Below are 144179 nucleotides of genomic sequence, written 5' to 3'. Positions count from 1 at the left end.
TTAACCTTTTTTTTTTTTTTCAGTAATGATACACCCAATGTATCTACATCTCCTTTGAGATTTTTTTTCTTCAAGGAAGCATTAAAAAATATCAAAAATAATTAGGCTATCATGAATCAGCCCCACCATTTCTGTTGTTGTTTTGTTTTATTTCTCATTTTTGATTTCCTCCACTAGTATCAAGATCTCATATTTTCACAGATTTTACCTGACCTTTTAGGTTAGAAATTTCACAATCTCTGTATTTCATAAACAGATCAATCAGCTTCTAAATATAAGAAATGTCTGAAAATTTGAAAGCTTCAGAACAGTAATATAATTGTAAAAAAATGACAGTATTTCTTGAAAGCAACTCAACAGAACCCAAATCCTACTAAATTTGTGTACTTAGAATACAATTGTACCCTTTTTATAGTTAGTAACTATTCCATTTGTCTGAAGGCCAAAACTGAACAGGTTGACTGAAGTCAATATGGTCACTTATGGAGACTGAAGCACATGAGCTTAGGTACAACTGAATCTGGATCAGAGGAAAGATCAACTTCTAGAAAGAAGGTATGTCCTCCTTGTCCATATATAGATATTTTCTGTGATGAAAGTTGCTTCCCTTCATTGCTTTGTCAAAAGGAACACAATATATGCCCTTTCCATATTAGGGAATGTTAGTCTTCAGAGATATCCTTGGAAATGGATGCATGCATTTCTTACATATGCAGGGAAGCCAACTGGACTTAATGCTGTCTGAGCTTCCATAACAATCTTTATAACAGATTAAGGCTATTTTATATTGCTTCCGTGCTGTTAAAAGGCTATGGGATATGCTTCTGCACAGGATATTGTGTGGTATGAATTTAGACATTTCTGCAAGATTATTGAAAAAAAGAAGAATGGAAAGTTTTGGATCTGTAGTGATTCTGCACATGGGAAAAGTAATGCAGGGGGGCATGTCCAGAACTTAACATTAATTCATTCTTCATCATTTTGTAACGAACAAGTTACTTTCTCATAAAACACTGGTTCAGATAATGATGTGATCTTTTATACTGCTGTAATTGAAGTAAAATTTATAATTTTCTTCATATCCTGTTGTAGCTGCATCACACATGCAGAGAAGAGGCAATTTAAGGTACATTTTTCTGTTTTATGCATATTTTAAGAGCATAATTAAGAATAAAATATACTCAGAAATTTAATAGCTCTATAACTTCCCATTAAAAATAGCAGGCTTTGATAGTGTACAAGGTGACCTATTCCTAGCGGAAGACCAACCAAATGGCACCATTGACTAGAACTATCTGGAAATGCTCTGCCAAAGAAAATATCACATTTTAAAGTTTATGTTACCACTTTGCTGCATGCCGTCCCAATGACAGTAAAAATTCTAGTGGTGTGCAGCAAAGTTTAGGCTTCCTCAGTCTACAGATGCCAGGAATCCTGATTTATGAATTTCTCCAGTGTCAGCCCTCAAGATTCAGTACCTTCACCCCAATACAGGGTACCCAGCTTCTACAGTTCTGATATCATTATGAATTTGCAGTTTTGGTGTTACTGTGAGCCCCACTGTGCAGCAAAATCTATAAACATTTTAGCATGGAATACCGTATCATTATAATGCAAGATGTGCACATCTTACCTGTAATATAGGTGAATATAAACAAAAGATGAATATAAACAAAAGGAAAGAATAAAGGTAAATATTGAGAAAAAAATAGATCACAGTTCTCATTACTAATACTTCAGTAACAACATAAGCTTTGCGCATCTTCACCTTTCAGTTTACACTATCTAGCACCACTGATCTTCATTATCAACTGTTACAGGAAACTGCTATAAAACTGTAATCACATTTCCAGCACTTATATACATATATATATACATATTTAATGTCCAGACAAGTTTTCCTGACCCTGTTGAAGCATGGCCCAACAAAGAAATATGCTGGCATGCTGCAGTGCAGAGGTAGTCTTGCAGACTACTGCTGCCAAACTGGGTGTGTTGTGAAAGCAAGGATTTAATGTGATTGTTAGAATGTAATCTGAACATATAACAGCTTGTCATTAAATCTTGCCAACATTTTTCAATTTTTTAAAAGAGATTAGAAGCAGAAATCTGAGGAAGCTTTGGATGTGTTTATTTTTAATTCCTCTCCAGTAGAGAGACAGCCTAGGAAAAAGTACCAAAATACTTATCTGAAAATCAAATATGAAATTAAAAACCTGATCAGTGACAAATACTTATTAGGCTTAGTGAAGGCAGGCACTCCTTATATGATAGCAAGTGAAAAATGATAGGAAAAGGGGGAAGAAAATACAATGGGAAGGGCTCAAGGGCTAGGATATGGATAGGAAGCTCACTCACCAATTACTGTCACAGGCAAAACAGACTCAAAATAGGGAGATTAATGTAATTTATTGCCTATCAGTAGCTGACTAGAACAATGAGAAACTAAAACCAAACTAAAAACACTTTCACCCAACACTTATCACCTCTTCTATATCCTCTCTACAAGTGAAGCAGGGGAAGAGGGAATGGGGTCTGTGGTCAGTCTGTAGTACTTTGCAACGCTCCTTTTTGGTCACTCTCTGCCACTGCTCCACGTGGGGTCCCTCCCGTGGGATGCCGTCCTTTGCAAACTGATCCTGCAGGGGCTGCCCACAAGGCAGCAGCTCTTCAGGAACTGTTCCAAATAAGGTTTTGTACCACAAGGTCCATCTGTCAGGAGCAAACTGCTCCAGCATGGGTCCCCCATGGGCAGCAGCTCTCCCCAGGCCCCCTGGTCCTGTGTGGGCTCCTATCCATGGGCTGCAGCTCCGGCCCGGGGCCTGCTCCTGCAGGGACCTCTCCATGGGCCACAGCCTCCTCCAGGCCACATCCACCTGCTCCACCGGGGGCTCCTCCATGGGCTGCAGCATGGAGATCTGCTCCATGTGGGACCCATGGGCTGCAGGGGGACAGCCTGCTCCCCCAGGGGCCTCTCCACAGGCTGCGGGGGAACTGCTGCTGTGTGCCTGGAGCACCTACTGCCCTCCTTCTGCACAGACCTTGGTGGCTGCAGGGTTATTTCTCACTCATCTCTCCCGGCTGTTGTTGCGCAGCAGTTTTTGTTTTTCCCCTTTCTAAACACTGCTCTCCCAGAGGCCCGACCAATGTCACTCACTGGCTCAGCTCTGGACAGCAGCAGGTTCGTTTTGGAGCTGGCTGGAACTGGCTCTGATCTGACATGGGGCAGCTGCTGGGCTCTGCTCACAGAGGCCACCCCTGTAGCTCAATTGCTACGAAAACCTTGCCACATAAACCCAATAAAGATTTCTGTTCATTTCTTTATGGTAGGACACGAAGCTCCCTTATATCCAGATCATCAAAACTGCATGCAATGTGGGGATTTAATAATGAAAGATGAATTAGAAGATTCTACATGGTGCTAAAACATTATTTGTGAAACAAAGATGTTTATAATTAGGCAACTATGCTCCAATAGAATGAAATGTTATTTTTAGATCATGTAATCATTAATAAGTAACTGTCCTTTGGAGATTAATAGTTTAAATAAAGGTATAAAGCTGTTTAAGAGATGATCATATGTAAATTGGCTCTGTTAAAGTGATTGACAGATGCAGGCTTTAATCAATTGACTGAGGATGTTGTTTATTAAGCCTGTCTTATATTCTCCTCATCACTGAAGTTAAAAGAAAGTTTAAAAAGGGGCAGAAAGTGACATTGAGGGCTATGTCCCCTCCTTGCCTCCTGTGCCTGTCCTTCCTAAAAAGCCTGCGTCCATCCATTCCAATACTCCAGCCTTAGTAGCGCTTCCACTATGTCTCTGCAATGCCAAAGAGGTCATATCCCTGCAGTTATGTGTACATCTCTAACTCCTCTTGCTTTTTCCCCACGCTACATGTTTAGCCTAGAGAGACTGGAGTTGGGCCTCTGGTGAAGTTCCCTTACTAGTTAGTGGAATTCCTTTGTGCTGTTTTCAGGTGCTCTCCTGCTGACCTGTGACCCTTCTCCAGGCTCTCGACATCTATCAGTGACACTGGCATCAAGCTGGGAGGAGTAGGATGGATTGAGGTTCCCCTTCCCTGGCAACTCTGCACCTCTGACTCAGGAGGGAGTCTCCACCTACTACTACCCAAAGCCTCTTAGTGGGACTGGTTGTTATGCAGGGAGCAGACCAAGCTGTCTTACTCAGCTCCACACCCCTGCCATTAGTCTTTCCTTTTCTGTCTGCAAGGAGGTGAAGCAGTTCTTTAAGGGTGTCTCAGGCTTCAGCATAAATTTTCTTAAACTTTATGCTATTGAATTTTCAAAAGAGAAGGTAGAGAGCAAAGATGTTATACAATTTGATTTTCAAAGTTCTTCACAAGGATTTGATCTTATTTCTAGTCTATATTTTTGAAATGCTTATGCATACACTTAAGCACACAGAAAATGCTTGTATCTTTCAAATAATGTAGAAATATGGTTAAACACAAAAGTAATTGCTGTCATGTGGAAAAGAATTGGGATTTATCTCAGTATGAATATTTTTTTAAAAAAAAAAGGAATATTCATATTTTTTTAAATAAATATTTTTAAAATAAATATTAAAAAAAAAAAAAAAAGAAATATGATAGATTGGAGTCTTCTATAAGAACAACTTTATTTACTCAGCCTAAGAAAGCATACTCTTCAGTTGTTTATGTTGTATTGTGCCATTAGGAAGATTGTATTCACGATCATTAGCTTTTAATTTGATGACCATAAAGTAGTTGCTAATCCCTACACATATCCTTATCAGTTCCTCACTTCCCCCAGTACAGTTGCTGGGGGAGTCCCTGAATGAAAGTTCATTCTTTCATGGAAAATGTTAACTTTCATTAGAAGAGAAGCAGCATTCATGATGAAAGAATTAAATTTTCGGCTATCAAAACTCAATCTAACTCATTTATTATTCAGATTGTTTGACTTTAAGGTAAGTATGAGAATGCTTTATGTTCATCTCACTATGCACAAGATTTTAGGAATATAATGGCATACAGCTCCTTCCAGGAAGGAAGAAATGAACAGAGCAAATATTTGATAGTAGACTAGAATATAGATTTCAGCTAAGAATCAGCTGTGAATAACTAATCCCAGGATCAATCCAGAAATAGAGAGAGGTGTGCTCAACCTCTCTCTATGTGAGGATAGGAGTGATAAGGAGTGAGAATAGACAGGAGTGAGACTAGACAAATTAGTGACAGGAGTCACTATTCAGCTGCTACATACTTTCATTGTAATCAGGATTTTTTTCATGGTTGAAAAAATAGCAACCTAGAGAGCAGCACAGGAAATTTACAATTAATTGAAGATGGGTCAAAAAGGGATGCAAAAGGTCCAACTACTGAGAGGAGAAAATATAAATAGCATGAACAGAATTAGCATAATATGAAAAAGGGAAAATTCAGTATAAGATTATAATGAAAGAAAGGAATGCAATGAGAAATATACAATGGAACTTACAATTGGATTTGCTGTTTTGTTCTGTGGTATACAGAAATGCTTTTTCTGATAAAATCAATAGTCTATTAAAGGCAACAACTGACATGACAGGAAAGAAAACGGGGCAGGAACAACAGATCATATTCCAGGAATCCTGCTGCAAATAGATGGAATAAGTTTCTTTGTTCACAGGTGAGGACTTCAAAGAAGTCCTCCCAGCTATGAATGGGATTTTATACTTGCTCCCCAGCTGTACAGCTTAAAAAATGGAAAAGGTTGTTTAACAGATTTTTTTGTTTCTTTGGTTCAAATAGATGAATTCTTAGCAGCCCAGTGTCTCTGGGCTTGCTTGCTCTGAGACAGTCTTGTAGAGGTTCGTGAGATTAATTCTGTAAATGGTAAAATGTGTTGTTACCTTGTATCTATGTGTAGTAACTTATATCTATTTATATGTATATGTGTGTATAGATACATGCAATCAGCTGCAATAATTATAAAACAAACAAATAAAAAAAAAACATACGCGAGGTAGCACTTTGAAGAGTCATTGGATTTATCCTTTCAGACAGTTACTGCAATTTGTTCAATTCTGTCTCCTGATTCCAAGTCATTCTTTTTTTTTTTTTTTTTTTCCCCGTTTTGCAAACACTAACCTTTAAAAACTGATTTTGTTGTTTGTTTGTTTTTATTGAGTAAACTCAGAAATGTCCTCCATTACACTTTACTTTGAGAGCTGGAGCCAACCAGGGTAGCTATGGAGAAACTAGATTCAGAATTTGAAAGACAAACAAGTATTTACATTAAAATAGTTTTCCTTGGTTATTAGGTCAGATCTTATACCAATTAACATCACATGAAAAACTTCCACTATCCTTCTGCTTAAAAGGAATTTTTTTAAAGCTGAATTTTAATAAAACAATAGGCATCTTCAATTTATTTTAAAGAGAAAATGTAGTATAAATGTTTTCATCTTTAGCCTCATTCTAACTTATACTTGAAAGGACACAGATTCCCAGGACTGAAGTCTTTTTATTTAAGCATAATTATGAGATCTATTTTGTTACTCATTCAGCAGTGTCTACTTTTTAGTAGCCATGCCAGTGAAAGATCATAATCAAAAAACATGTAAAAGAGCACGACCTCCTTGAAAAAAACACATTCCTCCCTCTTAACTCCTCTTCCTTTCTTTTTCTGTTTTTGTCTCCTCCTTCTCCCCCTTCACCCCTCCCCTCCCATCCCCCATTTGTAAATATGAGTACCTAATTCATTGCATGTCAGCCCCATAAACTAATCATGTTCTCAAAGAGAGATTCAGAGTTTCTGGGAAGGAAGAAACTGACCTTGGCCATTTGATTGAAGAGTTCAACAGGGCCAAGTTAAGTTAAAGGTCCTCACTCCACAGGGAATAATGAGTGATTATAAATTTGCAGATGTTGGATACTGATGAATTTGGTAGCTCAGTAGATGTGAGGCTTTTCCAGCTGGATGAGCTAGGCACATCCTAGAAACAGGCAGTTACATGCACTGATCAACAGAGAAAACAGTTCCTTTAACAGAAACATGAACATCATGGACAGCCTAGTCTTGTTTGTTATACGCACACATATATAAACATATGCTACATATCCCTCCAGGAGCTGATCCCAGTCCCTGTTCTCCCCAGTTATTGACACCTGATCACAACAGCATGTGAGCTAACTGGGTCTCTGCTGCTTCAGCAAAGAGGTAAGATTATGTATTGGCTTTTACATGGCAAGTTTTGGTTGCAGGGGGAACTGCAGAGGTGGCCTCTGTGAGAAGAGACCAGAAGCTACCTATATTAGATCAGAGCCAGCTCCAGTGGGCTCCAAAAATGCAGGAAGGAGCAGGACCTGGTCCAGAGCTGCAGCTCATGGAGAGGAGCCCACACAGTAGCAGGGGATCAAGGGGGAACTGCTGGCCGTGGGGGAGCCATGCTAGAGCAGTTTGCTCCTGACAGATGGACCCTGTGGGAGCCATTTGGGAGCAGTTCTTGAAGAGCTGCTGCCTATGGGCAGCCCCCAAAGGCTCAGATCACGAAGGACAGCAGGTGGGAGGGACCCCATGTTGGAGCAGGAGCAGAGAGTGACCGAGAAGGAGCAGCAGAGATGAAGCATTATGGACTGACTGCAGCCCCCATTCCCCATTCCTCTGTGCTGCTTGGGGGGGGAGGAGGTAGAAGAGGGTGGATGGGGGGAGGGTGTTTTTAGTTTGCTTTTAGCTTCTCACTGTTCTAGTTGGTTACTGATATTTACATTAATCTTCCTATATTGGACAATATATTGTTGGACAGGACAATAATTGTTGAGTGAACTCCCTGTCCTCATCTCAACCCTTGAGCCCTTCCCATCATGTTTTCTCCCCCTTTTCCTTTAAGGATGGGGAATGAGAGAGCAGCTGTGGTGGAGTTCAGATGTGTAGCAGGATAAAACCACTACATAAGGTTTAGAATTCTTTTTTGTATTTCTCTTCATGGAAAGTCCCAGTTCCCATTTTAATGCAGACTGAAGATGTTTTCAAGCATCACTTTGCATCTGTATCTCTGTTCTTTTCCAGTCAACTTGACTAATAACTTCTAAAATTATAACAAATCCATTTGTATCTCAAACAAATATATATTTACCAAATAGAACATTCTGTAGAGACAGTATGCATACAGCTTTTTTAAATGTCTTTATCAGAGAAGCTGCACAGATTCTTTCACTAACCTTTCCTAAAGATCTGCAAATTTCTATTTTGTTTGTATTTAGGATAAACATGTTTGCTTATTTAGCCTTACGTACTTTTAGCTGATTTCTTGGGTTATAATAGAAAACTAAAAAATTGATAAATTAAGCACATAAAGCTTCAAATCAAACTATTTTAATCTTGATTATAACAAATAGTTTAATTATTTTTTGCAATATAAAGAATTAGAAAGAATCACCAAACTCTGTCACGTAGATGATCCATGTAAAAACATTAGCTGTCATGCTTTAGGATTTTATTTTCCTTGTCACAGATTTATGAGGACTGAAAAGTAAATGATTGGAACATAAATTAGAGATCCTGTATGGAGCATGAGAAAAGCAGGGCACATTCTTAGTGAAGGAAACAGGACCTCCTCATGTCAAAAAAAAAAAAAAAAAAAAAAAGTAGTAATATCTTGACATGTCATGTAAATACCTTAACATATTCATCAGTTCTGCTTCTATCATCACTGATCTAGCACAAATGCAACAACAATTATGAAGACCTCAAAGACAATTCAGCATCCATGTGTTTAGAAGAAAATGGAAAAATAAACAGACCTCAGCTTTTAGCTCACCTTTGACATAATAATTTATAGTCCCTTCATTAGAACTGGGTTTAGCTTTTTTCATTTTTCCAGAACACAATCTTGATTAAAAGAATACAGATTGTAATTTATTATCTTTACTACTTTGTTTCTATTTATTTTAATATTGCAGATTGCAAGTTTTCTATTTCTTCTTTGAGCCACATTTAAGTAGTCTCGATAATAAATCTTTTCATCTATATAGAAAACAGTTTAACAACACAACTACCAAAATGAAAAGTGTGTGACTAAACTCTCAAGCAGTTTTCAAAGGCCCAATGTTCTTTGATTCATTCCTTTCAATCTTCTAAACAGTACAGCCTGACAAAGAAGAAGTTTAATTCATCGTTCATAAAAGACTTGGCTTAGGATTTTAGTTATAAGAAATGAAAGTACACATCAGCTTTAAAATTGCAAGAGTTAGTAAATAAATAAAGAAATAAACATTTGAGGTCTCTTTAGTTGTTTCTATTGCAAAAAGTTCATACTTCATGTTTTTCCTCCACAAATGGCTTTAAGGAATAATAAAGGTAAGATTTGTCTATATTCTAGCAACCAGCAAAGTTACTTGCTCCAGAAGAATAGTATTGGTCTAACCTTTATATTTCTTACTGAAATTTATCCTCCAATTATCTAAAAGACAAATTTAGTTCATTAAGAAGATTGAGGATAGTTAGGACCAAATTATATGTGATCTCACATGTCACTGCTTTCTAATTTTCCCATTACCTTACTGCTAGCACGGTAAAAAAACTGCTTTAATATAAACTTAAAGTATCTTATTTTTATTAGCTCTGCAATAGTCTACACTGATTGTATCATTATAAAATAAATATTTTTATTAGTTAGGTTGAAAAAAATATTTAATTCCTATTGCTCAAATACACAATAGAATTTTTATTTTTGCACAACTTTTTCTACTTTTTTAATTAAAAAAAAAACACATTAGAGATAATCATATGATATACCATTGGGAAAGACATACACCTACAGAAGAAAGTAGCTTTTTACTCACTTATTGTCCCTTTATGGATTGAACTAAAGACGATGAAAATACGTGCCTAGGCTGCCTTCAGTGTAGTTTAGATCAGGTCTCTACAGGAACCTATGCATTACAATAAATAATAATAAATAGACAAAACAAAATAGATATAAATAAATACATAAATATGTAATATATATATAATAAATATATAATAATAAAAATATAATAATAATAAATAGATAATAATAGATAATGATAAATAGATAATAATAAATAGATAAGAGGAATTTTCTGAAAAATGTCATAGTCCCTTAGTCTTTTTGTTTGATAATATAATCTACAGTAAGATCCAAATAAGCATATTAAATGTCTGTACAAAATTATCTTTACATTTCTGAGAGGCACATTATTTTTACTGTTGCTGTAATTTGCCATGATGAACAGATAAGTTATTATAAAAAAGAATCTGTGTTTTGCCAGTGGCAAATCAGTTCTGTTCCTCATGAACAAGTACATGCATGGAAAACCATCATTAATAATTTCACTCATTATGCTGCTGCCAAGAAAAAAATGTAGAGTCAACACTATTCTTCAGAACTAGCCTGTGCCAAATTCATAACAAGGTTGGGTAATGAAGCTTGAATAGAGTTGTTTACTCAATTGGTGGCTATTTCACTTCACTTTGAAGATTTTTAAGTCTAAGGTTGGTTTGAATGGATTAACGTTGGAATAAATGGAATAAACGGCTGATTTCAAACCAAAACACATTTTTTCCTGTGAACTAGTTGCTTTTCATACCCAGAAAAGTTCTTTTCTAATCATAATTTTTGTCTTGAAGAGATTCAGAGGTAAATACCCTAGATGATACTCACAAACTTAAATTGTGGTGTGGGTTGGGCTTTTTTTTTTCAGTTCTATTTTTTTCAGTTTTGTTTTGTTTTCTTTTTCTTTTAAAATAGTTTACTGCTGTATTTAGAAAGCCAACAAGGGAATAGAGAGAAAAGAGAAGAGAATAAAAAAAGACTGAATGAAGTGCTGTAAGAATATTTATGTTTCATAATCTAATCAACCACTGCAAGAGAACATAGACACACAGAAAAGTAGTAGTAGCAGGTAGAATTGCTATTACATTTCTATGGGATCTTGAAAGTTGAAATTATTCATAAGCAGTCTACAGATGTGCAGCTTATATTTCACGAACTTTTCATATTGTTATAATGTTAGAATAAAAGAAAAAAAAAAGAAAACCTTTCTCCATTTTTTATTTTAACATGAGGAAAAGGACAAGAAATGTTTCTACACTCAAAGTGTGGCAAAGCACTGACAGTAATTTCTTGTTTTTCACTTACATTGATGTTTACCGGTGTACCCAGTTGATAATTTCTTTTCTTGTTCCTTAAAGTAAAATAAATGTCTAGGTTGCTCCACTCTTCAAAAGTATGGTTTGACTAAGATAGATGAAAAGCTTTTAATATTTCCATTAATATATATATGTATATTTAATTTTTTTAAATGAAAATACAGAAGGAAATTTACTTAACTTGTACTTACTTAACTGCTGTGTATGTTTTTTCCCAACACAATTTTGATTGGTTAGTTTTGTTAGTTTTTCTGCTATTGATTTTTCTTCATAACATATGGTCATTAAAATAACAAAAGAACCAATAAAAATTGTTTATTATATATAGCAGATAGGAAATGAGCGCTTCTGACTATAAAATATGAAGGGGGTGGGACGATATTAAATACTGTAGAAAGTTGTCGTTGCTCTCGCACTGTTAAGTGTGTTGCTGATTATCATGAGATATAAAATCCTGATGCCTATCAGCTCTTCACATTAAACTTCCCACTTAGATCTTATAGATTTGAGATTTGTCACATCATTTTAGCTATGACTATATCACAGTTTTTGACAGAATTCACCAAAAACTTTGTTCTCAAATGCTATATAAAATACATCAACACAATCCTTTATTGACTACATTTTTTCCCCCTTGATTTCATGTCTGCCTAATAAAGAAAACAAACTCATGCAATGAACTACACTTCATGCGTAATTAACAAGATTCTTCACAGCAATTAGAATGAATAAAATGAATGTATCAGAAAGCAACTATTTGGAAGTTTATGTGTAGCCCTGAAAATCATAATGATTCCCATCATCTTTCTTAACTGTTATGTTATGTAGTATGCAAATCCATTTACAGGAAGGAGGACACTACCCTCAAGGAGTTAATGAAGACATAATAAACAAGAGCTTGTCGTGTTTTGAGTCTGTGGAAGGGTTTGCAGAAGTCCTGTTGTAACGAAGAGGTCACAGGCAGGACTGAACCTTTCTCATGGGGCTTGCTTTCAGATGACCCTCTGGCATCTGGCCATTTTAAGCTACACTGCATCATCCTGTGGCAGGCCTGTCGCTGGTCTTCTGCCACATAAGATTCTCCTGCCCTGTAAGATTCAATTTTTCTTCAAAAGGAAAATAAAAGCAATTCACATAAAAACAACAACAACAACAAAACACAAACAACAACAAAAGCACAGAAAAATAGACTTCTGAAATACTTGTCACATAAAAAAAAAAAAAAAAAAAAAACAATAACACAATAACAAAGTGTTTATTATTATTTATCTGTAATAAAATAATGCATCTTATCAAAAGTGCTAAAAAGTATGTGGGTATGTGGTAGATTAGACTGCTTCTCAGCAATTGATTTATTTTTTTCTCCAGTAACAGTTTATGCTTGATTGAAGAAGACCATTTCAGCCTTTCAAGTCCCATTAAAATCCCTGCCAGCCACATGGCTGATATGTGTCTTACATTATTTCTGAAACCCATAACAGGATTTTCTGACACTCCCTGGACATCTTCTCACCAAACAACATAAAGTGTAGTTAGAAAACAAGAGAAATCATGCAGTTAAATTACCTTTTCTTAGGCCTGTATACTACTTTCATGGCGTACACCTAAATAACCAAGATCTTCAGAATACACTGGTGTCTGACACGGATGTTGACATTTAGAGTACCCCCTAATGATGACTGAAGGATTCCCAAAGATCAGTACTCTACATTATGCTTTCTATCACTGGCCTCCCTTTCAAACCTCATCCCAATACTAGGTTAAAGAAATTAAAGCCTTTGAATTGTGTGCTACCCTTAAAAGGCAAAGGTTCATCAGTTCAATCACTCAGTTATGACACTACATACTCAGAAAAGATATATTGGATTAACTGGGAACTATATTTGGTCGAGAAGTAGGGCTTGCCTACAGAAATTTCACTATGTATTTAAAACTATTGTTTTCCTGTCTTCTTTCCCTAGTCAAAAGGTATTTTTAATGTCCATTTTGTGTCTATTTTTGGTCACAAAGAAATTGTTAGTCACAGAGAATTCTCCAGTCATAAGGCTGACTGTGGAGAGGGGTCCTATATTTCTAACGTATGAATTAGTTGTACCATCAACTGCAAATTTCATCAGTTTCAGAATTAACAAAACAAATAAAACAAACAACCCAAAAAGACACACCCAATCTGGAATGGCCAACTACTCATTCTGACAGTTTGTCTTCTATGAGGGTAATTTTAGGAAAGTAGAACCCCTATTTTATTTCACTAATTATTTTAAATCTGTTAGGGACAAACTTTATTTTATGAACAGTAAAGCAAAAAAACATGAAATACTTGGAGCCCTCAGTGGAAATACAAGTATGTTTGCTTGGTTTAACTCACTTCTTCAGATTCCGTGTTTGTAACTGTTGGATATATCACTTGAAGAAAAAACAAAAACCCATCATGTTCTTTTGATGAACACAGTCTACTTAGTTTTCATCTGTGTGCCCTAGCAAACAAACATTTCTTGATTTAGACTGATTTTTTGTTTCATTTTTACTCTTTTAGACTTACTCTTATAGACTTTAGTCTAATTACTGTTTTTGTCTAACTACTGTTATGCACATCAGGCCAAATATGATAAACATCATATCTGGAGTTGGAGTCGTGCTTTAGGACTGTACAGATTCAAAATACATGAGCCAGCATGAGCCCAAGTGACCAGGAAGGCCAACGGCAGAGGTTGGACTAAGTGATCTTATAAGTCTCTTCCAACCTAGATGATTCTGTGATACTGCGATGGTTTAGTGGGTGATACTGGTGGTAGGGTGGTGATCTTGAAGGTCTTTTCCAGCCTTAATGATTCTATGGTTCTATGATTTAGATACCTACTTCAGGTAGTCAGATGACTGCAGTTCAGGCACAAATTTCATTTCCAGAAGTTTGATTATGATGCAATGAACCCTGACTTAGGCATAGTAGACCCTGGCAATCTTACGGATAAAATAGGAAAAAATGAAAAAGCTTGACAATGGTGATTCATCCTGTGAGCACCTTTAAATATACTTTAAAATGTCTTGATTTTGAGAAGCAAAGTTTATTTTTTTTTTCTCTGTCCAGAAAACTTTTTAAGAATGGGAAAAAATAAATAAGAAAGCAGATAATTCATTTTAATTTTAACTAAAAAAAAATAAAATAAAAGGCAAATTAGCAACAACTTGACAAATAAGACACTTCTGAAAAATATACTCTGGATTAAAAGACTTGCACTTTTTTATTTGGCTTCAACTGAACTTCCCCCTTATTAAACAATAATCTTTGTGATGAATTCCAATAAAGGTGAAAAAAAGAAAGATTCTGAAAAGAATGCATAAATAATTCTGGTTGCCTAGATGTGGCAATGAATTCTTATTTGTCTTGCAACTGAAGGGTGAATGCAACCCTTTGAGGAAATGGAATTCATTATTCCAGTGACTGAAAAATGATCTACTTAAAGAACCTAATTGGTTCTACAACAGTGATTTCTTTCAAAGCACAGTTTCCGGAAGAAACAACAAAAAGACAGTTCTTTCACTAGTACAGGGTCTACAGAGTACATTTGCCTTCCGAGATGTTTCAGCTTTAAAAAGAAAATGTCACAAATACACAGGACAAAAGAACAAAGAACTAGTGTTTAAAAGGGTACAAAAACGTAGTAGGTCTTTCACTTCTTTCTTAAATGGAAAAATTGCATTCCAATAAATATTAGTGTGTACTCATTACAATTGAACTACCTGTAAATAAGAAAATACTGTACTGACCACAGTTTCAACTCCTTTCAAGATTGATTATGAATAGCCAAAAGCTACTTAAATATTTAACTATACAAATGAAAAGTAAATCAATTTTATTTATTAAATTATTTAATATAAATATATATATAATATATATTTATATATATTATATATATATAAATATATATTTATATATTTATATATATATATTTATATATAAATATATATATTATATATATTACATATATATAAATATAATAATATTTATATTATTAAATATATTAAATATTTATTAATATATTACTATTAATATTAATATATTAAATATTATTAAATATATTAAATATAATAATATTTATATTATATATAAATAATAATATATATATATTATATATATATAAATATATATATTATATATATTTATATATTTATATATATATATAAATATATATTTATATATTTATATATATATATAAATATATATATATATATATTATATATATATATAAATATATAAATTATTTAAGTGGATTAATATGCACAATCCGATGAAGCAAATGCCGAGGCAATTGGCTACAGGGTAGATGCATTCTGCAGTGGAGCAGGGGATCGGACAGGCAGGGCTAATTTTTCTGGCACCGAGCCCACTCGAGGGAGCTGCCAGGACCCAGCAGCCCTCTCGAGGGAGGTGAACGAGGCGAGAACGAGGCGTAGGCAGAGCCAGCAGCACCCCCTCCCCGGCCATTCAAAAGCTGCCCCTAGGGAGCAACCAGGAGCCCAGTGACCAGGACCGGCAAATGCACCCTCAGTAAGTTTGCAGATGACACCAAGTTAGGTGCGTGTGTTTATCTGCTTAAGGGTAGGAATACTCTGTAGGAGGATCTGGATAGGCTGGACCGATGGGCTGAGGTCAACTGTATGAAGTTCAACAAGGCCAAGTGCCTGGTCCTGCACCTGGGGCGCAATAACCCCAAGCAGAGCTACAGGCTGGGGGATGAGTGGTTGGAAAGCTGCCAGGCAGAGGAGGACCTGGGTGGGAGTATTGGTGGATAGTCGGCTGAATATGAGCCAGCAGTGTGCTCAGGTGGCCAAGAAGGTCAACGGCATCCTGGCTTGTATAAGAAGCCAGCAGGTCTAGAGAAGTGATTGTCCCCCTGTACTCGGCTCTGGTGAGGCCGTACCTCGAGTACTGTGTTCAGTTTTGGGCCCCTCGCTACAAGAAGGACATCGGGGTGCTCGAAAGAGTTCAGAGAAGGGTGACGAAGGAGGTGAGGGATGTGGAGAACAAGTCCTACGAGGAGTGGCTGAGGGAGCTGGGTTTGTTCAGCCTGGAGAAGAGGAGGCTCAGGGGCGACCTTATCGTTCTTTGAAAGTACATTAAAGGAGGCTGTAGTGAGGTGGGGGTTGGTCTATTCTCCCATGTTCCTGGTGACAGGAAGAGGGGAAATGGGCTAAAGTTGCACCAGGGGTGTTTTAGGTTGGATATTAGGAAGAACTTCTTTACTGAGAGGGTTGTGAGGCATCAGAACAGGCTGCCCAGAGTAGTGGTGGAGTCACCATCCCTGGAGGTCTTTAAAAGACGTTTATATGTTGAACTTAGCGATATGGTTTAGTGGAGTGTTAGTGTTAGGTCAGAGGTTGGACTCAATGATCTTGAGGTCTCTTCCAACCTAGACAATTCTGTGATTCTGTGAAATAGAACATTGTAATTTATTTTTAACCTAGTAAATTAAAATATTCAAAAGCGGAAGTCAGACACAAGTAGATACAAACCGTTCTCATTTACATCTTACTAGTCACATTGAAGAACGAAAATCTTATACTGATAGTTGCATTTAAATGCAAAATTTTGTTTTAGATTCTGCATTTTGGAAAGGCGACAGGCCAGAAACAGTTCTCATTGAGGTTAATGGACAGCTATCTAATTTACTTCAAAATAAGCTTGAGAACATGTCCCCACACAACATGAAATTTGCATTTGAACTGAAATCTGAAGTAATACTTCCAGTTCTGTGCAGATTTGACAGGTGACCCAATGTCATTTTTGAATTAGAATGAATGATATAAAGAGAGTTAATGCATTATTTATGCATCACTTGCAATGTGCATCCAGTCCCTAGCCCAGATCCCAGTGCATCCAATACACATATCTAAACAGAAATCATTCAATTCTCACTATTCAGTGCACATGCCAACACAACTTTAATAATCTCAAAGCAGCAAGAATCATTTCTATGTTCACAACAAATGCACCTCATTTTTTTTTTCTGTTCAGTCATCAGAGAGTAGTTTAGATGGGTGGCAACAAAAACCGACCACACCACTCAATGACACAGTGGAATAGTGATTTTTATTCTAAAATTTGTGTTCTACAATACACTCATCTGCACACAACACACCAACCAAGGCCCTACTCCTTGATCCAGTTTAGATCAGTATAACAGACACAGAAAACACCTGTCCAGGACAATAGTGTCCCATCTGGGAATGTGTTATACCCTAGCTGGTGGCTTGGCCATTCCACATAGTGATTCTACCTCAAGTACAAACATTTAAGCAGTTTCAGCGGTCCGTGTCTGTTTTTTCACCATCCCTTTTAACTTCAAGGGGCTATTGTTCCCATTGTACTTTACTTCTTGCATTAATTTGTCAGCATAAACAGGCTTTGCTAATCCCAAAGCTGATCCAATATCTCTGACTTTCTCCATATCTAATTTGAATTAGTAATTGTCTCAGAGGTTTTTCTCACCCTCTGGTGTCCTCCTTGAAAATGTTACCAAAAGTGGTTTTTGGTATGAATTCCACATGAGAATAATCTAGTCAGTTAGAGATGGGCAGATGCATACAATGTCTTGTCTGGATGATATATCGACACTATAAATGTCCTTCTATTTGCCTTACATTAAAAAAGCTACTGCACTCTATAGTGCTCAGTCCTTTCTCAGCTCACCTCTGGACTTTGGCTTCACACAATCAATTTAGAGATACTGCCAGAGAACTCATGAAAATAAAACAACCAGATATATTTATTCTGTAACCTCAGTCATTCTACATAAAAACTTCTAAGCAACTTATCTCTTTAAAAAAGACACTGCCTTGACAGTGGATCAGCATTATGTCTAGAAACCAGTCTAGCCGAAGTAGAGAACAGATGGACTCTAAAGACTGCACAGTACACAAACCAACACGACAAACAAAAATAAACAAGTAACAGAAAGCTTGAAACACCAAAGATGTAGCAACAAATCAATATTATTACCTAGGGCAGCAGACTTCCCTATGTGTAGGGGCTGGCTGACATACGGGGCCTTCTGTTCCCTTCAGAAGGGAGTCACCTACGACCATTACCATTCTATCCTTCTTGGTGGAGGAAGTCTTGAGGTGTGGAGTTGACTTGCTTGTCCTAGACATTCTCCTGTGTGGACTTTCCCCCACATCCTCACCACCCTGTCCCTGAGCTCCAGGGCCTCAAACCTATTGTGTAAGGGCACCTGGGGAGGTGAGGCAGGAAGGGAGGAGACTCGCCTGTGACACTGAGCAGGGACCCGTTTCCATTCCTCTCTATCTCTGAGGTCCCCTCCTTCTGCCTTACAGTGACAGGGCAGGGGTTTCATCACTATTAGGGCTGTGTTGCCCCAGTGCCTTTCTCTCAGGCATGGCAGGGAGTGACTCCACTGGTCTAACTCCTGCTCACACTCCCCTGAGAGTCCTTCATCTCTCCACGGCCTCCTTGAGTTCTGCCACCAGGCTGATCAGATCCTCCACCTGCTTGCAGCACGTGCAGGCAGTATTTCTGCCACCCTTCATTGGCAGCAACAGGCTCACGCACTCCCTGCAGCCAGAGACCTGAACAGCCACATCTTTGGGCAGGCACTCGGTCTGGGTTGCCACAGTCTTTTTGGCAAGCTCTTTGGCGAGCACTTGCCACCTGGCAGTGACCATGGCTGGGTTTGGTGTCTGGGAGGCAGCTGGTAGGTGAGCCAGTCTCCTGAGTGAGGAGGGATCCTTGGCCCTTCCTGCTAGCCCTGCCTGCACAAACTGCCGTGCCATGCCATGACTGATGCACCATGCCCTGTTTGCCCGCACTGTTCAATGTGCTCCTGGTTGCTTAAGTTCCCTAGGGGCTGCCTTTGTACAGCTGGGGGGCTTCTCCCAAGCCTCATCAGCTGCCCTTGCAAGGGCCCCTGGGTCCTTGCGGCTCCCTCGGCTGCCTCTAGTAGCCTTGATGCAGGAAAGTGCCTGCTCGCCATGATCCCCCTGCTCAGCTGCAGCACATGGCTGCATCAGAACCAATCACAACTTCTTCCACCAAAATGGAAACTTTTACTTTATCCCCAGTGATAGGTATTTCAAATAAAACATTTTAACTAATAACCATTAGTTAAAGACTTTGTCATAAGTATCCATAGCTGACTTGGCATATATTGCAGGAACCTGATCACCAGAGCCTTGGATTACACAAGAACTTCTTATTCTTCACAAGTTACATGAAGAGGCAATAATGACGGTTTTATTTCCACTGTAAAGATTGTATATTTATGTTTTACTGTTCATTGCAATAGCCATTTCTAGCAAACAGCCTAATACTTAGCAAGTTTAGAAATAAAATGTTTTAGTCTTTGGAAATGTGCTTAGTGTCTAAAGAGGTGTATAAACTCAATAATCCTAGGTTTAGTTCAGGTTTTATTGCATAAATTTAAATGGTTGTTTCCAGAGTCTCTCAGTTTCCTTTTATAGAACTGAATGTCCCAGACTTTTTTGGTGGATTTGAGATCCCTACATAATGGAAGCTCTATAAACATGGAATACTATTAATAATACACTCTTATGTAATATGCATAATAAATTTTCCACAATCCTGATACTGGCTCACACTTGTTTAGCATTTAATTGGCACACAAGGTAAAATCACAGCACAAATTCATTAGTGGCTGATGATGGCCCAGTCCCTCTTACCAGAACTAAATTGAAGTAAACAAGTTAGAATACACTTCAGGTCCCTCTGGACACTAGATTAGTAGGAAGTCACTAAGTATCATCTGTCCATCATCAAAATCCAGGCAGCTGTGCATAATTAAGCTTTCAAAAAAACTGAAGTGAAATCACATTGCAGTGCAAACACATTATGCAGTCATTAGCAAACTTGCTCTGTAAAATTGTAGTGTAGGAGCACTGATTAGCATGCTTTGATGCATTTAAAATCTTCTTTTAATTTAATAGTATTTCACAGAGTACTAAGCAGTTGTACAAAAAAAAAAAAAAAAGTCACAGAACCAGTCCAGCTTATCATGCTATTGAGAACCAGGGATATAACTAGGTATCCAACAGTTAGTTGGATTTTAGGCGCTTAAAAGACGGTCATTTTTAAAAATGTTTGAGCACTGGGGAAATTTTTTAGAAACTCTTTAATGGATTTTGCTCCATAGACAATTTCTGTTTACATTTGCAGAAGATTTTGATTTACAAATTATTTATGTTTTGTGTCTTCCTCTTCAAGCAGTTAGCACATTTTAAGCCTCAATGGAAATAATCCTTCTAAAGTAAATAAGATGTGCCAAATGTTTCCTAAATTATATACACGTTTTTATTCAACTGTTTTATTTTTTAATCAGTTTTAAAAGAAACAGTAGCTGCCGGAATAGTCTGGAAAAAAAAAAAGTATTATGCCTCTAAATTGGTTACAGTTCATAGAGGGCAAAACGGACCTTTTCCTTTGTAAGTATTTAAATCAGAACTCGCCCATAAGATGTGACTGACTCTTTTCACCTAGCTATAATAGCTGGAAATCTTTAAAGTATTTGGAAAGAGTATCAGAAACAGTTGTAATGCATGTTGCATAAAATAATGACAACATAAGCCTCGCAGCTTTAATAAGATAGATACATGAACGTGGGGTGGCAGGTGTTGCTTAGGTGAAGGCTGCAAAGTATTTGCATTTCCACAAGTCTCAGAGAATTCTTTTGAACTTCATATTGTTCCGCAGTAGAACACAATAGTAAAACTAAAAACAACAACAACAACAAAAGTAGTGAAAAAAAAATAAAATACTGTATTTATCTGTGAAACACATGGCTATAATGTTGAAATCAAATGTGGACATCTAGAACACTGGAGAAAAAAAAAAAAAAACACACAATTTTTTAATGTATTACTAATCTGCTTTGTTTCATACCTTTAAAGACATATCTTTACCCTTGGCTTTATATAGTCTAATGCTTAAAGGAAAACACTATAATATTCAAAAACAGATATTACTTCTTTCTTGTTTCAAAATTTCAGACTTACTTGTAGAACTACTGCTTCATTTCAAGTAACAAAATCTATTCGTTTCTAAGCATTTTATTTCATTTAATATTATAAAACATACCTGCATAAAACAAACATCCAGAGAGAATTTGTCACAGTGATTTGAAATTTTGATCTTATTTTCTAACCTACCCTTAGAAAAGTTACTTTAGTCTAAATTTCATTTTTTTCAGAAGCTATACAAATGAAAACTTAATCCAATCTCACGAATTTCAATCCACAATAACCTAAAATAAGAATACAAAGGAAAATAGTTTTCAGGAAAGGTACTGAAATTTAATCTTGCTTCACAGGTCTACAAGTTTCACTGTTGGAAATTAGGGGCTGTATATCTCTTTTTAATCACCAAAACAGGACAAAACATATTAATGAACACAGTAATGTTCACTTTCTTTAGGCTTGTGTTAAATTATCTAATGTAAAGAACAAATGGTTTTAATGGAACCATATTTTCTTTTAAGTACTTAATCTCCAAAGTGATAATGTTCCAGTGTTAATTAAATGCATCTGGAAACAAGTACAGAAATTAAAATTATAAAATGCTTTGTAGAGAAAAGTTTGAACGGGAAAACAATTGATGTCCATCAGTATTGCCTATAATGTTTGTAGGTGCTGATATAAACACGACTAAAAGTCTTTTCAAGACACGGTTGTTTATAAATATAATCCCTGTTGTTCTGCTAAGCCCCTCTTGCTTATTAGACATATTAATTATCGTGTTCTCCTAGAATTCGAAACTTACACACATATGATTATTTCTTTGTTGATCTTTGTTCTGCAAAGATATTAATTATCAGGAAATGTCTCAACAAGTCCTGCTGGTAATTTAGTTTATGCATACTCCCTTCACACATACCCCAAAAAGGACAAAAAATTCACTTCCTCCTACCCAATCTGTTAAATTAGTCAATACTATTACAGAAAGATTAAATATTAAGCTTTTACTAGACGGGTTTAGTTAGGAAACTCAAACATAAGAGAAAAAGAAAACAAAAGACTTCCTTTGCTGTTGTCTTTCACATCAGAGTGCAACTAAAGATACTTAGATCACTCAAACAACTGAAGCTGTAAACAAAATTTTGAAAGACAGAAAGCCAGTTCCGCTAGTGAGGAATTGTTGTGTTGACACACTATAATCTGTAGTTCAGTCTTATAGTGCATATAAACGGGGTCTAAGGCTTCCTCTTTTCTAGGACATTAATTGTCTTGCTAGAAAACACACCCAGTCTTTGAAAAATTGCACTATTGTTCATGATGCTATCCTCAAAGTATCTGCCCTCCACTCTGTTTACAGTAGAGACATAGAATTTAACATTTTGCACATGACCCACTTACAGTTCAGAACAGCTCCCCTTTAAACCACCTAAAAAGTCTGTTGATTTCTATGTAATCAGTTAAAATCCTTTGAGTTTTGATCTGTAGCCATTTTCCAGAGACACATGAGGGCCTAAGACAGACTTAGTTGAATTGATAGTTTTCCAATTCATGGAAAAGCAAACATTTTTAAAATTTGAAGCTGGACTAATTTCCCAAATAATAATAATAAAAGAATAATAATTTTCACAGTAGGAAAAAAATCCTTGAAAATTCTTTGTGAAACTGACATTCTTGTTGGTTTAATCTGAATTTCTTTCCTTTTAAGTCACTCCTGCTTCTGTAAACTTTCACTGGGGATTTTAATATTTATTCATTGCTCAGTCCTGAAAACTCTTTAAGACTTCCTGATTTCAGACTGATTCTGCAGCACTGGAAAAAAAAAAAAAAAAAAAAAAAAAAGACATTTCCACAGCTTTTAGATTCCAGGCTTTCTGTAAAGCTCCAGAAACACTGACACCAATGTACTCACACTAGCCCCCTTATGTAATGGACCTAGATGCTTCCTAAATCTAACTTGAAGTCAGACTCAAATTCTGACCCACGGCTTCCAAATTTCAGTAATTCGTTCATGACTACAAGCCCAGAAAGTTTACCATCATCAGAAGATATCAGCTAGTCATCAATGCACTTCAGTTAAATAGTTTTTCTATGAGATTCCTGTCTTCGTTTCAGGGAAATATTGAGATGTTTGATAGGTATTTCTATTTTAAAATAATAAGAATAAAATATATAAGAAGTAGATTTGTTTTGTTGAATTATTTTGTTTAGTAATAGTAACACAAATTCTCCTTTAAACAGTTCCTCTATTCATGTTAAAGCTCAGTCACACACAAAAAATGAAAAAAAATTGGAAGAAAGGTCAGTGATCTGTTTGAGATAAATGAAGGATGTAAGACTATAAAGATGTCACTACTGTGTCAAAGCAAATGGTAAATTTGGCTCTATATTGTTCTCTTAGAACATTTATGACAATGTGCCAAGATAATCTTGTTAAAAAATTTATAGCAAGTCATTCAGTAAATTAAAAATCAAATACCTCAATTACTCTGTTACTCCATTACCTCCACGCTGAGTGTGATTCTAGCAAAAACTCATTACAAATGGTTTCAATTAGAAGAATCTATTGTTCCTGCTGTATATAGGTTAGTAATATGAATCTTTGTTTCTATTTTTTTACCTCATTTCAATATAACAATATTATTTGTTCTACAGTGGTTTTAGCAGAATAAATTCTCTTTCCTTCCAGGTCATTCTCGTTTTGATTTACAGTGTGTTTTGTTAGTGATGGGCAAAATAAGCAGACACATGACAAATACTCCTATCAGTAGGAGCTGTTCTGTATGCGAATATGCGCCACATGCATTATTGTCAAAGCTGTCTTTTTCCTTTTTTTTTTTTTTAATTTGTCCTTTTTGAAAAAATCTATAAACTTTTTAGATATTTAAACTCTGTGCCAGCTTTACCATGGCATTGTCATGTTAGGAACAGTAAGAGTTCATGTATCATTTTATTTTAACAGATTGCAATTCACACTTAGACTTTAATATAACACTTGTAACAATAGATTTGTTAAGCAAGTATCATTGTTAACCTTGCTCTCTATACACAGATGCTTGTCCGAAAACATAGTCATTATAATTTAAGTGAGACTTAAAAATACATCAACAGTTTTCTGATCTGAATCGGTGTCAACAGAAGTGTAACTTTTCTCCAGAAAAGCAAAAGTAAAAAACTTCTTCCGAATGCCTATTTTCACTTTATCAGTTAACAGGATGACATTTTTCCCTTATAGAAGCCAAACTTTGCTAAACGGTATAAATTAAACTATTTCATACTGTTATTTCAAATATTTTATCTTTATTTTATCTTTATTTTATTTTATTTTATTTTATTTTATTTTATTTTATTTTATTTTATTTTATTTTATTTTATTTTATTTTATTTTATTTTATTTTATTTTATTTTATTTTATTTTATTTTTAATTGTTTCTACCAAAATTGTATTCAAACTGCAGAAATGCAAAAGCATCAGAACCTTTGTGTGGATTCCTACTTTGAGTAATTACTGGTGAGGTGCACTGGGCACAAACCCATGGATAACTATGGATAATTGAGAATGATCATGTAACACCAGAAATACGGAGAAATAGTCAAGGTATTCAAAATGCGTCATAAGAACTAGGAAGGAAAACACCACTTTGGCGTGGAAGGAATGTACTTCTAATGACTAATATACAGCCTTGTTAGATAATAAATGAATGAAAGCACGTTAAGTACACAATATACAAAACATGCTGCTCCTCTGCTTCAGTACAGCACCATACACAGTTCTTTGCCTGAGCTATTTTTGGTTGCAAAAACAAAGACCACTTTCCTAGATATTTATGCAGCATTGTATTAGCTCTGCAGTCTCTGCAATAGCACAAGAGCAGCAGATGCCTTGCAAATTCACCACTACAGCTGTGTGTATCTTGACATTCTTCTCTCCTAGATATTTTTAATGCAGAGCTCACATCCTGAACCGATGTTACATATTCCACACCAGAAATCCTTTCCTGGGATTTTATTTCCAGCATAGGTCATCTATGAATTACAAACTGCATAGCCTACTTCAACTTACTGCCTATTTTAGGAAGAGCAACGAGGTGGGTACACCGCAGCCACCATAGCGACCGCGCGGCACCGGGCTGGGCCAGGGGGCCCCGCGCAGGGCCAGGAGCGCAGCGCAGCGAGCCGATCCGAGAAGCCGGGTGCGCACCGCCGCCGCCGGGGCCCAGTGCCGGAGTGGTCGCGGGGCAGGGGCGGGGGCCGGGGCCTGGCGGTGCCGCCGCCATGGAGCGCTGAGGCCTCCTTTTGGGAGAGGAGACGTCAGGGTGCTCCGGGAACTAGTTAGCAAGGTCCCCTGCAAAACTGCTTTTGAAGGTGTTAGCATCCATCAGACTTTAAGCACAGGCTCAGGCAATTCCAAAAATATTGGAAGTCAGGCAGGCGGGGCAGAAGGTTGGCCTGGCTGACCAGGGATCTTCTGCTGGAGCTTAGGCACAAAAAGAAAGTGTACAGCTGCTGGAAGCAACGTCAGGCAACATAGAAGGACCACAGGGATGCTGTTTGCCTTTGTAGGGAGAAAATTTGTGTGGCCAAAGGCCAATTAGAGTTGAAGCTAGCCAGGTCTGTGGGAGACAATAAGAAGAGCTTTTTAAAATATATGAACAAAAAAAAGAAGGACCAAAGAAAACATAGATCTGCTACTTGATGGGGAAGGTCACCTCACGAACAAGGACATAGGCAAAGCAGAGACATTTAATGTCTTCTTTGCCTCCGTCTTCAACACTGATGATGGGCTTCAGGATGCTGGGTACCCTGAGCAGGAGGCTCAATGGAAACCAGCTGATGTGATCTTTTTGGGTTTCAGTAAAGCTTTTGACACAGTTTCCCATAGGGTCCTGCACAAAATGTCCAGCATATAGCTAGACAAAAACATCATACGATAGGTGAACAGTTGGCTGACAGGTAGAGCTCAAAGGGTTGTGGTAAATGGGGCTGCATTAAGCTGGTGGATGGTCACAACTGGAGTCCCCCAAGGCTCCATTTTAGGGCCAGTCCACTTCAATGTTTTTTATAAATGATTTGGATGTAGGACTAGAAGGTGTTTTGAATAAATTTGCTGATGACACTAAACTGGGAGGAGTTGTTGATTCTGTTGAGGTTGGAAAGACCTTGCAGAGAGATCTGGACAAATTGGAGAGCTGGGTGATCACCAACCACATGAAGTTTAACAAGAGCAAGTGCTGGGTCCTCCACCTGGGACAGGGCAACCCTGGCTGAAGTTTTGGTGGCAGTTTTCCTCCTGTCACCAGAAATTTTAAATTCATAGATTAGAATCATAGAATCATTTATATTGGAAAAGAATAGAATCATTAAGGCTGCAATGAGGTCTCCCCAGAACCTTCTCGTCTCCAGGCTGAACATCCCTTGTTTCTCTTAGCCTTTTTTCATAGGTGAGGTGCTCCAGTCCCCTGATCATCTTTGTAGCCTTCCTCTGGACTCGCTCTAACAGGTCCACATCTTTCTATTTCAAAGTAGGTTGTAACTATCTATCTCAAAAGAGGTTGTTAAGAGATACGGTCAGCCTTTTTTCCCAAGCAAGAAGTGACAGACAAGAGGATACAGCCTCAAGTTGAACCAGGGCAGGTTTAGGTTGGATATTAGGAAAAAATTCTTCACTGAAAGTGTTGTGACACTTTAGAACAGGCTGCCCAGGGAAGTGGTTGAGTGACTGTCCCTGGAGGTATTCAAAAAACATGTAGCTGTTGTGCTTAGGGACATGGTTTGCTGGTAGACTTGGCAGGGCTAGGTTAACCGTTGGAACTGATAATCTTAGCAGTCTTTTACAATTTAAATGATTCTGTGAAATGGTTAACTCACTCTGTATACAGCAAGTTCAGGATGAAAGGAAAAAAAAATTAAATCAGGTAAAAGATCCTAATTCTGGGGTTCTAAAGCACATGTAAGTATGAATTTTACCTTATTAACACTTCATTATGTACCTAGCTGCTTTGCTAAGTCAACAACATAAATTGGCCATACAGAGTAATAAACTAAATTCAAGGCAACCAAAAACTACTGAGCTTATTCCAGCAAGTAACCATGTTGACCTCACTGGAACTTGAAGAAATCAGAGAGAATTCATTCTGAACACACAAGTGGCAACAGTTATTACATCACACTGTAAACGTGGAATTGGAGTCCATAAAATACTAGAATTTTAAAAAAGAAGACTTATACTGCACTGCTCTGAAAAAAAAAAAAAAGCGATTTTTTTTTTTTTAGCCAAGAATAACTGGAAAGATAAAAAGATAAAAAGAAATCTAAAAGAAACTCTGATTTTATTTGACATATGTCAACAGCATAAAAATGCTCAAATAAAACAGCCATCATTCATGAAATATCAGTCTGCTCCAGGCATTCTCTATAAAAGAACTTGTTCACATGAACTAGGATTGAGTATTTACTTAGAATCTTAGAATCATTACGGTTGGAAGTTCAGGTTCCGGATCAACTGGTGCAACCATCACCCTACTACCCACTTACTCACCCACTAAGCTGTGTTCCTAATTGTCAGGTCCAACCTTTCCTTGAACACCTCCAGGGATGGTAGTTCCACCACTTCCCTGGGAAACCTGTTCCAATGCGTAACTGCTCTTTCTGAGAAGAGACGTCTCCTAATTTTTTACCTAAGCCTCCTCTGGCGCAACATGAGGCCATTCTCACTAGTCCTATCACTAGTTACCTGTGAGAAGAGGCCAACACCTATCTCCCCACACCTTCCTTTCAGGGAGCTAGAGAGAGCAGTAAGGTCTCCCCTGAGCCTCCTCTTCTCCAGACTAAACAACCCCAGTTTCCTCAGCCACTCCTCACTGGACTTGTGTTCCAGGCCCTCCACCAGCTTCGTAGCCCTTCTCTAGACAAACTCAAAGGTCTCGATGTCCTTCTTGTAGCGAGGGGCCCAAAGCTGAACACAGTACTCAACATGCGGCCTCACTAGAGCAGAGTACAAGGGGACAATCACCTCTCTGGTCCTGCTGACTGCATTGTTCCTGATACAAGCCAGGATGCCGTTGGCCTTTTTGGCCACCTGGACACACTGCCAACTCATGGTCACAGAATCACAGAATCACCTAGAACAAGAACAACAAATGTGGCTGACGAGCAATGGGCAGAGCCAGAAGTGGCAGAGGCAGCCCATTTAAATTGGGCATCACTGACAAAGGCAGCCCCTAGGGAGCGTGAGTGACCAGAAGCGTGTCAAATAGGGCTCGTCAGTTAGGGCATGGCATGGCAGTTTGCGTGTCAGTTCGCACAGGCAGGGCAAGCAGGGAGGGCGCTCTCACTGCTGTTTTCCAACAGTGGTTGTAACCTGCTTGCGAAGAGCCCAGCCATGTATCCACCCCGTAGAAAGTCATGGCCTCAGCATCCCTTGCAGCCTCTCCAGCCACAGCTAGAGATGTGGCTACCCAGACAGAGGTCTCATGGATACATGCGGCCTTGCAGGTTTTGGGCTGCAGGTTGTGCCTGAGTCTTCTGTCAGTGTCTGTGGGAGGTGTGCCCAGGTTGAAGAACTGCTCAGCCAGGTGGTGGAGGTTTGTGAGGAGGTGAGTAGGCTGAGGAGCATCAGGGAGTCAGAGAGGGAATGGGTGGAAGCATATGTTACCATCTCTGAGACAGACTCATGAGCTAGCCACCACAGAAGAAACCGTTTCCCCTATCCCACCAGGCAGATGCTACACAAAAGACAAAATGAGGGGGCATGCCTTTTCTGTAAGGGTGACAGAGCACTGAGCAGGTTGCCCAGAGAGGCTGTGGAGTCTCCTTCTCTGGAGATATTCAAAACCCACCTGGTTGCTATCCTGTGCAATGTGTTGTAGGTGATCCTGCTTGGCGGGGGGTTGGACTAGGTGATCTTCAAAGGTCCCTTCCAACCGTGGCCATTCTGTGATTCTGCAATGCTCCACTTCCTTTATCATCTTAGTGGGCCCCTGTTGGACTCTTTCCATGTCTCTCTTGTACTGGGGGACATGCAACCAAGATGCTATTCTAGGTGCAGCTTCCAGCTGGTCGGGAAACAGGGCTGCTGTGGAGCAGGACTGTGCTACTGGAACTTCTCACCTGCTACCTGCTAAGGTGTTACAATATGAACAGTCTCTGACTACCCCTTGTGAACTGCTGTGATTCTGTGATACCTTAATGGAAAGGTATAGAGAAGGTGGAGCTATATTTCTCTAGCAAGGGCACAGTGGTGGAACAACAGGTAATGGACACAGGTTGGAACACAGGAAATACATATTATACATATTTATGAAAATTTCACAATAAAGTTGATCAAAAATTGGAACAGGTTGCTTGGACAGGTTTTGGAAACTTCATCCTTGAAGATGCTCTTGGATAAACAGGATGGAAAAGGCCCTAAGCTATCTGACCGAAATCACCTTGCTTTTAGTGACAGTTCGGGTGAGACAACCAGCTGAGTTAATACCCTTTTCATAGCACAGCTTGGGTTGGAATGGACCTTAAAGATCATCTAGTTCCAAACCCTCTGCCATGAGCAGGGATGTCACCCACTAGATTAGTGTCACAAGGGACTCATCCAACCTGCATTTCCTGGATGTTCCTTCCTACCCTTTTTAAAAATGGGAATGATATTTCCCTTTTTCCATTCACCTGACTGTAACGACTTTTCAAATGTGGTGGGGAGAAGCTTGGCATCTACATCAACCAATTCCCTCAACACTAAGGGACTAAGGAGTAACTATTTGAGTTCTCATAGACTGCATGCTCCACTGACTAGCCTTCAGTTCTAATAATGTAATTGGATGCCTGCTGTAAAAGCGTTGCTGCATTTAATTAGTTTAGTTCTGTTTTAAAAGGTTAAATATACACAATGGAACACTCTGTTTTCTTAAGAAGATGGGTCTATGTCATTTTAGAATTGTGGTACATTTTGTTTATTGGATGTTAACTGTGTAATAGCTAGCTTAAGTTGAAATATGCTTAAAATCTCCCAAACTGAGTCACTACATGGATGTTGCAAAACATCTTTAAGGTTGTACACATTTCAACAAAAATATTCTCTAACTTACTGTGATAGATATATCTGTCATGAGCACCATAAGAATGATCAAAAACTTACTGAAACTTGGACTCTCAGACTTCACTGATGTCTGTTGAGTTGCTAAATCTTAAGGCTATGACATATTCAAAATATTGTGTATCTTTAATGTGATGATCTATGTAATTCAATGTAGAACATAATCTATTTTTTTGTCAGCAAATGCAGCCAATTTATGTCATAAAACATTCATTGCTAAATTGGCTATTGATATTTTTTACCTAAAAGGCATAATTAATTTATTGATTAATGTGCTGTAAATCAATGCACAGCCAGATATCCTTAAACAAAGAAAAGCAAAACAAAACAAACAAACAAAAAAAACAGCCCTATGATTTAAAGACTGTTAATTAATTGAAAAAATAAAGAAGTCTATACTTTTTTTCAATGCATTTCTTATTGAAGGACAGAAAATTAATTTACTAGTCCTTGAACTGATTGTGTTCTCTCTACATTCATGTACATGTGTACAGTACAGCACAGGTAAATGGACTTAAAGGTTCTTAGCCTGAAAATCTTGATTGCTGCAAAGTTTTGGCTACAGGGGAAGATTAACTTTGGATCCTTTCTATAATACTCTTGATCCAGCAATCAGTTCCAATCCCTTGCCTATCAAAGACAAAAATAAAATAGTCTCATATTTAGAACAGGCCTAGATAAGTAAGCAATTACTCACTCAGTCTGAATAGGGCTTACTACTGAAATCCTTTCTCTAGAAATTTATCAGCAATGGAATATATAGGGGAAAAAAAAAAGAAATCTAAAAATGGTGACATAACATTTTGAGAAAGTGGGCTTTGGAGCATTCAGACCATTTAACTTAAGGCTTGCAAGTAAAGACTACTCTCAAGGTAGGCTTGAGATCAATAGGTAAATCTCTACTTGAGTTGTTATTGTCACAGAACTACAAAATGGTTGAGGTTGGAAGGGGCCTCTTGTTCCAGCAGGGATACCCAGAGCAGGTTGCCCAGGACCATGTGCAGGCAGCTTTTGAAAATCTCCAAGGAGGGAGACTTCACAAACTCTCTGGGCATCCTGTTACAGTGCTTCATTGCTCTCACAGTAAAGCATTTCCTGATGTTCAGACAGAACTCTTTGTGTTCCAGTTTGTGCCCATTGCCTCTTGTCCTTTGCTGTTTTGCAATCCAGGCTTTTTCTGATGATATTGTCCTCTATTAATAACCTCTAAGTATCTGCAGATGGCATGTTGTTTGTAATCCTTCTGTTCTCTTTGTTTTCCATTATTCCCCCATTAGATTAAACCAATATAATTAAAAGTAATTACAAAATAACCTTCTCTATAGTATTCATATCTCTCATAAATAAGTCTGTTTCTGTCACAGAATCACAGAATCATCGATGTTGAAAGAGACCTCCAAGATCACCTAGTCCAACCTCTGACCTAACACTAACAAGTCCTCCGCTAAACCATATCACTAAGCTCTAAATCTAAACATCTTTTAAAGACCTCCAGAGTGGTGGCTGAACCACTTCCCTGGGCAGCCTATTCCAATGCCAATGTCACATCCAGTACTTCCATGGAACTTACTAAGAAATGTCTTAAGTTTATATTACAGACATTAAAAGATGGTGTGTGTTTAAAAAAAAAAAAAAAAAAAAGCATAAGTATTGAAAGATAAAAGCAAGAACAAAAGAAAGTGCTTTACAGCAGTTAACACACTTATCACTTTCAATGAAGTGTCTATGGTATTATTCTCAGCAACACTTCTTTTAGGTTGGATATTCTAGACACAGGAAATAGGACAGGCTTTGAAAATTGCAACGTTTAGGACAGTTGCTTTTTTTAGTGATTCCTCCTGCAGGGAAAAAAGCCAAAGAAAATAAATTCTCACAACTTAATACAGTTTAGGGTGAAGTGATTCTAGTAAATGCTGAACACATCTTTGTATGATCATATCACAAAATGTATAAAATTTCACTCCAGGAAGAATACTGCAGAAGCCCCAGTGCACTAAAACAGTAAATGTCTATGATTGCCTGCACTGAACATCGAGTTAAAAGCAAAGGAATGAAACAGGCTTAGAAGTGAAAGCAACTCACTGGAAAAATGAAAACAGCTGCTCCTGGTAGTTTAATTGTACTGTGTTTACTTCAGAAACTAAAATCTCTCTCAATAGAAGCAAAATCACCAAAGATATATGAATTGCTGGCAGACTAGCTCATAATAATAGCTCAGTACTTCTCAGTGCAGGGTGGGAGGTAGAGCAGATGAAAATGAAGGTATGAAGTTAAGCCTGGGAAACACTGAGAGACAATGAAGGAAAGGTGTTGTTTTAATGTCTATGTATCTCACTATCCAAAACTATTTTAATTTTCAATAAGTTAATTTTCCCTAAGGCAATTGTCTGTGACAGTAACTTGTATATGATCTCTCTCCTTATCTTCAGCCACCAGCTTTTTCATCTTTTCTTCTGTGTTCTGTTGAGAAAATGAAGTGAGAAAGTGTCTGTGTGGGGATCTGGCAGCCAACCAAAGTCAACCCACTACAATGGTCTTTTTTTTTTTTTTTCTTGTGGAAAATAGAGAAAGATAGTGTTAATGCAGTGTGGGAAGAGACCCAGGTACTGATAGTGACTAAAACTGAACTTCCAAATAGCATGAAATTGGTGTTTCTTTACTTACCGAAAGTATGTCATCAAATGTTATTCTGTGTCCATCAAATTTCATCAAAGAAAGTCTTCATGAACTAAATGTGAATAATGAGAATAGGCTACATCTCTCGTTGAAGTAAATTAGCCTGTTCTTGGTTTACAATAGCCAAAGGGAAGCATTATAACATCCTGACATTTGAGATTTGCAAAGGTGTCAGAGAATTGCCAGAACAAAGACAGCAATATAACTGTTATTTTGAGCACAAAAAGAACAGTTTTAAATGGAAAAACTTGCCGAGGCGATCAGCTGCGGGCCACATGCATTCTGCAGCGGAGTGGGGGATCGAGACTGGCAGGGCTTTTTTTTTTGGCATTGAGGCCACTCGAAGCAGCCGAGGGAGCCGCCAGGACCCCGCAGCCCTCGCGAGAGACTGACGAGGCGTAGGCACAGCCAGCAGCACCCCCTCACCCACCGTTCAAAAGCTGCCCCTAGCGAGTAGGAGGGAGTAGCACCGCAGTTAGTTAGCGCGGCAGTTCGTGCAGGCAGGACGAACAGGTAGGGCTCCTCACTCCTCTCTTAAAGCGGTCTGTCCCTGTGGTACTGGTACTGGTAGCCTGCTTGCGAGAAACTTGGTCATGGTATCAACCAGGCAGAAAACCATGGTCTCCACATCTCTTGCAGCCTCTCTGGTGACTCTGATGTGGCTACTCAGATGGAGGGCTCGGGGAAGCACACCACTATCCAGGTCTTCGGCTACAGGGTGTACCCGAGTCTTCTGTCTGTATCCGACAGCAGCTGTGAGGGGTATGCCTCTGGGAGGTGTGCCCAGGTTGAAGAGCTGCTCAACTGGGCGATCACCAACGACATGAAGTTTAACAAAGGCAAGTGCCAGGTCCTGCACCTGGGGCGGGGCAACCCTGGCTATACGTACAGACTGGGCAACAAGACACTGGAGAGCAGCCCTGCAGAGAGGGATCTGGGGTGTGTGGTTGACAACAAGTTGAATATGAGCCAGCAGTGTGCCCTGGCAGCCAGGAGGGCCAACCATATCCTGGGGTGCATCACGCATGGCATCGCTAGTCGGTCGAGGGAGGTGATTGTCCAGCTCTACTCGGCACTGGTCTGGCCTTACCTTGAGTACTGTGTGCGGTTCTGGGCACCACAGTAGAAGGACATGAAACTGTTGGAGAGTGTCCAGAGGAGGGCAACGAAGATAGTGAAGGGCCTAGAGGGAAGGATGTATGAGGAGTGGCTGAGGGTACTGTGCCTGTTCAGCCTGGAGAAGAGGAGGTTGAGGGGGGACCTCATCGCAGTCTACAACTTCCTCACAAGGGGGAGTGGAGAGACAGGTGACCTATTCTCTGTAAACATCAGTGATAGGACCCATGGGAATGGTGTTAAGCTGAGGCAGGGGAAGTTTAGGCTGGACAACAGGAAGAGGTTCTTCACTGAGAGGGTGGTTGCACACTGGAACAGGGAAGTAGTCACTTCACCAAACCTGTCTGAATTTTAAAAGCAATTGGACTTTGCATTTAGTCACATGGTCTAAACATTTGGGCAGACCTGTATGGTGCCAGGAGTTGGACTTGATGATCCTTATGGGTCCTTTCCAACTCAAGATATTCTGTGATTCTATAAAAAAAAAATACAGCAAATGGTTCATCAATTTTCATGGGGGTCAGAGAGCTTCTCATAAAAAAAAAAAAAAAAAAAAAAGCATTAACAAAATGAATGCCATGGAACGTAATTTGAAAACCATCTTACCATAACAATCATCAAAAAAGAAATGTAAATATTCCCATAAAAATAGAACACTAGTCACAGTCTAATTGGCAGAAATTCAAAGAGACTGGGGAATAGTCACATTGAAGCTATTGGGAATGAATGGGAATGCTGGGAATACATCACTGCCAGCTGTATCCACCAGTGCTGACAGCCCAGGAACAGGCAGTGGAGCTGAAAGGATTGCCTAGTTACAATGGTTAGATTATTTATTGTAAATATAGCATCTAGAGAGCAAATGGAAACCAAAAAGGAATATAGTGGGTAAGGCAACATTCTAAAGTAGGTAGCCACACAATATAAGAAATTGCAGAGAAATTAAGGCTTAGAGGAATGGTAGGAATAGGAATAATAAAAATAGTTTCATCTTTTATTATGTCTATGACAGTTATGTCCTCCTACCTACTAAGAGCTATAATGGTATCTTCTCACGGGAATGTTTGAGCAGTTTATCATTGCTATCATAACAATTTGCAAAATAATGGGCAAGTTCTTTGAAAATCATGCCTATTTATTACTTCACAATTGTGAATTTATTTTTCTCTCTTGTGATAGATTCATTGCTGCTTCAGGAAACATTAAAAAAAAAAAAAAAGAATTCAGAAAAAAACCACAGAATTCAGAAAGTCCCACATACGCTGTTTTTAGCCCTCTGTCTTATTTTAAAAGTATAGGTTCAATGTGTATTACATAAGGTTTCGCAAAACCTTATGCCACTTTGTCTTAGAGTGGCTCATGGTGGAGAAGCAAAAAAGGAAAAATAAATCAATGTAATTTTTTCTTCTGGAATGTTTCCCCCCACATAAATTGTTGAGTTAAGGATTCATTGATCCAGAATTTGATCCATACTTTTGTGTTTAATAATCTTTTCTCCTAAATATTTCTTATAATCTTTCAATGAACCTTTCTTCTATGAGTTTCCCTAATAATTATTTTAACTAAGGTGTACGGTTGATACTGAAGACACCTATGATGATGAACTCCAAAATATATTCAATATAATTTCCTTTCTTGGCTCTAGAACTTCTATGCTTAATTTTATTGGATTCTTCTTATTTCTTGCTTTATCAAAAAGTACTGAAAAACAGGTCCTCATTTACCTTTTATTTGAGAGTTTTTTAATGTCTTCATTATAGTCCTCTTCATATCTTTACTGAGCAAAAGAATCTCAATTAAAGTATCCACATAATGAAATGGAATAATTTTTATATTTGCAGTCATATTTTTTCTTCTTCTGAATTTATTATTCAGTTCTTTTATACTCCAGGGGTTTCAAAAGTTGTAGTGATACCTTCTGTCTTGTTCTCTATTCTTTTCCTAGTTCTTAACTGATACTTGCTTTCTGAACCACCACTGAGTGCTGGAGCTGACATTGTCATATATTTATTCAGTGATTGGAAGAGCATTTCTTCAGAGGGCTAATTAGGTTAGAATCTACCATATATACAGGCAAATCTGCTTTTCAACTAATGACTTAACTTTATCAGTGCTCAATCTCATTTGCTGTGTTTTTGCTCTGTCGCACATCGTTGTGAAAGACTTACGACACAGTTCACTAAGGTCTTCATTCTTCACTGCACTAAGAATATTTGCATCACTCAACAACCTTTACCACTTCTCTTTCCCACAATAAATTCTATTCTTCTGTGCTGAGGACAATAAAAAGCAGATTATACATCAGTTTCATAATAATGAATTACTATTTCATACCTTCTATTACTCCTCTTTGGACAATGCTCATTTGCATTATAGTAATGTGTTTTAAACTGAAAGTTCAGCTTGAACTGAATCTTTTCACTAGTGGCCTGTCGAAGAATATCCGATGTAAGAAACCGTATATTGAAATTGCATATACTGAAACATACATTTTTACTTATATTACTATTCAGTTTGATTATACCACACTTGTGCTACATCTATTTATATTTTACATTATTTTTGATAAACGTTAATTTGATAAATTGATGAATGGTCAATTGTTACCACATTTTTCTTTGTCATCATGAAAGTACAAGTATTCTTAGTAAGTGTTTTTTGTTTGTTTGTTTTCCTATTCCTACAAAGAAATTTCACTTTAAAATCTGAAAGTAAACTTTGGGTTTTTGTCCTATATTATCATCCTTAAGCTAATATTTCTATCCTTGTAGAAGGAGGCAGGTTTGAAAGTCAACTCACTGCTATTTTGCACCACTTGGTAAAGTGCTGTAGTCCATTTGTAAATATAGAACTGAGATTACCCCAGCATTATATACTCCCAGCTGGCTGAAGAATTATAATGCCAGCTTTCACATAGGTAAGTGACATTGTGCTTTGCCATCTGGACTCACTGTTGCTAGCACAGCTTGCCAGGGTATCTGTGAAACAGGGGCTGCAATTCCTCCTTTCCTTTTTTGTCAAAAGATATGCTACAGAAGGGAACTGTAATTGTGCATTAGACAACAACACAATTATAGCTACACACTGCAATTGAAATGAGAATAAGTTTTTTCCTGACCTGTTGTCTTTAATAGACCATCAAAATAACAGCAGCACATATGCAGAACCTTTCCAGTTACAATTCTAATATGCTGCATATTTTTAAAACAGTCACAGTTACTTTAAAATTGCATTTCTTGAATAGAAGATAAATTACTTATTTTTCTTTTATTTCATACTTATTATTTAAAAACAGATGTGTTTGTAATGAGATCTTTTTCTTCTTTCCTTCTGTTAATGTTGCATAGTTTAACTTCTCACACCTGCTATTAATTCAGTTTCTCATTTTCACATTTAAATAGACTGCAGTGACTTTTTATATATATATATACATATAATTGTTATGTTCACTTTTCAGCAGCATCATTAGCTGTCACCTGCTTTGTTTTCTCTTGGGTTCACTTGGTAATTTCTTTGGTACTTCAAAATTTCCATTTTTGTCTGCTCTAATGGTAGGTTGTACTATTGCTCTCTATTTGCTTAGATGAAGGTCATTAACAATTATGATAATTATTTGATCCTCCACTTGCTGTGAGGTTGTCTGGACCATGTGGCAGCAACAAATTCATGAGCTCATGCTCAGGAGGCCTTTGTGGAATTTGGGCCTCATGAGAAGGGACATGCCAGGGAAGGACACCTTACAGAGCTTTCACTTGCTATTTAAATGGCCCTTAGAGATCAAAGCAACCTGGATCACTGCAGACAGAGACTGGGAGAGGGCCCATGAAGGTTCCCCAGGGTGCTTTTCAGGCTGCTGTGTGCGGCTGCTGTGTGTGGCTGCTGTGTGCAGTCTGTGCAGCACTTCCCAATTTTTATTCTTTATCTTCTGTTAACTTCTAGATAAATGGGAGATGCTGGGAGAGTCTGACTCCTGGTTAGAGAGTGACAAGCATCCTTTAAGCTATCACAGGGGAGGCAGAGAGTACAGCACCCAAGAAAAGAAGTTTGCAGGGCAGATTGTATTAAAAGCCGCACAAAGGCACCTTTATCTTGTGTTGCTCTACGTATAACAGGGACAGAAACCTTCAGAAAATAGAAAACAATATTCAATCTCATATTTAAAATTCACCAGAGGAAAAAAAAAAAGAAAAAAGGCTTAAATTAAAAATTAAATGTTTAATTTGATGAATAAATCTACAAATCTGTTTTATGATACCATAGCTGGGTATTCAGGGCCTTCCACTGATGAATGATACAGTAAAAAAAAAAAAAAAAAAAAAAAGAAATAAAATAAAATATATATTTTCTACAGTAATTTACCAGTATTTTAACCTTAATTTTACTATGATTTGAAAAATGATTTTGATGAGTGATATTACCTTTGTGTCATCATTAAAAATACGCAGGTTTCTGTAAATAAATTTTAATAACTATTTAAAAGTATTTAATCAGTATTTAAAAGGAGATCTGAGCTGTCTGGGCATATAACTAGTGATTATATAGTGATTATATAGTGATTATTTTCTATACAATTTATGGGAAGGGGCAAACTTTTGTTGGTTATAAGAATATGAATTTATTTTAAAAATACTCCTAGTGAGAGTGAGACAGTAATATTCTTCCATGTCCTTTGTTTCTCAAATCTTAAAGTCAAGGTTAAAATACTTGTAACCTATTCCCTGACCAGCTACTAATCAAGACTTATAAAAGTCACACTAAATATGTTAATATAAAGTAATAAAAAATAATACAAAATAAATTAATTAAATTTTTCCAAGATCTTACTCTATTGTTTAGTAACCAGATTTTCAGGGATCCAGCCTGTTTGTTCTCCCACATAGCATCCTTCCGATATTTACTGTAAGGAGTGTATGTGGCTACTCTTTCAGTACTCCCTTGGTAGCAAATGAGGAAAGAAAGCACAGGAGCAAAGAAAGTTCAAAACTTTTTAGTTTCCAACTAACTTCCAAACTTTAAAGTAATGCTAAAGTAACAAAGACAAATGCACACAGAGACACACAAGATATATGTTTATTATTTTTTTTGGACTGTGGAAATGGGAAATAAGAGAGTCACACTTCCATCCTTTGTTTTTCCTGAGTGGTTACACAGCAGTCATTTCTTCATGAATGCATCAAAAGATTTCGCCTGAAATCATCACATAAGTGGTTCTACATCATGAGTGTAAACTAGTACCTATTCTGTGTAAAACAGGTAGACACTGGCTTCTGGTTCTGGATTTAAAGAATAGAAACATATAGTAGGATTCATACTCATTATGAATGGCAGTTTAGGAAATATAAAGGCATACAAAGCAATTATATTTCAGATAAAGCATCTTTTTCCCCTCAACTGCATTTCTCAGTGTCATGACCAGAGGGATGCATCTGATTCTGTGCAGTGTACAATACTGAACAATTTAACTGTAAATTGTCTTCTCTGTCAGGTCAGATATTTTTTCCCCTGCAGAGATGAGGCATAAAGGAAAAGCAGTGGGATTTCTCTTAACAGAGCACCCTCTCAATTGTACTACTCACTTTAAACAAGCACACCAATTGATGCAAAAGAACTATCTAAGACCAGTGAGTCATGCACCCCTGGGCATGGGATGAAATTGTTCTATCTGTATCAGAGACTGTAGTATTCTTTCTGTACAGTACATGTACAAGTACATTAAATCAGGACTATTGTACTGTGACATTGCTATTCTAAACAATTGCAAGTTAAATCAAGGCATGTTTTATCATGTCTTTGAATGTCTAGAAATAGGTTGCTTCACAGTATGTCATCAAACACTTCAGTATGAAAATATTTACTCTGCAGAGCTTTGTAAGTCTGCATTGGATAACTTGGACTGTATAAAAAAATATCTCCCAATTCAGAAAAAAATGTTCATATCCTACTCATAGTCCAGCGTGGGAGTAATCCAGTTACCCTCTCTTAAATCAGCAGAAAACAGAAAATGGACTAAAGCTCTCCCATGTCCTTCACAGATCCATCACTGCATCACACATCACCGAGGAGGTCTGCAAAAGAGAGCATGTGCTTTTGACAGCAGAATGGGATTCAAAATTTGAGTGGGATGAGCAAGGATCTGGGACTTTACTATTCATTTACCTTGGTACAAGGTCAGAAGCAGGCAGCAGTGAATTTCTTATCCTTGGTTTTGTTTTATTTAGTCCTTAAACAGAATAAAACCCATAACAAAACTAAATAAAATCATATTTCTCAAGTAAATACAAATCACTGAAATTACAGACAATGCCAAGATACCTATAAAATATATACTTTATAGTAGGACTTACATTAATTTTTTTCTGACAGAATTTAAAAACACCACATTAACATGAATCTAAAACATAACTTGTAACAGTCAGATAACAATGATAAGTTTGGAAGAAACTACAGACTTATTCCCACGTAATACATAATGGTAGAAAAATCATATAGACATGAATGTAACATTTACTTCAGTCAGTGATGCAAGAAAAGGAGTATGAGAAATGTTACAAGTTGAAATCAGTAAATAAATTTAACCAAAAATAGGCCTGTTTGGGGGTCAGTACACATCAATCACAAATGCTAAGATTGTCCTACTTGATAACAAACACACTCTCTGAATGTGTGTACTTTTGTGAGATAGCATTTACTTTCTCTTTTCTCAAGATACTTTTTCATGTGTGTAAATATGTATGGTAATTTAGAGTATTATATATATATGTGCATATAATTTAAAGTAATTATATATATATATATAAAGACTAACTATGTAGTTAAAGAGCAAATTAGAAAGAATTAGACTGTATTTTCACTGGTCTGAGGTTTAGACTTAATTAGATTTGACAATTGTAATGACAGCGATCATGGCTGCAGAGACAGAAAGTCCACCTTGAATATAGACCATTTTCCTTAAATCTTAGAGCATAGATCTGCTATGTATGTCTAGTTCAACACAATGAATTCCTAACTAAAGACATCTAGCAAATGAATGCAAATGCAATTAGGTAGAAAATTAATATACTACTCTTGGATGTATTTATTTTACATTGTTATAAATTGAAGTAGGTATAATGTCTTCATTTTTTTTTAATTTATTTTTATTTTTATTTTTATTTTGGTCAGAATGCAAAACTTGCTTTAAGGCTTACTTTCCCTTAGTTGAATGACAGAAACACTTGCTAATATGCTGTCAGTGTATTTCAAGTCTCATTTAGCTCTTGTCTGTTGCAATCAACTGACATCTTTGCCTATCTTCACTAAAAACTGATAATTCTGGACACTGGATTTTCTAAATTAAGTATGAAAAGCCAAGATTATTTAAAATGCAATGGATCTTTACACCTGAGACTTTTGAATGACGGCAGCAACTTTGAACTGTGATTCTCCTATTCCTTATAAAGGGCAAATATGAACAAATAGACATATTTTAACAAAAGCAGGATGACAGTATTCTGACTGTTGGTCTTTCTTTTCCTTTGTTTTCTACCCAAATGTATAAGCCCTAGTATTTCACTCCTTCGTGAAAAAAGTTCAAATATTTTTCATTAAGCAAACAAAACCATAGTTTCCCCTGAAACAATTCCAGAAATTCCATGGGGATAATCAATAGTAATTGAAAAAGAAATATTTTGTTAGCACCCATGTCTTCTGTCACTGTAAAGCCTAAAACAGCTCAGGGAAGTAACCAGAAATCTTTCCTTAATGATGTGCAATCAAAGTGTGCATAACCATTGGCTAGCATAGCTACGAACATGGACACCTTTTGTAACTTGCAGCAGAAAAGCAAAATACATAACAAAAGCCTCATGTATTTTCTAAAGTACACTTTTGATGAAGTTGATCATCAACACTGCAAGTATCCTCTCCAGTAACAATAAAGCAAAAATTGCATTTAAGGGAGCAGCTTACAGCTTTACAACAATGAATAATCCCTCTTTCTCTCTCTTTCTTCACAAAGGGAGGAAAAAAAAGTAAAAAAAATAAAAGCAAAAAAAAAATTAGCTACATAAAAAAATTATCAGTTTTCAATTCTTTGTGACAAAATATACACCGCTTTTTAAGTTATAGTAACACTTTGAAATTTTATTTTTGTATTTGACATGAACATTTAGAATTTGTGATCCATATTTGAACTTTTATTACTTTTTATTTTATGTTTTTAATTTTAATTTTTAATTTTATGTTTTGCTAGTTTAAATCATACCCAACTGAAACATTTGTATATTTTTTCTGGTTGTTAGCCTTAATAAATATATATATATATTTACAATGAAGCAAAATTATGAGACTGACTTCATCTAAAAATCCATACACATTTGCCTACCTTTTCCAGAAAACAACAACAGCAACAACAAATGGTTCATTGATGAGAAGAGTGATTTCTTGCACATGTTTATTAACCTGGTACAATATTCCTGCCTCTCTGAAAACCTCCACTAAAGTCAGTGGGAGCTTGAATACCTTCAGACCAGAGCATTGAGTTTTCATTGCATTCTTGTTTTTTTGTAGACTCTAAAAATAATAATAAAAAATAATAATATATATATTTTTTTCTGTGCTAGACCCTCACAGAGACTGTCTTTACTGATTCAAATGTTGTTTTCCTTTAAAAATGTTGGATGATATACTTGTACAGTACATCGTATACATAGAAGATTAGTGGATTAGTGACTTAAAAAGATTAAAAGCTGTTTTAAGACATGATAGTTGAGAACAAATAACTTAGTTACCATTCTAATGGATAAAATCCCTTACTGCAATGATACTGGAAGTCTGCTGAGTAAAAAAAAAAAAAAAATAAAAATCTGGTGGCATTCAGCTTCACACATATTTAAACAGTCCAACTGTTTCCCAGTTATCTATATCACATTGTCAAATGCACTGTTTATAATATTAATAGCCATAGCCACTGCAAAGTGAATTTTTTCTCTTGGTTTCCCTGTTTTAATCAGGAAATAATGACTAGACTGTGCTGTAAGTTATCAACACTCCTTGGTTTTGAGTTTCTTTTTAAAACACTCAAAAGTAATAGATTTCACTCATTATCAGTAACAAATTACTGAACAGTATTTTGCTAAAACAATTGATTTTAAAGGACCTAATCAGTGTAATCATCCTGTGAGTATCCTGGTTTGCAAGTCAGATAATGAATGACTGGAACCTGCTCACCTTTTAGGTGTTCCAAAATGGGGATTTACACCCTTAAAAGTTTCCCACCTCTGTTGAAGCACAGCCAATGTCCTTTAACACAAACCTTGGAATACACATTCCTACTAACACATGCCTACTACGTATACATAAGAAATCAACCAATCAGACATCTGGTGTGATGGCTGGCAGTCTGACATCTTCATACATTTTTTTGTCCTTGAATGCTGATGTATGTATAATAGAATATCTATATCTGTATATAAATAAACATATACATTTCTATATTTTTGTACAGTCTGTTACATGTTCATGCACATAAGAGGACTTCATAGTTCTAAGTAAATGGGCAATGAACAATATAGCATTCAGAGAGGACAGGGGATAAAGTAGTATCAGAGGTACAGAGAGTACAAAAGAAATTATTTGTATCCAACAGCCTGAGAATGGTGATGCTGCTGCCTCTACTTTTCCCCGGGTCCAAGCAGACGTGAGGCTGAAGATGTATTCCCAGCTGGCACACACACAAAGCACATGTATTCAGTAACATATACATGGACGCAACAACAACAACAGCCTTGCTCTTGCTCTGCTCTCTGTCTGAAAGGATGAAGTCCACTCAGGAGAATACATAGACACAAAGGGATAAGGCGGATCCCTCCAGCAGTTGCACTCAGACCCTCAGCCTGGCTTCAAAGTAGCAGGACAGGCAATGATTTGGCTTCCCCTCATGCCAATAGTCTCTCTGAACTCCTTGATGGGTATACAGATCAGTTTTACCACAAAACCTAACAGTCAATTAGTCAATTTAAGTCCAGAAGAAACAAGCTGAGAATTGTGAAAGTGTAACTGGAATTTCTGCATTTGTCAAGTCTGAAATGTTTTTTTTCTGCGTTTGTCAAGTCTGAAATGATTTCCTCTTTATACTGTTTTTCTTTTCCCCTCCTCCCTCTATTTTTCTAAGTAAAGTAAGATACTTGACTTAGTAGAAGAAAATATTATTTACCTTTCAAAATTTTTATGCTGCCTAAATTGTGATTTTTTTATGTTTATCTACCACAACAGATACTTAATATCAATTTCATTACTTCATACATTTTCAAAAGTTTTAATTTATCCTTTACTTTAATATGCCTTTGGAAATATACAATAATATCTCAAGATGTAAATCTGACCATTCCTGAAAGAATTCATAGTAATTTCTTCTGTTTTGCATGCCTGAATGTCCTTATTATACAAATTCTGAAAAACTCTATGTTTTAGGTTTGTTCCAACTTAATTAAGTAGCTTTTTTTTTTTGGTTATGCAATTGGTTGGCACCGGTGCACTGGTTGGCACCACTCAGTCAGACACTAAACCTGAAGAAGTTACAACATATTACTTCCCAAATATCCGTAAATCACAACACCCAAAAAGTTCCCATTGCTTTGTAAAGCAGGGGAAATTTGTTTAGTAAAGCATTAATTTGCGGGATAACCTCTTCAATGTCCTCAAATGTAAGGCAGAGGTCAAGAGAAAATACAAACTAGATCTGACTCCCTTGGTGAAAGAATAAAATGAGCATATGGGGAAAAATCAGGCAAAAACTGAGGCATAATTGAGTCTTTGAGTTTAAGGAGAGATCATAGGTAAATCATTATTAAATAACAGGAGAAACATAGTATAGAGTATTGATTGAGATCTAAATATTTAAGCAGGATTCAAGTCAAGATAGCAGCAGAGGCAACAAAAAAGCCAAAATATGGAATTACTTTATTTTTAAATCACTATTTTGTAAAATATCTAATATCTAATACTTTAATACTACAGACATAGTTACATCTATAACCTGATAAACTTCTAAATAGAGAGGAAAGATTTCAGTTTCAGATGGGGGAAAAAAAGAGAGTGTTTAGATACATTAGAAATTTTCTCATCAGCCTGATCTAATCTCATCTTGAAATACTCAAGAAAACTCAGTGAAGTATTTGTTGTTAATCTTTAGTGTTTAGCATTAAAAAAAAAAAAAAAGTACAGCGAGTTACATGTCAATGTTCTTTGTCACTTTTTTTTTTTTTTCTCAAATATTTACAATCAAATAGTTTAAACAAGAACATGTTACTCACAACTTCTGTACACACATCTCTACTCCTTAATATATCCTGACATTGTGTCCAGTATCTAACTTCATATGGACATTTCCTACACTTCATAGGCAGACACATGAACAAAAAAAACTCCAGAACGCACAAAGCACAAGTGGAAAGAAGTCCTTAAGTCAATAAGCAAGAACACCAGAATCACTTGATTAAAAATAATACAATAAAATGAATACAATTAATGAGTCTTAAATGCATCTTCTCTTACTTGACAACAGTTAAAAATCAATATATGTGCATATGTTATTAAACTACAAATGAATTACAAAAATACACTGTATAAACTTCAAGGATTAGTTAATGAGACATTAGGAACTTTCAAAAAATGGGATTGAGCACAAGAACTATTGTGCCCATGCAGACGCATTTACAGCTTTAAAAGTGTTTATCATGTATTATGTATATAACAAAGAAATTGAATCTTTCTTGGGCTGTTGGAAGCTGAATAGAAGAAACTTCTTGCCAAGAAAATAAAAATTGTCAATGGAAGTTATATTTTGAAATACTAAGTAGTGAAACTTATAGCTACTCTTATAAAAGTTAAAAATTCAGGGTGACTTCACATCTCATAATTTATTTGCCTGTGAAAGCTGTGCAAGACACCGTTGTATCAGGAAGTTCAGCTCTATGCTCTGACTGCAGCACCTGATAGCTATAGTTAAGTGCCATCTGCTTCCATGAAAGAAGTGTGAAAAAGTCCACTAAACAGGGGGAGGAAAAGTACTCTTATAATTAAAATGTCTCATTTTTTCTGTTTTGTTTTATGTTGACTTTTATCACTATTCAATCACATAATAAGAAAAAAAACTTTTTTATATCACAGTGATGACTTAGACTACTGCTTGAAAGCCTTTTGTATCAATCCCAGAGAGACCCTACATGGCAATAGTTAGTGGGTAACACATTAAGAGTAGGACTGTATGGGATGTCTGAAGTTAAACAATCCAATATCTCCTTCTGCCTGCTCAGTAAGGCTATAAGATCACTGTGAATTTTAAAATAATTATTTTATCCACTACTTTTATAGACTTTCACGTGAACTGATAATTAATGGTTTATTAAAAATAGACAAAAAAGGGCAAACATCATTTCTATCATTTAATTCGTGAAAGTCAAACTGAATTAAATGACAGAATGCATGTTTTAAGGGTGTCATTAGGAGCTTATTATGAAAGGATCACACAATGCCTAGTCTATCTGCCATTGTCTTTTAGCATAGTAGTAGTAGCAACTTCAATATGAACACTGCTGGGGAACTGTCATGCCCCTGGAGGACAATTAAGCAGAGATTTGTGTTTAAATATTTGGTGGAGAAAAAAAAAAAAAAAAAAAAAAAAAAAGAGATTTCATAAGCAATGCATTAAACAAAGTCCTACTGCTGTATGTGCTTCTACAAGAAGTCTGCCAAGGCAAGGCCCAAGCTCTTTCCTTGCCACAGCACCAATCTTGTGCACATACAGAGTACCTTAGTCTGTCACTGGGCTCATACCACAGCACAGCACAGCTCTGCTGTCTGGATGTAGCTGGATGTGGTCTCTGAGCACTCACATTCTAGATTGATAGAAGACAAAAACTTGCGGTTTCTCAACTTATCAGTGAGAGAATCTTCACTTATGCAGAGTCATGCTACTTTTGGCACTCCCACTCCCTGACAGTTTAACTCATTCTGCAGACAGGTCTCCTTGACCTTCATGCCACATAATTCCTCTGTAAAAAATTACCATTGGTGCGAAGTTGCAGTTTTAATTTCCCCTTCAACACAAACATAGAATGATAATGTAACTTCTAGCATGAATTCAACCATATTAAACATCAGAAATCTCATTAGAGGACAATCAGTTTTGCAGGTGAAGCCTGAATTGTTCTAAGCAATTCATCTACAATCCATCTACATAAAGAAGCCACATCTCTATCTCATTTTTGTCATATCCATCATATCCTCTGTTATATCTCAGTCTCAGAGGGAGGGGAAAAAAAAAAAAAAAAGAAAAACTATCAAGTATGAAGAAGTTGCTCGGTTTCTACTTTGGGAGATCATGATTCATTTACTGCATTGTATGGAACATTAGTTCTGTGTATTAAACGTGTTTCATAACCGAGTGCATTATCAAATATGTCTATATTAGTTTCTTAATCAATACTAGTGCTATAATTGGTGCTAATGTCATATCAGTTTAAACCACTGCTAGAAGGATGGAGAAAATATCTGCTTGGAGCAATGAAGAGTATTTCTAGTTGATACTTTTCAGCCTCTGTATCATACAGATCATACTTTTCATCCTCATTGCCTTCATGACAGAGAAACACTGACTGGCAGTAAAGACAATTCATATATAACTACCACCACACCTAAGACCTGAAAGGAAGACAGTGCTTTTGCATTACTGATTTTCAATTTCTTTAAATATGTTTGACACTCCTTCAGAAATGTTGTCTTCCATATTTCTGACTGTTATTGCATAGACCAAACAGAAAATCTACAGCATTGATTTGGAGACCACAGATGAGTTTAACCTTAAAACGTATCCATGACTGTGTGTATTGTTGTTGAGCAAAATTTCTTTCCATCTACATGAATTAACAAACTGCAGACAAATGTTTAGAATACTCTTTCACAAATTCCTAGCATATATCTCCCATGTAAAAGCACGTAGTGCCTCACCACTAAATGTACAGAAGTTTGTATCTCCACTGATGGACATAAATCTTCATCATAAGAAATTATGTATTTTTCTCAGTAGGACTAACACATATACCTCCATTGTTTTGCAGATGTATTTTCAAAAGCTGAAAGTTATGTCCTTTAAAAACAAACAAGTAAACAAAACAGTCACTTAAAGCTGGTGAAGTAAATAATTTTATATAAAGTGACATGCAAGCAAAGACTACATGGTCTTGTTAGGCAAACTAAAAGAACTGTGTAAAACTGAGAACTGTATATATATCAAGACTACCAGTAGCAGACTTCTACTTAAAACTTCTGCATGCATTTTAAACATCCAGAACAATGTTTAGGTTTATACTTCCTGTGCTTTTTACTTTAACTCCAGTTAAAGTAAAAGTTCAACACAAATTCACTTTAATGAGGGAAAGCTGAATATGATACACTGCATTTTATCATTTACTTTAACCATGTTTGTCACGTCACAGCTGATTTTCCTCTGAGAAATTGTTTTAAACAAATTTCCTGTTTTTTGTTCTACATATTGTTCACATAATTTAGCTTTGTTGATTTTGCTGACATACATTATTCTTGGCTAGTGCTCCATTTGTCTTCTCTCCTAATTTTTCACTAATATTCAAAAGCTCATACTGCATATTAATATGCATACAAAAAATGCAAGTAAGCATTTTTCTTTTAAACTATACAACACTATAATTTTGATCTAAAAAAAAAAGAACAGATTATCAAATCTTTCTTACAGTAGATGACCTAATGCAATAGTAACTTTTCCTTGAGATCTTTCCCTGCTTGAGCTTTAGTTCATCTGTGCTAAGTAGCACAAATAAAATGCAGAGAGTAGGAATGGAAAAATTTAAATATTTAAAAAGGCATTTCTTTTTAATTACTATTAATAGGAAAATTATTCCATGTAGATTTGCCCTGTCTGGAGGGAAAGAAGACTAGAAGTTGAAAACATATTTCTTACTATTTTATTTCTATGATTTCTACTCCAGAATATCTTAAGTTCAAAACAAATTTCCATAAATAAAATGAGTGTTGTTTGAATTGCTAAGTTTATACTGGAAGCAGATACAAAAATAGAACAATTTATGTAGACCTTTAAATGCACCATACCTTTATGCACTATTATTCCTTTTAAGCCAACCCAACCAATTCCATGATGATTCAAATGCAAACACCAAGATTAATCTCACTACACCACTTTTTTTTTAATGTTTGACCCTTCTTCTCCACATACCTTGACAGTATTTTCTTCACATTGATATATATCATCAAGGAGGCTTAGTGAGCCCTTCCAAAATGCTTATCAGTCTCAGAGTCATAGAGAGTCTTAGATCAAAGGATCGTAGAATCCATCTCCTGGCTCTGCACAGGACTAGTTAAAAATCAGACTATGTGTCTGAGAGCATTGTCCAAATTCTCCTTGAACTCCAGCAGCTCAGTGCCATGACCTGGGGAGCCTGTCCCAGTGCCCAGCCACTCCTCAGGGCAGAACCTTTTCCTAACCCCCAGCCTGACCCTCCCCATCCCAGATCCATGTTGTTCCCTTGGGTCCTGTTGCTGTCCCCAGAGAGCAGAGCTCAGCACCTACCTCTCTGCTCCTCTTGTGAGGGAGTTGCAGGCTGCCATGAGGTCTCCCCTCAACGTCCTCTTCTTTAAGCTGAACAAACCTAATTACCTCAGCCAACCGTCATGTCTTGATGTCCTGACCTCTCACCACCTTTGTTGCTCTCTTTTGGACACTCTCGAATAGCTTTATGTCCTTCTTGTATTGTGGTGACAAAAACTGCCCAGAGTACTTGACGTGAGGCCACACCAGCATGGAGTGGGACAATCAGTAACGATCTTAATGTCTAGAACACGGAACAGTCAGGAAATTTCATCAGTCTTAATTTAGTATTGAAATTTGTAGTGCCACTCAATTCATGGTGCTAACCAGGGTTTTGTTATTTCCTCCCTCTGAAAGTTAACAAACACAAATGATACAGAGTAATGGCTGGCATAAGGCTGTTTTTGAGATAGTAGTACAACACCAAAGTAGATGCAGTTATCACCTGGGTTTCCTCTGAGTATCCAAAGGGCTGGGAATAATAATCTGTACTTTATGCAGATTTTCTTCCAAAGCTTTGTAGAAATGTTCTCATAAATAGTCAGTGTTAATTTCTTTCCATTATTATACTCTGCTATATTAGCAAGACCAAGTATTTAACATTCCTAAAAGTCATCAGTAATTACTCATGGTTCAAGGGACAGTAACGAATTATCTCTTTCCTTCACTGAACCTATCAAGCAATAAACAGGCTGCAATGATCTTAGCACAGAAAAAGTTACGATACTCTTATTGACAGGAAGGGCATTAGAACAAGTTCATATGCTTTTGCTTCTACATTTTAGTCAGCATAGATAAGATTGTACCTATTAGTTCCTTGGAGAGTTTATAAAAATAGAATATCTATGTTGGATGGATGGATGCTCATTTTTGTTGTTGCTGGTTTTGTTTGAATATGATTATCAAATAAACAGGAAAAATCAAAGATTTGTAAGAGAAAAAAACATGTTCAGTCTGCATGGAGGACTGTATTCATCACGTGAGTAACATCAACAGCAGAAGTTTTATTCAAATGTAATTTCTTGTTCTCTTTTACTTTCAGTTCTTATGCTGTTATAGTCTTGTTCTAATACAGCTGAAAAAAAATGAACCAAAATTCAGAGAGAATTTTTGAGTCTTTGGGTTTATTCTTAAATTACTATGATAATAATTATGTGCAATTTTCTTTATCTTTATTCTACTGGAACAGCAAAATAGCTTCAAAAGAAATAAAGTGACTGTGGCTAAGGTGGATCTCAATCCACTTTAGGACTGGGAGGGAGAAGGGAGGAAGGGAGATTTGGTAACAATACAACATTTTCCAAACACAATAGTGGCATGATGGCACATATTAAAATGTATAGATGTATTACACCTATTTGTCTTAAATCAATTAAATAATTTAAAAATATGATATAATAGTGTATTATTTGAGTGTCATTAAATGTTTTTGTGGGCACTTTGCTTAAGAAAATTAATCTTCAGCAATTTAATGCTATTTAGAAAAATTCAGAATAACTTTCTTACTTATAGAATTATAGAATCATAGAATCACAGAATCATGGAATGGTTTGGGTTGGAAAGGACTTCAAAGATCAGCTAATTCAAACCTCCTGCCATGGGCAGAGACACCTCCCACTAGACCAGGTTGCTCAAAGCCCCATCCAACCTGGCCTTCCAGGGATGGGGCATTGCATCTACAGCTTATCTGGGAAACATGTTCCAGTGCCTCACGACCCTCACAGTAGAGAACTGCTTCCTAACATCTAATTTAAATCTACATTCTTTTAGTTTAAAGCCATTACTCCTCCTATCAGAACACTCCCTAAAAATGAGTGCCTCTCCTGTTTTCTTGTAGTCCTCCTTTAGGTATTAGAATGTTGCTGTAAGGTCTCCCCAGAGCCTTCTCTTCATGCTGAACATCCCCAGATCTCTCTGCCTGTCTTCATAGACTCTGATCATCCTTGAAAAAAAAATTATGGTAATACAATATTTACAGTAGTGAGGCAAAACAATAAAAAAGATCTAATACAATCCAAGAGATGCCAGAATTATCATGCTGTAATAAAGCAGTTGCTATTACATATAAACTATGAATTTGGAAGTAAGAGCTTGGTGTAAATAAAACTAAGACCAAAATAGGTCTTACGAAGAACCTTAAAAGACTGACATGTATGTTCTGCATGGTTATATTGTATTGTATTTTATTTATATATTTATTTATTTTTAAAAAGACAACTGAAGATTTTTTTTTCATAAGGCAATTGAATTTAACATATAGTGATTCTAAATTTATTGGTTTGCTTTTCTTAATCATCATTTGTAGATTTAAAAGTATAGGAGAAATCTCTGGATGTAAGCATCTTTCCTCTCCTCACGTTACTACCAAAATTAGTTCAAGATCAGTGACAGAAAATACCACATATGACACAGGATTATGTATTTGTGAAGAATGACTAAACAAAGACTAAACCAAATCTTACGTAGATTTAATTTCAGCTCTCATTTGTTTTATTAAATATTACAGTGATCAGTAGGGGCAGCTTTCAAGTGAAAAGCAAGCAGAATTAAGGTTTTCAGCCTGTCACAGAAGGGCTGAAACTACACCTCAGCTAAATCAGAAGAAAGACACTATTATTTGTCAACAGCAAGTAATAGTATTTTTATACCAGGACTTCATGAACATAAGTTTGACACAGACTAACATAAAGCCTGTTAAATTCAAATAAAATGTAGATAATGCAAAAGACAACAAAGTCTAAGTTAGTATTGATGTTAAGATTGTCTCACTTCTTACCAAAGTTTGAAAGGGACTGGTGAAAAAGAGGCCTTTGCAAGCAGTAAAGAATCGCATAAAGCAGTTACCTGAACAATGGCAGTTCTTCAGTAATTGCAGTTTGCTCTTCTATCTTGTGATCTTCCCACTGCCTCTTTCTCTATCTTTCAATACTAAGATGATTTCAGTACCTCTCTGACACTACCATTGCTTCGGGATGTTATCTTTGGTACTTTTTATTCTAGTGGGTTTTCTGTGTTTATTTGTACAGATCATACAAAAACTGCTACTGGGCTGAATCCAGAGCTCAAGAAAAAGGTTTCATAAGCTCTTTCTTCCTGCAGTGAGCCATCAAAAGAAAACTAATAAAAATTGATGTTGATTCTTAAAAGAATTCTATAAATTCTATAATATATAAATGTTATAAGTATTTTCTGAGAGTATTTCTATTTTTCTTCCCTATTAAGCATTTTTTTTATCTTGATAGAATGATAGATTAATTAATCAAAGGAAAAATTGTATCACAGCAGGACCTGATACCTAAGAGAATTTTCCTATTATACTGGCTTTGTACTACAAGAATATATTTTAAAGGTACTCTCAGTTTAATGCTCAGATACATTCTTCTACAGTATGATGAATGTATAACAGCCTTTTGATGGCTTGGGGGTATTGTCAAAACCACATTTCATGGATTAAAAGCAAATTAAACCAGAAATGTCTCTCTCTCTCTCTCTCTCTCTTTTTTTTTTTTTTTTTCCTTGTCCCCACAGGGGAAAAAAAACAACAAAGGAAAATAAAAAGAGAAAAATAAAACAGAGAGAATTACATTTAAAATAAAAACAGAATGGTTATGAACAACTTGGGTGGAATTACCTCTGTTAAGTATTTTGCATGTTTTTTTTCTTATCTAAATATTTTAATATTTTCATAATAGAGATACAGTGATATACACCATATAATCTAATACAATATCTCCAGTGAAATTATAATAATTATGTAAAAAATACATTGAAATTTTCATGAAAATCCTACTAAATGTATTTATTTCGCAATCTAAAATATTAAGATATATATATATATGGAATATATATATATGTATGGTTTGATTCTTAAACACATAGTTCACAGAATCATAGAATCATGGAATGGTTTGGGTTGGAAGGGACCTTAAAAATCATCCAGTTCCAACCCCACTGCCATGGGCAAAGACGCCACCCCCTAGATGCCACCCAGGTTGCTCAAAGCTCCATCCAGCCTGGCCTTGAACACCTCCACAGATGGGGAATCTACACAGTCTCTGGGCAACTTGTTCCAGTGCATTGCCACCATCTGAGTGAAGAATTTTGTCCTAATATCTCATCTGTATCTGCCAGTTTAAAACCATTCATTCTTGTCCTATTGCTATCTGCCTGTATAAAAGTCACTCTCCATATTTTTGATAAGCTCTCTTTAAGTGCCGAAAGGATGCAATGAGGTCTCTCTGGAGCATTTTCTTCAGAATTAACATCCCCAGCTCAGCTCATTATTCATAGGAGAGGTATTCCAGCCCCCAGATCAACTTTGTGGACCTCCTCTGGACCCTCTGGTTCTAATGGGTCCTTCTTGTGCTGGGGGCTCCAGATCTGGATGCAGTACTCCAGATGGGTCCTCACAAGGGCAGAGCAGAGGGGGACAATCACCTCCCTCCACCTGCTGGCCACTCTTCTGCTGATGCAGCCCAGGATGCAGTTGGCCGTATGGGCTACAAGCTAGCATTGCTTTCTCTTGTTGAGCGTTCCATCCACCAGAACCCCCAAGCACGGCTGCTCTGAATGAATTTTTCATCCAGTCTGTACTCCTGTCTGGGATTGCCCCGACCCACATGCAGCACCTTGCACTTAGATTTGTTGAACCTCTTTAGGTTCACATGGGCCCAATTCTCAATCTCATCCAGGCCCCTTTGGATAGCATCCCTTCCTTCTATTGTATTAACCTTACCACTCAAGTTGGTGCCATCTGCAAACTTGTTGAGGGTGCACTTGATCTCACTGTCTATGTCACTGATAAAGATATTAATCAGTGCTAGTCCCAAGACAGACCCCTGAGGGTCACCACTCATCACCAGCCTCCGTCTGGACATAAAGCCATTGATCACTACTCTCTGGGTATGGCCTTCAAGCCAACTCTTTATCCATTGAATGGACCACCCATCAAACCCATATCTCTCTATTTGGAGTTCAGGATGTCATGTGAGACTGCATCAAAGGCCTTGCAGAAGTCCAGGTAGATGACACTGGCCAGTCTTCCCATATCAACAGATGCCATCACTCCATCTTAGAAAACCACAACTGGTTAGGCACAATTAACCCTTGGTAAACCCATGCCAGATGTCTTGGATCACCTCCTTGTCCTGCACGTGCCTTAACATTGCTTCCAGCAGGATCTTTTCCATAATCTTGCCAGGCACAGAGGTGAGGTTCGTCAGTCTGTAGTTCTCTAGGTCTTCCCTTCTACCTTTTTTAAAAATGGGAGTGATGTTTCCCCAGCTAATTCTCTCAGGACCCTGGGATAAGTAGGATAATTTTAACAATTAAATTAAAGTTATTCTGTGTTTCTGTTAAGTTTCTATTTGCCAACCACTAACATTTCTTCTTGACTTGGATGTACATGTATTTAAGAGCCTGGGACTTCACAGGAATTATATGATCAGTTAGTACTGAAAGTTACCTTTTAGAAATTGAATGGCTCACAATAGAATAGGCTGTGTTCCTTAGGCTGACATGCAGAGAAAATCCAATATTAACTAGATTTTATTTATTTATTTATTTATTTCTTATTAGGAAGTTTTTGCTTTTAAGGTCATATTTCAACATAGACTTTTTTAGTGACATTGATTGTACAGTAGCATTTGCTCTGACCTCAAATGTACCTGTTTCTGTTCTTCACCATCTCACAGGGAATGTCTAAATCAGCACTAACATCAGGAGAAAAAAAAAAAAAGTATATTCCCTCTAAGAACACTACATTGTTTAAATGTCTAGTGTTTCTAAAATGAAGTAGAATGTACATTTAGTAGATTGCACCACATGATCACCACTGTGACAGCATCTTGTGTTGATTCTTTTGTTTCTTCTTCAGCCTCCCTAGTGAGCTGGTTAAGTGTACCAAAACAGCAGAAATCTCAGTGAAAAATCATTTTCATTATTGGGTTCATTTTCTACCACAGGAGTACCACAAACAGCTCATTCAGGTGAGCACCCACGTTGAAGGTTTTGGGAATGTGCAGATGTTGTAGCATCACCCAGCCCAGGGTTGAGGCCAGGGGATCAGCAACACTAAGCAGTCTAAATTTAAAATGCTGTGAAATCACATAAGTGAGAATAATGTTTGAAACACTAAAAAGAAAATAAATCATATGCTATTAACAATACGATTACCAATCCGTGTATTGAAATGTCCGAGTGTATTCTCCAGCATAGAATTTAAAGTCATATCAGCACGCTCTTATGTCTTTCTCAAATACTTTGAGAAGTTACAGATCTGTTTCAGACTACAGTTTATCTGGAAATATGATGTAATAAGTAGTTTTGTATGTGACTGGAAATAAAAAACAAGTAAAACTGGACATCAGAAGACTTTTTACACATCTTCAAACCTGATAATACTAAGTTAATAACCTCATCTTTCATTTATTCATGTGACTGTTGCCTTTAATACCAAAGCATCAGTATTCAGAATGTCTTACTCCTTGACTTGAACTTATGTGTTAGGACAGTGATAAGAACTTAAAGGTCAAGTTGAGTAATGAAATGAGGACTATGAACTTAATCAAATATGTTTAAATAATCTGAATATTTATTCAAAAATAAGCTCATGTTACCCCTGGGCATTGTTCTACGTTTGTAATTCATGACTGAACTAAGTACCAGCTTAGTTTCTAATTCACACTTTGTGTTCAAGTTCTTTACATTTGCAAGATATTTTTCAGTCTGCCTTTTAGATGTGCTGGCTGCTACTGCCTAACTGAGCCTCCCACTGCCTCATTTCACAGATAATGACCCTGAGGATTAGGTGTGCAGATGCCATGATTGCAGTGAATTCCACAAGTAGCTGTCATGATCTTTCAGACTCTTAATCTCTCCCTTGGGATGCTTGAAATAATAAACATGGTTTTATGGTAGCTTCTGTGAAGCAGTACTTGCTGCGGCAAGCAGAAATTTGACAGGTGCATCATGTATAATCAGAGGACAGTATTTTCTGTACAACTTTTTGTGAGGCATCTGAAAAACACAAATATCTCATTTTAGGAACAATAAATAATTAGAACAATAGCCATTATTTCTTAACTGTACATGCTACTTAGCCAGAAACAGAACAGAAAATTCCAACACTCCACCAAAAGTCTTTCCTAAAAAATAATGTTACTGACTCACACACCCACATCATATCTTACCTTCTTTGCAGAATCATAGAATGTCTAGGGTTAGAAGACACCTTTAAAGATTATCCAGTTCCAACCCCCTTGCCATAGGCAGGGATGCCACCCACTAGCTCAGGTTGCCAAGGCCCTCATCCAACCTGGTCTTGAACACCTCCAGTGTTCAAGATATTTAATGCATATTTATGTTAATAAATTTCTCAGAGATGCAGGCAGTATGAATGACAAAAGTTACTTCATGGCAAAGGGCAAGACTATTTTTTCTGACCCATCAGTGACAGGATTAATTTTTTTCCTGAATGTTAAAAAATTATATATATTTTAGTTTTCTTTTAAAGAAATAGTTGGATTTAACATATTCCTCTTAAACACAGCAAAAAAAAGCAAAAAAAAAAAAAAAGCAACAAAATACCAGGCAAAAGTATTGTTTTTTCGTCAGTGGCTTGACTTCTGCTCAAATTTAATGTATGTTCTACAGATAAGAATAATCATAAAGAGTGTTCTTCAGTAAAGTGTTGTGGAGAGATTTGTTGCTTGAGCTGGTCAGAAAGTTTACAATAAAAAATAAAATAAAAAAGACTCCTGATGATATAAAATAAAACAAAGCCATCGCCAGGGTCATATGATCACATTTAATGGGATAATAATGGGATAACACCATAAAGGTTCTCTTGCTATGTATGATTCTGCAAAATAGAAGAGAAAGTCAATTGTTTACATTCTGGCCTATGCACTGGGCTTACGTGGCAAAATTTTGTTAGCAGGGGGCTGCAGAGCCCTGCAGCTGCAGCCCGTGGAGAGGAGCCCAAGCAGGAGCAGGGGGCCTGGGGGGAGCTGCTGCCCATGGGGGGGCCTATGTTGGAGCAGTTTGTTCCTGATGGATGGACCCTGTGGTACGGACCCATAGGGGAGCAGTTCTTGAAGAGAACCATAGGTACGAGGTCCGTACCACAGGGTCCAACCAGCCTGTGGGCAGCACAGGCAGGATCAGGTTGGGAAGGACAGCATCCTGTGGGAGGGAACTCACGTGGAGCAGGGGCAAAGAATTTAGGAACTGACCGCAGCCTCCATTTCCCATTCCCTTGTGCTACTGGAGAGGATGTAGAAGAGGGTGGATGGGGGTAAGTTTTTTTTGTTTGTTTGTTTGTTTGTTTGTTTTCTCACTGTTCTAGTCAGCTGCTGGCAGGAAATAAATTACTTTGATCTCCCTTTGGTTTTGCTGCAGTGAAAAGTCAATAACCAAAGTTATTAAGCAGGTATTCTTTATTATGGTGCCAGTTATATGGGGGATCACTCTGCCTAACACACACACCAAGGGTTACTTCCAGTGTACTTATATTATTAGGATATATACATATTCATATCACTTCCCTGTGTCTTGCATATTCATCAAGTTTCTGAAGAATCATTAACATAGGTTCCTGCCCCTATTCACATGTGCGCTAGAGTCCTCAGGTGGTCATCCGGCATACTCTGGTGGACTTTTGATGAAGGCCAGAAGTCCTCCTTGCTGCTAAACTTCTGACCCTTCCTTTCTTTTACAGACTTCAACAGTCCAAGCCAGTTCTTGCTGGTTCTATTATCTGTGTGCATGAGGTCTTTTCTTCCCTTATCTTTAGGGATGTCCAGTCCTTGTACTGCCTGCTGCAGTCCTGCCCTTGTGTTTGATATACAATATATAGCTGTGTTAGCTAAAACCTGCAAAATCAACATCCTTTACCTTATTCCCAGTCTCACTTTAAGGGAGAAGACTTTTTTTGCTTTGTTTGTTTGTCCATGTCCATGACAATAATTGTTACCTCCTTTTCTTTATCTCAACTCCTGAGACCTTTTAAATTGTATTTTCTCCCCCTTTCCTTTGAGGAGGGGAGTGACAGTGGTTGTGGTGGAACTCAGCTGCCCAGCAGGGTAATAACATCGCAGCCTAGGAAATAAATAAATAAAAGTACACACTGAGTTTATGATGTTCTTATATAAGACCATATGGAATATTCTCTGTCCCCTTTTCATGAAATAATTGGGTGTTCTACATCAATACAACTGGGACTGACACATATACATGTACAAACAATTTTAACATTTTTACTACCTACAGAACAGAGTGCCTGATTCCACTACTTTTTCAGGATGCAGCACAAATGTCATCTATCACATGGCATAAACTCCATCAACGAAGTATTCAGAAAACAAATAATAAGAATTTGATAATCAGAAAAACTTTGCTGTGCAATGATGAGTTTCAATGTAAAATATTTATATATATATTTGTATACTATACAAACAATTAAAAATGCTATATTTTTGTTCCAGAAATAAAGTAAGACCACCATATAAAGTAGTCCAACCTATACTATTTCAATCCCTAGTTCATTTGGCATAAGGAAACAGAATCTTAAAAAAAAATCTATTTCTGATCCCTCACCATCTGTCTGCAACAAAACCTATCTGAAAACTAACAAAGAAACAACTAAATATGGTGGGGAGAAAAGACATCTCCCTTTTTCTACAGCTTCTTTGAAGTTCTCTTTTACTTCATGAAAAAGTAAAGATTGGGAATGAGAAAATTAGGTTAGTAGTGATACCTACTTCAAGCTATTTCCAGTTTGCTTAGAAGCAGAAATATTAAGCAATCTACATATAGATCCTTGTTTACCCTTTCTGTTTTATTCCTCTCTGAAGTTAGCAAATAGTAAAAATGTTGTCATTAATCATTGGTTGTAGATCAGCAAAGATCAAATGCAGCAAAGCATTCAAGAACATTGATTGGTCTGGCAATGTTGTCCAGTAAAGTCCCAGTAATTCTAATGTCTTCTGAACAACTTGTCTTTGGTTTAGTTATTATTTTGCTATTCCAAATAATAATCTTTTAATGATTATCACAGTAATTCAAAGGTTCATCCAAAATTAAAACATACTCTGAATTTTGGCAAAGCTTTCTCAGCTAGGAATAAAAGATTGTTAAATACATTCTAAGTACCACTTCAATTTGCATACCCAGACATTGGCATAGGTTTAGTCACTTGTTCTACCCATTTTTAATAAAGATGGATTATCACCTCCTCATATTCTACACGTCTTTCAGAGTACATTCAAAGAAACATATACATCTAGCCATTATGATGATTTTATTTTTTATTATAATAATAATTGATATAATAATAACTGAAATTATTATTATTGAATATAATAATAATAATAATAATTGTTATTATTAATTGAAAATCCCTTAAATTAGAATGACTTTACCTGCGGTCATTGAAAGAAATGATGACATAGGCAAAGAAGAAATTATAACTGTGGAACTCACACTTTGGATTTAAGACACTGTTTTTATTCTACAAAAGCATCAGATCTGGTCTAGAACTGTTATAGCTTGCTAGTCAGGTGGAATCCTATGGAATTGCTACTTTCATTCAGCTATATGATTATAACCAAGCTATTTTCAAAATGGCATATTAATTCATCATATATTTATATACAGAGTTCCCATTTCTCAGCTTTTCTTTAATTTTTGGATGAAATCTGTGAATATACAACAGTCTGACAAGTAACAAGACAATGAAATATATTTTTGGAGGCATACCAAAAATAGGTCCTAAGGATTTTTCAAGATTGTTAATTTAAGTTACCTTTTGGGAGTGGCTAGACACGCTGACCTAATAATATGTTCCCTACACAAGCAGTATGAAAATGGTGATGCTAGGTTTCCTATAACTTTTGTTTCCTGATAAAGAACCAAAAAGAAGTCTGACCCAAAAGCAATGTGAAAGATAAAAGAGAATAAGGATAACCACAACAATACATACCAAAACTCCAACTCCTAGTGGCAATGTCTAGTTAGCAGAACTGCCACCCTGAACTTCAGAGGGCAGACTCCTGTTTAGGCACCTGGTTGGCAAAGTCCCATGGGAAGCAGTCCTAAAGGGCAAAGAATTCTGGGAAGGCTGGGCACCCTTCAAGAAGAAAATCGTAAAGGTGCAGTATCAGGCTGTCCCTGGTGTCAAAAGACAAACCGGTGTGGAAGAACAGCTTGGCTGAACAGAGAGCTGTGACTAGAGCTCCAGAAGAAAAAGAGCTTTTGTGACCTTTGGAAGAAGAGGCAGGCAGGCAAATCAGGAAGACTATAAAGACATTGTGAGGCTTTGCAGAAGGGCCAAATTAGAAGGGCCAAAGCCCAGTTTGAGCTCAATCTGGCTACTAATGTTAAAGACAATTAAAAATGTTTATATATATATATATATGTATATATATATATATATATATGTAAACAAGAAAAGGAGGACTAAAGGAGAATCTCCATCCTTTATTGGATGTTGGGGGTAACATAGTGACAAGAGATGAGGAAAAAGCTGAGGTACTTAATGTCTTCTTTGCCCCAGCAAAGAAGTTTTGCTTAGCAGCAAAACTGGTTGTTCTCCAGTTACCCAACTCCCTTAGCTGATAGATAGGGACAGGGAGCAGAATGAAGCCCTCAGTATTCAGTAGGAAATGGTTAGCAACCTGCTACTCCACTTTGATGTGCACAAGTCTGGGAGGCCAGATGAGATCCACCCAAAGGTAGTGAAGGAGCTGGCAGAAGTGCTCTCCAAGCCAATTTCCATTATTTATCGGCACTACCAACAATCAGAGGAGGTCCCAGTCGTCTAGCAGCTAACAAATGTGATGCCCATCTACAAGAAGGGTCGAAAGGAGGATCCAGGAAACTACAGGCCTGTCAATCTGACGTTGGTGCCAGGGAAGCTCATGGAGCAGATTACCTTGCAGCACCTACAGGGCAAACAGGCAGTCATGCCCTGTCAGCATGGGTTTATCAAAGACAGGTCCTGCTTAATGAACCTGATCTCCTTCTATGACAAGGTGACATGATCAGTGGATGAGGGAAGGGCTGTGGATTTGGTCTACCTAGACTTCAGTAAGGCTCTTGACACTGTTTCCCACAGCATTCCCCTGAAGAAGCTGTCTGTTCAAGGCCTGGATGGGCATACACTTCGTTGGGTTAAAAACTGGCTGGGTGGCCAGGCCCAAAGAGTGAATGGAGTCTGGTCACTTGTGGTGTCCCCCAGGGTTCAGTACTGGGGACAGTTCTCTTCATTGTCTTTATCAAGGATCTAGACAAGGGGATAGAGTGTACATTCAGAAAGCTCACAGATGATACCAAGTTAGGCACAAGTGTTAGTCTGCTTGAGGTTAGGAGGGCTGTTCAGAGGGATCTGGGTAGGCTGGACCAATGAGCCAAGGCCAACACTATGAAGTTCAAGAGCTGGGTCCTGCACTTGGGGCACAACAACCCCATGCAATGCTACAGGCTGGGGGAGGAGTGGCTGGAAAGCTGCCCATCAGAAAGGGACCAGGGGATATTGGTCAATAAAAGGCTGAATATGAGCCAGCAGTGTGCTCAGGTGGCCAAGGAGTCCAACAGTATATGGCTTGGATCAGAAATGGTGTGGCCAGCAGGAGGAGGGAAATGATTGGCCCTCTGCACTTGTCTCTGGTGTGGCCATACCATATATATGTGGCAATAGTGCATTCAGTTTTGGGCCCCCCCACTGCAAGAAGGACATCCTGGTGCTGGAGTGTGTCTAGAGAAGAGCAGTTAAGCTGGTCAAAGGTCTAGTGAACAAGTCTTATAAGAGTGGCTGAGGAAGCTGGCATTATTTAGCCTAGAGAAAAGGAGGACGAGGGGAGACATCATTGTACTTTACAATTACCTTAAAGGAGGTTGTCTTTAGGTGGGAATCAAGCGCTTCTCCCAAGAAACAAGTGATAAGACAAGGGGATATGGCTTCAAGTTGCACTGGAGAAGGTTTAGGATTGATATTAGAACAAATTCCTTTACTGAAAGGGCTGTGCGGCATTGGAATTTTTCAACCCATGTGATTCTATGATTTTATTATTCTAATTGGAATAAAAAAAATGGAAATATGTACAACAAATATAGAAAACAAAATAAAACAAAACAGAAACAGTTAAACGTATCAGATAGACACACAAAAATCTTTATTAGGCTAATAATTTTATCTGTGGTGCTGTCTGCTACCTGTAGCAGAGCTATTTCCCTGAATATTTTCATTATATTTTTTGTACTTTTTTCATTGTTATTTTTCAGATGAGAAATAGATGTGATAATCTTCTTAATGTCCACCTTTTATAGTAGTAGTGCATATATAAGATTCTGATCTATCAAAAACTTTAATTGGGTTGCTATGTCTTTCTATGGTTATGAGCAGTAGGTCCCACTAGGTCAAAAAGATAAATAAAAGTTTCATATTTTATGTGCATTCCTCTAAAGGCTTTCACCTGTTTAATGTATGCTTGCTCTACAGAAAAAAAAAGGGTTCCAATTATCTTCAGTAATAGAAGCACAGAATGCAGAAATAACTAAATAATTTTTGTGTTTTACAGCTTCTGAATACTTAGATTTTGACTTAATTTTAGTAAATAAAAGTATTACTGCTGGCTGAAATTAGATAAACTATTTCAGTCCAGAATGGTGGGTATTTTTGTGGAGGTGTTTTTTTTTTTTTTTTTTTTTTTTGGCTGAATTGCAAATTTCAGATAACAGAAGCTTGGTACTGAAAATGTTGAAATAACTTTAACAACCCAAATGGCATCCCTGCAATAAACTGCAGCATAAAAATTCAAATGTTCTTAGAGCTCATAAGCTTAGCTTAAATGGAGCAAATCCTTACTTAAGTATCATCTTTATACTTGTTCAGATTCAGCATATTATACAAATAGAAATGTAAGACAATATTAAGAAAGTCATGATTGTCAGGAGTCCTTCCTTTTCTTTTAATTAAAAACAGATTGAAAAGGATCTCAAACTCAAATAAACAAACAAAACAAAATAGAATACACCCTCAAAGCAATAGTGGAGTAACATAGCCATCAAGGAATACATTATTGGAATTAGTTCTTTTAATAGGTTTGAGTTTTTCTCTCTTACAAAGTCTCCCCCATAATGAGATATAGCAGAATGAATGTGCTCACTAAGGACCAAATTTTGGTATCTCCATCATGATGAGTAACACATTATCCCATAAGAATCCTTTTGCCCCTTAGGTGGTATGAATACAACTGGAGCAACTTAAAGCAGGTGTTGAACTTACCTAATTAACCTCAGAAAGGACATACTGAAAGCTACATTACCATAATACTTTGAACTTCAAATAGAGGAGTTTAGTCCTTTTTGAGCAATACACACTATTTTCATTAGGCTAAAAACGCACCCAATTTATAGTCCCTTTAAATTCCTGTGTAAGTAAAGATATTCTGCAAATAAAGGAACTATTCTAGAAATTACCTTTTCTTTGATTATTTATTTATTTTTATTATGGTGAATTTCATTTTATTTTTCTGCTCTGGCTTGGCTAATTTCACACTCCAGTAGAGTGATTTAGACTTGGACCCACTTTACTGTTTTACCTCTTTTTTTTTTTTTTTCTTAGCAATTTCAACAATATGCATATAAATTTCAATTAATGTATGATATCCTAAAGGCAGCTCATGAATGCAAGGATTCAAAAATGCTGGCAATAACATTTATCTGGACTATTCCATCTCATTTTTTTATTTGTTAAAAAAGAATTGAGACAAATGGGCAAATGTGTTTTTTATTTTTTTTTGTTTTGTTTTGTGTGTTTTTTTGTTTGTTTGTTTTTGTTTTTTTCCACCTCAGGTTTATCAACATTGTACATATCTGTATTTTCTGGTGTCTGGAGGGAGAAAAATATTGATAAGTATTGATCTTTAATTTTTTCAAATACTTATGTCTGTTTTCTTCTTCTAAAAAAAAAAAAAAGATTACTGAGACATCAACAATTTCTTTTTCTCAAAGACAGATCTCTGTTCTATGCCCTAGATGTGACCAACAAAGCTATCAACTCTGGAAAATGCTCTAATTCAAAACATAGAGAGGACTTAAGGGATTTCTCTAACTGAAATGAAGGCTGTATTATTGGAGTTTCTGAATAATTTTAGCCTACAAATCCTTATTCTAACCTATGACATTTCAGACTCATCTGAATCTAATCTAGCTTTCCTTATGCTTTGAGCTGTTATTCTTCAAGACATGAAAAAATCTCACCTGGTAATCAAAAATTTATTCTTAAGTAAATCCCATGCAGTTTCTCTCAGTGTAAGAAGGAACTGAACCATCATTTTTAGCATATCACACTAAGTATATGCTAGATTTAATATAAAGCTTCACATAGTTGTTTTTTTTTTTTTTTTTTTTTTTTTTACTATAGTTTCTATTAATGACAAAGACAGGTGGAGAGAGAATATTTTGACTTAATGTTTATGTTAGATATACACCCATTTGTAGTATTATGTCAGGACCCTACCATACAGACCAAACCTGAAACTAAATAGGGTTTGTGAAATAGGGAAAAGAAAGGAGGGCTAAACAACTGCATGTTTGAAACCTGCACATTGTCTGCTTGTGCTAGTGAGGGAGGGAGGAGAGGGAAAGGTCACTTTTTATCTCCATCATTAAACCTACTGTGTTAGCAAAACTGACAGCTAGACACCATTTCTCAAACTTTATAATGTTTCCCCTGTTATGATTAAATTGCAGGTATGAGTGCATGTGTGGACTACAACAATCCATTTGAGCTTAAACAATATCCCTAGATATCAGTGAGAATGTTTCCCCTTTTTTCTGAGTCTCTTAATGGAGCATGACCTCTTTAAAGGAAACGCATACAAAGACATGCTAACCAACCTTACAGAAAGAAAGTCTACAGATATATGCTTAAGTATCTCTTTAGAGATAAATCTATCTTGTCAGAATAATCAACAGATTGTGAGGATTTACTGAGGTTAGTATACAACTATAAGGGTTGCTCTTCTTTAGCGATAAATTAATCCAACAGTTAAATCATTCATAAAATATACTGAACAAATAACAACTGTAGTAACAGGCCAGTATGTTATCTGACCTATGGAGAATGAGAATAAAGGCTAAAAGTAGACAAGGCTAGATCAGAATTTTTGATGAAGCAGTCTTGTGCATATGTGGAGAAGAGTAATCATGCTCGTGTCTTTTATACTTTACTTGTGCAAGCATAAATTGGAAAAAGTGAGGATAAACCAACACAAAGTATAAGGAATAGGGAAATAAAATGACAAATAAATAAATTTAAAAGGAAAGAATAAGAAAATTACAGTTCTTTTTTTTTTTTTTTAAAACTATGTTTGAAAAAACAAACAAACAAACAAAAAGTATGCAGATTAATACCCTCGTACTTAACCTTAGCGTATCCTTATAGCTAATAACAGGTCATTCCTCTTTTTTTTTTTTTTCCTTTCTTTTTTTTTTTCTTCCAATAAGTTTTCTGGAAGGCATTTCTGGAATTTGTGAAGGAATTGTAAGTATTAATATAATAATAGGATATCCCTGCACAGAAACTCATAAATATGTACTCTAAGTATCAGTAGTAGTAAGAAGTTTCTTTACAATGTAAATTGGAAAGCAGCATTTAAAGGAAAATGTCCAATATTACCAATCACTATGTATGCTGGCTGCTGTAGTGTATCAGGTAGTATCAGACTGAGAAAATGTATGATACCTTCTCTGAGCTTCTACTCACTACGTGAGTAATGTAGCACTACATCTACTTGTCTTGGCTTCCAGCTACCACAGCCCAGTCTGTAGCAAGGGCTGAATTATCTGAGTAAGGTCCTTCAAATATTTTGTGAAAGGCAGGAACTGGCATATAATTTGTTTCCATTGACATTATTTCTTAAGAAACAGCAAATGTGTGCATTTCTGCATTTGGCTACTTTATAATGTTTAGATGGATGTTTTTTGCAGCTGAAATATAGGAAAGGATATCTGTTCATAGATCTGGTAAGGTATGCTTTTTGCACCTTTTTTTTTTTTTCCCAAAGTCATAAAAAATCATTGGATTGTGAACTATTTACAGAATCACAGAATCACAGAATTATCTAGGTTGGAAGAGACGTCCAAGATCACCTAGTCCAACTTCTGACCTAACACTAACCAGTCCTCCACTAAACCATATCACCATATTTACCTGCAAGGGGAATAATAATAATAATAATAATAATAATAATAATAATAATAATAATAATAATAATAATAATAATAATAATAATAATAATAATAATAATAATAATAACAACAACAACAACAACAACAACAACAACAACAACAACAATAAAAATAAAGGAATAGCTGGTTTAAGTCAATCAAAATATTACTTTTAAATATAAATGTTTTTTATAAGCACAGAGATTTCTAACTTCCCATCTTTTCATTCACTGTAAGAAACAATGAATATGTCCTTTTACAAACTAAACTTTTTCACAGGTCTAAGGAATTATCTTGGCTATGTGATGCCTGGACACTTGTAGATACTACTTTATATTTCCAAAGTGCTGCATAAACATTAACTACATCTTGTTAGCATAGCCAACATAGAAAAGTTGCACTGACCTGCTTATCAGATAAAACTATAAGATACTATTTGATTTCTAAGGGAATCAGCAAGAGATATTTGATCAGCAGCTTGCAAAGTTAAAGGATGAGAAAGAAACCTATGAGTAAATATAACCTTTGTTATATTTGCACAGATATTTATCACAGATTTGACCATCAATAGCTTTCAAAACAAAGATATTCTGACCAACCTAAATATATGTATATAGATATATATAATCAATAAATGGGAGTATTGAATAGTAACTCCATTATCCACAAGGATATATAAAATTTGCTAAAAGTGAGGGCTACATGTGACACCAGCTTCTAATCCAGCTTTTGTATATATCAAATTTGTATACATATATAATATATATAATTATTTTCTTTTCCCAGTTCTTAAATGACATAATTTTGCAGATTTTATCCTTAATAGAAAATAAACCCCATATCTACAAACTGTTTCTGGAAAGGAACTTTTTAGCACACAGGATACAGTAGACAAGAAAGCAAATAAACCTACTGCTCATCTCTGCAAGGTCTGGACAGTTGTGAAGCTCCACTCACTGTCAGGTTCCATCAAACCCAACCAACGTTTATGAAGAGAAATGTCATATTATACATACAAACTGTTTTTTTTTTTTTTTTTTTTTTTTTTTTTTTTTTTTTTTCCCAGTGACTCAAAGACCGCACAGTATAAACCCATTGATCGAGTTCTCAATTTATCTTAAGTGGTAAGTGCTCAACTTCACCCCTTCTTGGGTAAAGATAACTTTCATGGAATTCAGGTAACAAAGCCCAGACATTACAGTAAGTTAAATTTGTATAACTAGAAATTAATGAATTATTTTATTGTTTCCTGCACAACAGATATTTAGTCCACTCTCTGAAATATGTTACTATATAATTGCTAGCAGTATCAATTGCAGGACTATTCTTACAGATATGCTACTAGCAGAAAGACAAGAATCTTTCCTCCTCCTTGTGCAATAACTGAAAGAATCAGAAGCTGAAGCTAGCCATACAAAAAACTCTTCAAATAAAGAGATCTCTAAATTGGTGGACAAGTTTTAAGTAGTTTCTTTACTATCTGATTTCTAATTGTACATGCAGGTAACAGAAAACAATCTGGAGAAGGTAGGGGATTTTCTAGGTCACTGTATCTCCTTGTTGTGTGGCAGGCCTTCCTAATTGGCACTAAGACTGGTGCAAAGAATATATTCAATATATTTTTAATAAAATATGTTAGATCAGCAAAGAGAGGTGTTAGGATAGATGCACCTTGAGAATTAGGTGGTCGCTTTTTTTTATTGCCAGAGCCCTGTGATCACCCTGCCGCTCCTTGGAGTCAGGCCAGTTTGGACACAGTGCAGGAGTCTGGCCTTGAAGATGGGGCAATTCTTCAACAGTTTTTCTTCCAGCTCTTCCTTTCAAGCACCTTACCCCAGGCAGATAAACTTCCAGGAGGTGGTGGCTGCACTGCATGGAGTGCTTTAGATGCCTGTCCCTTTGTACTGAAAGACTTTGCCTTTCATTAGCAAATGTGGTGTGCAACACTACCCAGGTCCCCGTCAGTTGCATTTTGCTACTCTCAGGATAACCTTGGTCTTAGATCAGAAAGGCAGTTGTTCAGAAAGATGGAGTACACTTTCTTGAAGAACTCCCATGAAAACGTGTTTGGAAATATCTAAATGGTCCCCTTACGAATTTCTGTTGCCTTATTTTTATTAGAAAGTTATCAAGATTAACCATAGAATTTGATTGAAATTTCAACAGCTTTATAGTAATCTGAAATGATCTGTATAGATGATCATAACTGTACAGAAGAACTGTTCTTCATCCAATTTTTGAGTTTATGTAAACTCAGTCTTACAACTCTCCAGTGTTAGCTGCACCCATGTGCATGTAAAATCTCATCTCATTGCAAAGTGCATACTGCAAACCATCTAAGTAAAGGTTTTATTACCTCTTATTTGAAAGCCTCATTTTGTTGTTACAGATAAAAGAACAAATTTGTTGTTGTTGTTTTACTTATTGATACCAGTCCAGCTCTTCCACCTTGTTGTAGATATTGTTACATTGTGATTGAAGGCAGAGCACAAAGAAACAAGATAGGCAGTGGAATCCCAATAACCTCATCAGAACTAATGGAGTACTCTAACCCAGGTGCTCCCAGGGCTGTCAGAGGAGGATGGGCAGTCCAAGGTTCATGCATGAAACACGTTGCGATATCTCAGGAGAAGAGGCTCTTTGCATCATCTTGCAAAAAGAAGCTTACTGCCCTTGGTGTATGGGATTTATTATGGGTTGTAGGAACACCTGGGTATTGTGCCCATATACTTAGGGGAACAATTAAAGTCAGGAAAAGTGAAGGATCCAGGTAGACTGCTGAGAAAAAAACAGGGGCAGATGGGGGGTAGAAAGGGTCTTTTCCTATGTAAACACATTGATACTGAGTATTCTCTTCTGGCCATGCTTTGATCCTTTTCATTGTAGTGTGTCCTGTCTTACTGAAATATATTTCTGTCTATTTTCCTGGATTAGGGGGTATGTGTTGCTTCTGTGTGCATGTGTGTGTATGGCGGTCTCAGTGCCAGCTGGTGCAGAAAGAGCCACATGTCAAAAAGGTTCACACATCTGGGATTGCACCAACTGGAGAGAATGGACATGTGGGTGAGAGTGTCTGCATACCTATCACTATAGAGCACCAAACTGGACTGGCCATCAAGTAAAACAGAGAAATGGGAGCCATGTACTGCAGCAACTGACTAAGCTCAGCTACTTAAGGGGTCCATGTTGTGTGTATACAGAGAGAGATTTACTGCTAAGAGACCTTTCTTCTGATCAGCCAGACAGGAGAACAAGATGAGTCCACTAGTGTTCATGTTTGCATGAGTTCTGAGTGTGTTTTTGTTGATCTGTGTTGATCATTTGTGTATCCATGTATGTATGCATATGTATGTAGATATGCAGATTTGTAATGTATGCCCAGACTTATTATGGGCTGCACTTGGGGACAAAGAGCTTCAGCATCTTTGTCATGCTACCAAATTTGACAGATCCAAAATACATAGTCCTTACATATCTTCCAGGCATTCTAGAGTGGAAGAAAAGGGAAAGGCTACAATGGTGTGGTTTGTTTCTTTTAGCAGCTAACATTGCATTTATATCCTCATTTCTTTCCTTTTTAAACTACACAGGTGATTTGAAAGTACACTACAAAGCAGATGTGTAACAGGATTAAGAACTCACCTCCTCATACTCTGAGATATGTGTATCTATTAAGAAGGCAGTATATTTGCAAGCTGTCACACACACCAAAAAAAAAAAAAAAAAAAAAAAAGCTTTAAAAATGTTGAATTATAATATATTTTTATGCTTGGGGTTAGGGGTTTGTGGGTGTTCTTGTTTTTCAGCCAGGCTTAGTGACCAACATTTCAGCAAGGATTCAAGGATTTAAGATTATTTTACATAAGACTGTAATTATAAATCCACCAGAAATTTCAGACAAAAGAAATACATAAGCTCTAAAGCAATGCAAGCAAAAATTCAGATAAGTCTATGCACAGGGCTGACAAAATGAGGATGAAGATGAAGCTTTTTACAGTTACTTCTATCACACTGGGTAAAACTGATAAGAAACGAATGAGATTCAGCTGTCACAAATACTGTCTGAAACAGTGACGGGCTACTTTAAGATACTTTAAGTAAGGTGGATCCAGATTCCCTATGATGAAGATAGTGATTGCAGTGCACAAGATGATTGGGATATTGTACAGCTATGCCTGGATCAGTTGAAGTAGGTCTGAGGTAACAGGAACAGGATGAAGTATCATTCTGCCAAATCACATACTTGAGGACCAATGTAAAGGACTTCTGACACAAGCTTATCAGAGCAAAGAGGGTTTAATGCATTAGTTCAGCACAGCAGAATTATGAACAGAACCACAGAATCACAGAATGGTTAAGTTTGGAAGGACCTTTCAGGTCACCTGGTCAACACCTCTGCTCAAGCAGGCTCACTCAGAAGAGGTTGCCAAGGGTAACCACTGCAATTAGTGGCTGTATTTAAATATATACTTCAAAGGAAGTATTACCCTAATAAACACCTGGTGTATAGTTTCTAGCAGAAATAGAAAAATAATAATGTGCCGTAGAAGAAAAAATTAAATCATTTTAATACTTATTCAAAATTAATCAATAATGTTCAAAAATCAGGGCTTCAGGCTGAACTTCAACAGGAATTCCTAATGCAGTGGATGAAATGACACGTCTGTCCTATCAGAAATGTATGATTAGCAGAAAAGACTACCACAGAAATTCTTCTAGTAATAAACATTATAGATAAAGGACACATATAATTGTGGTACAAGTAAACAGGCCTATTAATTGGTTTTGAAAAATTTAAGAGTTGACATTATTAAAAGATTTTCACCAACTGAGAATGGAGGCTTTTGAAGAATATTTGAATATATGAAGTAGATACAAAATAATTTTAATATTTTGGAGGACATCTGTAGGATATCATGTGGTGGCCTATTAGTGACTGAGAAGACGTCTCTTATTCCTATACTTATAAGAAACTAGGAAAGAAAAACTTTTGTTTTTGTTTTTGCAGATATCATTATATGAAAAGTAATCAACCAGGTACACCAAAGTCCTAAGCTTTATTATTATTTATTATTACCCAGACACAGTTACAGACTGGGAGGCATGTAGCTGGAGAACAGTCCTGTTGGGATCTAGAGGGATATGGGCCTGTCTAAGAGCGAAGTCAGGACCCTGAACTTCAGAGAAGCCAACTTCCAGCTGTTCAAAGAATTAGTGGATGAGATCCCATGGGACATGGTCCTTAGGGACACAGGATCTGATCAGAGATCACAACTGTTTAAGGATATCTTCCACAAGATCTGTCTATTCCCATATATCATAAATCAAGCAGGGAAGGTAGGAAACTGGCACGGTTGAACAAGGATCTGCTGGTCAAACTTAGGCAAAACAGTCAGGCAAAGTCCCCAGTGACTAGAAAAAGGGAAACATCACTCCCATTTTTAAAAAAAGGGTAGAAGGAATGTATGGGCCCTTGGCCAACTTGATCTAGTGGGTGGCATCCCTGTCTATGGCAGGGGGGTTGGAGTTAGATGATCTCTTATGTCCCTTCATACCAAAGCCTTTCTATGATTCTGCCTAACAAATGATCTGGCGCCACCCAGCAGGAAAGACCATGAAATTTAAGGACTTCAGTTCAGTGTGCCATGGAGCTAAGCATGTAAATAGCCTATTAGGAACTACTAAGAAAGAAAAAGATCTAAATTTATATATATATACTATTGCTAAGGCAGGTGCTGAATCTAGCAGAGTTTGGAATCCAGGGGATTCTTTCTTGAGTCTTGTTTGTCACTCTCCTACATAAGCTCCATTTACTATTTGAGGTGATAGAATAGTATTAATTAGTAATCAGTAAAAAAGGGAGTTATTACTGATTTCCAGTAAAATAAATATCTACAAAATAGCCTCTGTCATCTAAAATAGCCATCTGGGAATGAGGAGTCTGTTCATGTGAATGAATGCATTAGTAGAAAAAATTTTGTTCTTGTCTCTGGTTCAAGCGTAACCTAGGATGTAATTTGTGAAGAAATTTTACAAGGTCCTTATTTCCATATCTGCTAAAATAATAATAATAATTGTCCAAAGTCAGCTACAGAAATTGAAAATATTCTGTCTCCAGTCTGTTTTGGATCAAGGTTTTACATGTAGTCTGTGAGTTTGACAACTTTGACTTTCCCTTGCCTTTCATGAGGATGTTATTTGACAGTATGCAAACTTTAATTTGAACAATGGGTCAAAAAAAACTTTTGGAGTTGCTGCTCAACTCCCACACAGGTAAATGATGGTATAACAGAGTGATTGCTAAGTAAGGACTTAGAAATATACAGGAGAATGTGTTGGGTTTATGCAGCAAGGTCTTAGAACAGAGAGAGCTGCAGCTGTGGCTTTTGTGAGCATATACTTTGTGAGTATAACGGGATAACACCATAAAGGTTCTCTTGCTGTCTATGATTCTGTAAAAAAAAAGAGAAAATCAATTGTTTACACTGGGTTTACATGGCAAAGTTTCAGTAGCAGGGGGCTGCAGGGGTTTCCTCTGTGAGTAGAGCCCAGAAGCTGCCCCAGGTCATATCAGAGCCAGCTCCAGCCAGGTCCAAAGGCTCCAGAGCTGAGCCAGTGAGTGATGCTGGTTGGGCCTCCGGGAGAGCAGATTTAAGAAAGGTGAAAAAAAAAAAATCTGCAGAACAGTATCTGGGAGAGAGGAGTGAGAAACAACCATGCAGACCCCAAGGTCAGTTCAGAAGGAGGGCAGGAGGTGCTCCAGGCACAGAGCAGAAATTCCCCTATAGCCTGCAGAGAGGCCCCTGGTGGAGCAGGCTGTCCCCCTGCAGCCCATGGGTCCCACATGGAGCAGATCTCCACACTGCAGCCCATGGAGGAGCCCCCGGTGGAGCAGGTGGATGTGGCCTGGAGGAGGCTGTGGCCCATGGAGACCCCCTGCAGGAGCAAGCCCCGGGCCGGAGCTGCAGCCCTTGGAGAAGAGCCCACACAGGACCAGGGGGGCTGCCACCCATGGGGGACCTGTGTTGGAGCAGTTCTTGAAGAGCAGCCTGTGGGCAGCACACACAGGATTGTTTTGGGAGGGATGGCATCCCATGGGGGTACCCCATGTTGGAGCAGGGGCAGAGAGTGACTGTGAAGGATTGGAAGAGACAAAGCATAACGGAATGACTAAAGCTCCCATTCCCTGTTCCCCTGAAATGCATGAAGGTAGGATATAGGAGAGGGTGGGTGGCGGGGAAGGTGTTGGCTTTTAGTTTCTCTCTGTTCTAGTTGGCTAGTGATGGGCAGTAAATTTTACTAATCTCCCTATATTGAGTCTGTTTTGCCCATCATGATAATTGTTGAGTGATATCCCTGTCCTTATCTCAACCTCTGAGCCCTTTTCATTGTATTTTCTTCCCCTTTCCCTTTGAGAAAGGGAAGTGATAGAGTGGTTGTGTTGGAGCTTAGCTTCATAGCAGGGTAAAACCACCACAGAGAAGCTTCTAGTATTATTTTATTTGGGTGTTAAGACAAATAAAAATTTGTCTGCATTGTTTTTTAATTGAAGGGACTTGTGCCAAATACCTGACTGTCATAAATTCTTTCTCCTAATAAAAAGAAATAAGCCCCAAATGCTGCTGGCGGCTTTAGCTAAACAAAGAAAACTAATTAAACTCAGATTAAAATAATTTTCCATTCCAGAAAGATTTTAGACTTCAAAGGTTGTTCTGTTTTGTTGTTGTTGATGTTGTTTTTTCTTAATACATGTATAGTGAGACACTATAATCTAAAAATAAATAATCAATTAACGACTGTGGGAAAAGGGAAGCTTTTTGAAATAGAATTTATTCATAGAGATGTAAATATATTGTTTTAATGTATTTTAAAGAATAATATATTATTCTTTATTATTTTATTGCTATTTCATTGTAATATCAGTATCATCATTTTAAAAGCATAATTTCTTTCTCAAATTCCCAGTTCATATACTTTACAATTTCAGATTTATTATTTTTATTTTATTTTTTTTTAATTTGTTTCATGTTAGCCTAGTCATCCAAAAAGACTTTTTGAAATGAATCTAAGGGTATGTAGAAATCGCAGCCATATCTGTTCATGTAAACTCATGGTTAAACCCTTTCCTAATATAAATCTTGATGATTTTTACCTTCCAATTTACCCCATACCTTTTGGTTTTATTTTTATTCTTTTAATTATATCATTTTAATTATATCATTTTCAAATACATTTTTTTTTCAGATTAATCATGAACATTAATATCCTAACACTTTATTTCTGAAATAAAGAGTCAGACAACTGACACTGTGGGACAAGCCCTTTACATGATATGAAATAATTTTTTCTATTTTTATTTGTTGTATATTACATCCTTGGCAAAGATAGATGTAGATTTTGTATTTATACAAAGCACTGTGCACCAACACCACTAGAAACTGCAAGGTCAACAGGACTCAGGTACTTTTTATTAAGGGTAGTCAGATTGTTCATAAAAATTCAGGATCCTTAGCTGCAGCTATGGAAAAACATTATCAAATTCTCCTCTATCTGGAGAGTTTAATTCCACATCATTTGATTATTGATTATGCTTTCCATTTTTATAATTCTCTGTGATTACATCTAAATGCAGTATGGTACCTTCCTCTCAGTGGCATTAAACAGTAGAGAGAGCAGGTTATTCATTAGTGTATGTAGTCTTTCCTGTTTAAGCTTTCATGTGCCTGTGCTATCTGCAAAGACTGTGGCTGTTTTTGAGACATCAAACTTTGGTTAATTACCTTAAGTTTGCTCATCGACTAGTGAGGCAAACAAACTGAAGCCTTCCAAAACTTCTGAGTTTATCAAATGTTTAAAAATAGCTTTTAAATTAAGATACTTTAAGAGAATTTACTTTTTGATCTTTGAAACCACTCATCATTTACAAAAGGGTGTTTTAAGTAAAGAAAAACAGCTTATTTCTTTATCAAGGAGTTTAAATTCTCAAAAGCATGCCATTCACATCAAGTAGAACTTTTTAATTAAGCTTGCCAAACAAATGTTAAATCTTTCAGTGAAAGTATTTATATTCAGTAAGGAGCACTTTTGCCTTTGTTTAACACTGATTAATATTATAGGCATCGTACATGCAGTATTTTAAGAATATCATTGTCTAATTATGAATTCTGGGAGCAGCAAGCAGAGCCACAGCAACTGTTGAAGCAGTTTTCAGGCTTCTTCAGGGACTCTTGGTGGTTGCTGGGAATAAAAGCCAGATTCTGCAGTACAGTGAGTGAGTTGAGAGTCTCCCTTTTGACTGGCTGGGTAGGAAGAACCTACACCTTTTAGGTAGGAAGAACCTACACTACAGCTGGCTCTTGGTGGGTACCAAACCCCTATTCATCTACCAGGTAGGGAGAAGATACATAACCAAATGCAGGAGGGCAGCAATCAGGGATAGAATGAAGCCTTCAGGAGTGCTTACAGCATGGCAGCAGTAGCCCATGCTGGAAGCTGCATAGCATCATGATGTGCTATGGCAAACATGGGCTGAAAACACAGGATGTCCTTAGCACATAGTAGACTTTGACCCAGACACACCTCCTGAGAGAGGATGTGGCTGTCCAGGTCTTGGCTGCAGAGTGTGGGGACAGTGGTGGCCTCATCAGTGAGAGGTATGCTCTGGTCAAGGTGCAGAGGCACCATGTGAAGAAACTGTAGGAAGAGGTGATCATTGGACAAGATGAACAAGGAGATCAAGAGGGTCTTTTCAAATACATTCCTGTGTATCAAGGAACGAGGAAAGCAGGGGAACTAACATCGAAACTTCTATGATGTGGAAGGCAGGAAACTTCCTTCTTCTGACAGTACATGCAAATCTTCTCCACCTCTGTTTCTGTAGAGGGTACTGTCAGGACAGGAACCTTGAGTGCATCAGGAGTGCTTGCAAGGATCCAGGGGTGACAGTCAAGGCTGTAAGGGTATCTCCTTGATCCTGCTGCTGCAGATAAATGGTATCCTTGTTTCTACTTCCTCAATGCAGCTTTTGAGGAAATATCACAGAATCACAGAACTGTAGGGGTTGGAAGGGACCTTGAAAGATCATCGGGTTCAACCCCCCTGCCAAAGCAGGTTCCTCAGAGCAGGCTGCCCAGGTAGGCGTCCAGACGGGCATTGAATATCTCCAGAGAAGAAGACTCCACAACCTCCCTAGGCAGTCTGTTCCAATGTTCCAATGTTTCGTCACCCTCACTGTGAAGAAGTTCTTTCGCATGTCAGTGCGGAACTTCCTGTGCTCTAACTTGCAGCCATTGCCCCTTGTCCTATCCCCAAAAACCACTGAGAAGAGGTTGGCTACATCCTTCTGTCCCCCACCCCTCAGATATTTATATACAATGAGGAGATCCCCTCTCAGTCTTCTCTTCTCCAGGCTGAACAGACCCAGGTCTCTCAGCCTTTCTTCATAGGGAAGATACTCCAGGCCCCGTATCATCTTTGTGTCCCTCTGCTGGACTCTTTCCAGGAGATCCCTGTCTTTCTTGTACCGGGCAGCCCAGAACTGGATACAGTACTCCAGGTGAAGCCTGACCAGCGCAGAGTAGAGGGGGAGGATCACCTCCCTTGACCTGCTGGCTACACTCCTTTTAATGCGTGCCAGGATCCCATTAGCCCTCTTGCCCACAAGGGCACACTGCTGGTTCATGGTCAACCTGTTGTCCACCAGGGCCCCCAGGTTCTTCTCCTCAGAGCTCCTCTCCAGCAGGTCATCCCCCAGCCTGTACTGATACTTCGGGTTGTTCCTTCCCAGGTGCAGGACTCTACACTTGCTCTTATTAAATCTCATTTGGTTTCTTCCTGCCCATCTCTCCAGCTGGTCCAGGTCTCGCTGAATGGCAGCACAGCCTTCTGGTGTGTCAGCCACTCCTCCCAGCTTTGTGTCATCAATGTACTTGCTGAGGGCAGACACTATTCCCTCATCAGAGTCATCGATGAAGATGTTGAACAAGACTGGACCCAGCACTGACCCCTGGGGAACACCGCTAGTCACAGGCCTCCAGCCAGACTCTGCTCTGCCAATCACCACCCTCTGAGCTTGGCCAGTCAGCCAGTTCTCAACCCACCTTGCCGTCCACTCCTCTATCCCACACTTTCTCAGCTTTGCTAGTAGGATATCGTGGGAGACAGTATCGAAAGCCTTGCTAAAGTCAAGGTAGATGACATCCACTGCTCTCCCCCCATCTACCCAGCTGGTGATGCCATCATAGAAGGCAATGAGGTTGGTCGAGCATGACTTCCCCTTGGTGAATCCATGCTGACTACTCCCCATAACCTTCTTCTCTTCCAATTGATTGCAGATGGCATCCAGAACAAGCTGCTCCAATACCTTTACAAGGACAGAGGTGAGACTGACTGGCCTGTAGTTTCCTGCATTGTCCTTCCCGCCCTTCTTGAAGACTGGAGTGACATTGTCTATCCTCCAGTTTTCAGGCACCTCACCCGTTCTCCAGGACCTTTCAAAGATGTAGAGAGCGGTTCGGCGATCACATCCGCCAGCTCCCTTAGCACACACGGATGCATCCCATTGGGACCCATGGATTTGTGTGCGTTGAGCCCACTCAGACACTCCCGAACCACTCCCACGTCCACCAGGGGGGAGTCCTCCATTTCCCACACCCTTTGTCCTATTGCCAGGGGCGAGGAGTCCCGGGGGAGTGTCCTTGAAGCAAAGGCTGAAGCAAAGAAAGCATTCAGTATCTCCGCCTTCTCAGCGTCTCCTGTGACCAGGACACCCCCCTCATTCAGCAAGGGACCCACATTGTCCCTAGTCTTCCTCTTGCTCTTTACATACTTGAAAAAACTCTTCTTATTATCCTTTATCTCTTTCGCAAGCCTCATCTCTAGGTGGGCTTTAGCCTTCCTTGTCGTGTCCCTGCAGGCCCTGACAACACATCTATACTCCTCCCAAGAGGACAGGCCCTTTTTCCACATTTCATAGACCATCCTCTTCCTTATGATCTTATCGATGAGCTCCTTGCTCATCCACGTGGGTTTCCTGCCCCCCTTCCCCAATTTCCTATTCTTTGGGATGCACCAAGCCTGATCATGGAAGAAGTGCTGCTTAAATGTAGCCCAGCTCTCACAAGCACCCTTGCCTTCTAGCAGCCTAGCCCATGAGATACTCCCAAGCAGGTCCCAGAAGAGGTCAAAGCTGGCTCTTCGAAAGTCCAGGGTAGCAATCCTGCTTTTAGCCTTACTTCCTTTGCCTAGTTTCATGTGGAACTCCACCATCTCATGGTCTCTGCATCCCAAGCTGCCCCCAACCTTCACATCCCTAACAAGGCCACCCCCTGCTTCGTCAGCTCCTCCACCACCTGCATCAGAAAATTGTCCTTAACACATTGTAGGCACCATTTAGACTGCTCGTGCCTGGCTGAGTTGCTTACCCAGCAGATGTCTGGGTAATTGAAGTCCCCCATGAGGACCAGCGCTCGTGATCATGAAGCTACTAGCAGCTGCTTGTAGAAGGCCTCATCGACTTCCTCCTCCTGATCTGGAGACCTGTAGTAGACCCCTTGTCTCTTGTGGACAGTCTGGCCCTCTGTTCTGCATGTGTTCAACAGGGGCAGCCTCTACCCCTTTTTGGGACATAGGAGAGGGCTGCCGAGCAACAGCAGGGGCAGGGATACCCCTCCTATCTGTCACCCTCAGAGACTCCCTCAGGCTGCCGATTTCTCACTGCAGCCCCGCCACTTGCTCAAGGAGTCCATGAAGCAGAACACACCTGCACCCGTGACGGCGCTTTCCTCCCTCATGGCCCAGATAGGCCTCCAGATTCCGGAGTTCCCCACAGTCATCTGTCTGGACTGCTGTCTCGCCCCTCAGGGGATCCACCTGGGTGCCCACATGAACCCAGAGAGGCAGCATCTCCTCCGTTTGGGTTGCTGCCTCGGACCGATTGCTGCGACGGATGCCCACCGTGGTGAAGTCTAGGTTCTCCTCCCTGCCCCACTTGAACTGCCCTGTGCAAACTGCATGAGCTAACTGCCAAGCCAGTCCTGTTAGCGCGTCCATATATCTCCCCTTCTAGATGAATAAGGGTATATCTATTGCTTCACAATGTATTGTACTTCAGTGGCAAACTTTTGGTAGTGGGAGGGGCTGCCTCTGTGGGAAGAAGACAGAAGCTCTCCTGTATTACATAAGAACCAGATCCAGCCAGCTCCAAAACAGACTCACCACTAGCCAAAGTTAAGCCAACATGCAGCTGGGAGAGAGGAGCAAGAAACAGAGAAGCAGCCCTGCAGCCACCAAAGTCAGTTCAGAAGGAGGGCAGGAGATTACCCAGATGCCGGAGCTGAAGTTCCCTTGCGGCCTGTGGAGAGGCCCCTGGTGGAGCAGGCTGTCCCCCTGCAGCCCATGGGTCCCACACGGAGCAGATCTCCATGCTGCAGCCCATGGAGGAGCCCCCGGTGGAGCAGGTGGATGTGGCCTGGAGGAGGCTGTGGCCCATGGAGACCCCCTGCAGGAGCAGGCCCTGGGCCAGAGCTGCAGCCTGTGGAGAGGAGCCCACACAGGAGCTGGGGTTTTGGGGGAAGCTGCCACCCATGGGGGACCCGTGCTGGATCAGTTTGCTCCTGACAGATGGACCCCATGGTACGGAGCCATGCTGGAGCAATTCTTGAAGAGCTGCTGTCTGTGGGCAGCCCACACAGGATCAGTTTGGGAAAGACAGCATCCCATGGGAGGGACCCCATGTTGGGGCAGGGGCAGCGAGTGACTGGGAAGGAGAGGCAGATTATGAAGTTTTGTGGATAGAACACAACCCCCATTCCCCATTTGCCTGCACCACTCAGAGAATGGAAGTAGAAGATGGTGGGAAAGGTGGTTTTAGTTTGCTTTTAGTTTGTCACAGCTCTAGTCTGATATTAATAGGCAATAAATTACATTAATCTTCCTATGATTATCCTATTTTACTTGTGACGGTGATTGTTGAATGATCTTCCAGTCTTTATCTCAACTCTTGAACCCTTTTTCATTGTCTTTTATTCACCTGTAGGTGAAGTGAAAGAGTGATGTGGTGGTTTAGCTAACCATCAGTGAGAAACCACCACACACACCTTTCCTGAATAGCTATTGCACTAGAATGGAAATCTTGACCAAGGTATAAATCAAGATGTACATAGTTGGTAGTGAAAATCCTGCCATCATTGTCTCCCAGTAGAGTTCTGGAAAATTCTTGGGAATTGTTTCAGATATAGTACTTAAAACTTAACTACCTTAAAAATGTCAACAGGTTTTATTGACTATTTTGGCATTTCTCCTACTAATATTAATCTGTGCCACTGGGTTTTTATTTGTCTTCTATTAACTGAAAATAGCACACTCTTTAGTCAAGATTAATATTTGGCAGTAATTATTTGGGAATTGTTTGCTAATACTTCCAAACCTTTAAACATAAGGAGATGTTTGTTAGTGCTTGCATGGCACTTGTATAAAGTTCAAATATGGAAATTCACTTATCTGAAAAGTATCAAGGATTGGAATATGCTTCCTTTCCAAACACAAACAAACCAAAATATTGTTTTTGCGTTATTTGCTATCTAAGACTTCTTCTTGCAGGTGCATAGCAACTTCTGTTCTAAGATTTCTAGTCTCTGACACTCACACAATTCACATGCCAGTTCAGGCCCTGTTCCTCCAGCCAAGGCCAGTACTATGGGCCTAGGAGACCATCATGCACTGCCTGATGTGTCCAATCCTTACTGGTGGCCTGGCTCTAACAAGGTGTCAGACAATCATGAATCATAGAATAGAATCATAGAATATCTGAGTTGGAAAGGACGCACAAGGATCATTGAATCCAATTCCTAGCTCCACACAGGACCACCCAAATAAATAAATACATAAATAATCAGATCATGTGTCTGAAAGGGTTGTCCAAATGCTTCTTCAACTCCAGCAAGCTCGGTGCCATGACCACTGCCCTGGGGAGCTTGTTCCAGTGCCTGACCACCCTCTGGGTGCAGAATCTTTCCCTAACACCCATCCTGACCTAAACACCTGTCATGTCTAGATATTCCCAGTGAGGATTTACAGGTTTCATTATTTCACAAGGTTTCTGGCTGGATCACTCTCACTGTCTAGACTCCTTGCCCAGAAATGTTACAAGAGTGTAAAAATGTAAACAGTTAGTCTCTGCATCTGTTACTCCCTTGTATATCCCTAAATTATTGAAGCTGTATCCAGAGCTTTGGGGTAAAATGCACCATTGCAATTATCTCTGTTTCTTTTTTTTTTTTTTTCCAAAAGCACACCAGTATAATCCACTTAGTTCAACCTGGGCAGACGTAGCCAAGATATCACTTATTTAAGGTTAGTCTTTAAGCCATGACATTTATTTTCGGACATTTATTTTCTTTGGATAGTTAAAGACTAAGAGTTTTTTCGTATCTGCTGACATCCCCCTTTTTATTTTTACTTTTCTATTTTTATTTCTTTTTATTTTTTTATTTTTATGTATTATATTATGTCAACAGACTGATACTGCCAAAAGAAAAATTTGACTTTTCTTGGAGGATAATGTGGTGGGAGAAGCAGTATTGAAGAAAGAGAAGAATGCTTATCTTCTAGACAAATAACTTTAATTGTAAACAATGGGAAAATTGGATAATGCTGGAACATTAAACTGATCTTTTAGTAGTGTTTTTTTTTGTTTGTTTTTTTGTTTTTTTTTTTTTTCATTTGTTGTTGTTGGTTTGTTTTTTGAGTCCTATTCCAGTGTAATCAGCAAGACAATTAATTTATTTAATAAGATAGTAATTGCCAAGGCCTAATAAAAAAATAATAACTTTAAATTGTGATGGAAATATTGCATGCCATTATTGTCTCACATACAACAAGAACGGTAATATTATAATTATTACTAATGTAGACTTTAATGTGGAAAGGAAACAAATAATATGGTCCAGACTCTGGCTACAGCGTAGGCAGAGTTTATACTCTATTAATCTGCCACATATCTTGAGCAATAGTATGCAATAATAGCTTCTTGTTCTGTGTGCTAACAAACATATCTGAGCCAGTATGTATTGAATTAGGTGCCACATTCAAGAAAGTGGAAGAAAAATTATTCCCTTTGCACTTTCAGGAGCAAAGGAAGATTTGAGTCTAAGCTCTCCTTGTGCAGTTATGCACCATCTCATACCTAGGGTACGGCAGAGGAGTTTGACCTTGGGTAAACATCTGTCACATTGATTTTCTCCCTTTTTATATCTTGCAACTCTAGAAAATGTCTGTAGAGTTCAAATTGATTCAAAATCTTATAACCTTATTTCTTTTCTTCCTATATTAATTTCTCTCTTCATTTTGATTTCTCAGAAAGTTGAAGTTTATTTATAAAAAAATCAAGAACAGACAGAATGGCTTAAATAGGTTTTTTAAATTATTTTTATTTATTTATTTTTTTGCATATCTAAATGTTAATACACTTTTTATTGTTTGAGGAATTTTGTTTTTTTACTTGTTTTTTTTTTTTTTAATAATCCTGACCTATTTTATGAAGTTCTAGAAAAGAAGGCCTTCACATTTGACTTTAATGAAGATCATTTAATACTGACAAGATTAGCATATCCTTATACTTATGTGATATTATATTTATATGTTCATATCCTACAAATGTCAGGGACAGAAGAGAGGCGTCACCTCATAAGCATTATTTATATACTATAATTGGAAATTACTTACGCTGAATTCATTGTAAAATGATGTATATATGTATATACATCGCATGCATGTATATAAATAATTCAGGCTAAAAACTGAATGTTAATAATAAATACTTGGTTAACTTGTTAACTGGGAATTACCAGAAATAGATGAGAACTTAGCTAAACTTGTGAAATTGCAATTATTGTTAAACAAGACAATCAAAATTAGTTTTTGTATAAAATGTATTCACTAGAACATTTTCAGAGAATGTACTAAAAAAGAACCAGGTAAATAACATAATCCAGTATATGAGTCATATTACCTTGTACTTCATAAGAATATCAATTATGTCAACTGGCATGTCTTAGGAAAAGGTTCTTCATAAAGGTAGCCTAGATGAAGAGCCTACAGGAGGAAAGGAAAATCTGCTTTTCCAGCATGAATAACAGGGGAGAAAGGTCAAACTTAAAACAAAATAAAGGAAACAAACAGATTCAGTTGATGGGCTGAGCCTCTCTTCTCCCCCCACTTGGACTTTGGGTGAGATTTGAATTGGTTATACTGTGTCTCTCTGCAGAAACTTAGAAATCTCTATAGAGTCTTTTTGCCATTTAACATGTTAATTTCCAGGCTGTGTACCTGTGTATTTCATGCATGCTAGCTTTTGCAGACAGTAAATTACCACCGTCAATCCAAAGAACCTGTGTACCTGTTGCTTTAATAAATAGCACTTGACTGCATTGTTCCTAGCTGTGATAGTTCTCACTGAATGCAACTAGAGTAAGGATGGTTATACATTATTGGTGAATCTGTGATTGTAATAGTTCAATACCCTGAATCCAACCAGACCCGTAATGGTTAATCTACTACACCCCTTAATGCGACAAGTGGAGATCAACACCTACTCCTTCTCTCCCCTCCTGAGGGAGCTGTAGATTGGCATGAGGTCTCCCCTGATCCTTTTCCTCTCTAGGTTGAACAAACAGTGACTTCTGCTGCTCCTCATATGACTTGGCTTTCACCATTTTTGTTACCCTCCTTTGGACACTCTCTAATAGTTTTATGTCCTTATGTTTTGGTACCAAAAACTGCACACAGTAGTCAAGGTGAGGCTGCACCAACACAGAGTACAGCAGGACAATCATAGTATCCTAGAATCAGTAAGGTTGGAAAAGTCCTCCACAATTATCTGGTCCAACCTTCCCCCTACCACCAACATTAACCACTAAACCATCCTCCCTTCAAACAGCTAGCCATGCTGTACTTGATGCACCCCAGGACACAGCTGGTCTTTTTGGCTGCCAGAGCATGCTGCTGACTCGTATTCAACTTGATGTTAATCAGAATGCCCAGATCCCTAACTGCGAGGCTGCCTTCCCAGTCTGTAGATATATCCAGGGTTGCCCCCTCCCAGGTGCAGAATCTGGCACTTGCTCTTGTCAAACTTCATATTGTTGGTAACTGCCCAGCCCTCTAATTTGTGGAGATCTGTCTGCAAGACTCCTCTACCCTCGAGGAGGTCAACAACTCCTCCTAATTTAGTGTCATCTGCAAACTTACTTAGTGTACCTTCAAGCCCTGCATCCAAGTCATTTATGAAAACATGAAAGACAACTGGCCCTAACTGACTGAGCTTGCCAGAGTTCAAGAAGTGCAAGAAGTCAAGAAGTGAGTGTTTGGACAATGCCCTGAGACATAAGGTCTGTTTTTTTTTTTTTTTTTTTTTGTTTTTTTTTTTTTTTTTTTTTTTTTTTTTTTTTTTTTTTGTGTGTGTGTGTGTGTGTGTGTGTGTGTGGTCCTATGGTCCTGTTTATGTTGAGAAAATTTCAGCTTTGTTTCCAACAGGTGTAATCAGTTATTCACTGACTTTTTACCAGAGCTTCATAACCACATCAGCATTGTTCAGATACTCTGAAGCTTCTTCCATTGCATGAGTTCATTTACTGGTCACAGTAAAGCATCCTTATTAATTGTTATTCAGTATTTAATAAGACAATTTATATTTGTCTGAATTTATTATTTTAGTTTTGAAGTAGATTAAGAGAAATAATGGTAGTAAAAGAGGTGGAAAGAATTATTTTTATAAATATATAAATGGAAGCTTTAAAGAAAATTATTATGGATTTTCTAAATCCTGTTTTTAAAGGAGTTTTTCTTAAATATCTTCCTGAAAGTAGTCATAATTAAGTCAATCAATCAAATGTTTTACAAGAGGCCTTTTATTTCTACTAAAGCCAATGGTAAAACTCCTGAAGGACAGAATTCATCTAATTTAACTTTAGTTATATGACAGAGAGGTATTTATTATCAAAATTGCCCAGGCTGTAGTCTAATTTTTCTGTCTCTTTGTCTTTTTACTGGAGAGTGTTAGGCTCATGAGAGCATGTTTCATCCTGTCCGTCCTGGGCGTCTTCCCCAGGACAGCATGAACCACACTTGGGATATTCCTGAGTACCTCCATTGACCTCAGGAGTAGTTCTGACCACTGCTATGGAGCAAACAGAGTAATCAGAGTAGAGCTGGTGGCCCAAGGAACCCCAGCTCTACTCTGATTTCTATATAGAAACACATATATATACATATCCCTGATTCTCTATAGAATCATTTATATAGCTTGTGGTGAAAGAGGCCACAAAAAATATATTAAAACTTTATAGTATTCAACAACTGAAGCAATTTGATAAAGATGGAGGTCACTAATGGAAGAGAATAGGCCCTAGGGTCATAAACAGAGTGATTTTCTCTTCCTTAATGGGCTGCTAAAAAAGAACTTATAAGTCATAACATTTAAGTGGTACAAAACCAGACAAAGGAGTGAAGGTAACAGGAAGCATTATCAGAAACACAGTTATAATTTCAGTGACATTCACTGTGGATAGGACAGACTGGAAACATCATTAAAGATGTAGCCTTTATGATTTCTGGTGGGAAAGTGTAAGATATGAAACTTTAGAAGGAAAATTCCAATAAATTATTTAGAATAAATGTTACTATGTATTATAAAACTCTGAGAAAAATTTAATGAGTTTTGCAAGTGAAAAACTCGTAAATTATGTAACTATCTGTGGTCAACAATATATGCTCTCTTTGTATCTTGCCATTTCCAGCAAATTAATTGCAGGTATTATGTGAATATCACTTAAGATGCATTGCCATTAGAAGTGAAAGGCTGTCATATGTAAGAGTGAAGTATGTTAAAAAAACATTTTTAATCAATATTTAGTATTAGTATAGAATAGAAAACACAAAATATAGAAACTGTGACATTGTTGTTGCACTTGCCATAAATGATAATTCAGCATGATTTAATTTACAAGAGATGTAGGATGTGGAGAGATGTGCTAGTTCCCCGTAATGAAGAGATTAAAACAAAAAGAAAAGAACGAAAAGAGGGCTTCTGGTTAACAGATCATTCAGATGAGAGAGATCAGCACAAAGGAAGAAGAATGATATCTAGTCAAAGACGTAATACTATTTTTCAGCATGAAGGGGGTGACAGAAATTCACAGCCTTGGTTAAAAATCAATGATATTTGTCACTATATATTCACTTTAATTGAGAGCTATTATCATAACCCTTCCTATTTTTCCTACCTCTGTTCTATGAAAGAGGCTCAGACATCTATTCCGTGAAAGAGGCTCAGACATGCCTGCCTTACCCTTTATCAAAATTTTATTCTCCTCTAGTCCACTGTTGGACCTGATGGTCTTACATCTGGCTCAGTGATTCAGTTATGATATGAGGCATGTGGACTTTATAAAATGCCACCAATTCACAGAATCACAGAATGATTGTGGTTGGAAGGGACCTCTGGAGGTCAGCTGGTCTAACCACCCCAGCTCAGGTAGGGATACCTAAAGCATGTTGCCCAGGACCATGTCCTGGTAGCTTTTGAAGATCTTCAAGGAGGAAGACTCCACAGACATTATGGGTAATCTCTTTCAGAGAAGAGGTACAGTACAATAAAGAGGTACAAGAGGTAACCCATACAGTAAAAAAATGCTTCCTGATGGAACCTCCTGTGTTCCAGTTTGTGCCTATTGCCTCTTGTCCTGGCACTGGACAAGCCAGTCAGCTTCATCTCCATCCCTGGAAAGGTGATGGAACAGCTCATTATGGAGGTCATTTCCAAGTATGTGAAGGGTAAGAAGATGATCAGGAATAGTCAGCATGGATTTGCCAAGGGGAAATAATGTTTAACGAATCTGATATCCATCATATCATTCTATGATGAGATTTCTAGCTGGGTAGATGAGGGAAGAGCAGTGGATGTGGTCTACCTTGACTTCAGCAAGGCTTTTGACACTGTCTCCCATAACATCCTCATAGAAAAGCTCAGGAAGTGCGGACTAGATGAGTGGATGGTGAGGTGGATTGGCAATTGGCTGACTCAGAGGCAGCTGGGAGCTCAGAGTTGTGCTTAGTGGTGCAGAATCTAATTGGAGGCCTGAGGCTAGTGGTGTCCTGCAGGGGTCAATACTAGGTCCAGTGTTGTTCAACCTATTCATCAATGACATAGATGATCAAACAGAGTGCACCCTCAGCAAGTTTGCTGATGACATAAAGCTTGGAGGAGTGGCTGATGCCCCAGAGGGCTGTGCTTCCATTCAGAGGGACCTCAATAGGCTGGAAGGTTGGGCCAAGAGGAACCTCATGAAGTTCAACAGGAGCAAGAGCAGGATCCTGCTTCTAAGGAGGAAAAACCCCAAGCACCAGTACAGGCTGGGCACTGATCTGCCGGAGAGCAGCTCTGCAGAGAGGGACCTGGGAGTCCTGGTGGAGAGCAGGCTGACCATGAGTCACCAAAGTGCCGATGTGGCCAAGAAGACCAACAGTATGCTGGGGTTCATTCAGAACAGTGTTGCCAGCAAGTCAAGGGAGGTGATTGTCCCCCTCTACCCAGTCCTGGTGAGGCCACACCTGGAGTATTGTGTCCAATACTCTGGGCTCCCCAGTACCAGAGGGACATGGAACTACTGGAGCGAGTTCAGAGGAGGGCTACTGAGATGATTAGAGGACCAGCACACCTATCATATGAGGATGGGCTGAAAGAGCTAGGCCTGTTTAACCTGGAAAAGGGAAGACTGAGGAGAGGGAGACCTCATCAATGTATATAAATATCTGAGGGGAGGATGTCAAGAGGATGGAGCCAGTCTCTTTTCAGTTGTGCCCAGCAACAGGATGAGAGGCAATAGGCACAGAAGAAGCACAGGAAGTTCTGGCTGAATATGAGAGGGCACTTCTTTACTGAGGGTGACAGAGCACAGGAACACATAGCCCAGAGAGGCTGTGGAGTTCCCTTCTCTGGAGATATTCAACACTTGTCTGAATGCCATCCTGTGCAATGTGTTCTAGGTGATCCTGCTTGTCAGGGAGGTTGAACTAGATGATTTTCAGAGGTTCCTTCCAACCTTGGCCATTCTGTGATTCTGTGATTCTTTGATGCTCCAGTCCCTTGATCATCTTAGTGGCCCCCTGTTGGACTCTTTCCATGTCTCTCTTGTACTGGAAGACATACAACCAGACACACTATTCCAGGTGCAGACTACAGCTGTGGAGCAGGACCGTGCCACTGGAACTCCTTACCTGCTACCTGCTAAGCTATTACAATATGAGCTGTCTCTCCCTACCCTTTGTGAACTGCTGTGGAAACAAAAATCCTATGGAAGAAGTGAGAGACAAACAGTAGGGAATTGACATTTTTAAAGTTACTACATGGTTAGAATGCTTTGCCCTAGTTATCAGACCTACTGTGTAGCAGTAGATGTATGTGCAGAATAGACATGGATACAAATTTGGGTGTTCCATTGCTATTGCTATGAACAGAAGCTCTGAACCTGTGTATAAATCCTTTTCTGTAAACTCTAAGATTGCAAAGTGGACAGGATATCGCCCATTGACTATGATTTTTCTCTAACTAAGGCCACATTTTTTTATTGACCTGATAATGCAGATGTTGGACTTGCCTGGGTTTGTCTAGAACTGAAACTATTTTAGTGGGTTTTGTTGTTGTTGTTTTGTTTTAGATGTGGTAACAAAATGGCTATTACTTACCTAGTGTTATTTCATCTCTTTCAATACCACAGGTGATAAAGTTCAAGCAAACCTTGGTAGTCAGTGCATAAGAAATAATAGACCTCTGTGCTAACTGGTCTGAGGAATACTACTTTGCAACTTTCAAACCTTGTCTTCAAGCCAATGAAAATTAAGCAGAAGGTATAAATAAAATGTCTAGGTCCAAGCATACCCATGGCTGAAGAATAAAAACACCACCATCAAAATTGTCAATTTATAAAGGCATAAAACCATACCCTAAATCCTCTATATCTGCAGTTCATGAGGGTATGCGGACAAAGACAGACTCCTCCCATAGTAGAGCATGTTACAGTGAATATTTGTTACATTGATGTCCTGTCTCTCTGCATCCTCCTGGAGGAAGATGTAAGTGGCAACCATGGGGCTTTGAGGTATACTGCAGACAACACCAGAAAAAAGGAGGCAGACGCAAGAAAGTTTTTATAACAACCTTACCTGTATTAATAACTGTAAATATCCAATGTTTTAACTGAACTGTGAATAAAAAGAATGAATTTTGTTTAGACAGTTTGAATATTAACTGGATTAACCATCTTTTTTAAGCTCTGTAGGTGAACTTTGTCCCCTTTTGCTCCTAACAAAATTTTGATTGGTAACAAAATTTTGAGTGCTATAAAAAAACACTGCTTGCATTTCCTTTTGGTTGTTTAAACAAAGGCTCCTCATTGTGAGGGATTTACACTTTATCCTTAAACAAAGCTACAAGAAGCAGTTTGCTTCAAGTAATGATAGGGGAGAAGAGGGATTTGAACAGGGTTTAAAGTAGTGAAAAGCATGGTAAGACTAATGATTAGAAAAAACAAAGTAGGAAGGATTCCTGGAAGATGTGGATTTAATGAATGTCTTGAAAGAAGAGAGAGAGGGCACTTGGCAAAGAGATACAGGATAGAATGTTCATTGTGCATTTAGTGTTAGGAGGCTAATAGCACAGAAGGGTTTTAAAGATATAATAAAGAATTACTTAATCCCAAAGCGTAGAGAGTTTAAAGATGAAATGTACTTCACTTGCAGAATTAGAAAGTATATGTAGAAAGTCTGTTAAGTAATAAGGGTTAAAAAAAAAAACAAACACAAAAAAACAGTAGCTCTGATGTCCTCAACACTTTTATTAGCTCATGAGCACAAAGTGGATTCATATTTCATGGACCAGAAAGGAGAGGGAGTTTATCAATTTATATTTCTTGGAGTATTAGATGTTATATAATCAGTGTTGTTCCATGAGCTCTGATAATATTTTATAATGAAATTGTTGTACTCAGGTCTCATACTTTCCAATACATCCTCATTAATCACCACACTTCAATGAATATACAGATATCTCTCCCTTAGTCTAAGGACCGTCCCTGTTAAATGTCTATAAAATATTCATAAAATGTCCACTGAGTTCTTTTACTCCATGACATAGCTTCTGTTTGTTATGGTGATCACTCACAACTGAAGAGGCAGTGTGCTCTGTGGAGTTATTGGATGCCAAAGCAAGATCATTCTGGGTCACTATTGTACTTGCACTGTCTTCTAAGACACATCCTCTGCTGGTTCTAGTGGTTCCTGCTATAGAATTTCCTGTAACATGCAACTCAGATCATGGGTTACAACAATTTAAAGCTATATCCATCACAATCTCCACCCTTGGTCCGTTCAGAACAGGCTACAGGATTTAGTATTGCAATGAACTCCTCCCCTCACTCCTGTTCCAGCAGGAGTGGCTTTTCCATTGGCCATACGGCTTTATCCATGAGCCACAGTACCTTCAGAGGACTATCTACTGTTCCATACTCTTATCCACAGCCACAGTTGCTTCCAGGTGTACCTGCTCTGATGAGGTCTGTCACCATCTTGAACCCTTTGGGTTCCATTGGTGACGAACTGCTGTGGTTTAACTTGTCACCAGCTGTCATACAGCTGCTTGCTCACTCTCCCCAGTTGGGATGGGGGAGAGAAAAAGAAAGGGAAAAGCAGAAGAACTCATGGGTTAAGATAAACACAGCTTACAGGTAAAGCAAAATCTGTGTGAACAAGCAAAGCAAAATCAGGAATTCATTCATTACTTCCAGCTGGCACGCAGGTTCCACTTCCAGGAACACAGGGCTCATCACCCCTACCTGTTTCTTGACAAGACAACAAAAACCATCACTCCAAATGTGTTGTGTCCCCCTCCTCCTCCCCTCCCCTCTCTTTACCACAGCTTTCATTGCTGAGTGTGACCTCATACAGCTTCTCGTGTACCCCCAGACTCCTCACTGGCTGGGCAACCTCAGGAACAAAAATGTCCTTGTCTCTGTGCAAGTTCTTCTCTGCAACAACTAAAACCATTGATGTGTCATCATGACTATTTTCATCCAAAACCCAAAACACAATATTGTGTGAGCCTCTATGAAGAAAATTAACTACTCTATTCCAGCCAAAACCATGACAGGTGAGAATTTTGAACCAAAAAGAAAAAAAAAATTGATTTCATTTTCAGGGGAGAAAATAAATGATGAACATAAAAAAAAAATCCTAATGAAATTGAAAATTATTTAATTCACAACTACTTTCTATTGTGTAAATCATGTGGATGAAATGAGTCATAAAAGCAAGAAGTTCAAGTATTATATATACCATCCAAGATCTTCTGAATAGCATATATCTGTTCAAATAAGATGCATGTTGTACTAGAATTTTCTATTCCATTAGCCAGCAAATCTGTTTTATGAGTGTTGTAACCCAAATCTGTTTTTTATTCCCCTCCCCCACAAAAAAAAAAAAACATTTCCAGTTTTTGTATAATCATACAAATTCAGTAATATTGCCATATAAAGTGTACACAAACTAAGAGAAAGAAGTAGGTGAGAACTAATATCAATTCATATATTTAACTTTCCTAAGACAAAAGCCTAGCAAAGTCAATAGAAAACTAGTACACCTATTTTATACATATCACCTTTTTGTACTCATTGTGCTTTTTCTGTAAAATTTCATCTTGGCTAGTGTTTTTCATTTTATATTTATGCACTTTACTTAAATGTCATAAACTAATTTGTAATAGTTGAGTTCAACTAAATCCTACAGATTCACTGAATCTTCCTGCTGTATATGTTATTTTCCAGAATTATAGATTTAGCAATTTGCACAAGGAAATCTTATTTTTTAATTGTTTTGTTCAGCTGACTATTGTCAGTCTATTCAAGCTTAGATCCTTGCTGTTTCTTTGCATTAGTCTGTCACATGATTATTAAATGTTGCCTCTACAGTAAAATTTCCTCAAGCCAGTGCTAACATTGCTTTTCCATTAGTTTTCCATATTTAGGTTTCTTTTACAATGATAATGGTTATAATGGTTAATTTCTTTTACAGAATGGTTTATAATGGCTAAGTCATACTGAACATTTCACACTTTTTCTGATGTTTCTATTGGATGTGAAAAGAACATTTTATTGTGTAAGCTCTCTTGAATAGTTCAGTAGTATTGCTACCAATGATTCACTGCAAGAGAAAGCTGTTATAATTGTAAAGAGATGATAGCATAAAGCAAATAGGAATTTTTCTGATACCTGGTGCAGAAATATCTTCATGATCACTGTGCTAATCACTCTTTGTGAACTCTAACATGTTCACTAATCACACATGGATGGGCAAATACCTTTTTCAAAAACTAACCTCTCCTGAGATGTCCTCACTTATATCAGAAAGTCATCTTATTGCCGAACAAAATGTATTATTGATGAGAGATAGTTTGGATTTATTGTTTATTTTTTATTATTATTTTGTGCTTTGTGTGTGTGTGTGTGTGTGTGTGTGTAGGCTATTTGTTGTTGTTGTTGTTATTTGCTTATTTGTTTCATCAAGAACCTATATAATTTTTTCAGAAGCTACAAAAAATATACAATTAAGCTAAATTAATTTCTTACTTGGCCACTTGTCAAGAACAATCTTTGCCAGTGATGGGTAGAAAATGCACTTTGTAAATTTTACAACTGTGGTTGGAAAGACATCCCAGCATGAAGGTCCTCAGCTCCACAATGGGTTATGACTGACAATTCTCTAGGTCGAGGTAGATCATGTGAAAAAAGGGCTTAAAACCAGAGTGTACATCTGAAGTGAGTTTTTGTTTTGTTTTTATTTTTTTTTTGTTTGTTTGTTTTTCCCTATCCCTAAGTAATGCAGAACATAGCAATGTGAGAGCTGCACGTGTTACATTTACATATTAAGACTAAGCGACAGGTATGCATGCATATACATAAATAAATAAATACCTACATACATACATACATAAATCTGAAGACTGAAGACTTTATATGTTTTGAGTGGAAAATTGACTTTTTTTTTTTTTAACAAAATCATATTTTATCCAGTAATTGACTGTTTTTCAAAATTCAAGGCATTCAAATGACTGGGAGGGGGTATTAAAAAAGTGGCTTAAAGCTTAAAGCGAGTATCAATGTATAAGTGTGAAGGGTAAGATAATATTTCTACTGTGACATTTTGCAAGTCATAGCGAGAGCTAAATGTAGTGTGATTTCTTTGATAAGACAGCACACTGAAAACTGTTGCAGAGAAGACTAATTTGAGGACATTACAATTCTGATTTTACTATTAAAATTGTAATTTTGATGTTTGATGGCAAAATTCAGCAATTTACTTGTAACTTTATCCTGTAATGCTATTAAATATCTCTGCATCAATGATAGTATTCCATAAACATTATGTAAATAACAATGTGACAGTTTTTGACAACACTTGATAACTAATAATGATGGAACATTTTGGATTATTTCTCCCCATCCCATCTCAAAAATTGACAATTTTGACAACAGATGAGCGAGTGTCTACTGATACTTTCTTTTTCTGCTATGAGGATTTAAAGAAGCATTACAATTTATGCTGGAGTTAGATGATTGCATCTTTAAGACTTCCAGTGGAAACTTGTTTTCTTTTAAATGAGCACATGCAGTTTTTCTTAATCATCTCTAATATCTTCCTAGGCAAGTAGTCCCATAGAAAACGGTAGGGATATTTACTTTAATGAAAATAGCAGAATCTGTTTCAGATTCTTTGCAGAACCATATGACGTATTGAATAACTGTGTCCTTTGGAATAACTGGAATGTCATTTGACTCATACATTTTAATGGATTTAAGACTTAACCAAAGCCAAGAAAAAATGCACAGCTGACTGTTGCGTATAATGCATGTTACCCAAAGTCAAGAGCCTGGGATTTAAGCCCCTCACAGGTTTTCATTAAATTATGACTGTACCCAGAGAGTACTGATAGTCTGAAGATCCTCAGTTCCCCCATAGCTTCATAACTGTTAACCCTTGAACAGTCAGATGCCTGACATGACACACTATGCTATACTACAGCATCTGTTCATTAAGCTATGTAGTTACATGCTTGTATTTGTTGCGTGAAGACAAACCCTTTTTGTAATCAATGCAATATAGGCACAAATTGGCTGTAGTGATCTGGAATGTGTAGTGATCTGGAATGCCAGAATGTGACCTGATAGGGTCCTTAGATTAAAATAACAGTTTAGAAAAGAAAAACAAATTGTTTAATAATTCATGGGTACTTAACAGTGCTGCAATTATTATAGTAAATTCAGAGAGTCATATTACCTCAAGAGATACAATTTTAAGAAAGAGGAGAAATCTTCTGAAAATTGTGTAAACTCTCATGTGTAGGAGAAAAAGAAATAGGCTTATTTAGTTTTCAGAGAGTCTAAGAAATGAAATGTGACATGTGAAGCATTGAATCCCAAATGAAGTAACTTTTTTTGCTATGTTACAATATAAAAAAATGAGATCATGAATAAAATGTAAATATAATAGTAAACAAATAATAAGTAATTTAATATTCTTGCAAGTAATTAAATTTTCTCCAAAGGAAATGTAGACATAATATTAGAAAGTGGCTAAATCCCAATGCACTAAATTAAAACTTAGGTACTAGTTAGGAAAATAAATAATCAATTTGAAATTTTTCATGATAGTATATATTATAAAGGTGAAGTTATTCTTTACCAAAGAAACGCCAAAGGATTAATTGCATACCTGTTATAATCTGTGATTCTGAAATTGGCCGAGATAATAAATTTGACATTCAACATAAAATGGCTACTGCTCAATGCTGTCTAAAAGTCATGGCTATGGCACACAGAGGTGAAATAAAACAATTTGGGCACAAACACCTCGCCATCAGAAACACTGTAGAGCTCAACAAGGTGAAACAGGATACCAGGAAGACCAACATAAGTTCAGACAAAACGTGACCAACCCTGTCTTCAGTCTTTGCACAGTTAGTACAGAGCACAATGTCTGTTATTAACTATAGCTACACTATATTATTGGGTTACAGGGATGCATAAAGTCCAGGTTTTATGTTTGAATTTGAATGCTATGTAGAGCTCTGTTCAATAAATTTTTTATATTGAACATTTGCATTTGCAAAAACAGACAATCCTAATTCATTACAGTAGATCTGCAGGAACTATATGTTTGCTTGTTTTGTTTTTCAATTATGATTATTGTTATTTTGCCACTGTCAATAGCAGTGGCATAATCCGTCCACTGTCAAGTTAAATAATATATTTTATGTGTGTGGTGGTTCCGCTCGAGTGGGCAGCCGAGCTCCACCACAGCTGCTCTCTCACTCCCCCCCCTCAAAGAGGAACGGGGAGAAAATACGATGGAAAGCGCACAAAGGTTGAGATAAGGACAAGAAAATCATGCAGTAATTATTGTAACAGGTAAAACAGACTCCGCATAGGGAGATAGTAAGATTTATTGTTTATTACTAACTAGCTAGAGAAGTGAGAAACAAAGGAAAGAAACCAAAAGCACCTTCCCCCTCCCCTATCCACCCTCTTCCACCTCCTCCGCCCCCCTCGGAGTGGCGCAGGGGATCAGGGGAATGGGGGCTATGGTCAGTCTATAGCGCTTTTTCTCTGCCACTCCTTCTCAGTCACTCTCGTCCCCTGTGCTGTGGGGTCCCTCCCACGGGATGCAGTCCTTGGTGAACTGATCTGGTGTGGTACTCCATGGGCTGCAGGGGGACATCCTGCTTCACCATGGTCCTCTCCACAGGCCACAGGGGACTTCTGCTTCGGCGCCTGGAGCACCTCTCCCCCTCCTTCTTCACTGACCTTGGTGCCTGCAAGGCTGTTGCTCACTCCTCTCACTCTCCCAGCTGCTGTGTGGCACAGCATTTTTTTCCTTGTCTTAAATATGCTCTCACAGAGGCGCAAAACAACATCGCATATTGGCTCGGCCCTCGTCAGCAGTGGGGCCCTTACCAAACACGGGGCAGCTTCTAGATCCTTCTCACAGAAACTACTCCTATGGCCCCTACCAAAACCTTGCCACGTAAACCCACTACAATGTGATGTTGTAAAATTGTGTACATTGTCTGCCATGTGACAATGTTATTGCTGTCAAGAGGGATTTAACATTATCAACATGTCTTTATGGCAAAGCAGTCCAATCTTTGCATATTTAGACCCTTTTGTTTGTTTGTTTTTTTGTTTTCCAGTGTTACAAACGTGACACATAGTTTCATCTTCCTTTTTTTTTTGGTAGTGGGTCTGTGTTGAGGTCAAATGTGGCTTTTGGAACCAAGGATCTAGCTGTCAGTGAACATATATAAATGATAATGCATTGGTCTGTGTCTCCAGACATTTGCTGTCTGACTTTTTCTTTTTGACTATTGTTAAATGCAAACAGATTTCTGCAATTTAATGAGCTAAGATTCAATGATTTCCTTCAATAACCACTGCATCAAAAATGTATTAATATGTTTATTTCTCTCTCTCTCTGAACACCTTCAAATGTATTTTTTTTTCTGTCTTTAATACATTTATGGAAAGACTAACCTTTTTATGAAATCATAATAGAACGTTGTACTTACATATACAGTGGAAATACCTTGGAAAAGTATATCATCAGAAAGCAGTTAAGGCATAATATTTATTGAAAAATACATTATATATACATATATATTTATTTCAGGGGGGAAATAAAAAAATATAGTAAGAAAAAAAGAACAAAAAAACAACAGTGGAAGTTTCTTTCTCCTAAGTAAATTAATAAATTATTAAAATGGCCTGGTGTTTGAATAGGATGCCTTTAGTGGTACAACCTATATAGAGACCAAAATGCAGGATATCATAAATAATTTCACAAAGGTAAAGGATTTTGCACAGCTAGCAGTCCTAGCAGTTAGTGACATTGGCACTGGAAGGCAAGGATGGGTATGGCGAGTTTTTGCATGCTGTCTGAGGTAGGTGATAAATTGGTGTGGGTGAGGTTTAGTCACGAAGGCAGATGAGCCTTGAGACTTAGTGATTAAAATTAGCTGATAACAAAAATGTTTCTGCATTCCCTTCCTCCCTTTCTTCCACCAAACAGGCTCAAAGTCAGTCTTTCTTTTACTAACTGCAATAGACGTCACATACATCATTGTGAAGGATGTGGTGCCGTGGGAGCACTGCACATATTTCTCAAAAAACTTTAGATTTTGTAAAAAGCAAATTCACCTGATTTGTTGATTATTTCAGAAATATATCTAATCTTCATCCTTTAAAATGTTACTGTATAAAGAGACAGTGCTCTTTAAAACTCACCTTTTAAGATATATCTTGCCCAACAAATTTTGTGGAATCCTAATTTTTCTTATCTCTTAAAACAATATAGAGACCACATCTTACTTCAGTATACATGTAATATAATAATAATAATAATAATAACAACAACAACAACAATAATATAATCCAGAGACAGTTTATCATAAAATTTACTGTGTTCTTGCTGTTATGTGCATAACCAACCAGAAAAATTCTCAGCAAAGTAAAGCTGGCATTTCAGTTACTTAACAGTTACTCTGTCTTGTTTGACAGAGGCCAGAGCTTGGCACCACTGGTCTACATGTATCTCCCTCTGTGCATCCCAGATGCCCTTCAGTTTTTCCAACTCTTCTTGTAGCTCAGTTACCATCCCCAGTAGGTCTTCCACCTGCTCACATATCTTGCAATTGCTACCTTTGCAGCTGCCCAAGGGTGGTGCAAATCTTTGGCACTCTCTGCAGCCTGACACCTGGACAGCTGCATGCTTTTTTGGAAGCTCAGTTCAGGTCCCCACTTCCTTTTTCACAAGTGTGGATGTGGCCTTCCGCTGACCATTTGCCATGACTGGGCTCTCACAGAAGTTTGCTGCTGCACCCTGCCTGCCCAAACTGCCATACTGTGCCCTGTTTGACTACCTGTTGCTCACACTCCCAAAGAGCTGCCTTTGTAAGGCTGAGAAGGGTGGCACTCCTGGTCATGGGTCACTCACCCATGCCTCGTCAGCTGCTCTTGTGAGGGGCCTTGATGAAAGAAAACCCTTGCACACCTCGATCACCTGCTCCACTGCAGAATGCATCTGCCCCAGATCCAATCACCTTGGCAAGAAAGTAGTAAAAAGTATTTTGGGGACCCTAAGGGTCCATTTTGAAGATTTTTGGTACTGGTGTTATCTAGGAACATAAAATTGTAGAGCTGCATGCATAGGACCTAATCCACAGGTAGAGCTGGAAGTAAAGGCAGGCATCTGGGTTGCTGATCGGAAGCTAACTAAACAGTTTACAGAAAAACTGTGGTCATTCCAGTAGTATTAAAACAGATGCATTCAGAAGTCAGGGCTGGTTTAGGACAATGAAGCTTACAAATAAGGGGCTCTGATTTTTAAGATGAAAAAAGAGGGTTTCTTACAGTAACGTACCTGTATGTTGACGCAGGTTTGCAAAAGTGATCCATTTCAGAGAAAAAAATATGAGACCTTCACTCAATCTGTGGTTACTGGGAAAAACTGTATTAACGTGTTCTTCCTTATCAAAATATGTACTCAGAGACTAAGTTCAGCTCTTGATATTATCTATGTCAGCATTTTGTTCTTTTGTGTCAGCAGCTATAGAAGCAAATAGCAAACAACCCTCCTCATATTACATTTCAGCCTTCACTTGCTTTAAAGCAAGAAACAAACAAGACACCCATTTACTTAAAAGAAGTTGCCTAAGATAGCTCATGAAAGTGATGAGTAATGATTATATTACCTTCGTATTGTCCAAAACTTTCAGCTGATACTTCTTGTGAAAGTTCATCAGAAGATGGTATTTAGTTATTATTATTTAAAATTATTATTATTTAAAGGAAGAAGAAGAAGAAGAAGAAGAAGAAGAAGAAGAAGAAGAAGAAGAAAAAGACGAAGAAGAAGAAAGACTCAATTCCTGCCTAGATAAAATAAAAAATAATTACTTGAAAATAAAGAAAAAAAAAGAAAAGGCAGAATCTTCAGTAGTAACAAGAAAATTGAGACAGGCAATTGGAAAATTGGCAAAGGGAGCCTAGGATGCCAAGTATCAAATGGAGATTCAGAAAACTAAGGATAGTTTAATTAAGATGTTAATTTTTTGCCCTATAGTTAGTTCTGTAGTCAGGAGTCTCACTGCATTATGTGTTAGTTGTGTAAATCTCAAGAAGTATACATTTGTATAGTGGTATGATGATGTTACACTTAGAACTGCTTAATTCTTTCTCTAATCAGTACCTTAAGTGCTTTTTCACTGATGCTGCACTTGAAAGGAGCTCTACTACATGTGTAAACCACATCACTTTTATCCAGCTGTATCCTGCTCCATTGCTATATCTCAATCAAAAGAGTTTTTTGTTGTTGTTGTTGTTGTTGGGTTCCCCCCTAGGGAAAACAAACAAACAAACAAACAAACAAAAACTGATATAACAGTGTTTATTACTTCAGTAGTCAGCCCTCTCCAACATTGAGAATACATTCTGCTGCTCTTACATTTTCAGTGGATGAAACAGAAAATTACTTCTGAAACCTGAACGAGTGAGATGTAAAATTGATTATTCTCTTTACTGCTGCTGTACTTTAACCCGGCAGGCATTTAAGCACCACACAGCTATTTGTTCACTCCCTCACTGTGGGACAGGGGAGAGAATTGAAAGAAAATAAAAAATAAAAAAAAGAAGAAGAAGAAGTTAAAACTCATGGGTTGAGATAGAGACAGTTAGGTCAGAAAAGGAAGGAAAAAATAACGATGATTATGATAATAATATACAAAGCAATTGATGCACAATGCAATTGCTCACCACCTGCTGACCGATGCCCAGTCAGTCCGTGAGCAGCAGCCAAACTCACTCCAGACAACTACCCAAGATTTTATTGTTCCACATGTCATATGGTACAGAACATCCCTCTGGCCACTTTGGGTTAGCTGTCCTGTTTCTCTGCCCTCACAGCTCCTTGTGCACCTCCGCCCTCCTCACTGGCAGAGCGGTATGAAAAGCTGAAAAGTCCATGGTTTAGTGTGAGCACTGTTCTGTAACAGGTAAAACATCAGCCTGTTATCAACATTATTTTTCTGCTAAATGCAAAACATGGCACTTAACAGCCACTATGAAGAAAATTAACACCATGCTGAAAACAGGACATCCACCAACTCAAAAATAATTCTTTAGAGAAACTTTTCCAAGAGTTCCACCAACTCAAAGGGAATGTATCTTCCTCCTGACCTATATGAACCAGCACCTCAGCTATTAGGAGTATGCATTCCTCTACCCAAGAGAGACAACATAGTGGGTATACAGCAAAGGCAAGCCTGTGGTATTGCCTGCATGACCACTGGTAGAGTATGAGGAAGTGGGAAGGAAAAATCTACCTCAACCCTAGCCCCTAGCAAATCTGTTTGGTTGTTACAGGACGTCAAAGTAATGACCAAATAACAGCAGCAAATCCAAAAGATTGATGCCCTTCTGATTTTGCTGGTGCATAAACATCAAACAAGGAAAAAAAGAACCAACCACATTTTCAAATGTCATTGGCTAAAAAGAGTCACTGAAACGAGTCATTTTTCAAAGTTTCCAAGTATGTTCTTTACATGAAATGCACAAATATGTACATGTAGACCATAATATTTATCTGAACTTACTTTTTCTTCTTCTATGCTAAGAACTGTATAGAGCTGTCAAGCTTTACCCAAAATATTGCAAAATAATGAATACAGAAAACCAAGGAAACTGTTCACATAGAAACATCAAAAACCTTGGCTAACATTATCGATGCAGATCTGTGAAAACAAATTTCAAAAAAGTAACAAATGCTAAGGATTTAATGTTTTGCTACTATATAGCTCAGTTGTTCTGCTTACTAAAAATATTAGGGATATGGACAAGCTATTCTTGCACATTGAAGAAGGTACAGCTGCTAATCTGAGTGGTCCCTTTATTTATTTATTTATTTTCCTGCTTTTTAAAGAAATACTTTTTGTTAATCTGTAGAAACCAGTTATAAATTCTAGAGAAAAACCATGGGACAATTCAGGAGATTACACCCTTAGAACACTTCAAGGCATGGCCTCTCACATCCTACACAGTCATCAAAAAGTTTGCAAACGTGTAGACGTTTACATAAGCTTTGTTCTATATAATAAAATGTGATGTAGTTCTCTCTACATCTTTTTCTCTGAAAAGGAAATGCAAGAAGAAATTTTCCCTTTACCATCTTTGTTTAAAAATTGTTTTACTACTTTTTGAAGAAGTCTACTGCTTAGGGAACAAGTGGTAGTCACATTGAAATATGTGGATTAAAAATAGTTGGCTTCCAAAATTTACAGGAAAAATCAAGGCTTTTTTTTCATTGTTTTCTATTCTTAAATGGCTTATTTGTCTAATAAATGCTCTTTATTAAATTTAAAGGATCATTTTTTATTTTTTTACAAAAATTGCAGGCAATATCTAACAGGAAGGAGATATAATATATAGGAAAAAAAAAAAAAAGAGAGAGAAAAAAGGAAAATATATCTGTTGAGCATGTTCCCTTCACCACTCAGCTTTTCTTCTGAATTCTGACATTTCAGATGCACTATCACCTCACCAGCACACAAAAAGGCTGTACAGTGATACTCTCTAATAGTCTCTAATACTCTCAACCTAATGGAGCATGTTTTGCTATTTATTTTCAGCAGAAGGAAAAGCAATCTTATAGTTTTTTTTGGTTGGTTGGTTGGTTGGTTTTGGTGGTGCTGTAAAGAGCACCACAGCTGCAACACTAAAATACTACAATAACACATTCTTCCTCTTCCCACAACACCAGACCCCAGGAGACATGTCTGTTAATTCTAAATGAGTATTGCCTTAAAAGATTTCTGCTCTTAAATGTTGAGATGGAATTAAAATGAAGTGCTCCTGGGTGCCAAGAATTCCCATACAGCTGTGCTATGACTAGAACTAGGAGCAAGGTAGCTCTGAAGGTTTGTAGGGGGGATCCTCTGACTTACATTTTGGCTTCAGTTCACACAGTATGTATTTCCAGAGTAGTATTTCCTTAGTATTATATTACCTGCAATAAGCAAGTTTGGTCTTCTTTTTTAAGAGCAATATTATAAAAAACAAACAAACAAACAAGCAAAAAAACCCATTCTATTATAATTTTCACTCCAAATCATCTACTTATCCCTAGTAAAATTGGAAGGAGATGAGCAATAGTCCATAAACATATAAACCCATTTCATGTTTACAGAACAATTCATAAGTTTTCTTGTAGCCTTGAAACAAGTATAGAGCAAACTCTGCATTTATATCATGATCTAAAAGTAGATTCATCTTAGAAAGTTTTATTAAAAACAATCAAACAAACAAAAACCAACACCACAACACATTACTGTTTACAATTTGCTAAATGTTTGTGAATAAAAGATTGTCATTTAACAAGATTTTCTGAAAAGACAATGACATCTCCAGAACTCTGCATGAAACAGAGCAGCACTGCAGTTTGTACTCACAGATAATGAATGAAATAAGATCTCTTCAGTTTACACAGAATACAAGTACATTGCTCTCTCATGGTATTTTTCATTTGAAAATTCATATACTCCTGTATGTAAACTTCATCCTTGCTTATGAGCTGCCCTATTTACTCACATTTTGGTAGTTCTTTTTCTTTTTTTATTCTACAAAGGCCAAGCATTTTACTTGAATTAGAATGGATTTTTTTTTTTCAAGTAATAATATAGGAGAAAGATGTTAGATAATGTTATTCAAAATACTAGTGCTAGCTAATAAAAGAACATAATAAAACATGGATATCCGCAAGGAAGAACAATTTAGGTATCATTAAACATTTCATTTAAATACAGTCATTTTCTTTAGTTTTTATTAGATCATAAAAATAAGATATATAGTTATTATTTTCATCTAAAATCTAATGAAAGTAATCTAAACAACCAAGAAACAGATCACAACATATTCTTCAAAAGAAATATCTTGACCTTTTCCCACTATATCTGAGAAAGGTCACTAAAAGTGGCACACTATATTTTTGAGAAAAAAAAATAGAAAGGAAAAAAAAGTCAATTTAATTAAAAAAAAAAAAAAGAGAGAGAAAAAGGAAGTACTTTGACCAGCTCTCATTCCTATTTCCACTATACTACAATGCTACTATTAGATTCACTGGCATAATACGTGAAAATATTATATGTTACTATTAATGACAAAATAGTGGCATTTTTTAATCTTTGCTTCCATTAATGTTTCCGTATTGGATACTTCTTTTTGCCAATATCATATAATTTCATTGTGCAAGCAGGTTTTTGTATTGTGTGTATAATCCATTCCTAGCACTGGATGTTAATTAGTCATGGAAATCTGGGAAAACTCAGGTAATTTTTTTATCTGCTTCCATAGCATAACTAATATCACCTTGTCACAATCTACCTCTCCTCCACTTTTTCCTGCAATTCTAAATTCATCTTTACAATATATCAAAAATATCAGGCAACACAGTCAAGTACCATGCAAGCTGAGAACTACCCAAAGACCACAACTAATTTCTGTTAATAATGGTTGAAAGACCATTTAGAAATTCATTCTGCAGAGCCTTGAAGGGCTGACTGTTACTTTACCTTCTCATATGCCTCCTCTCTGAGACAAAACAGTGGACTAGACAGATGTTTATTCTAATTTAACAGATTCTCATATACTCTTACTTAATTATTGAATTTCAGCAATCAAGTAAACCCTTAGACACCCTTAGTAAGATACATTACCATAGGAAAATGAAAATTGAGTTTTATCTGAGTTATTTTTGTGTGGGGGTTTGTGTTCTTGTTTTTAATTTGTTTGTTTTAGTTTCAGGAGCTGTGATTTGTTTTACCACATTATTTTTAAGTAAAACCATTGCTTAAATTACCATGCCACAACTTCTCAAAGACATTATGATGCTTGTGCTATACAGTATAATCTATGATTTTATCAACCTTCTTTTCTCTCCAAGAATACAAATAGATGATATTTACTAGCACAACACTGACACTAAGGGGGGGGGGGGGGGGGGGGGGAGGAAGATGGAGAAAGAGAGGGAGAGAGAAAAAAATTACATTTCTGTAAACAAGGAATGAATCAGTGGAATCATAGTTAACTAATGAGAGGGTGAAAGAAAGAACAATTTAAAAGACTTCCAAGCCTCTTGCTAACGTTTGTGATTTGTCTTCCACAGTACTAATTTCTTTTTTTTTTTTTTTCTTAATCAAGTCTCAAAAGTTACATTCATTAGGGTTTTTCTAGTTTTGTTTGCCTAGCTCAGCTTACCCCTCTATGAAATTAAGAGAGCATTTTATCACCAGTGAGAGTATTTGGAAAACATAACACTTTCACCTCTTTTTGAAGTCTACCCATATCTTAGTCAAGAAAGTTAACTTCTCTATGTATCACCAGAAAAGTTGTACATTTTACAATATGAAAAGGACTTCATTAACTTCTTATCTTGAGCTAAGACAAACTAATACCTTTCAGTTTTCATTGTTCACTGAACTCCCATTTTCACTTTTTATTTCTCCTTCTTTCCTCTGCTATACCTACATATCTCAGAAACAATCTTTATGCTATTTTTCAATGTATTTGCTTTTTGTCAAATACTATTGATTGTTCTTATATTTCTGGACCATATCAAATACATATTGTTAACCCAGGCTCCAATTTTCAAAAGAATCTAAAGTAGCCAGGTTCCCATTTTTGTGAAGGTACTTAATGTGTTTTCTGTACATGATATACTTATGTTTGAACACACATAAGTTTTTGCCACTCTTAAATGTTAACTGTCTTATTGAACAATTAATAGTTATCACTGTTAATGGTTAACAGTTATCACTGCTTGATCCTTTATCTTCCAACCCCAAAGGCATTCATTTTGGGGTGGGCTCTCATTGTGAAAATGTCGGTCCTCCTCCCAGACACCGGCTACGTGCGTTGAGGCCCTGCTTCAAGGATGTGGTCAATCATCTCATTTGTGGGAAGTAGAGAGTAATTCCTTTCCTCTGCACTTCCACATAGCCTTCATTTATTTTATTTGTTTGCTTTCCTCCCTTCTTTTTATTTTCCCTTTCCCCCTCCCTTTTCCCCTTTCCCTTTTTATTTCCCTTTAGTTAAATTGTTTAGTTCAATATAATCTTTATTTAACTATTATTATTATTTCCCTTTAATTAAATTGTCCTTATCTCAACCCGTGAGTTGTTGTTTGCTTTACTTCTCCCCCTCCTCATCTAAAAAGACGGGGAGTGAGAGAGCGGTTTTGGGGTTTAGCTGCCCAGCACGGTAAAACCACCACAGTCCGTGCCAAAAGGAATATTTTCAAATTATAGATTATCAAAAACTCTAAATTATCCAATTATATCTATCCTTTTGATCTTTGTACTTAGTCTAGTTATACTAGTATTTGCTGTGATATTTCTATTGTTAGTTTGTTGTGTTTTTGTTTTTTCTTTTTGTTAATTCACAGCAGTTTTATATATTATCAAATTCATGTGATAATACAGTATTTTATTTTCATATTATAATAACTTTTTTTTTTTCTGAAAAGACACAAAGATCAAAATACACAAAACTAATAGAGATGACAATTTAAAATGACAATTTACTATTGTTTTAAAATCAAAATACTATCTGAAGTCCAAAGAACTCCTTGAAATGACACAAAGCCAATTCTTCCTCTATTTGTTCTTGCAAATACTAATCTATTGTTTAATTTGCACATTGATGAAGTAGTACCTATGGTAAGAAGGATATAGTTAAGTTACCTCCTTACATTAAATAGTTTTTAAGAAGAAGAAGTATTAAAGCCTTGGTGTGTTTCTGTGGAAATTCCCCATTTGGGATAAGAATAAAATATGAAGATTACATGGCAAATTCATTGAAAAATGAAAAATATGAAAATTATGGCAAATAAAAAATATGAAAATTATGGGGAAATAGTAAATACAGATGTAAAAAATGCATTGATGAAACCTACGAGGTCTCCAGCCAACTCTCCAGTTGACTATGACTGCTGATAGATGATGGATAGCGCTTTGACAATCACATCTGCCAGCTCCCTCAGCACCCCCGGGTGGGTTCCATATGGCCCCATGGACTTGTGACAGTCTAGGTGGAGCAGCAGGTCTCTGTTTCCACCTGAATTGTGGGAAGGTTTCTTCAGCTCCCTGTCCCAGACTTCCAGGCTGGGAGGCTGAGCGCCCTGAGTATAAGTGGTCTGACTAGTAAAGGCAGATGTAAACCAGCCATAGAGAAGCAGACTTCTCTTTATCCTCAGTTGTCATGTTACCCACCACATCCAGTATTTATATAATTTATATAATTTATATAAATGTATATAAATTAAATATTTTTCTTCTCTTATTTCATAAATGCTCAGATATTCTCAAAAGCATATCAAGTAAATTTTTAAAAGATGTCTAAGGAAGATTCTGATACTAGCTAACACTTACGTTTTGCTAATCCTCCTGGGTTGGACAAGGGACAATGGGAACAGGAAGGTGGTTCTCACAAGTTTAGGTTAAGGTTTGGGGCAGCCTTTTCTGTCTTTTTCAGCCTGCAGGACAGCTTCAGCCAGAACTCTGGTGAGAAGAAAGGAAACCAGATCATCACAGATCTCATAGAGAAGGACTTTTTATGAAATGTTTTAAGAGGCTTGTGAGACTGGGTAAAATTTACAAGAGGTCGGGGAAAAAGGAGGGCACAAGGAAGAACAAGTGTGAGAAAAAATGAAAAATGTTTCACAAAGCACAAATCAAAATTTCCTATGGAAATCAGAAAGACGATTCCCAATCCAGTTTCTGATGACTTGTTTGTAATTAGCAATTGATCAGCCTTATTCAATAGTAGCTATACTTCAGAATCTGCTCTAATATTGGAAATTAAAACTGAGGGGTTAACTAGAAGAAAAACAAAAAGGAAATGCAAATATTTTCTGAGAATTAATTGTGAATATCCTCGTCAAATGTTTTTTTTTTTTCAAAATGAGTAAATGCAGTAGTTTATCTCCTTTGTTAAATGTGGATCTCTGAATTCTGTTGATTACCAAATATTCAATCTTCTTTCTTCACTTTCCTTTGAGACACTTTGCTCCACATTTCAAATGGTTTAAGTTCAAAAAGAGTTGACCAATATAATTTAGGCTTAATATACAATGATACTGCTTAAAACAAAACAAAACAAAACAAAAAACTTTTAAAATGTAATTTGCTTCACAGTTAGGCCTGAAATAAAACACAGATGATTACTTTTCTAAAAGAAAACCCAAAACACTCACATTTAATAGACAATAAGCTGCCACCACTGAATGCTTTAATGTAAAATGGAATTTAAGGTCAACATACATGAAGTTAAAGATGCTACAAGATAGAAAGGAGCTTCTTTGTCAACAAGAGTGGTCATTCAAATGACTTTTTTTTTTAATGTTTTTGTTTTTTATATTTATATTTGTTATTATATTCATAAAAGATACGTTATCTGATGTGTGGTTATTTTGACTTGAGTTTCTCCATAGCACTATTTGTCAGTGATGCTTAACCCTCAAAGAATAGGTAATAAAGTGTATAGTTAAAAAAAAAAAAAGATACTGAAAGAAAATAATGAATAAAATTTTGTGTCTCAGTGAGCATCTACTTACAAAGTCATGTGGGTAGTCAGAAGGCAGATATGAATCTTTAAACAGAAAATGTTTTGATCTCTATTACATAAATAATTAGCATTTTTTCTAATATACAAAAACTAAGGATTGGACTTACAATGTCTTATCATGTTAAAAAATAATATTCAATCTTAGGGAAGAAAATTCACAAAAAATCACCAACTGCACAGCTGTGTTCCTATTTCACAGAGCTAACTAAAATTCTCAGACAGAATAGAAAACAGCAATTAACAGAAAGCAAGACCATGGTTTTCTGCTCTCACAGCAATAAAACAATGAGTATATTCCAACTATTTTCTAGCTAATGAGTGTAACTATTCAAATCTATGCTAGTCCTCTCATGTCATGCAGTAAAACCCTAAAAATAAATAGTGACTGCAATCAAATCATAATAGTGAATGCAAATCAAAAATAGTGATCCAGTTTGTCTTGGCCTCATGTTGTTTAAAACATCTGGAGGTTTCTTCCTCAATTAAAAATGAACAAGCTTTTGTTCCTTCAGTGGGCAGTGTTTCAATAAGGAAAAAAAAAAAAAGCAGAAAAAAAAATGTTTATATATATATACACAGACACACATTCAAAAAGCTTCCTTGATATTGAAGAACCTTTTACTAAGTTTTCCTGTAAATTAAATTCATGCATTCTAGGAGACTGCTCATCCATTACAGATTGGTGTCAGGAGTATGACTCTCATATTCATGCTTTGTGGGCTTTTAAATTTGCATTCTTCTTTGCACTTTCTTTGTGGTATGTGAAATGTGCTTGTTTTGTTTTGTTTTTTTCCCCTCCAAAATCCAAATGAATAAATACAGTCTTCTTCTAGATGCTAAATTTAGTAGCAAAACACGTATAAACTGTGTAACTGTGTGTCCTAGGAGTCCTGCATAATACTTTATTGACAAATAAGGCCATTCTATAAAGAAAAAGGAAAAGAAAAAAAAAAGAAAAAAAAAAAAAGAAAGAAAAGAAAGCTAACTATAAGAATTTCCTCAAATCGTTCTGACAGCTTAGATGGACCAGAATCAGAAGCATTCACATCTGCCTTAGAAACTATAAAAACTGTGAAATCTTTCACATGTTGATCCAATACATTCATGAGATTACCAATAAATTTCTCTATGAATTTTATAAGAAAAGCATAAATAAATAAATAAATAATAATCCAAGGAGAACAATGTTGTTCATGAAAATAGTGTCAAAATTGTCAACAAAATAATATTTACAGCAAATGAGGTGTTTTAAATGGGGTTCAAACTTAAGTTTAGATCAAGTTATTATTTTTTTACACTCTTTCAGGGTTCTAGAATGAAATCTTTTAAACAAAGTTTGATATTAAAGGATGACAAAACCCCAGAGAAACAGGAAAATTGTGTGCAAATTGCGCTGCTTGACACAGGCACCTTCGTCTATTAAAACAGAAAGCCAAAATGAAAACCCAGCCTCACAAGTGCACAGAACATGCATGCGAATGATAAAAAGCCCCAATGTGCTTCCCTAATTAGACTGCATGTATCAGAAAAAAAAAGAAAAAAAAGAAAAAAGATTCTGATTCATTATGTGACCTATTACTTAACAAGGATGCAGTGCGGTATAATCTGTAAATACACGTTTAAAGAAAATGTATGAATAATCTGCTTGACCTTCCTGAAACTTCTCAAAGTTAAGGATCTGAGCATGTGATTTAAATGCATACAGGAAAAAAGTGCAGAATTATTTATTTAAAAAAATAAAAAAATAAAACCAACCAACCAACCAACCAACCAGTCTTTTTCCCATATTATTATGGGTGTAATTTAATAGCTGTAAAAAAAAATTTACAAACTTCTGTCTAACATACATGAAATTTAAATACAAAGTTCTTTCCAGTAAACACAACAGTTTAAACACAATGTTCTTTCCAATAAAAATATTGGAACTAATAAATTCTATGATAATGTGCTGAAGATGCAAAACTGTTCCCTTTTAATTTATTATTAAATCTGAATTAAGAGGCAAGGGCTGTATCTTTTTTATAATTTTCTGCTGCTGACAAACTGTTTACAATTATTCTTAATTAACCACAAAATGATTCTGTAATTAGTGACAAAGTTCAAAACTGCAGTAAGTGAGCCTTCTGTGAATGTATTTTTAAATTAATTCACTGTGGTTTGTTTTCAATCCTTCTGTTTTGCAAAAATATATAAAAGAAAAGAGTTTAAGCATGCTCTTGAAGATGTGATGTGTCAAGTCAGTTCAAACAAACAATTAAATGAAGAAATAGCAAAGTTTCCACATATTTATTTTCTAAAACATTTGCCCCTAATCTACAAAATAAATATGTGCATATCCATAAAAATCTAAATGGCACTTCTAAAAACTACTAAATCTAAAACCACTGAAAGAATTTGTAATTACTCTTGTACATCAAATAGCCCATTGCACCAGGACTACCTCTCTTTAGACTTCTGGAAGGCCTTTGTGTTCCTGTAGAGGAAAAGTTTTAGTCCAAACTATAGGACAGCTTTATAATTATGGCATAATTGCTTTAATAGGCAGGCCTAAACAAACAATCTACCTTGACCTTGGCTGGTCACCAGGTGCTTGCCAAACCACATTCTTACTTCCTCTCCTCAGCAAGAGAGGGGCAGAAATAAGATGAAAAAACTTGTGGGTTAAGAAAGAAACTCAACATGGGATAGATTACTTTGTTGCTAGTTAAAAATAGAGTAAGATAATGAGAAAATTAACCAAAACTAAAAACATCTTTCCTCCACATTACACACATTTTGACAGGCTCAGCATCACTCCTGACTTCTCTACCTCCTTCCCACCTAGCAACATAATGGGATGGGTCCCTCACAGGCTGCAGTTCCTGCCAGACAACCTGCTCCTACATTAGCTCCCCTCCACAGGCTGTAGTGCCTTGCCAGGAGCAGGCTTCTCCATAGGCTTCCTTCAAGCCATATGCATCTGCTCCACCATGATCCTCCCCCCGTGGAGGACCTCCTCTGTGGTCTTCTCAATGCGCTGCAGGGGAACTTATGTTCTGGTGAAAGAACAAGCTCCTTCCCCTCCTTCACTGACTTTGCTGTCTTCAGTTATTTCTCTCACATTTTTCTCACTCCTTTCTTTCACAGCTGCTACACAGCATTTTTTTTCATACTTTCTGAGCCAGCAGCACACGCTTGCAGCCCAGAAGGCCAAATACATCCTGAGCTCCATCAAAACAGGGGTGGCCAGGAGATCAAGGGAGGTGATTGTCCCCCTCTACTCTGCCCTTGTGAGGCCACACTTGGAGTACTGCATCCAGGTCTGGTGTCCCCAGCACAAGGCAGACATTGATCTGTTAGAGCAGGTCCAGAGCAGGTCTACAAAGATGATTGTGGGGCTGGAGTACCTTTCCTGTCAAGAAAGGCTGAGAGAGCTTGGGCTGTTCAGCCTACAGAAGAGAAGGCTCTTTTCAACCTTTCAGTACTTAAAGAGGACTTACACAAAAGATGGAGAGCAAGTCTTTGCTAAATCCAATAATGATAGGATGAGGGGGAATGACTTTAAATTAAAAGAGGGGAGATTTAGATTAGAGGTTCAGAGTACATTTTTAACCTTTAATTTTTAACGTTCAGAGGGTGGTGAGGCACTGGAACAGATTGACCGGAGCAGTTGTGGTTGCCCCATCCCTAGAGATGTTTAAGACCAGGTTAGATGAGGCTGTGAGCAACCTGATGTAGTGGGTGGTGTCCTTGCCTATGGCAGGGGCGTTGGAACTAGATGATCTTTGAGGGCCCTTTCAACCTGAGCCCTTCTATGATTCTGTGATTCTATCTTTCTATCGTTCTCTTATTCTGTCATTCTATGATGTTATCACAGGAGGGCTACCAGCATCATTGGTGTGCTCAGAATTGGCCAGTGGCAAGTCCCTTTTTGAGCTGTTTCCCAGTATGTTCTCACAAAGGCCTCCCCTACAACTCTCTGCTACCAAAAGCTTGCCACATAAACCCAAAACAATTTATCACATTTAGAAAGAGATACAAATCTAGAACCATGACTGACACTATACAGGCCTGGAAAAAGTTGTAAAAAATAGGATTAGGCACAGTAAGCATTTTCCAAAGTAACAAAACAATGAAGGATATCTTCCTAAACCATTAGAACATCCAAAACCTGTATATGAGTGTTTGAAAACAGAAACAATATGGACTCTGTTGTCAGTTCTGACAAGAATGAAGCTGAGAAGTAAGAAGGACGAAGAAAATATTAATTACAACAGACAGGGAACTTTGCTTGGAGTGTTTAAAATAACAACCACAACAACAAAAAGAACACAGCTCTTTTCATTCTCCATTTTGAAGGTCTACATGCATTTCATTGGCCGGGCTAGGAAGGAGTGGAGTGTGATGGAGTTCAGGTGCCTAGCAAGGTAAAACCACCACAGTCACGTGGAACTCGCCAAAAATAATCCATATTGCATTAAAAATGACAGATTATGCAGACAATTGCCAGATGTATAGGCTAGTGTAAATTTATAATAAAAGTATTCAATATTTGCTTCCTGAGATATGCTAATAAATTTTGGGCATACTTAACTACACTTAACTATTTTCTTGCTTTCAGTTCTTTCACAATATCATAAAATGATGATAATTCATAAGTCTGAAAAACCCCAAACAAAATTCTTCACATTATTCACAGTGCATTTGTCATCACTCTACTTTTTAACATCCACTTTTATACATTTGCATAATATAGTTCTTACCGTGCACTGTTTTCTCCTCCAGAATCCCAAAGATATTTTCACTTAGCCTTCACTAATAATCACACACTCCTGCTTATATAACATCAGAAGCACTAAAAAGTCAATGGAAAATCAGATGCAAGAAGTTTCAAAAGTATCTTCTTTCTTTTTTAAGAATTTTAGAATTTAACTGTTTTAGGAAGTTTTGGCAGAGCAACCTGCTGGTATTGCCAGTATGTTAGAAAACTTAAACTGCATACGTACAGGAATCGACAGGGGTAAATATTTAAGCAATCCAAACACACTCTTGAGAGAGACACCATCATAAGTAAGCTTAATAAAAATAAATTAATATTTTGAAAAAAAGGACCAGCACATTAGTAATAAGAATAGCCTTTGGCAAGGACAATATGTCTGAAACAATTCTAGTAAAATTCATGGAGTGTTTAATGTACCCTACATTATTGTGATATAAGGAAAAATGTAAAGTGCTAAATGGAGCTTGCTGCTGTCTTGCAGATTTCTCCAAGCTTCAGTTACCGAGTCTTGAAGTCTGAGAAGCTGGACAGGTAAAGAACAAAAAATAACTTAACGTTAAGCATAACATTTGAAATGAACTCAACTGCAAAACATCCATTATCTTGCACTGGAGAATTATTTACTGATTGGCTTGTCTTCTGTGCTCACATCTTGGAAATGTTTTAGAAGCCAAAAGGAATTTCACTGTTAGAAAAAAAGATTTTACTGCATCACACTTCACACACTACTCATCATCTTGACCCACATGCTGTGCTCCTTTTCATCCAGTAACTAGCTCCAAATCTGAGTATTTCCTTTGGTCTCCTCCATGCTGGCTAGCCCAGATTGAAGTTTGCTAGCAAATTACATGCACAGAGATACAGAGTACAAACTCTGAAGACAAAATATTTTAAACTCAAAATAGCTTTTCAAATCATTAATCAGATATCCTTATGAACCAGATGTCCTTGCATGAAGTTTAACAAGGCCAAGCTCTCTACAGATACTTTAAAGGAGGCTGTAGCGAGGTGGGGGTTGGTCTATTCTCCCACATGCCTGGTGACAGGATGAGGGGGAATGGGCTTAAGTTGCGCCAGGAGAGTTTTAGGTTGGATCTTAGGAAGAACTTCTTTACCAAAAGGGTTGTTAGACATTGGAACAGGCTGCTCAGGGAAGTGGTGGAGTCACCATCCCTGGAAGTCTTTAAAAGACGTTTAGATGTAGAGCTTAGGGATATGGTTTAGTGGGGACTGTTAGTGTTAGGTCAGAGGTTGGACTCGATGATCTTGAGGTCTCTTCCAACCTAGAAATTCTGTGATTCTGTGATCCCGCATATCCTTATGTTCCAGATACCCTTACACAGTGTACACCTCTGTGCTGACAACTTTCAAATACTTTAGCAGTATTATTCTTCCACTGCAGGCTCAGTTTAACGCATTACACCTGGTATTCATGAATATTTAATGAATATTTCACTGTGTAATTTTTATGACTACTAAACACAGTAAAGAAAGACTAGAGAAAACCTGCAGCTGCAAAAATACAAACTTCTTCTTAATGTTGTCTTTATACCTACAACTTTATACCTACATTGAAGGCAATGCCTGAGTTAGTGTTTGCATTCATTCCTAAAACTTTCTGCCCAGATTACCAGCAAATGTGCAGTGTTCTTTGGGAATAAAGATCTTCCATGCTTTAAATTCACTATCATTTCTGTTCTACAAATAAAAATAAATAATAATGATTAAAAGAAAAAAAAAAGTCCTTTGTTAATGAAAATGCGTGCATTGCCATTAAATTTAACAGAGATGCACTGACTGGGAGCATAAGACCTATTGCAAGGTTTTCCACTTGTTAGAATGACATCATGTTAAAAAGTCTGTTATAATACAGTGTTTTTGTGGTATTCCTCAATGCTGGGGTTAGTAGTTAGCTCTTCAAAGCTTGTTGTCTACTGTATCTAATCCTCAGTCACTACATGCATTAATCCTATCTATTTTTACATAAAGCAAGTTTGTCAGTTTCAATGTCCATATGGAATATAAGATTCAGCTTATACAGTCTTTGTGTTGAGATTTGCACATTACCAAATTTAGCACTGAAGTATTTTCTCATACTGACAAAGGTTAGATGGAAAGATCAACAACACAGCAAAATCAGGGGAAAAGTACCCCAGTCTGCAGGGATTTTGCAATGTTCACGTATTTAAAATAGACTAAAAAATAATCTGTAACATTTATACTCTCAACTTGCAAGCATGGAAATAAACCTGAACGTTGAACCAAAGAGCTTCTGCCTTAAAGGAGACATCTGTGCCCCTGATATTCCCCAGATTTGTAGCAGAAAATCAAAACATCTCTATCTGTACATTTAAAAAGAGAGTTAGCAAATATAAGTCTGTCTATATTTCTGTTTATATATGCACCAGTTAGAAACATTTTTAATGACCAGGACAGTTTTTTTTTTTTTTTTTTTTTAATGGATATTTAAAGAGAGATGAAAAGTGTGCCAGCACAAATCTGATGCTGAGCTGTTTCACCCTTAATAATTATATCTAAATGACTGTATAGCTGCTCAATAGCATTTTCTTCATAATCTTTTAAGTGCAATGATTTATCCAGCAGCATTATAAGTTATTACACAGAAGAAGTTGTTAAGTATATAGTACATAAAACAAACAGAAATTTGAATTTAAACATTTGCAACAACAATATGACAGCTGTCTTTTTTGTCAGCAACTTAATCACCTAATTGATTTCACTGAGTATTGTGAAAGTCTTGGTGCAATTTTTTTTTTTTTTTCCAAATATTTCTCCCCTGTTAATTTAGTATTAAGATCCATTTTGTAAAATTAAGTTGTGAAACTCTATATTTGCTTCAATTTACTTTCTAGGCTATGTGATCTCAGTTAAGATGAAGATAAATATTTGTTTTGGGGTTCATACTTGATGCAGCCCCTAGATTGGCAAAGACCATCTAAAGTGTTATTAATTTTACATGCACTTTGTAGAGAAAGTCCAATGAAGCTTCAGTGAAGTACCAATGAAGTAATGAAATACCAATGAAGTAATATGAGTGCCTGATAATTTACAATATAATAAGGAGAGATGACCACTTTCTGCCAATAGATAAACATACGCAAAACCAAACCAAACCAATCCAAAACAAAACAAACAAACAATTTTGAAGGTCCAGGGATAGTATATATTGTTATTATCCTTTGATGCCTTGATGTAAAAGCTCAGAGACAGCATGAATGTGATATTCTCAGATCTGTGAATGCAAAAGAGAAGATGGCAGAACAAAGCAGAAGAAAAATCCATCCTATTCACACAGGGGTGCATGCAGGTGTGCATGTATTAGCGTGTATTTATGCATCATACCCTCTATAGAGTGCTTTGCAATTCTGCCATGCCTTCTATCATGCCTCCACTGCCCTTACCCTTGACAGTGAAAGAAAGTTAAAGCTGCATGCATAGAAATTTTAAAGGTGTATCAGGAGCTTACATTCCTCACCCTAGGACAATATCAACTTCCAAAACCCTTACATGCTTTTTAAAAGTAGAACAAGAACAGTAAGATGAACATTAAATGACAAGAAGAAAATTGTTTTCAGAATTGAGATCATTGCAAAAATTCTGGAACAAAAGCTGTTATAATCAACACAGTACTTTTAATTTGATATGTAATTAAAAGCTGCATTTCATTTTAGAGCTAATTAACTTTTTTTTTTTTTTTTTGGTCAAAATACGAAACCTCTACATTAAAAAGAAAGGCTACATGTTTCATTTAGAAAATGCTGAAAAAAAAGACATAACCTCCCTCTTTCCCCAAATGAAATTAATAACTATATTTTACTTGAGTTTATTAATATATTTTTTTATGCAAAATATGTTTTTCAATGAACTAAATATTATTCAAAAAATCGTGGTCACCTATGCACAAGATAATTCTACCTCTTCTCAAGAATTATGCATTGCTTTTACCCAAATTAATGTTCCACTATTATCTGGGGTTGCATAATTAAAACATATTGCTTTTAAAACGATTCATGTTTGAGCTAATATTTGGAAAACAAACCTAAGTCAACATAAGAATAAGAGGTGTTCTTTACTTCTTTCTTTATTTATTAGCCACTTATATATTTCCTAAAGACAGTCTGAGTTTGACATAAACATCAGATTCTGCAGGATGACATCAAGGACCTACAAATACACAAACAAATCAGTATCTTATCAATGTACCCAAGGATCATGCTAGTATTCAGCACACTGAAAACTGTTGGAAAGTTCTGTCTGCACTTTGGAAATGTGTAATTATAAGCAAACTCAGATTTGGCCTATTTCATTGCAAATATTTAAACATAATATATTAAGATAATATTCTGGGGGGGGGGGGAAGGGGGGGGAATAATCAACTGGAGATTTAAAATGCCATTTGCAAAAGTTGTAAACAAATTTCCACCATAATGCCTCTCCCACCCCCCAAAGCAAAAACAAACAAACAAACAAACAAACAAAAAACACACACAAACATTAACACACAAAGGAGATTGACTGAGAACTCAACAATATGTCCATGTTGCTAACATCAAAGAAAAATCTTGCCTCCTCCTGACAGGAAAGTTATGCTAGTTCATGCCATTCAAATGATAACATATTAAGCTCTGTTTTGCACTAATATTTTATACCATTATGTAAACTCACATGGGTGCTAAAATAATCAGAAATCCTAAATTCTGCTAGTTTGCAGACCCAGACTCTCAAAAAAAAAATAACAATTAAAAAAAAAAAAAGAAAGAAACAAAAAACACTATGAAGCTAGAAGGACTTAGATGTAATAAGTCAACCCATTTCTTATTTTAAGTAAAATTGTAAAAAGAAACTGAAAATTAAGGATAATGATTTTGTGTTTATATGGCACTGTAGGGAATCAGTTATCTAAACCACCAGAACCTCTGGCACAGAGAGGTTGCTAATTAACAGTGGTTGGATGTTAATCACACTTCTCCCCTCTTCATTCATTCCAATAAGTGCTTGCACTGCAAGTGCTCTTCTTGGTTTGAGAAGAGCAGCTGTACCTACTCCTGTGTATTCAATCAGACAGATGTTAGAAGGGCTTTGGATTTCATACATTTGTCTGAAAAAAAGATCTTATTGTTACAGTCTCTACCTTAAGACTAATGCTTCACTAAGGTGGTATCTTTACTATGGCACTGAAATTAGAGCAGTTGAGCATTCCCTAGTAAGTACTCAATAAATAAATTATAGTCAACTGATGGAAGGGGAAGGGGAATGGGAAGGGGAAGGGGAAGGAGAAGGGGAAGGGGAGGGAAAGGGGGAAAGGAAGGGGGAGGGGAAGGGGGAGGAAAAAAAGGGAAGGGAAGGGAAGGGAAGGGAAGGGAAGGGAAGGGAAGGGAAGGGAAGGGAAGGGAAGGGAAGGGAAGGGAAGGGAAGGGAAGGGAAGGGAAGGGAAGGGAAGGGAAGGGAAGGGAAGGGAAGGGAAGGGAAGGGAAGGGAAGGGAAGGGAAGGGAAGGGAAGGGAAGGGAAGGGAAGGGAAGGGAAGGGAAGGGAAGGGAAGGGAAGGGAAGGGAAGGGAAGGGAAGGGAAGGGAAGGGAAGGGAAGGGAAGGGAAGGGAAGGGAAGGGAAGGGAAGGGAAGGGAAGGGAAGGGAAGGGAAAGAAATAACATATGGTAATATTTAAATCCTTTTTTTTTTTTTTTTTCATTATATTTTATAGCAAACACAAAATTGATGAGGTTGAAAGCTACCTTTGGAAATCATCCAGACCAAATGTCTGCTCAGGCAGAGTCAGGGTCAACAAGAGCAGGTTGCCCAGGACTGCAAAAAATAAAAATAATAATTTTTGAAAATCTGCTATTTAAATGGAATTTCTTGCATTTCTGTTTATGCACATTTCTTCTTGTCCTTTCACTGGACACCACTGAGAAGAGCCTGGTTCTGTCTCCTTTACATCATCCCATCAAGTATTTGATCCCCACAAGCCTTCTCTTCTTCAGGCTGAACAGCCCTAGCACTCTCAGCAACTTCTCATGCATGTATGAAACATGTTCCAAATCTTTAATCGTTTTTTGTGGCCCTCTGCTGGATGCCATCTCATAAGTTTAGTGTCTCTTGTCCTGCAGAGTCTAGCAGTGAACATACCACTCTAGATGTGTCCTCATCAGTGCTGAGCCACTGGAAGGATCACCAGTTTGACCTGCTGTAAACAGTCCACCTAGGACAGCCTCAGAGGCTGTTGGCCTTCTTTGCAATGCTGCACTTTGCTGACTCATGTTCAACATTTTGTCCACCAGGACCTCTGGTACTGACCCCCTTATCTCAAAAAGGATATTCTAAAATAGTAAAAGGGCAGCAAGGATGATCAAAACTGAAAGACAGTTTTTATGTGAGAAAAAAATATTATATATGGGGCAATGAGAGATAGTAAAGATCTGTAAAATCACAAGTATCATGAAAAGTACAAAGTGATCAGTTAATTCCAGTATTTTCCAATAAAAGAATCGGAGACATTAAAAAAAAAACGTTAGTAAGAAACTGGCTTAAAAAGTGTAAAAGAGTTCATTCATTGTGCAGATGATAAGTCTGCTTATCACAGAATCATAGAATCATAGAATTGTCTAGGTTTGAAGAGACCTCAAGATCATTGAGTCCAATGTCTGACCTAACACTAACAAGTCCTCCACTAAACCATATCCCTAAGCTCTACATCTAAACATCTTTTAAAGACCTCCAGGGATGGTGACTCCACCACCTCCCTGGGCAGCCCATTCCAATGCCTCACAACCCTCTCAGTAAAGAAGCTCTTCCTAATATCCAACCTAAACCTCCCCTGGTGCAACTTTAGCCCATTCCCCCTCATCCTGTCACCAGGCACATGGGAGAATAGACCAACCCCCACCTCACTACAGCCTTCTTTAATGTACTCATAGAGAGCGATAAGGTCGCCCCTGAGCCTCCTCTTCTCCAGGCTGAACAAACCCAGCTCCCTCAGCCACTCCTCTTAAGACTTGTAAAGACTTCTCATCTTATGCTAAGCAGAATATTTGGCTGCCCGTTTGCATGGGTTTAAAGGAGAAGTCCATGAGAGAGAAATACATTGTGGCTTAGGAAGTAAGTAGATACTACAGCACAGCTAAGGAAGTTCCCTGTTTTAAGACATTTAATGGTTAGCATAGTGACAGAAAAAAATGTCACATATGCTGGTGTTATCTGTCTGCCTCACACATGAGGGAGGACTTCACTCCCTGCTCCTGAACATTTTTTAGAAATGACAGTACATAGACAGACTGTTTTCACCATAGCCATTTCTTTGTTTGGATACCTTGCAAAATAGTATGCAGCATTAAGGAGCATAATCCAGACCATTTTTTTTCTATTGCTGACATGCAGCAAATGGTTGCAGGTTAGGACAAGAAATGATAACTGGTTAATTCTTTCATAGTTAATGATCAGAATAAAAAGCATCTCAAAAATTGTGAAGTTATTACCTTTTTCAATGTTATGTTATTGACCTTATTGAACTTCAATTAAAAAAATTATAATGGTCCATGAAAATAGCAATTTTCAAATGTGTTATCTCCTTCCTTCTTAAGTTATTGTCTTATTACATACAGTATAATTGCATGATAACAGACATGAACTAACTCCACATAAGCAAGTAACACAGATGCAAGTTTGTGGAAATGCAGTATGCATACCCGTGTTAGTTCTCCAAAGTATGTTGTCACTGTACTGGACCCAAGTAAAATAAAAGCACACTAGGTCTTTAAAATTATAGTATAAAAATTAAAATTACAGTGCATAAAACTTATTGTGGTCTTACTTTATCTCTTTCTTTGGTACATTTCCTTTCCTCTGTTCTGAAGGAACACATACCCATAACTTTTAACTCTGTGTTTCTAGTGTATCAAAAGGAATTCAGATATATTTTGTTTGACAGGTCTTCCCAATTCACTATAAAATTTGTTAGCTTATCCTTGTCATTTTTAACAAGAAAAACTATTTTATCTTTCAGCACTTTTTTTTTTTTTTTTTTTTTCGATTCAGATCTTTCTGTTCATTTAGAGAAATACAAGAATATTTCTTAGTTAAAAGTTCCATAATTTCAAGATTTCCAATGGCACAGATCTGTCCCTTAGTTATGATGTCAGTTAAACCATACATTGAATAATTCTTTGACCTTTTACAGACTGGGACTTCAAAACCACTATCTTCTGCCACATAAGAGTATGTAGCTGGAGAAAAGTGAGGGAAAAAAAAAAAAGACAAAGTGGATGACAAAGTCTCCAAAATGATAAATATATATATTTTTTCATTTTCAGCAGAATAAACTGTTTTTCTTGGTATGAATATCAGGTCTAAAATCAATGGGAGCTAAGATCAATGGATTTAATGAGCACTAATGAGTTAATTGTCTAGCAGTTCACACAGAAGGGAACTAAGAAGAGCTCAGCAACTGTAAGATCAGCATACACATCCTCAGCAATAGTGGTGTCATGCTGCACAGAATAGTCTTCAACAGATGCTGTACCAACTGTATCCGCAACATTGGAGACCTTAACTCAGATGGAGGTCCAGACGAAAGACATAGCTCTGCAGGTTTCAGGCTTCAAGAAGCACCTTGGTCCTCTTTCCGAGGCTGGGACAGATGGCCTTCTAAACTCTAGGAGCTATGGTCTTGTGAGATATCGCTGCAAGATCAAGTCAGGAGTCTGCACAACACTAGATCAACTGGATCTTTTCTGAAACACTGGAATTTCAAGACAAACATGCATCTGAAGTGGTAAGACAGGCATAGACTGTGTCTATCATGTTGCAAAATGGAAATTCCCATCATGGCAAAGGCTGGAAGCCTGTCACCAGACAGGCTACTGCTCTCCCTGAAGGCTTGTAACTATTGCATAGCTTCACTGCCCTCATAGCTGAAGCTGGGATTGCTGTTGAAAGGAGCATCTCTGACAGCTGAGCCTGAACCATTCAGGGGCGCCAGAAGGAAGCAACAAGTGGTAGCAGTGGGAGACTCCAAGGGACAAAGGCTGCCATTTCTCAGCCCAGCCTATAATCTATAATCTGTTCAGAAAGGGCCCACATCCCTGAGATAGTGAAGAGACTCCTGTGTCTAAACTGACCTTTGGATAAATATCCCCTTTTGCTCTTCCTTGTCAGTATCAGTGATACTTCCAGGACCACCATTGATACTGACAGGAGAGGGATAAAAAGTGTCAAGCATAACAGCGCTGTTCTAGGGATGATGGACAAGGGCAAGGTGGTGTCTTCATGATCCTGAAAGTGAGAGGAATGTTCTTAAAGAGGACTGGACCATCTCATTGGGATAATGGAAGTATTGTGGCATAACTTACATGCCTGGAGCAGTGCAATGGATGCAGGCCCATGGTCAGAAAGATACTACACCCTCACTAAGAAGGTGTAGGTGACAGAATGGTTGGAGATCTTTTTTTTGGATGAGCTGAGAGCTTATAGGTCAGAGAGTAGCATCATGGGGGATACTATGATAACATCTACAGACCACGTGAATGAGAAGAAATAGATGAGTTGAAGTAGTTTTTTCTTTGGAAAACTGGAAGAAGCCTTGAGTTTGTAGGAATTCCAACAGGAATTTCATGAAATTCACCTGAGGGAAATGCTAAGTCCTGCCCCTGAGGAAGACTAATACTGCACATGCCAGAAACCACATGACTGGAAAGCAGTTTTGCAAAAAGGCACCTGCAGGTCCTGGTGGCCTCCAAACTGAACATGAGCAAGCAATGTGCCCTCATGGCAAAGAAGACCAGTTGCTGCTTGGGCTGCATTAAGCAGAACACTGGGCACTGACAGAAGGTTGTCTTTTCCCTCTATGCAGCACTGGTGAGGCCATATCTGGGTGCTGTGTTCAGTGCTGGGCTCTAGAGGACAAGACAGACATAGACTTACTGGACTGAGTCCAGCAAAAGACTTTATTTAGTGCAACTTTTGAAGAAGGGGGATTGAACTACATGATCTCCAGAGGTCCTTTCCAATCTCAATTATTCTATGATTCTGTCATATTGGACCTCTTCTCTGTCAAAGCAGCTTTCAAAGTTGCTTCTTACATGGAAAAAAAATAAAATAAAAATTGAATGTGTAGAATTTTGACAGAAGTAGCACCATGAATTTTCCTATAAGCAGCCATAACATGCTTGAAAATAACCCTTACATGCTAAAAGCATATGAACGCATATGTGAGCATCCTGTTTCCATTAATAGCAGTTCTTTAAAACCTAATAAGTGGAAAGAATTACAAAGAAATAAGCATCAAAATAAATTTAAAAACATGAGCACATTGACAACAGATGTTATTCCAAGGGTGAGAACTCCTGGTCCATAAACCACTAAATCAGTGAAACTTTTAAGTGAAATTTAGGAATGACATCAGTTAAGTAGTGTCTACACCTGCAAAATATATTTCACATTCATCTTGGTAATTACAAGACATCCATCACTTCTGAGTCTTGGCAACAAATTACATAAAGTTCACTGGACTTTCCAGTTTACATTACTTTACTGGTAACTCATTTCTCTTTTAGATAATTTCTATTGCTTATCTTATCATCATCTAGCAACAGATCATAAAAACAAACTAAAATCCTCTCCTTGCAGGATTACAATATCAATACAAAAACTAAAAGTGACAAATGTATAAATATTCATGAAACGTTTTATTTCAACATTGAACTACTTTTTATTTGCAATTACATTAAATAGTCTTTGAGCTATTTTAACAACACCATTTCCCAACAGCATTTCTGGTACAGGAAGAAAGCTATTATTTACCTGAAATAAGCAGAAAAAGGTGAATGAATTTATTGGACTGCCGTTATTGTTCTGTACAGATTATAGAGACTCAGAATTGCATGCATTAAACATGTGCATAAGTTTTATAACAAAACCTTACTCACCAGTAAAATAAAAATAAATATATAAAAAAAATCAATTGTAAAGACTCTGCTTCATTTTTTATTTAGACATTTTTAATCTCTTCATTTAGTATTATGCTTACCCCAAACAGAGAAGCAGAAGCTAATTAATTATCCATATCTGATAGAACAAAAATGTGTCTGTCAATGATATATTACTTGGGAGATTTACTCTTTCTTCCTTTTCCTGTTGATCATTCTCTCAAGGAAATTTAGAGTAGCAGGAAGAGAGAACAAGTGGTTCAGCAAAGACAAAACGTGTACTCCATTCTATCTGCATCTAATCAGATCAGGTAAGCATTGTTTAAATAATCTGATTAATTTCAGTGCCCACTTAGGTGAATAATAAGCAAGTCTACATTTGTATACCACTGAAATAAAATGTTATTCTTCCTTTTATATCATCTGTGTTGGATCTGCCTTTTATTTCTTTTCCCCATACATTTATATACTGGAATGCACTTGCAACAGAATAGCTAAGTAAGATAGTGCAGGACACGTACACATTCTACCTGGTGGAGAAAGGCTACAACAAATTGCCAGAAGACAGCCTAATACACAGACAAAAAAAGGGAATCTTTCATTCTCAGGAAAGAAAGTGAAGGAAAATAATATTAGAAGTCCTGACTTAAATCAGAAAATTGAGGTTTTGTTTGTTTGTTTGCTTACTTGCATGTTTATTTTGTTTCTTTTTTTTTTTTTTTATAATGATGCTAAGGGGTTTGGGGAGATTTGGGGGCATAACATTTCAAAAGTAGTATTTAAGCATTCTGCAGACATATCTACCAGGAATATTTTATTCTATATTTGATTTCCTACTTCTGTCAGAAGAGCAAAAAGAAATGACTAAAGCACATCACAGTTTATGAACCTGTCTATGGCCTAGACCTGTCACAAAAATACGTAAACTACTCAAGGTTGCAATGTACTGCCCAGGGAAGAAAGAAAAAATAATTCTTAATTGCTATATTTATTTATTTATAAATATTTAAAATAACTTAAGATACAACATACCTTATTTCTACTGAGTCCAGTATACCTCAAAATAATTCAAGAAAACAAACAAACAACAACTACAACAAAACACCTCTATCACCAACAAAGAACATCCCAGCCCTGCAACTTGCTTCGCGTACTGCAAACGGTAATTGCCACTTCAACCTTTCAACCTTTCTTACTTTCAGTACTTGGACACAACTTATTTTGGATATTTTTTTCCTTCACTTGTTTAAATTTTAATTCCAGTGTGGAACCTGATGGATGAAGTATAGAGCTTCTCTTACGGAAAGATAAATAGATCTGACACCTTTCTATTTACCAAGAACATTCAGCTTGTTATTGAGGAGTGAATTGACTATTATGCTATTCTGGCAAACATAAAGATACATTTTAAAAGGTATAATACCAGCTGCTCACAGAAATTCAACACAATTCAGCAACTTTTCATCTCGTGTTGTACATCTATTTTCTTTATCTCATCTAGCACATTCTCCTGCTGGAATAAAGACACTAAGAGACATCAACTGAGTATTAGTGGCAGACAGATTTCAACTGATTGCTTCTGAATAAGACACTGACAAAGAAAAGTATGAGAGCAAACCATCCCATTTTCATCTGAAAACACTACAAATATAATCTGTTGCAAAACAGTAAATGAAATGAGTTTACAGCATTAAAATAAAATAACATAACATAAAAAAATATTAATAAAATAGCTTCATGAAGAGAAGTCTTTTATATAAGGAGTTTTTGTTAATTCTACTTTGTTTCTATTATGTACTTAATAAAGTTAACAGTTTGAGGTTAATATAAACTACAATCTAAAAAAATTGCCATCAATTTCCAGTTCTTCTTTTAATTTGATTCTACTAAAGGAAGCAAATTAATTTATAGGAAGCAGAATAATTTATATATGAAAAATATGCAAAAATCTTTTATCTTATCCTGTAAGAAAACTTTCTGCCAAGGAAAGTCAATAGAAATTTTAAGAAAACAAACAAACAAACACATATATACAGTTTGAAATATCAGTGAGGAATAAAATAATAAAATAAAATAAAAATAATAATAACAATAATAATAATAATATACAATATACAGTATATAATATATAATTATATAATTAATAATAATAATAACAATAATAATAACAATAATAATAATATATTATTATTATTATTATTATTATTGTTATTATTATTATTATTATTATTATTATTATTATTATTATTATTATTATTATTATTATTATGTGGTGTTCATTAATGTTACTACATTACTGGACACTAATGCTTCCCCCATGGTTCTGAAGAAAAAATCAGCATTAAGAACAGATACAAAGGAGAGTACATATGAGCCATAGATCTGATTTTATGATTTTAATGAGCTTTCTAAAAATTTGTTGAGTACCCTAAAAGCTTATCAATGTTTACTTTAATTTGCATCTTATCAAATCTCCTCTAAGGCCTACTTATCAAGATCTTTTTTCCTAATTCACATCAAGAAGATGACTAGAAAACAAACAAACAAAAACATTAAGCAGCAAAGCAGAAATGTTGTAAATTCTGAAATATTATTTCATTTTCCTGACTATAAGTGAAGGCTTGATGATAAATAAATGTAATGTATTTCAACATTCTAATATGAATATTGAAGGTTCTTAAGTGTATTGTATTTCAGGGCAAGACTTATTTCATTTACAATTATTTGAATAAAGGTGGTTTTGTTTGTTTATTTGATTTTTCTTCCTTGTAAATACAGTCTTATATATACGCATATGCATACATGCACTTTAGTCTGTCATACACTGCAGGAGCTGAGACAAATATTGACAATTTGTGACAGAACAGTGGTAAAAAATATGGCTGTATGGAGAAGAAATATATGCCATCTCTGTTCTGCAACTTTTACGTTTTTAAGCAGAAGCCCAGAATCACTATCACAGCAGGAATTTAGAAAACTTACAGGATGTATAAGCACTTGCTCCTTCTGTCAAGACCTCTATTAGAATATTTTTAAGACTAACAATGTATTAGAATACAAAATAAATTGAACGTATTGGAAATACAATACAAATGAGTAGTAAGTGAGTGGTCACATTAAGTCAGAGTAAGTATTGCATAGAATTTCTGTTTCTTTATCCTTTACTGAGTGCAGTTTGTTATGCTCTCTGATAGGTAACACGGCTGGCTAGAACTGCTCCTTGGTTCTGCATCTGCCTAAAGAGGAAAGACTAAAGAGGGAAGGAAGGATAAGCCTTTCCAATGTATCTAAAAATATTATTACCACAGCATCTGAGTATTTCAGAATTAGCAATATATTAATTTACCTCAGAAACAATATTGTTCTCTGTTGAAATGTAAAGGATAATAAGAGTGGGAAAAACAACAGCAACAACAACAACAACAACAAAGACTAGAAACAAACTTGAAAAAGATAAGATATTATACCATTAATTTTCAAATTTGATACCAGGACTTGAACAAACTAAGCTCTAGTGATTCTAACATTCTGCAGTCACACATCACAATAGGCTTCAAAAGCTTTAGAATTCTTCATAATCTTGAGGATGCTTAGAAAAGGGAAATGAATCGCTGTTTACAAGGATAGTTTTTGCTAGTGATGCACAGTACAACTGATCTGTCAAACCAGCACTACTCTGTCTCTGTGTAAAATATCTAAATAGATATTTTAAGTGCTGAGACAACCTTTTTCATGATTTTGTTAGCCCATTTTCAATTCTTAGCTCTGACTATGTCTAAGATTTTTACCAGACACATGTAAAAGTTCCATTTTGTCTGCAGACATGAAGCTGGCAATGTAAAACAGACTGATATACTTACATGTGAAAAGTAGTGGTTGAAAGACTTCATATTCAGGAGTGATTTTTCATAGCTTACAAGAAACAAAGACAATCAAAATACTGCAAGAGAAGTTTTGAAGGATAAAAATCAGATTACTTCTTTTTATTCAAGACTTCACACGAAATCACACAGAATCACACAGAATTTCTAGGTTGGAAGAGACCTCAAGATCATCGAGTCCAACCTCTGACCTAACACTAACAGTCCCCACTAAACCATATCCCTAAGCTCTACATCTAAATGTCTTTTAAAGACTTCCAGGGATGGTGACTCCACCACTTCCCTGGGCAGCCTGTTCCAATGTCTAACAACCCTTTTGGTAAAGAAGTTCTTCCTAAGATCCAACCTAAAACTCCCCTGGTGCAACTTAAGCCCATTCCCCCTCATCCTGTCACCAGGCACATGGGAGAATAGACCAACCCCCACCTCACTACAGCCTCCTTTAAGGTATCTGTAAAGAGCAATAAGGTCGCCCCTGAGCCTCCTCTTCTCCAGGCTGAACAAGCCCAGCTCCCTCAGCCGCTCCTCACTTATATTTATATAAAATAGCTTATCTATTTCAGTATTTATTTTTTATGATTTACTGTTGATATTTAACTCATATTGCAAGTGATAGCTAGTTCAGTGGATGCAATGTTTCTTTCTTGTTTTCCAAGATTAAAACAAACAGGAAAATAATGTAATGAATCACGTGAACATCTCTTGGAACATCTCTTGATAATTACTAGCTTGCTTAATGATTACTAACAGAGCATAGCATTTTAAATATATATATTTTTTTCTTTCTTATTCTCTCTCTCTTTTTTTTTTTCTCTCTCTCTCTCTCTCTCTTGACTTAGTCCCAGCAGGTCAAGGGAGATGGGGAGGTGATTGCCCCCCACTACTCTTCCCTACAAGGCCCCACTTGGAGTCCTGCATCCAAGTCTGGGGCCCCTAGAACAAGAAGGATGTTGGTGAAGTTTGTTGATCTATTAGAGCAGGTCCAGAAGAGGGAAATAGAGATGTTCAGAGGGCTGAAGCACTTCTCCTATGAAGAAACGTGGAGAGACCAGGGGATGCTCAGCCTGGAGAAGAGAAGGCTCCAGGGAGACCTCATTGTAGTTTTTCAGTACTTTTCAGTACTTAAAGGGGGCTTATAAAAAGATGGAGAGCAACTTCCTGCTCAGGCAGATGATAATGATTTAAACTAAAAGAGGAGAGATTTAGATTTGATGTCAGGAAGAAATTCTTCACTCAGAGTGTGGTGAGGCACTAGAAGAGGTTGCCCAGAGAAGCTATGAATGCCCCATCCCTGGAAGCTTTCAAGACCAAGATGGATGGGTCTTGGAGCAACCTGGTGTAGTGTAAGGTGTCCCTATCCACAGGAAGGGCATTGGAATTAGATGACCTTTAAGGTCCCTTACAACCCAAGACATTCTACGATTCTATCACTCATGATTCTATGATTGATTCTATGATTCCATGATTAACCACTTACCTAATATTCAAGACTGATGCATTAACCATCAGAACATTCTTTCCTTCCTTCTCTACAGAAGGATGGTAAAGACATTCTGTTCTCTAAAGTCACTTAGTTTTGTTTCAGTTTTTGACTCCATACCATGTGAAGTGATGGTTAAGTGCTTTCCAAATATGCTGTACTTGCATGGTGAATAGGACATGCTGATACAGGAAAGTCCATCTGCCCTGTGGAGATGGATGTAAGTGTTGCTGCAAACAACTTGTCCACACTACCCTTCTTTTCTCTTATTCCTGAAAGATTACAGCCTACTGACTCTGGAATGAAACATCTGCTGACACACAAATGAATTCACGAGAAAGCAAAATTGGGTTCTGAAAGGAAACCAACAAAATGCTTGATTTCTTTTCATCTATTTGAAAGCATTTTGATTTTAGCAAGATATATTTTTTTTTTTTACGAAGAAAACAGAGTTGAAGAGAAGAAAAAAGAAGCCAGGTATAATTACAGTCATATCACCTCTTAGATAATATCTATCCTTAGTGTGAAGTATGAAATTTAGTTTTAAATGTCCTTCAGAGGAAATGAGATTACCATTCATTTCTATAACCTCATTAGGCACTTAACAAGATTACTTCTTCTATTTCCACAAGCTAAGGAATTATATCTGTCTTTCGCATATGTCTTGAGTTCTTGGCTGCAAAACAAGTAGGAAGTAAAATTTAGATCTCTCAACTACATAAATCTCTCCCACTACATGTGAATCAGTCACTGATATAACAAAATCCTACCTGTTTATCACAGTGTAGTTCAGGCTTGTGATGTCAGGAATCCTTAATCTACTTCTTATAAGGTAATACATTTATGAAAATTACTCATATAAAATAACTATTTTAAGATGTGTGCTTGTTTTGCAAGTATGATCTTAGATTAAACTGAGTGGAAAGGATGGTTGAGTTTTGTGAACTTACAAAAAAAAAAAAAAGAAAAAGAAAAAAAAACAGTTTATCACTCTGCAGTTGTTGCATATGTCTAGAATTTGAGAGAGCCAATGTATGAATGTAAGACAGCACAGTCTTCTCTTCAGATCATCTGAAGATATATCACTTACTTATTGCTTCTAAAATCTCTCATTTAAATCTACTGCATCAATGATAATGAATTTTGGAGGCAATAGACTACTTGATACCTTCCACTTTTCTTTTTTTTTTTTTCCCACACAAAGCATCCGAAAAGACTACACAAAGTATATCCAGTAAATGCAGCCACTGACTGGAACATAACATATGTACTAATGCTTATTAATTAGTGATTTATTTGCTTTCTAACCCATTGCAAAAAACTAGTAATTGTCCTCAAACAGTCATGTCCAACCAAACCATCTTCTATGAAGTATGGCAGTGCTGGATTTTAAGTTCCCTTACAATTATCATTACCCAAGAAGATACTGTATCCTGATATGAGCACATTATGAATCATGAAAATGCTAGAAAGAGTAATACTTAATAGGCATAGAGGTGAATGGAATTATGTATATATACAATATGTATATACACGTATACATATTGTGCCAGGGGAGGTTTAAGTTAGAAATTAAGGAGACATTTCTTCTCAGAAAGAGTAGTCAGGCATTGGAATGGGTTGCTCATTGAGATGGTGGCATCACCATTCCTGGGGTGTTCAAGGAAAGATTGTACCTGATGCTTAGGGACATGGTTTAGTGGGTGACACTGGTAGTAGGGTGATGGTTGGACCAGATGATCTTGAAGGTCTTTTCCAACCTTAATGATTCTATGATTCTATTATTCTGTTTTAGCATGCACACCTACTTCAAAAAATTAAAGACTGGGTTGAAATAGCCTCTGAGGGATTTTTATTTCTGTTCTGTATGGCTGAAATCCAGCAGTACAATGTTTTTCAGGGTCCAGCAGAAGAACCCATACACTGCATATAGTGAATATTGAAGAATATTGCTCTGGAGAGACAACATGATCTACTGGTGAACTGGGGATGGACTCAAATTCATTTAGGATGACCACAATAATTATTTGCCTAATTCCTAGATTGACCTTTCTAAGAGAATGTGTTAACCAAACTTTCTCTTCCTAGGACAAAAATCTTGTGGCACAGAGAATCATTGTTTCAAGTACAACTGCTTATATTTTTTTCCAAGTCTAGAGTTACCTAATGTCCATGTGGATGACAGCAATTCAGAAATGATCTAGGCACTGTCAGTTCTGTTTTTCCTCAAACTCATGGTGCTTAGTTGCCCAAACATCTTGAAGGAGAACTTACAGCAACATTAGAAGTTTCTTAGGAGCAAGAATGTGTTTTGTTTGTTGGTTTCTTAAAATTCAATGAAGAGCTATGTTGAATGTTTTCCTTTGAGTGAATTGAAAGAAGACATTTCACCAGTGCCATGGCATAATCTATGACCTTTTATTTCATGAAGAACTACTTATTTTATTTTATTTTATTTTATTTTATTTTATTTTATTTTATTTTATTTTATTTTATTTTATTTTATTTTATTTATTTTATTTATTTTTTCCAGAAAACTCTTTCTGTGTTTTAACACATATGACAATTTGTTTCTCAAGGAAAACAGCAAAATGTATTACAAGACACACACTAATTTATGGAGGACAACACACATTTTTCCAGTTCAGTAATATATTTCTTACTCATAAAGAGTACGTGTGTAGTGCATTAATCAGTATTTCACTTATACTTCTGTTCAGTTCTACTTTCCATAGTTTGCATATTTATTTATTTATTTATTTTTAATCCCTATGTATTCTTTTGTCATAATCATAAGTGCTGGAATCCACTAGAAAAAAAAATTATATATATTGAATATACTATTAGAAATGTCCATTGTTATTATTATTATTATTTTACACAACCTTTGTGCATTTTATTCTGAGTTTTATACATCCTAGATAATTATAATGCACAGATACACAGGAGGAATAAATTCTTTTCTTGAATACAGGACAGCTGCTTCTGTTTAACTACAGGACACAGTTCATAAGAGACATCAGGCTAAGGATGCAGCCTTAGGTGAATTACTAGATATTGCCCTTTTCCATAGCAACTTTGAAGAAAATAACTGAGAATCTCAGCAGTTGGAATCCACAGTAGCTGGATAGATAAGGACACCCCTCTGAGCTAAAAGACACAGTAATAAATACCTGGAACTGGACATAGAGTATACAAAAGCAGAGGACTATTTTACTTAAACATAGAAGCAGATTAAGGCAGTTTAATAATATTAGCTTACTATTTAATAATATTAGCTTACTATTACAGTAATATTAGCTTGTTTTGAACTCAGGCACACTAATACAGCATAGTTGGTGAAAAACACCTGAGAATTTTTGTACCTAGTATTCCAGTAAAAGTACTATTGTCATTGCTAGGAAGGCCTCAGGTCTTACAGTAACTATGCCTAATGTTAACTGTGCATGGCTTCAGTCCTGGTCTGTCAGGCTTGTTATTGACTTATTGTATGAAACGACACTTGTTATCATGTCTCCTGTTACAGTGTGGAGCTTTACTGTGGGACAGTAGCAAATCCTTAAAAAACATAGTCACAGGCTCAAAACAGAAGCCCAAAACTGTAAACATGTTCATTACTGGGCAGAATTAAAGAAATGCAACCTCAAGAACTAGAACAAGATTCCTTTTTAAGCACAAGGAAAGAAGCAGCTAAGAGAAAAAGCAAGCAAACAAACAAAAACATCTAGGCAGAGTAGAAGGCACCTGCCATAGCCTGGGAAAGTAACATGTTCATGCCCTGAAGCCAAGGAGTAAGAACTGATCTTGTACAGGAGACCATCTTGAAATGGGATAAAAGGGAGAGGAAAGATGTTCAGTTTTGACTTCCGTCATCAAAGAGTTCTTGTGTCCGATCACCCGGACCTCAGCAACTAAAACCATCAAGAACAGCAACAGCTCTCAGTGTAAACAAACAAACAAACAAAAAAACACCCACAGCATCAGGCTTTGAATTCTCACAGATAATTTAAGAAAAGCTTCTTAAGTACTAGCTCCTTTGAATATGTATTGATGAAAATGTGTAATGAATAAGAATTAAAGTGTTATTCTTCAGTTTAAAATTGCTCTGATTTCTTTTTGAACATTCCTATTGCAGCAATCTCTGATTACCTAATAGGAATAGGTATATATCATCTCTCTGTATATGTACATGTATGTCAATATACAAACATATATAAATAGTTTCAAGACATGAATGGATATGTCATGTAGAAATTTAGTTTTTGGGCCTGGTGATAAATTTAAGATCCAGCAGATTAGAAATCCAAAATTTTCACTTATCTCAGTCTTAAATTTGTGACACCATTTTGGCTGGAAAAGACCATTGGAGATGACAAAATCCAAATGAATTCCCAGAGCAGGCCCAATTCTATTAGGTTGAAATCAAGTTTTGAACATCTCCACAGCTGCAGATTCCACTCAGAGAAAAGCCTATATTCATCTGTTGCAGCCAATAAATCATGTAAGTAAGCTTTCCCATCATATGTCTGTAACCTGAAAAACAAAAACAAAAACATACTTTTGCAGCTGTGCATTGACTAGTGATTTCCCCTTTTTCCCATTTTGTGCACTTACATGTTTTTAAAGACAGGCTCATGAGAAGGACGTGCTGCTTTAACAGGAGAATAATAAGACCATCTTTCATCACAGTATCTCCTATGCTTTTGCTTCTTTTCAGGTTAAGAGAATTCTTCACTGAACAAAGTCAGTTCAAAGTTTTCCTGCTTAGACTACCAAGTCCCTTTGGTAGCCTAGTCATTACTCTCTAATCTACAGGAATCTTCCTGAGAAATTTTCTAATCTGGAAAAAGCTTCCTGCTAGGTACAAATGAAAAAAGTCACCAGAAATCTTCCCCAACAGCAGCTAGTCACCAGAAGATGATTCCTGAGAAATTGTTTTCTGAAATTGGAAAGTCTGGAGAGCTGCTGAAATAGCTGCCATGTCTCTGGTAACTAACTCTCTTTGCTCTGCCTGCTACAAGATCCAAACAGTAATTCTTAATTTAGCCATGGGCTAAATTAATGGACTTGGTGTCCCAAGTCCATTCTTGCTCAGAGAAATGACAACAAATTCAGATCAGGCTGTTCAGGGCTCTGCCCAATAGTGTTGGGTTGAATTTGGCCAGCCACCATATGACTACCCACCTGCTCTCTCATTCCCTTTCCTCAACAGGTCAGGGGGAGAAAATAAAATGAAATAGCTTGTGGGTGAAGATAAAGACAGGGATATGACTTAGTCGCTTAAGAGCAAAAGAGACACAACTGTGTGCCACTGACATCCAATACACCAGTGGTGTCTTAAAAACCTCCAAGAACAAGGATTCCACAATATTTCCAACAACCTGTTCTAATGCCTAATTCTCCTTACTTTTTTTTTTTTTTTTTTCTTTTTTCTTTTTTCTCCACTGTTATACCAAACTGGAACATCTTTTGTTTCCATTTATGCTGTTGTCTCTTGTTCTGCTCCACTCCCTCAGCCTCTTCTCACGTGGCAGACAGTCCAGCAGAGAAACTATTACCTAGTGTTTCTTGTCCAGATAACAAATATTAACGTGTTTATTGTACTGTGGGGTTGGGGTGGGGGTGGGGGGCATGAGCAAGACTGAAGACACTCTTCCAGATACGGGCTAATGACAGCTGAGCAGCTGAGTGAAAAAGAATAGTCACTTGCCTCAATCTTCTGGCAGTGTTATTGTTCATACAGCCCCAGGTACAGTTTTCCTTTTCTGCTAAGGCACACCACTGCCTCATGTTTAGCCAGTATCTGCCAGGAGCCCTCAGGTCTTTTCCAGTCAGTCACCAGCCTGTCCCAATGTATATGTCTTTGTTAAATTTCATGAGATTCCTCTTGGCTCATTCCTATGTCCTACTCAGGTCCTTCAGAATGATGGTTCTGTCCTGGAGCTTGCTGAAAATATCATCCAGGGATATTGTTATTTGCAATCTTGATTGCATTATGTTGCCTCCCCTAATTAAAGAGATGAAGAAGATACCTGAATTTGTAAGACAACCCTAGATACGGTATGACCCTTAACATGATCCTTTAAGCTCACTGCTTTTCTTTTTTTCTCACACATAAATAATCATTTCACCACAGAAGGCAAACAGGTTTAATTTCCTGATTTATTCCTGGTATATTCATGCTGGTTATGCTTAATTACCTGCTTCTTTGTGCCCAGAAGTGGGCTGTGTTCATAGACTGTCCAAAAGACTGAAGCAAGGTTGACTGGCCTCTATTTCAACAGACTATATATATCTTTTTTTAAGATGTTTGTATCATTTTCCTTTCACCAGTCATCTTAGAGCTTCTCTCTCTGTACTACCAGAGAGGCACTATAGAGAGTGATGAGAGAATCTTTCTCACAGCCCTTAGATGAAGCCCATCTGACCCCAGGGTCTTGTATGGGGTTCTGAAGAGATTTCAACCTGCATAGATCCTCCTCCATTGCTGGTATCTCCTCTGCTCCTGAATTCTATCTCTAGAAACGTAAGTGTGGGAAACCTTGTCAATGAGGGCCAAAGCAAAAAAGATATTTACACCTCTGTCTTCTCCTCTGTTGTCACTAAATCATGCTCTCCATCTGGCAGCAAGCCTGTACTTTGTTCATCCTTCTACATCCTTCTAGCAGTAATAGCTCTTCTTTCCCTTGAGTCACTTACATATTTCAACAGCAGCTTAGCTGTTTTATATTTTTCTTTTCCTAGCATTATCCTTTCATCTCCATAACCATATTTTCACATTTTTCCTAGATCACCTGTCCTCACTTCTTCTTGTATATCTCTGTTTTGCAGTGAAGCTCTGCTGCAAGACTCCTGGTCAGCCAACCCAGCATCCTGATACATCTACTTGGTTGGTTGATAATTGGGATACAGCAAAGCTGCAGGGAAACAAAGACATCTACAGATTTTTAAGTATATTTAGTAAAACAAAAACAAAAACAAACAAACAAAAAACAACTATCTAAAATTGCAAAATATTTTTCAGTAGAGAAATACACTCTTCAGCCTTCTTCCTACTGAGTAAAAATAATTAATTTTAGAGATTAAGTAAAGATTGAGATCCCACAAGATAAATTGCAGCCTGCAGAAATACTGAATATTGTTGTGAATCTCATTAATTTTGCAATATATTTTTATAAAGGTCGCTATAGTCAATAGCTGAAATATCAGCAAACTATGAGGTGGCAATGATAACTTTAACAAAGAGAAGGCTGAAGCCTGCCACCCCCTACTCATTCCATTAATATCACTAAAGTTAGTCAAAGCAAGAAGGATACTTGTTTTGTTTTGTTTTGTTTTGCTGATTATTTTTTTTTTTTTCAATTAGAAGGTTTATATTTGTAATCTTTTTGAGCTTCAACATTTTTCATTAAATCTGTAATACTGACTTCATTTGGAGACCTTTCAAGCCTTTTACTCAGTTATCCATCAAGCTGTACTACATTGAGTTGTCAGAGGAAGCATGTAATGAGTAAACTTTTCAAAAAAATAACAGATGTTAATGTTTTTTGACTAGGAAATATTTTCTTATCACAAAATTATGAGATGCCTTTAGGGCTGTTAGTGAGATATAAACAAAATTCATCAAACTAGATTCCTTTTTCATCTTAGAAGGAGCTTCACAAGTTGCTCTCCATTCTGTTCAGTATCTCTAGAATAGCTATATTTTACTACATGATTAAGATAGTAATAATACATAATAGCAAAGAAAAAAAAAAAGGAAAAAAAAAGACAGAATAAAGGTTTTCTTTTGTTTGTCCCATTGAAATACAGCACCCAGTGAAATTTAAATGTTGTTAGAGCTTTTAAACTAGACTAGATTTTTTCTAAAATATCTATTCAAGATTCACCAGTTTATAATTCTTAACTATTCATGGACTAGTATTAGAAAAGTGCTGTCTCTTTAAGTAGGAGCAAGCTTTGACCGTGGGCTGATGCTTCTTAGTTCCTGGTGGTTTCCCTTATCCTGGCATGGTTCCTGGGGCTTCCCCTGCACTGTTTTGGACTGACTTCATCTGAGGTGATAATAATCTATTGGCTACTGTGTGGATTCTTGCCAACTGTGAGTCCTAGATTTCCAGTCCTACGCAGGAAGTAATGAATGAATTCCCTGTTTTGCTTTGCTGGTATGCACAGCTTCTGCTTTACCTCTTGGGTTTATCCTAGCCAACAGTTCTCACACTGTTACCTTTCTGATTCTCTTCCCCATCCCATCAACTTGGGGAAACTGAGCACGTGTCTGTGTGGTGCTGAGCTGCCTACTGGAATTAAACTAGAACATATACCTATACCTACACCCATACCTACACCTAAATTCTTTATGCAGATTTTTAGCCTGTAGTGCAAGAAGAGATGTTATTAAATATTTTAAGATGAATGTAGACACTTGGCTTTATTGCATCTTCTACTTGCTCAATCTCTTACTTGGTTCAATGATGGACCAAGAAACAGATTATACCTCTATTTCCTGCCTTATCTTTTGGGGTAGATAGGGATGCTAAAAACTCATTTAAATTAGCAGCCTTTCTGCCAAGGAAGGCTAAGATATATTCCATAAAGCAGTGAATTTTGTAAAAGATTACACTGAAGACACATTTATGCCCCTATCTGTGATATAACAACAAAAACAAAACAACAACAACAACAAAAACACCTTATTCAGGGACAAGCTGTATGTAAAACTTGCTGATTTTGAGATTGGTAGAATGTGGGACAAATAAATACCAGACAAAGCACAGAGTTTCATTATGGTCATAAATAAGCTGTTCTGTAAATGAGAGTATCTTTGACACCTGTTTCTGAAGCTCTTGCTTCTTCCTTTCTGCATTGTTTCATAGAAGGTAGGAATAGAGACACATTTCTTCACACACATTGTCTATTCTTTTCCTGCACTGAGAGAACCTAACACAATAAAGGTTTTATTTTTTACTTTTTTTTTAAACAAACAAACAAACAAACAAAACAATAACAACAAAAAAACTAGCATACAGCTTATATACAGAGATATAGAGGGAAAAAACAGGGCAGCTCTTCCCAATCTCCTTTTGCAATAAGTAGGGATGAATCATAGATTACAATAACTACATACTCTGAAATCCTATTCATTTAAAATGTTAGGACAAAGAATTTAATAGAATTTAATGTTTGGAAAAATCTTTCTTTGTTCCTCATGTTTTATGTAAAAACAGGAAGACTTGGAACCAGGAACATTTTCCACTGTAAATCTTTAAATTCAATTAATAGATTAATTTCTATATGAAAATACTATTGAAAATATGACTTAGTAACATTAGATATATAATCCAAATTGTTATTTCCTTCTAAGAATTGTGATACTTTAAAAATATCTAGGACCCAGATCCATAAAAGATAATTGAAAAACCTAGAGTCCCATTTAGGGTGAATTTATGGAAATCCAAAAACATGTGATTTAAAACATGACATAGCAGCTGATTTCAGAGTGATCATTAGAAAAAAAATAAGCATGTTAATTCCTACATTCACAATTGCATTGTGCCCTCTCAGATCTTGTGTATTTATTACTTGAATATCCACACGTTGGATTTTATTTATTAATTCTTCAATGACACATATTGTCATTTGTAAGCTGGAAGCCTCAGATGGTATCAAATCCCTTGTTGAAGGCATTTAATATTGTTGCAATAGCTAAATAGGACACTGTCGTTCAAATCCACAAAAAGAAAAGAGCAGGAGCAAAGACACCATAGAATCATGAGCTTTACTATTCAAAGTTTATGTCTGAAACATTTTTCATGATCTGGCTTATTTTCTTTGTGCAAAGCATTATTCTCACTAGGCTGTTAAAGGAAATTATAAAAGATAAGTAGAATTGTAACAAAGAAAACACAATATTAAATGTAATTTTAAGACAGAAACCTTAAACGTTCCACTAATCTATGATTTTTTTTTCTCACCATCTATTTAATATAAGCCCTGCTAATTTTGTTTGAAAAACATTGTAATTATATTTTACATAAAACATATGGATACTCAAAATCAGATTTTTTTCAATGTCACTTAAAGACACATAGAAAATAATAATTTCCAGAACAGGTGTATGAACTCTTAAAGTTATAAATATGTAAAATTTTGTTGTACGTAGCCTTATAGTGCAGTAATTATGTTGTTGCCAGTGTAATAGGCCATAAACTTTCAGTAAAGCCAGTAAAATGGGTCTCAGGACTTGTAAGGTTCCATCTGGATATGTTTTGACCTGCATCTAACTTTGTTCTAACTGCAATTATTTAATTGTTAATTGACTATTACCAACATTGTTTGTTCTTTTGCCTAGCTTGTACAACTAGTCTATCTTTTTAAGTGTATAAAAATATACTAGCGTATCTTTCAAAATATCTTTAACAGTAACAGAAGAATGAGAAAGTATGCAATGTATGTAAAAAACACACAGTGTAGAGTAGCTTTGGATACTGGTGGAGCTGGAGACCAATGAAAGAGGAGCAAGGTATAGTATGCGTCAGAAAGCATATAAAAATGATGCTAAGCAGACCCAGAAGTTTGTATGTTTTGGTTTTAGCTGAATATAGTTTTAACCATCAAGTCTTAGTACCATTATAACTGGACTAATAACAAATCTTTGTTAAGACTGTGAAGACCTAAATTAGACTAACACCACATTCCTGGCTATAAGGTGTGTTTGTCTGAAGAGAACTCAGAAGCCCACAGAGCTAGACCTCTGAAACACAGGAGTGATTTATACCAAATTGAGTGCATTTGTGATTTAGGGATGTTCAAAAGTAAATAACTACACATTACATGCATAGTACCAAGAACAAATCATTAAGACCATACAAACCAAGAGTTAACACTACTATCCCAGCAGTCCCACAACAAACCAAAAGTTAGATCGGATTTATTTTTGTTGCAAAATGCAAAAAGATCCATAATCTTGCAGGCAATACTCATGCCTCAGTATATCATAGTACCATTACACATATGTTTTGTGATGGACCTACTTATGTTTTCTTTCATGCTCTGTGCATGCTTCCCACCATGGGATGGAGAAAGGATTGGTGAATTTCTTTAACAGGCTATCTGGTCATTCTGGCCAAAATGCTGAGAATAATTCGTATAGGACTTTAGGATTATGAAATAAAACTGACAACTTTCTTTCTTTCTTTCTTTCTTTCTTTCTTTCTTTCTTTCTTTCTTTCTTTCTTTCTTTCTTTCTTTCTTTCTTTCTTTCTTTCTTTCTTTCTTTCTTTCTTTCTTTCTTTCTTTCTTTCTTTCTTTCTTTCTTTCTTTCTTTCTTTCTTTCTTTCTGCCTTCCCTCCCCCCCCCCCACCCCCCTTCATTAATAAGGTAGTTCTTGCTTTAAGGAGAGTTCAGTTTGGAATTAAACAACTCACATTCTCCCAGTCAAACTGTGGGTGTTTTAGTGTATGTCTGGTTCCCCATGGTCACCAAGGGAAACAGTGCTGGTACTCTACACCAGACAGGAACCCAAATTTTCAGCATGCTTACATAGTGGTAAGCAGCTTTCAGATTCCAGTTTTCAGGGCCTTGGCATAATTACTGGTGTCTCTGTACAAACACTGTTTAGAGAGCAGACAAAACATTTCCTTCTAAAGACATGCTGGATGGAGAGGAGAGGAGAGGAGAGGAGAGGAGAGGAGAGGAGAGGAGAGGAGAGGAGAGGAGAGGAGAGGAGAGGAGAGGAGAGGAGAGGAGAGGAGAGGAGAGGAGAGGAGAGGAGAGGAGAGGAGAGGAGAGGAGAGGAGAGGAGAGGAGAGGAGAGGAGAGGAGAGGAGAGGAGAGGAGAGGAGAGGAGAGGAGAGGAGAGGAGAGGAGAGGAGAGGAGAGGAGAGGAGAGGAGAGGAGAGGAGAGGCTGACAGACAAAGCTGAAATAATTGGAAAAGATGTTTTGAAGAAGAGTAGCAGGTTCTGTGTCTAGAAAAGACATCTCTATTCTTCCACTTAGTAACTTTAGTGGCATCACATAAAAGGCTTTGTCTGTTTTTGGATGTAGCATAAACCTCAATCTGAAAAAGTTAATTTGGACTAAAGAATCAGAGAAATGTGTATGCCAGAACTTGAAAGGATTAAGAATTCTTATTCTGGGTTATGTCTAATGGTTTATCAAAAAATGATCAAACAGATCAAACAATAACTGGCCAGTCTGAAAGTTCTTATTGCCAGGAAGATGTGGGGAATTTCCATTCTTCCTGTTTATCTGGATTTTTAAAATACAAATATAATCAGTTACCAAGACATATGGAAATATTATCATTTGATTTGCACATATTTTCCCATATATCCCCTTGCCTATTTTTAATCAATACATAAGAAACATACAAAAACATATATTTTTTTTAGTAATTTTTTGCCTTATTGCTTAAATTGTGAAAGGCACATCACAGCAGTGAGTCAGACATTGCCAAATCACCACTACTTTAGACTGTCCATTTAAAATGATAGGAATGCCCCCTAGAACATTTTTTTTTTCTTTCTTTCTTTCTTTTTTTTTTTTTTTTTATTTTTCCTTTCTAGTTCATGGAGTATTTTAGAAGAATCTTACTTCCCCTTGGCCTCTCCCTACCACTAATCCATTTCATAACAATGACCAAGAAGGCTGACAGCTAATCAATGCTTATTTTGTACTTAACTTGTTATTCTATGAATAATATAGCATGTCAATCATTGAAAAATGATGTTCTATTAGCTATCATTTACCCATTTGTCTTAAAATCAGCAGACTCAAAAATTACATTCCATGCAGTGACATTTGAAAGCCACGATCCCACATCCTGATTTTTTTTTTTAATTTTAATTTTAATTTTTTTTAGGAATGAAAGGTATTTTATGAGACTGAATACATTTTAAGTGCAAGAATGGGAAAGTTTTATATATATATGTGTGTGTGTGTGTGTGTGTGTGTGTGTAACTATGCAGTCTGATTAGTACCACCAGACGGAATCACTAGCAGCTGCACTGAAGTCAAATGGATGGTACAACATATGAAACTTCACAGAAATAAAATCAATATTTTATACAAGATTATGGTTAAAAATTTGGGTATAATTTAAGTTTTCTTTTATCTAATGTTTTTGATTTATGATTGTGAGAACAGATTAAACAACTACTACAGTTTTTTTTTGTTTGTTTTTTTTTTTAAACAGGGAATTTGTATCATATATTTCCAGACCAACCCACTTCTGAAGAAAGTTTTCTTTTATATATGCAATTCAGACTCAAGTAAAGCTCTAAATAATTTTATTAAAAATATATTTAAAAACTGTTTAAACCATACAACATCTGTATTTGTTGTATATTTGTTGTAAGTTCACAAACATCTTCATTTTCAGCCATAGAAGGTATTAGATAAGCGTAACTGAAATATGAATCAGACGGGGTAAACATCCCCTTAAAACTTGACATGACATGGATCATCTGACAATACACTTGTCTATACTGTGTATCTATCAGTAATAAAGGGAAGTTATATATATATATATATATATATATATATGTTTACAAAAAATAGTAAGATATCATCTTAGTACAATTTAAGATATATATTTTTTATCTATTAATTTCTAGATTTTCACTCATTTAAAACTGCTTCGTTATATCTGATGTGCTTTTACGTATTTTTATATTTTAAGTTAAATAACTTCAAATGCAGGTAGGCATATCTATTTGTAAAGCCATCTGCGTACAGCTTGATTTGGCACAGTTCTCAGTGGTGCAGAATATGTGTTTAGGTGATGCAGGTGCAAATGTGGCTTTGAATTAATTTATTATTGAGTTTCTTTGGCACTGGAGAGATTCAAGAAGCATTTTAAGTTTCAGCAGCTTTTTCTGACTGCTGGTAAAAGCCATAGACTTGTCTAGATTCTTCAGAGATTATTATATGATATCCTTGTTCTTTAGTATCCTTCTTCATTGGTACATTGCTCAACCATATTCAGCACCTGTGACTATCATTCACTACAACTGTTCAAGAAACCCGGAAGACCATATATAATGACTGTGATTATTCACCAGCTAGAACAAAATTTTTTAACATTGCTCTTGGCACCACTATGAAGGGGTCAGGATGGGAGGTAGGGACCTGAAATCTTGTATTTAATGAGAAAGCATTTCCAGTTAAGAGCTACTTTCAGCATTTCTTAAATCTCACTGATACTCAGTGAGATTAAGAGCAGGACCTGATTATAACCAGTTCAAGAGCTTAATTTCACAGAAATATTTTGGTGTTTTGGAAGAAGAAATAAACAATATTTTACTCTCTTTGATTTGAGGAGTAGCCCTTAATAGTATTTGTGCCTTTACTCCTGTCCAAATTACAAAATTATAATTAAATTTCATTACCTCTCTGTCTTTGGTGTTTTTTTTTGTTTTGTTTTGTTTTTGTTCTTTTGTTTTCACATATTGCTGCAAAAATAAACAAAGAAAAAAATACTAACACAAAATTTCAGAAAGT

This window comes from Anas acuta, chromosome 8, assembly GCF_963932015.1.
Source record: "Anas acuta chromosome 8, bAnaAcu1.1, whole genome shotgun sequence".
Classification (NCBI taxonomy): domain Eukaryota; kingdom Metazoa; phylum Chordata; class Aves; order Anseriformes; family Anatidae; genus Anas; species Anas acuta.
This window is presented reverse-complemented; position numbering follows the sequence as displayed.